This window comes from Sycon ciliatum, chromosome 4, assembly GCF_964019385.1.
Source record: "Sycon ciliatum chromosome 4, ocSycCili1.1, whole genome shotgun sequence".
Taxonomy (NCBI): domain Eukaryota; kingdom Metazoa; phylum Porifera; class Calcarea; order Leucosolenida; family Sycettidae; genus Sycon; species Sycon ciliatum.
Window position 1 is genome coordinate 25,964,720 of NC_088646.1, and position 114,723 is coordinate 26,079,442.

The 114,723-nt window shown below is 47.5% G+C and overlaps 11 protein-coding genes across 13 annotated transcripts in view; 4 read left to right on the forward strand and 7 right to left on the reverse strand.

Moving 5' to 3' along the window:
* Positions 1-18,406: 18,406 nt before the first annotated feature.
* On the reverse strand, positions 18,407-22,342 carry LOC135813672 (collagen alpha-1(XIV) chain-like). Its single transcript, XM_065326716.1, has 3 exons — positions 22,068-22,342; positions 20,971-21,331; positions 18,407-19,698 (listed from the first exon to the last, which is right to left on the reverse strand). The coding sequence occupies exons 2-3, from the start codon at positions 21,281-21,283 to the stop codon at positions 18,908-18,910; spliced, it is 1,104 nt and encodes a 367-aa protein (XP_065182788.1). The 5' UTR covers positions 21,284-21,331; positions 22,068-22,342; the 3' UTR covers positions 18,407-18,907.
* Positions 22,343-32,715: 10,373 nt separating this feature from the next.
* On the forward strand, positions 32,716-44,112 carry LOC135815303 (ankyrin repeat domain-containing protein 42-like). Of its 2 annotated transcripts, XM_065328578.1 has the most exons (14): positions 32,716-33,191; positions 34,727-34,834; positions 36,066-36,111; positions 36,895-36,968; positions 37,162-37,239; positions 37,571-37,628; positions 38,151-38,318; positions 38,693-38,728; positions 39,577-39,702; positions 40,316-40,372; positions 41,244-41,387; positions 41,839-41,968; positions 43,087-43,240; positions 43,681-44,112. In XM_065328578.1, the coding sequence occupies exons 1-14, from the start codon at positions 32,877-32,879 to the stop codon at positions 43,849-43,851; spliced, it is 1,665 nt and encodes a 554-aa protein (XP_065184650.1). In that variant the 5' UTR covers positions 32,716-32,876; the 3' UTR covers positions 43,852-44,112. The 2 variants fall into 2 exon arrangements, with proteins under 2 accessions (XP_065184650.1, XP_065184651.1); XM_065328579.1 differs by lacking the exon at positions 36,895-36,968 and having other exon boundaries at positions 33,047-33,191.
* LOC135815302 (structural maintenance of chromosomes protein 6-like) lies at positions 43,242-67,904 on the reverse strand. Its single transcript, XM_065328577.1, has 24 exons — positions 67,443-67,904; positions 65,586-65,700; positions 64,763-64,868; positions 64,241-64,377; positions 63,825-63,886; positions 63,417-63,497; positions 62,703-62,804; positions 62,176-62,313; positions 61,479-61,559; positions 60,576-60,722; positions 60,291-60,379; positions 59,601-59,765; positions 54,201-54,379; positions 53,776-53,951; positions 53,371-53,397; positions 52,182-52,262; positions 50,298-50,885; positions 49,130-49,267; positions 48,429-48,547; positions 48,003-48,102; positions 47,039-47,197; positions 46,113-46,262; positions 44,792-44,889; positions 43,242-44,208 (listed from the first exon to the last, which is right to left on the reverse strand). The coding sequence occupies exons 1-24, from the start codon at positions 67,635-67,637 to the stop codon at positions 44,109-44,111; spliced, it is 3,333 nt and encodes a 1,110-aa protein (XP_065184649.1). The 5' UTR covers positions 67,638-67,904; the 3' UTR covers positions 43,242-44,108.
* A 258-nt stretch (positions 67,905-68,162) lies between these two features.
* Positions 68,163-72,998, forward strand: LOC135815305 (ubiquitin-conjugating enzyme E2 J1-like). Its single transcript, XM_065328580.1, has 8 exons — positions 68,163-68,440; positions 69,109-69,182; positions 69,781-69,912; positions 70,166-70,250; positions 71,155-71,260; positions 71,676-71,743; positions 72,246-72,301; positions 72,580-72,998. The coding sequence occupies exons 1-8, from the start codon at positions 68,410-68,412 to the stop codon at positions 72,976-72,978; spliced, it is 951 nt and encodes a 316-aa protein (XP_065184652.1). The 5' UTR covers positions 68,163-68,409; the 3' UTR covers positions 72,979-72,998.
* A 590-nt stretch (positions 72,999-73,588) lies between these two features.
* On the reverse strand, positions 73,589-75,665 carry LOC135815306 (uncharacterized). Its single transcript, XM_065328581.1, has 2 exons — positions 75,392-75,665; positions 73,589-74,264 (listed from the first exon to the last, which is right to left on the reverse strand). Exons 1-2 carry the CDS (start codon positions 75,560-75,562, stop codon positions 73,845-73,847), a joined length of 591 nt encoding a protein of 196 aa, XP_065184653.1. The 5' UTR covers positions 75,563-75,665; the 3' UTR covers positions 73,589-73,844.
* Positions 75,666-76,672: 1,007 nt separating this feature from the next.
* On the reverse strand, positions 76,673-78,530 carry LOC135815310 (uncharacterized). The gene has a single exon (XM_065328587.1). The coding sequence runs from the start codon at positions 78,282-78,284 to the stop codon at positions 77,580-77,582; it is 705 nt and encodes a 234-aa protein (XP_065184659.1). The 5' UTR covers positions 78,285-78,530; the 3' UTR covers positions 76,673-77,579.
* Positions 78,531-78,880: 350 nt separating this feature from the next.
* LOC135815309 (uncharacterized) lies at positions 78,881-80,393 on the forward strand. Its single transcript, XM_065328586.1, has one exon. It carries the CDS (start codon positions 79,242-79,244, stop codon positions 80,016-80,018), a length of 777 nt encoding a protein of 258 aa, XP_065184658.1. The 5' UTR covers positions 78,881-79,241; the 3' UTR covers positions 80,019-80,393.
* A 93-nt stretch (positions 80,394-80,486) lies between these two features.
* LOC135815311 (uncharacterized) lies at positions 80,487-83,106 on the reverse strand. The gene is made up of 3 exons (XM_065328588.1): positions 82,609-83,106; positions 81,689-81,744; positions 80,487-81,033 (listed from the first exon to the last, which is right to left on the reverse strand). The coding sequence occupies exons 1-3, from the start codon at positions 82,865-82,867 to the stop codon at positions 80,911-80,913; spliced, it is 438 nt and encodes a 145-aa protein (XP_065184660.1). The 5' UTR covers positions 82,868-83,106; the 3' UTR covers positions 80,487-80,910.
* Positions 83,107-83,222: 116 nt separating this feature from the next.
* On the forward strand, positions 83,223-88,890 carry LOC135815308 (pre-mRNA-splicing factor 38A-like). The gene is made up of 9 exons (XM_065328585.1): positions 83,223-83,523; positions 83,707-83,866; positions 85,104-85,225; positions 85,555-85,640; positions 86,098-86,139; positions 86,726-86,794; positions 87,039-87,139; positions 87,270-87,317; positions 88,050-88,890. Exons 1-9 carry the CDS (start codon positions 83,394-83,396, stop codon positions 88,378-88,380), a joined length of 1,089 nt encoding a protein of 362 aa, XP_065184657.1. The 5' UTR covers positions 83,223-83,393; the 3' UTR covers positions 88,381-88,890.
* A 3,911-nt stretch (positions 88,891-92,801) lies between these two features.
* LOC135815307 (G patch domain-containing protein 1-like) lies at positions 92,802-113,126 on the reverse strand. Of its 2 annotated transcripts, none has more exons than XM_065328584.1 (21): positions 112,780-113,126; positions 111,361-111,446; positions 109,958-110,133; positions 109,327-109,415; positions 109,131-109,165; positions 104,342-104,527; positions 103,573-103,714; positions 101,802-101,860; positions 101,501-101,585; positions 100,248-100,560; positions 99,834-99,952; positions 99,529-99,689; positions 98,927-99,054; positions 98,253-98,706; positions 97,521-97,763; positions 96,819-96,900; positions 96,346-96,398; positions 95,748-95,826; positions 94,684-94,787; positions 93,808-93,896; positions 92,802-93,144 (listed from the first exon to the last, which is right to left on the reverse strand). In XM_065328584.1, exons 1-21 carry the CDS (start codon positions 112,973-112,975, stop codon positions 93,030-93,032), a joined length of 2,994 nt encoding a protein of 997 aa, XP_065184656.1. In that variant the 5' UTR covers positions 112,976-113,126; the 3' UTR covers positions 92,802-93,029. The 2 variants fall into 2 exon arrangements, with proteins under 2 accessions (XP_065184656.1, XP_065184655.1); XM_065328583.1 differs by having other exon boundaries at positions 95,748-95,829.
* A 421-nt stretch (positions 113,127-113,547) lies between these two features.
* Positions 113,548-114,723, reverse strand: part of LOC135815312 (TBC1 domain family member 22A-like) — a 7,935-nt gene continuing 6,759 nt past the window's right edge. The window contains exon 13 of the mRNA XM_065328589.1: positions 113,548-114,605. Within this exon, the coding sequence (XP_065184661.1) occupies positions 114,480-114,605 (126 nt within the window). The 3' untranslated portion in view covers positions 113,548-114,479. The remainder of the gene's footprint in view (positions 114,606-114,723) is intronic.

A 114,723-nucleotide genomic window follows, 5' to 3' on the forward strand; every position in this document is an offset into this window, starting at 1 on the left:
CTTCACTACGCATAATTATCTAGCACTATTTCACCGCACGGCACCGCATTTTTTTTAGTTTCTTTCTCTATCACAGTCCTTATATGGACTCTTAACTACAAATGCAAAACAGGACCAGAGTGGGCTGCGAGGTCGAGGCCATACACATGATACAGGCTACGGGTAACGCATCGCTTGACGGCCACTCCATGGATCCAGACTAGTTGAGCTCCAGCCAACTCCAACTCCGACGCCTTTTTCCCTGTGCCGCTGGTATCACTCGGATTGAAAGATGGGCAACGTCGGGGCTCAAGCTTTTCAACAAGTACAAACCTAGCTCGGTCGCCTCCGTCTCAGCCCGTGCAGGAGAGCTAAAGACTCTCACTATCAACCGGGCCTCCGAGTACATGATGATACAGTACATCACCCCGACTGCTCCCAGTCCTATACCTACAAAGTCCTCGTATTTTTTTTATTTTTGTCTTCCGTTGCCTCCCCTCTCTGTCAATCACTGAATCAGTGTCCCTTGGAGGATGGCATGTTCGTAGGGCTGCCTCAGCCTACCTGCGGGCAGGCGACACGTCCCCTGCGTGTCTCCTTCGCCTGCGCTGCCGAACGGTCTAGCTCTTCCATCCCAAAGTCTCTGGAATGAGCTGCACTACATTGTAAACTGTCTAGAGTCTTTAGCTCCCCCGCACGGGCTGAGGCTGAGACGCACCCCGGGTTACGTGATCTTGGAGAAGGAAAGCTCGCGGTAAAGGTATAGTTTAGGGTCCCAAATTATTTTAGTGGGTCAGCATGCTCTACAGAGTCCCAGGCATGCACATTACACATAGCCATAGGCCTTGGCCACAACTGACATCGAATACGATGTGGATGGACAACCACTGGTGTATGCAAAATCACCTTACGATGCGAACGAAGACGGCGCAAAGGACCATGAAAATCGCCTAAGTTTGAAGCTCGGTGATGCCGTGCGTGTCTTGAACACCTCCATGGGCAAGGGATGGTGGTGGGTAGAAGTCAAAATATTCGTCGTTCTGCCAGGAGGCTTCCTCCGCGCCGCGCAGGTCATCCTCAGTGCCAAGGAATGATGATGGAACGTAGCCAGACTCGCCATCGACTTCTACCCACCACCATCCCTTGCCCATGGAGGTGTTCAAGACACGCACGGCATCACCGAGCTTCAAACTCAGGCGATTTTCATGGTCCTTTGCGCCGTCTTCGTTCGCATCGTAAGGTGATTTTGCATACACCAGTGGTTGTCCATCCACATCGTATTCGATGTCAGTTGTGGCCAAGGCCTATGGCTATGTGTAATGTACATGCCTGGGACTCTGTAGAGCATGCTGACCCACTAAAATAATTTGGGACCCTAAACTATACCTTTACCAAGCTCGCGAATGATTTCGTTGTTGCCTTGCTGGTACGAATCGGAGAATCGTCTCTCCGATGAGAAGCCTGTGCCCGGCGCGAACTAAATGTAGAAGAATACAATGTCATGTACAACAAGAAGAAAATCGATTCTGGGAAAGTGTGACTTTCGTGATACGTGTATGAGATAATGCCTGCACTCTGCAGTATTCATTCGACTTGTTTTGCTACTACGGAGCATCAGCAAATCGAATTTTCGATTTGATTATTCGAATGGCAAAAAGAAAATCAGAGAGAAAATTCGAATGAAAAAGAGGTTCAGCATGTAGCGCAGTCCAGTATTTTCGAATCGAGTTTTTTTTAGCTTGAGCAGTTGAGGACTGGGATTTTGAGATGTGCAATGAACGGAGTTGCTGTTGTTTCTCATTACCTTTGGGGATGACGCGAAGCGGCGGATGCTTCATCCGATTCAGGCTACTGGCGATAGGATCTCTCTTGGAGACCCCTTGAAAAGGCGGATCTCGGCCGAGCTCCTCCGCTATCCCTTGCATATCAGGAGACCCGCGGACGAATAGGTGAGGGTGGGCCCTACACTGCCTCAGCAGAATGAGATCCATGGTAAGGTCGACCCTCAAATATTTGGCACACTTTGAGTTGCCCTCTCCCTGCGGGGAACTCACCATAGACGCAGATGCCGAGACAACGCCAGCAGGGCTACTGCAGTACTGGGAGCAGGAGGCATACCGGGGCTGGTAGTTGGTGACAAAGCCATGATTCCAGGATACTTGAAATGAAACAAAATGCACACTTGATAAAACTTTTCACAGTTCGAGAGAGAGGAAAGCGTCAAGATTGACAAGAAGTCAGGTTGAGCATCTATCCGTTTTTGTTTCGCTCTGTAAAGAGCACTTAGGGTTCCCTGTAACAAGACGGCAACGTCTGTAGGGCCTTCCCTATCAAAATAATAAATTCTACTACTACTACTACTACTAAGTCCGGACTAGTACTTTAGTAAGAACTAGTAGCTACATGTACATGCGCAAGAATGAGTACTCGTAGTGCGCCGTGTACTAGATTGTAGAGCACGTGCGGAGCATTCGAAAAGTATTCGAAAAGTATTTTCTGTTTGCGGGCATTTTTCAGTCGAACAAAGCCCTAGTTTCGACTGATTGAGTGCTTTTCGTGACGATTCTCGAATTTCATTCGAATATTCGATTTGCTGATGCTCCGTACTTTCCGAAACCATTCTCTCTTTTTTTTTTTTTTTTTTTTAATTTCGGCCAGTCGGCTACTATCATTTTCGTCTTGGGGGCTAGACAAGGGGAAGTAGCCATTTTTTTTTTTTTTTTTTTTTTTTTTTTACTTGAAACCACGCACCCAATTCGTAAAAGAAGCCCATGTCGGGGCGTGAGCCCGCCTTTCGGCACCGGGAGTTGCAGCTCGCTCGACTTGACTCTACTGAGTGCAGAGGACCCACACCTTGATCTGGTGACCTGCGTCGTGGGGATTTTGCAGTTTTTTATTATTTATTTATTTTATACGAAAGTCCACTATATTCCCGAATATGTGCGAGAAGTGGTGGCGGGGCCAGGCTGCTCTGCCGACCTCAAAGGTCTCGGCGTCTACGCAGACAAAGCGCGCCATAATGCAGTAAAACCATGTAGAGAGGAGGAAGAGGGGAAATGAATAATACTATTAATAGTGAGAAACAAGGACAATGGGTAGATGGTCGTGAGAGAAGCAGAGTGAAAGATAACGTCACATTGTGGTAAGGGGGGGGGGGGGGCGGGGGGGGGGGGATGCTAGTGAGGCACTGGTCTAAACCGTTTCATAGGGCGTCGGTGGCTGCTTGCCAGTTCAGGTGCAGCAGATACTTGTTGCATTTTTCTTTGAATGATTGGAGCTGGCTGGGTTGCGGCCGTGCTGGTAGAATGGTCGCTGGTAGGCTGTTCCACAAGGGAATAATGCAGTCTGGGTAGGAACCCTGGAGGCTGCTACGAATGCGCACGGGCAGCGTCGACTTGAGCTGGAGCGGGTGGCAGTGGGCAGTCTCCGTGGCTAACCTAGTGGATCGACCACCCACTGGGCGGGGATTGGCTGGAGGTGGGAGGATGGGCTTCAGGGGGCTTGTTGTTGGAAGGTAAGACAGCTTGAACGTGAACGAAAGCGCAGCAACCAGTCGGCGGTGTTTCAGGCTGGGGAGCCAGGCGCCTGGGCCAATCACCTTCAGTGCCTTGTGCTGGATTTTGTCCAGTCTGGATGTACCTGACCCCATCCACACCAGGCAGCAGTATTCCATTGTTGGCCGCACGAAGCCTTTGTAGACTGCCGTGCGGCCGCTGGAGTCCAACAGGGGCGCAACCTTTCTCAGGAAGTGTAGGCGTTGGGCAGCCTTTGAGGCCACGGCCCGGAGGTGTGCTGCGTAGGACAGTTGCGAGTCGAATGCTATGCCCAGAAGTTTAATTTCCTTCCCTTCAGGAACAGTCACTCCATTGAAGAGCACTGGTGGGAACGCTGGGGGAGGCTTGCGGTGGTCGATGATGAGGGCCTGAGATTTGGATGGCTCGAAGGTGACCTTCCACTTGGAACCCCAGTGGGAGACGGCGTCCACTGCTTCCTGGAGTTGTGCTGCAGAGTCGGATATGCTGGCGGTGGCAGAGATGCACTGATACAGTGTCGTGTCATCTGCATACGTGGCAAGCTCAGCACCAGCAGGCAAGGTGTCCTCGCAGTCATTTACGTACAGGAGGAATAACGTTGGTCCAAGGATGCTACCTTGTGGTACCCCTGCTTGGATATGGTGCAGGGAGGACTCTTGGCCGCCCACAACAGCCTGCAGGCGCCGGTTGTGCAGGTAGCTTTCCAGCCATCCGAGAAGCGGGCCGTCTAGACCGTACACGGAAGCCTTATGCAGCAGGCCAGCATGGCTGACTTTATCAAAGGCGCCTGCTATGTCTATCGCCAAAACATGGGCGGCTCCTCCTAGGCCGGCTGCTCGGGACCATTCACAGTGGAGCTTGGTTAAGACGTCGGCTGTGCTCAGGCCCTTTCTGAACCCGAACTGTTTCGCAGAGATGACATTGTGGGACTCCACGAAACTGGTTATCTGACGATTGACAATTGTTTCCATCACTTTGGATATGATAGACAGCAGAGACACAGGTCTGTAGTGTTGAGGCAGGTTCTTGGATTTCTTCTTGTGAATGGGTGTGACTCTAGCTGTCTTCCAGGATGTCGGCATAACCATGCTGTAGAAGCTAAGGGAGAACAGTTTGGAGAGTGGCTTACTTAGGGGGTCGGCACACATCTTCAGAACTCGCGCGGGAATGCAATCCGGTCCAGTAGCTTTCGATGTATTTAGGCGCCGGAGTTCTCTCTTGACAGTGGCAGGGCGGAACCGAACCGTTGAGAGCTTTTCAGCCGTGCGCTGAGCAACGTGGGGGAAATCAGTCGCTGGTTGGTTGGCGGGGAAGTCGTCGGCGCCCAGGCTGCACTTTGAGGCGAAATACTGCCCAAAACACTCAGCTTTTTCGGCATTCGATACGCATTCCAAACCAGGCTGCGGCGTAAGAGTTGGGATGGACGTGTTTCTGCTGCTGCCACCTGCTTGCTTGATGGTAGACCACCACGAGCGGTCACTCAGGCTAGCTTTGGAGAGCTTAGTACGCAGGGTAGCCAGGCGCTAGGCGGGCCGCCTTGGCATGCTGGAGGATGTCATTACAACGTAGAGTGGCAGTCAGATGTGGGGCTCGAACCCGCGACCTCTCGGGTCGCAGGCAAGTGCAGTACCCAATGTACTACCGCGGGGAGCCCCAACTTCTAGTATTCTCTTCTACAATTGTAGTTGGCCTCTGTACCTGCATAGACCTCATTCGCGGGAGGATACTGTACCGGTATGATGCATTTGGAGTGTGTACTGAGCAAGATGTTGTGTAGTCAGGAGGTGCAACAACTAGCACAATGCGGATTGATCTACGGATAGCATGCAATATTTCAATCCTTGGCTTTCCATCAGAGTCCTACTTTAACATGGAGTTCGGAATATTGTGTGTTCGTACTTTCAAGCCGTCAAGACTGCAAGAGACAAAATGCGCAATAAGTAATGTCATGTATCCCCCATACGGATATCATCTCTGGGATCTATGCCTAGAAAACCACTTCGAACTCCCTCTCTAAACCTAGCCATCTTCTGAGAAACCCGACCGAAATCCTAGTCTCCTCCACATTACCAAGAATCAATCCAAGCCCACCCCTGTGGAAAACGTCTGCAGCGAGAATGGAAGAAATATTCTCAAATCACTCTTGTAAAGTTGTTTAGTGCAAGAAATACAGAATTCTTGATTGCGATTCTTGTCAAAAGATGCTCAAAACTGTTTCAATGAACAGTAGACTCCGCGATCCGTGCTGCTGCTGCTAATAGAAGATCTGCAAAAGCCCTAGTTGGTGTTGATGAGTACACATTTCAGGTGCGTGAAAACAGGTAATTTCAACGACATGTGCATAGATTCATGGTGTGTCGAAGTGAGCGAGTTTACCATGCAGTGTACTGGCGTGTGATAGCAGTGCATGAATCATAGTCAATGCCAGCATACTCCAGCATTGAAAAATGGCAGGTGCGATGAAGGTAGAGGTTGCAGCTGGGTGGATGTGTCCAATCACTGCTCTAGAAGATAGGCGCTAACTTGCGGACGGGTTCCTTCTCCACGAGGTGTTCATCTTGCACTGTGGCTTCTGTCAGTTGGGCGATTACTCTCCTCAGATTCTTGATGTTGTCCATGTGGTAGCGATGCGTTTGCCTACGGCTGTCACGAATAAAGCCAAGCTGTGCTTCTTTGATGAGGTCAGTGACGCCAAATGCAAAGATCTCCACACCCATCCCCTCGAGTTCTTCTACATCTGCTGCTCGGTTTTCTGTACCATCCGTTACGACCAGGACAGCCTTACGACTGCATTCCCTGGAGCCCATTTCCGGCTGGCGGAATACTTGCAATGCAGCCTGAAAGCCTTCATGAATTCGGGTTATGCCACCGGAGCCGCCGACTTTTTCGAACTTTTCTTTATAACATACCTTGCTGCGACATTCGTTGAAGTTGACCTCGATTTTCGCGTGTCTTGCGAACGTAATCAGAGCAACACGAGTCGAGTTCTCAGCCACACTGGGGATTGTCTGGTTGATCAGTTTAATCATGCTAGTGCGGAGCATTTTGAAGTCCCCGTCTCTCAGGCTTCCCGACCGGTCCAGCATGATCAGGAAGTCAACTGGAAGTTGAGCTGGGTCTGGATGACATCGGAGTGGCAGGCCCTCATCAGATAAGAGTGAATGTGGGTCATGGGCCGATGGTTCAGGGTGCCTGCCGAACAAGTGGTCGATGACGAAATATTGAAATGCGTCTCGGACTTCAATGGGCGCGGCTACTCCGCCTGTAATCACCAACAAAAAAGCCGGAGCCAATGTATAGGTTAGAGCAGTGCAGTAACCTTGGTAACTGCTGTTCATTGGCCGTATGTACATGATGAGTGTACGTAGTCGGACACATTACATTGCAAGATCAGGTTTCTCTCAGAGTGAACGGTGTCACTGTGCACACAAAAGACCCTAATTTGCCTAAATAACACAACATACGATTTGGCAGACAATGGCAAACTAGTACTTCAAAACTCATGTCTTGTATTGTCTCCCACCCACATTGACTTCGGAATCGTCTGTCCATGTATTCAAGAAAGAGCTGCGCAAACATTCCTGTAAGTATTCAGGTCTACTCGCATAGTAGTCCCCCTCTCCCCCCCCCCCCCCCTTTCCCAATCTGTACTCTCCATCATCCTTCAATGCGACTGACCCCTCGATAGGCGGCCAGCCTTTGGGTCATCCTAATAAAGTTATTATTATTATTATTTAAAAATTCGACGAGGAGACAATAATTTTAATATGGCAATAAGTAGGACGAGCTGAAGCGACATGTGGACTACTTTATTAACAATGTAAGCGATGGAGACGATGCAAGAAACAGCCTAAAGGGTAAGGAAAAATACATGTAAGAAGAAAAAGGCAATGGAAAAAAAGATGATTCGAACAAGTTTTCGTTTGTATCAAACAACACACTCCACTTCACATCCTTCCACCCAGTGCGCAATCTGAGAGGCCCAAACGCGGGAGGCCTAGGAAAAACCCATCACCTAGACGGCAGGATAGTTCCCTGCCGCTGTCTGCCGCTCCCCCTCTGACATCTGTGTTGGACGGGCTGGAGCTTGGCAGCTCTTTGGAGGTGCGTGCGGAACCGCCACTGGTGCAGCCCTCGGGTGTGCCTAAGTCTGTGCCTCTGGGTGCTTTGCATGGGGCTGTGCCTCGAGTGGTGACAGCACCTCTGCCTCCCCCTTACCCTCCTCCTTCGAGGTCTGTGTTGGTGGGGAGCACCCGCGGCGGTCGATTTGTCCCACCGGAACCAGAGCTGGATTCAACAGAAAGACCTACAACCATGGCTGCAACAACAACACCAGCTTCACATCCAACAACAACACCAGGTTCACATCCAACAACAACAACAACTAATCCACAAAACAAAGCAGCAAATGACAGACCACGGAGATCTACAGCAGATTACAACCGGACCTATGAATTCACGGTAAAAATACAAAGGAAACAATCGGAAAGGACGACGACTGACGTGAAGGCAACGGCATTCAGGGTTGGCGTGGGTGGTGAAGATGAGACGCAGGACGATGCAAGTGAGGAGGAGAGTCAAACCGCGGTGGATGACGGAGCAGGTTCTGATTCGGACAGTGAGGGAGAAGGTGAGCTGAGTGAGGGTGAGAGTGAGTGTGAGGGTGTGCGCGTGAGTCGAGATTGTGTGCGTCCGTCTCGTAATAACAAGTCTTCAGTATACAATCATTTGGTTTCTAGTACTGACTGTTGTCGTACTTATTCTGATTCCTGTTTTTCTGTTTTGTGCCGTGCTCGTCATGGTTATCTTTTGCAGTTACAAGTTTTGGAAGCTGTTTGTCAGCGCATTCATAAGCCGAATTTGTGTGTCCAGAAAGATAGTGTTATTACCCTAAAATTGTTCAAATAATGTTCTGTTGTGTAGTGTGGCAACGTTGTTGCCACTTGTGCCTAAATGTGTTTTGTCACCTTCTTGTATAATTATTGTTATTATTATCATTCGTTCTCACTTTTGTTTTGTTTTTGTTGCTGATACACACCTGTCACGCTTAGTTCTTACTTGTATACCCTTGTTTTCTGCACACTTTTGTGAGAAATCGCACCTCGATATTCCAGTGCTGTTATTGTATCGTGTCACCCTACCTTGATTGCTATATTATTTCCTTTGTTCTCATTTTGTTCTTTAGTACAACGGTGATTCCTGAAGAGTGTTGTACGAAAACTTGTTCGAATCATCTTTTTTTCCATTGCCTTTTTCTTCTTACATGTATTTTTCCTTACCCTTTAGGCTGTTTCTTGCATCGTCTCCATCGCTTACATTGTTAATAAAGTAGTCCACATGTCGCTTCAGCTCGTCCTACTTATTGCCATATTAAAATTATTATTATTATTATTTATTATTAACTGGTTTGAGGGACCAAAGAGGGGTAGGCAAGCGCAATGAAAATGAGCACAAGCTACAGTACCAATGGAACAAAAATTAGACCGCTTTGTCAAATATCCTACTGGTCTCGTCATCGTCCAGTAACAATCGACATTCTTTGTTCCGTTGAGGGAAAGAGTTATTATTATATTAAAGTAAGGAACAAACTCTGAAGGAGATATAAAAAAACCAGTAAATCCACTCCACAATGTCCACATACAATCATAGACTTTCAGCCGATCAGCTCCACAATGCAATTTGCCATTTGGACCCACCCACTACACTCTCACATCATCACCATACCGAAGACAATGCTATAATTGCGTAGCGAATGATCTTCTCTCTCTGCCCAGTGTTTATAGACTTGAGAAAAGAGCGATGCGAAGCCAAGGGTTTATAGTAAAGAAAAAAGGCCTCTTTTTATCCTTGGCTCTCCATCCGAGTCCATTCTTGCACACCTGAGAAGATAGGGTTTTTGTCTTTTTGAGAAGAAATCTATTCTTGCATAAACCCAATGTTGAAGGGTGCATTCTACTTACTGCATCTCCACGAGTCTCCGGTTGACAGAACCAAAGACCACAACCGGTGGTTGTGGCCTTTGGTTTCTACTTTACAGTAATGAGATCACCAAAGGTAGTTTAAAAGTGCCAAACGTTTCCTCAAAATCCGTTTACACTTTAATACGTATGGTAATCTCAATATTAATGTAACCTGCGCAGAAAAGTATTGCTTGCAACAGCACAAGATTCTAGGCTATAGTTTTCTCAGAGGTAGATCACTAGCAGCTCTTTTCTATTTTATGAAAGTGCATATGCCTATGTAGAATGGAAGAGAACAACAACAACACCACCACCACCAACAACAACACCAACAACAACCACAGGCCATCGTGAGAATAAAAGATTTCAACAACACGTCCACCTTTTGCATCGCATCAAATGACCAACATTTTTTCACGCTTTAAAGTTAAACATAATACTCTTCGCACATTCTTTGCACCACAATTATGCCCCACCACATATACTCTCGCTGCATACCCCTCGCAGCGTGCAACCCTCGTATAATTTACGTCGCTCTCGTACTTGGCACTTGCCAGCTCCGAGGACTGATCGTTGTCTCCATTCTCCCCTGTACAAGGCCCTTCATTACTTTTTGCTTGCCCACCCAGCTTCGCGAAATCCCTTCTCGTACGCTCTTCAAATCCCAGATATCCCTGCAGTTCCACAACTCTGTATGCTCGTGTAGCGACCACCCCTGCCCGTACAGTTAATCCCTGCCCACCCAATTCTTCCTCACTCTTTCTCCTCTCTCACACTATAATTATACTATTATCTATTATTGGCCACTGGCTATCGTGAGAATAAAGATTTGAAACAACAACCACAACAACAACAACAGCAACCACAACAACAACAACAACCACAACCACAACCACAACCACAACAACCACAACCACAACCACAACCACAACAACCACAACAACAACAACAACAACAACAACAACAACAACAACAACAACAACAACAACAACAACAACAACAACAACAACAACAACAACAACAACAACAACAACAACAACAACAACAACAACAACAACAACAACAACAACAACAACAACAACAACAACAACAACAACAACAACAACAACAACAACAACAACAACAACAACAACAACAACAACAACAACAACAACAACAACAACAACAACAACAACAACAACAACAACAACAACAACAACAACAACAACAACAACAACAACAACAACAACAACAACAACAACAACAACAACAACAACAACAACAACAACAACAACAACAACAACAACAACAACAACAACAACAACAACAACAACAACAACAACAACAACCACAACAACAACTTGAGAACATAGTGCACTACAAAGGGCGTATAGATGTGCTATAAAAATCTGTGCTGCTTGCTGTCTGTATGCCCTGGATATAGTGCATGTATAGGTTATGATTCCGAGACATGTAGCCCGATGAGCCGCTGCCAGCGCATCCGCACGTCGCCCCTACCTCCCTAAGGTTTGCTTGTCTTGTCACTTCTACTGTCCGCTCTCCTCAATATAATATGCGCATATAATATACCGGCAGTAGGGCTGTGTTTGCTCGTGAACAAAATGCCGGATAAGGTGATTTCTAAGCGTATGGCTTTGAATCCCGACCTGTTACTGTTCATGAAATCTATTGTTCCTCTTTAGAGCTTTTTATTAATTAATCTGAAGTGTTGGGGGGGGGGGGGCAGTCTTGATCCAGCAGAAGGCAACAGAAATTGCCAAGCTGTAGATGGTGTGTTAAATACAACCTCGTCAGGCTGTTTTATGGCCTCGCATAATGGTACAAAATACCACCTAAAGAAAGGTACCAGTAGATGCAGGGAGAAACATAACATTCCTCACTTGCAGAGTTTTATGTGCAACACATGGAATATGTACACACATGACGTACCACACATACATCACACATTATTAGTATTAGCAGATTGCTTTATGTACTCACATGCATGCCGGAATTCCACCAAATCTGAATCGCAGTGTTCTGCTGCAGCAAGAGTGCGAAACTTGCGAGTGCGACGGCGCACACCGCAGTCATCCGTCATGATGTTGGCGTCTTTCAACGTCCATGGCGTCCAGTTGGTCAGTGAGGTGGCGCAGTTGATTTCGGATTCCGCCTCCAGGTCCAGCTCTGCGAGTAGGCTGCTGGAAGCGCTGCCAGTGATGGAGTCCTCGGTATGTTGTAGCGGACTACAGTGTGTAAGCCGGCCGCAGACAAGCAGCAGTATGGTCACGATGGAACGGGAAGCCATGCTAATCTTCAACTTGAGCAGATTGTCTGCCTAACGTTTGCTGCAGCTATGCATAAAAGAAGAGAAAAGAAGATGACAGGATCGAGTGTGTTACGACATTGGGAGATACATTCGGGTCATTCCTAGGTGGGTCTATTTTTTCACTACGGGAGGAGCCGCTACAAATACTGCAAATACGTGTACAAGCTAAGTTACCTAAGTTACCTGGCAAGAAATGTAATGAAAGAACCCAGTACTGAAGCATCCGATTGAGGAAGTGAAAGAGGAAAATAGAATTGGCTATCAATGCCCGTTTGAAAATGTCACTTACGTTGATTTTGGACTGTGCCTCTGTCCTGTTTGACAGACGGTAAGAAGTGGAAGCTTCCTCCGGGTCGCTTCTTTTATATCTGGGAAAGACGCAGCTTGCCGGCGAGAGACACTTGCCGGACGTAAGTAGCAGGGTTCACAATACGAACCCTTATCCTGACGTGTCATAGAGCTAGAGAGCCAGGTAGGGTGTCCAGTGCACAGTATCTGAGAGTTCTAGATGGTTGCAACGATTCCCCGAAAGACAATACAGGACCCCTCATCCCACAGTGTCACGCTTTGTTATTCAGGGAGCCGGGTAGGGTGATATGCGCTCTACATGAGGGTTCTAGATGGTCACATTATTCCCCAGGAGGATAATACAGGAATCCAGTCGATCCTCAACTGGCCCAAGGGTCGCTGTTGGCTATTCAGGGAGCCAGGTAGGTTGACGCGCGCCCTATAACTGTCCGAGGATTCTAGGTTGATGTGTTTTCATTTTGTAAGTCAAATACAACCCTACCGATGGCGAATGACACAGGAGAGAGACCAGGGATCACTACTATTTGGGGCTAGACAGAGAGAAACAGAGAGAGGGAGAGTAAGTTACATTAATTTTATAAAGACAGGTAAGTCTAACAAATGAGGACTGAGACCTCAACAACAGGGTTTGCATACCTGAAAGCAGGAAAGTCAGTCTAGATTTCATGTCTAGATTTCATGCGCACATGGAGATAAATGCGCAGAATTTTTGTAATGAGATGAAAAGCAGAAATATTAAGAAAAGATGAAATGAAAGCTTGCTCACAACCCCGCCCATGCCCAGCCTTGCGACCTGGGAATGGTGGATTAAGAACCCGGGTTCAACGCTCGAGCAGGTGCTCTCCACTCAATGTGTTCACAGCAACTGTAAGGACCTCATAGGAGAGAGGGAGAGAGGGAGAGAGGGAGAGAGAGAGAGAGAGAGAGACAGAGAGACAGAGAGAGAGAGAGAGAGAGAGAGAGAGAGAGAGAGAGAGAGAGAGAGAGAGAGAGAGAGAGAGAGAGAGAGAGAGATAGAGATAGAGAGAGAGAGAGAGAGAGAGAGAGAGAGAGAGAGAGAGAGAGAGAGAGAGAGAGAGAGAGAGAGAGAGAGGAGAGAGAGAGAGAGAGAGAGAGAGAGAGAGAGAGAGAGAGAGAGAGACACACACAGAGAGAGAGAGAGAGAGAGAGAGAGAGAGAGAGAGATAGATAGAGAGAGAGAGAGAGAGAGAGAGAGAGAGAGAGAGAGAGAGAGAGAGAGAGAGAGAGAGAGAGAGAGAGAGAGAGAGAGAGAGAGAGAGAGAGCGAGAGAGAGAGAGAGAGGAGAGAGAGAGAGAGAGAGAGAGAGAGAGAGAGAGAGAGAGAGAGAGAGAGAGAGAGAGAGAGAGAGAGAGAGAGAGAGAGAGAGAGGGAGAGAGAGAGAGAGAGAGAGAGAGAGAGAGAGAGAGAGAGAGAGAGAGAGAGAGAGAGAGAGAGAGAGAGAGAGAGAAACACACACACCATTTTCTCAACTTTGAGGCGCCATAAGTACAACAAAGTGATATGTATCCCCCGGCCCCGCGTGCCAAAGCATAATAATTATGAGGATTTCGCGAGCATAATGAGAGAATCCATGAAAGCATAATTCCATGATTTCGCGAGCATGATCCAATAGTCACTATTTTGCTATTCAGTTATGGAGCCAAGTAGAGTAACGCGTGCACTGTCCGCCAATGCAGGACACAGGCCGGATTGGAGGCATTGTGCTAATATCTGTCAAGACTACATATTTCCTGGGTTGCTCTATCTTCGGACAGCTCTTTGTTTTTAAGACCACAGCCCTCCTGAAACAGATGTGGAGGACAACATAAGAAGGCGTTACTCCCTGTTTGTGCTGCGACTTTAAATAAAATTCAATAAGAAGAACCAGAGACCAGAGAGAGAGAGAGAGAGAGTGAAAAGGGGAGGTAGTGATACGTAGATCTACGACTCCCCGATTGAGACGCTCCCCGGCTTCATCCGAATTCTCGCGCCTTCTCCTAGCATTAGGGAGGTTTAGTCCCACGTAATCCGTGGGTACTTTACGTGGGTGTACCACGTGATACTCAGTGACCCACGTACAGACCTTTTCTGATTCACGACATACCGTGTATGGAGGCTCACCCACGTTCCGCCAGAACGTGGGTGAAAATCAGAATGGAGCGCATTGTGCGAGCTGTGAGGGTGCTCAGCTGAAGAAGTTTCCGAAGCACGAAATCAAAATATTAGATGAGCTTCTAAGGCCGGGGTAGCTTCGTCTTTGACCAGGTTTTGGCCTTTAGCTTTATGCTTTTGTTTGTTCCGTGTGACTAAACACAACATTGCAACGTGGGTGCCCTTCATCCACTTTACGTGGATCACCCACGTACGCGTTTCCGTTACGTGGGAACTAAACCTCCCTATTATGAAAGGGATACGTGTCACGTGCAGTATGGACCTGTGCATGTGCACAGCGTGCTCCTCGATCCTCACCGGTCACCGCCTTACTTATTATTATTATAGACAACACCTCATGGCATGAGAAGAAAAACAGCCAGTACGGGAGATGTGGGTGTTAACCAACCATGGTGAATAAAAGAAGAAATGTAATGGTCAAGACGGAGAAGCATGGGAGGGACAGGTGATGGTGAATCTAGTGAGCAGATTTAAATGCGTCCAGGGTACTGGCATTGCGCGTAGTAGCGGGCAGCGCAAGCCAAGCAGAGTAAGCAACAAAGAGTGGAGAGCGTACAAGGGAGGACGTTTTAGCCAAGGGGAGGGCAACAGAGCATCTTGTCTGGGAGCCATCTCTGATTCGGAACCAGTTATACACGTTAAGATGAGGAGGATGTAGAGCTAGTTTAAACTTGTGAGCAAAAGTGCAAATTAATTTTTGACGGTGGGTCGACAGTGGGCAAGCATTTGCAAGGACATACAGGGAAGCAGAAGAGTAGAGAGGGGGTAGACTAAACAGGATACGAAGAAGTTTTCTATGGTGGATTTCGAGATGCTCAGCGAGAACCGAGGACAAGCCACACCAGCTAACAGCAGCGTACATGAAAAGAGGCAGTATGTACAGTTTGTAAAACAAAATTTTACATTTGAAAGGAAGATGGAAACAATGGGGACGTATAACACCTAGGGCAGAGCTTGAACGGCTGCAAAGAGCATCAATATGGAAAGACCAAGAGAGACGATCATCAAGCATTATTCCCAGGTGTTTATGGTTGGAAACAACCTTTATGGGTTCTGGGAAATCAGGATGGTGTAAAAGTGACATGGATGAGATTGGGGGAAGGAACATTATTTCTGTTTTAGTCAGGTTGGGTCTAAGTCGCCATGTTTGCATCCAGCGTAGGACACTGCATATCTGAGCCGACACTCGAGGTACAAGAGCCGCTGAGGACGAGGATGCTGACAGTAGGGTTGTATCATCAGCAAATAACGAGACACCTGGGTCTATAGAGGGTAAATCATTTACGTATGCTACGAACAAAAGAGGTCCAAGTATGGAGCCTTGGGGAACTCCAGAAGACACTGGTAGAGGATCAGAGTTGATGGAGAGGGCAGAAACAAACTGTGATCGGCTACTCAGATAGGACTCCAGCCAGGACAGAGCAGGGCCAGACACACCAAAGACAATATGTAGCTTGGCAAGGAGGCCACGATGCCAGACAGTATCAAAGGCCTTTGCCAAGTCAAAGAAACAGAGAGCAATATGGTGTCGAGCATCACGAAGGGTGGCAATGTCTAGACATTGCCACCCTTCGTGATGCTCGACACCATATTGCTCTCTGTTAAAGGCTCCCGATCACAAGCCTCAAACTATCGTCCAATATCTCTTCTCTGCTCCCTTTCAAAAGTATGTGTACTAGACGAGCTAGTTGGTCAGAGGTTGAGTCGTTGCGCCGAAAGCCAGATTGGGAAGGGCTAAGGCATGGTGAAATGTGGCAATACAACTGGTCGTAAAATACCTTTTCACACACTTTTGAAAGGGAGCAGAGAAGAGATATTGGACGATAGTTTGAGGCTTGTGATCGGGAGCCTTTACACTTGTAGATGGGCGTGACCTTAGCGATCTTCCAACGATCAGGAAATACGCCGGAGGAGTAGGAAAGGTTGAATATAAGGCACAGTGGGTACGCCAGAGATGGAGCCAGAACTTTACTTAGTCCTAGATCTACCCACTGGCCAAAACTGGCACAAGGATCAGGAGTAACAGTGAAGGCTCTTCCTTTCATCTTTGCCGATGACATGTGATGACCAGCCTGAAAGGGCAGCCTGCCGGCCATGTGCCGGCAAACTTTCTTCTGCCTGACAAAACAAAGGAAAAAACGTCGGGTTAAATTAATCTGTTTCCATTTCCCTTTCCGACCCCTGATCTCTACGCGCTGCAGTATAGTGTTTCCGGAGTTTTCTGTTTGCTGTTTTCCGGGGCTCCAGTCTCCATACTTGGTGTAGTATCCCTGCCCGACCAATACGGAAGTAGTACGGAACTAATACGGAGCTTTGCCTGATGTATATTTAGTGTATCTCCGTATGTAAGCGTACGGCGTCTGCTGCATTAAAGCGGCTGCGCATTTCTGTTTTAATTAGATTAGATATTTAGCAACGGCAAAGCTAAACCAAGAAGAAGAAGAAGTAGTCAACCTCTAGGTGTGCACCGGAGAGAAAGTCATTTATTTGCCGCTTCTTCTTTAACTTCTAATATATCCTAGGTGTGTACCTAAGAGAATAATAACGAGAGAGCTTGGAAGCTCAGGGCCCTGCGCTATGCTTTGTTGGCTAGCTCATCGTGCATGTTGTTAGAACTGATGGAAATGCTTTTTCCTTTGATTAGCTAAATCATTGTTTTGCAAAAACGTTTCAATGAGATACTGAAGTACAAGTAACGTCTTCTGCATAGCTATGGGACCGGCGCTGACTCTGCCGATGACGGGCGTTCTGGAGTCGACGGGATGTCTGTCCTGACGTTTCCTGGCGATCACGTGCGTTCTTCTTCTTCTTCTTCTTCTTATTATTATTATTATTATACTGACGGCAACTAAAATCCATTCTGATTGCATTTACTCGTCTCCCTACTTCGTATTTCTTTCCAGAAAATCTCCCCATACAGCAGGGAGTCGTTTACATAATATGACTCCCTGCTATACATCTACATGACTGTATATACGTTATAATTATTATGCTATCGGCCTACATGCGATTTCCGGGCTGGTCGACAGGCGGCCCAGCCAGCCTGCTAGTGGGATCTCGGCCTCGCACACAAATCCACACAACATTTAATGTTACTGCACTGAATGCATTCCCCCCATACACTTCGCATATATACTCTTGATGGTACCGTACTCTTGATGATACGGGACAGGTACGGGATAGCGCCAGGCATGTCGATGGCACAAACAAACAAAAATATTGTGGCCAGCTGTCTTTGCTGGTACGGTACAGTACGGGATAGATACAAAATAGCGCCAGGCGTGACACAAACAAACAAACACACAAACAAACACCAAATTAAAGCTGTGTGGACCCTGGCTAGCGCCAGACGTTACTGAAGTAACGTCTTCTGCATAGCTACGGGAATAAAAGATAACTCGTGTTAATTGCACCGCGCCTACCACTCGGCTACCTGTTACACTTGGTACCCTCCTACCAAAATTGTATGTATTGAGCTGCCGGCAGCCCGTCCCAGATGTCAGCCTCTTTTGCTGATGACACTGCTGCTATGACATGATCATGGACGGTGTTCTCAACTTCTTACAGCTGCTCGGAGCCTCCCCATCACCACACCTCCCTATGGCCTTCATACAAACTAGCCTCATCAGTTCGATGATAACATCTTGACTAACTCACGACTGCGCCTGGAGCACACGAGAAGCCCGAACCTTCCACTCGGTAAACCTGCAAGCACCACTCCCTGCTCAATACACAGTGTTTCGGGGAATTCACCACTCATCAGTCGAGTTAGAGTAGGCTAATGAAATGTCTGCTCCGAGAGCACTGCATTATGTAGTGCTCTGGAACCAAAACATCACTACATGTAGGGATATACAATGTATCGACACCAACTAGCTCGGACATTCAGAGCAGACACTTTCTTCACAAATCACCGCCGATGTCGCAACATCTTTCGTATACAATTAAAAACAGTCGTTTGAACTTTTGTTATCATAAGTTAACAGAGACAATGCCTATCTCTCCGGCACTGCCAAACCAGCTGTTCCATTTTCCTGGTGCCCAATGACATTATGTCGGCGTGCCTATTCAAACTGGAATTGTTTATCAGCGCAAATTGTAGTCACGGTTCGTATCGACAGCAGCCAACTACAACTACATGACATTGTAATTACTTCCCTGGCCCCCATTGGTTCAGCGTGTCTGTGTGTACAAACGAGCTAGTGTGTCTCTTGCCATGCCGAAGCCCCAATGTGCACAATGTTAACTTAAAACTGCAGAAAACGCGACATAATCGGACTCGTGACTATTACCATGGTACATTAACCCATATTCCTTGTCAATACTGTAGTAAGGGATTAAATAAAGATATACATTGTACAAACAGCAAGAGGACGATAAATAGTTAGTCATAAGTCAGAGTAGATAGATAGATAGAGAAAGAGAGAGAGAGAGAGAGAGAGAGAGAGAGAGAGAGAGAGAGAGAGAGAGAGAGAGAGAGAGAGAGAGAGAGAGAGAGAGAGAGAGAGAGAGAGAGAGAGAGAGAGAGAGAGAGAGAGAGAGAGAGAGAGAGAGAGAGAGAGAGAGAGAGAGAGAGAGAGAGAGAGAGAGAGAGGTTACGCCTTGTTACAAATAATCAGATTGTATTGATATATCCATACGCTGAACTAAAAATCAGCTGAAAAGTCTGGTACAACCTCTAGCGGCTTCACCTTAGTTTCCACAAGGTCTTCTTCACGCGCAGAAGCAGGTCTCAGGCGCTGGAATATCTCCTTCAACACATCCATCTCGTCAATGTAGAAAAGATGTTCCCTGGTAGGGTTGCTTGCAATGGAACGAAGCTCTTGCTCGTTGATTAGGCGGGTGAGGCCGATGATGAAGATCTCCACATCATCATCGCGCAGTGCAATTGCTGCATCTTCAGGATACCCTTTGCCATCTGAGCCATCAGTTACGAGCAGGATGACTTTGCGGCTGCATGTTCTGGAGCCCTTCTCACTGGTGAATGCAGTCCTTGCTTTTTCCAGGCTAATGGGGAGCCGTGTTATGCCAAAGCGATCCTTCGGAGAGTTGGTGCCGTTGTTGAACGCATTTCTATAGCACGCTTTGTTGCGGCATGCGTTGAAGTCCCACTCGATATTGGCGTAGGTTGCAAAAGTAAGCAGGGAGACACGCGTGGCATCTCCAGACACATTAGGAATACTCCTGGTGATCAGGTGAGCCATGCTCGAGCGCAACATCTTGTACTCCTCATCCCTCATACTGTCAGACTTGTCGAGCATGATCAAGAGATCAACTGGACGGTCAGCGAGCTCTTGGTGGCACTCCTCGGGGAAACTTTTCAAGGTCCGTCTAATTTCTTCCGGAACTGGCTCTCTGGCAGTTCTCGGGCTGAACACATCGTCAACGAAGTAGTGTTGAAGTGCACGCATAACCTTCTTACGGGGAATGTTTGAACCTGTAGAAAAATGCCCAAAAAAAGTAGAAGAAACAAATTAGTTTACACCACTGCAGTTGCGAATACCACGCCAAGGGCCTCAAGCAGAACAAATTCATTTCTCTCATTGAACTACTGCACACAGTAGCTAGCAGTAACTTGCAGTATTGCGGAGTATTTGTGACATCATACGTCTTTAAAAAATTCATGTCCAGTGGTAGAACTTGTTACATCTCGGTTGGCTCAACCTTCAAATACGGCAAAATATGGTACAGGTGGAATCCTGATAATTGGAATATAGCCACATTAGAACATACCGCTTAATTAGAAGTTTCTTCCAGGACCGATATCTATCAATACAATCTCCACTTAACAATTTCTGATAATTCGAACCTCGAACTGGGTATGTCTGGTGATTATAGAAGTTCTACGGAGTCCACTTACATAGAAAATTGTTTGGGATTTGTGCTGATAATTTCGAAGGTAGCAAAGCATAGTCCGAAGTTCAATCTATTTTCTGCAAGTCAATTTCGTTTGCATGTGCAGGCAGTTCAGCGTCCACTAAATCCGTGTCTAAGGTGCATAGCGCAACTCGGCGGGACAATGTGAGCATTCTGACGTACATACATAATGTGTTGTGGGTACATGTTTGAATAATTAGAATGGCCGGATAATCAGACCTTTTCTCCTGGCATTTTCAGGTTCGAATTATCATGGCTCCACCAGCCCTGTATCTATCTACCGTCATCTACCAGTATCTATAATTATCTATCTACACATACCGGCCTATTTATCTATCAATCAATCGATCAACCTATCAACCGTATCTATCAACCTATCAACCGTATCTATCAGCCGTATCTATTAACCGTATCTATCTATCTATCTATCTATCTATCGATCGGTATTATGTGCTTGTATACATGCGTGTGTGTAGGGGGGGGGGGGAGGGTGTATGTGTGTGTGTGTGTATATGTGTGTGTGTGTGTGTGTGTGTGTGTGTGTGTGTGTGTGTGTGTGTGTGTGTGTGTACATGCGTATGTTCTCCTTATGTCACGGCACATCACGAAGACTGTCAATAGCTGGGACACGAGTATTTCAGCTCTTTGAAAGTATTTCCGTCAAATCTATCTTCACATGATTGGTTTTGACCCTCTCCCCATAAAGTATCATAGAATGTACGGGTATATTATTATGAACTGATTAGTTAAGTGTGCTGGGTGCTGTAGCTTTTGAAAAGTTACAGCATCCAGCAAAATACAGGATAAACATGATAAGGTTCCATGCACTTACATCTGGCTGCGAACTGAGACAAATCCAGATCTTCATCAGCACACTGCGCCGCTGCTGCCAAGGTACGGTATGCTCGAGTACGAACTTGGGTGCCACAGCCCGAGTCGTGTCTGATATTGGTTTCTTTCATCGACCACGGTGACCAGTTGGTTAGTGAGCCTTCGCAGTCAACAGTCTCTTCTTCTGCCGTCGTTGAACTGACACTGCCGTCGCCTATGTTAGAGTCGTCCGTAGATGCTACTGGACTGCACTCTGCAAGCCCACACGCAAGCAACAGGATGGATAGGAGTGTGATTGCTCGGCTGGTAGCCATGTTGCCGATAATTTATCACACTGCGGCAGATGTTCCTTCTTCTCTTTGCTGCAGTGCAGAAAGACAGAAAAAGAACAGAGCGAGAAACCATCAAGAATCTTCACGCAAAGGGTACAATACTGTTGGTAATTTTGTATTACAGCGTTTTGTCTGAATGTACTCGGCTGTAGTATAGATCGACCTGTGTAGCAGACACGGCACAAGCCAATATGTTTGAGTCTGTATGCAGATCAGCCTACCTGGATAATGATAATAAACTAATGATGTTTTACGTTACAGTTTACACATGTAGTAGGTGGAAACAACGTGTCTCTGCAAGTATCTTCCAGGTCAGGTGGGATGGTTGATGCATACATGTACTGCTATATCCACGCATGCGCGGTACCCCATAAGTCGAAAGTCACGTTCATTTCTTTCCCCCTATCCAGGCCAGTCGAACTATCTTTGCGAATCTTCGACTGCCAACCCGAGTTTCCAACGAATTTCCGAAATTCGAAATGCTAAACATCTTTACAGTACAGTGTGATCTACAGTTTCTACTGGACTGGACATGGACATAGTGGCACATTGCACATGTACCCGTTTTGATCCTAAAACACAGCAACGAATTACGTTATCAGCTGTACATGGACACGGAAAACTAGGAGACTTCCCGATTAGGGGTAAGGGGGCCCACTAGCTTTATCTAGACATATCTGCAATATCTAGAAGGCTCTGCCCTATCTGGACATCAAGTACTCTTCGGGCAGTGGTGTCCTATCTTAGGATTCTTAGCATCACTTACCTTCTTTTCGACAGTAGCGGCAGGAAGGGTAGAATTAGAAGCTTCCTCCAGGTCGTCTCTTCACAAAGTGAAGAAAGACGGAGCTTGCCAGGAATACTTCAAGGGTTTCAGCTCCAGCCCGTATCGCCGCGCAGGAGCCCAGAAAAAGGCCCAGTTCAACACGGCAGCAGATTCAACTCTCCCAAATCTCTCTTCGCTTCCTATTTGTACGGTAGTACGGTTGCGTTCCCGTTTCAATTCCTGGCGTTCACACTGGATCCCGTCGATCGAGGTCATGACTGTTCACAGTTGGTTCCCGACGCTCCTTCCGTCGCACCCCGTCGAATATGGACTACAACTTACTTTATGTGCACAATGTCATGTGTAGAACTTCTCCACCGCCACAGTTAGCTACAGGCCTGATAACGGTATTGAATATTGGGAGACCTTCGGTGTCATTTATTTTGGCCGCGCGGGAGCCAGGAAAAAGCTCCCGACTCCAGTTCAGGAGATTCAACTCTCTCAGATCTCTCTTCGCTTCCTATTTGTACGGTAGTTCGGTTGCGTTGCCGTTTCTGGCGGTCCCGTCGATCAGGGTCATGAGCTTTCCGTTCGTTTCCGGCTCTTTACGTCGCGTCCCATAGCACCCCGTCGAATATGGACTACAGCTTACTTTACGTGCACAATGTCATGCTTGCTTTCTTTTCATTTTCAAGGCTGACCTACCCACCTAGGCTGACCTAGGCTGACCCGTAGGTCTACAGCTCTATCTTTTGTTTTTGGTGCGTGTTCTGGGCTGTGATGCCGAGACCTCAGGTCGGCAGAGCTACAATTATCTAGAGCCATCAATGTCCCACCATCACTACTGCGTCTCGGTGCAGCCCCTGCTCAGCAGTTGCCACGTTTGTCCTGTCTCAGTCTAGTACCATTGTCTTTCTTTATGAGTTGGGTATGTGAACATAACGTTAGTAAAAAACAAAACAAAAACAACAACAAAAAAACATGAAAAGCAGAGAAGGTTTGCAGGGATTGCTGAAGGTTCGCTGAGGAAGATTCGGTGAACCCAGACACTTCAGACACTTCAGTCCACCAGAATGAGTAGACCGTAGACATCAACGACAGCAAACAAGTGGTTGTCGCGGAGTGTCTCGAAGCATGGTCATTCCTGGGCGAATCCGGGGAGTTTATTATTATTATTATTATTATTATCTGAAACTCGGGTATTGAGCCAATAATAAAAGTAGAAAGGAAAAGGACGTATGGAAACGAGTTAAGAGTAACTCTCCACCACTGTAACTAGATGCTACAGTCAGAAAGTGTTGAAGCTAGGTGTCAGGACGTCGAATGTCTTAGTACTCTGTCAGTTTTGTGCCTAGTTGTTGCACTTTCTGACTGTATATAGTATCTAGTTACAGTGGTGGAGAGTTACTCTTAACTCGTTTCCATATGTCCTTTTCCTTTCTACTTTTATTATTATTGTCATTATTATTAACAGTCTCTGCTGGGATAACGACTACACCATAGCTCAGTGGTTAGAGCATCGCTAGCTACAAGCGAGGGTCTCTGGTTCGAGTCCTGGTGGTGACAGTCAATTTTTTCTTCAGACTTTTCCCGTTTGTCTCTTTCCCTCAAACTAGTGAAGATTATTATCTCTCCTTTATTCACTTCTTTCGAAGGCGATAAGCCAGACCCACCGGGAAATATTTCCATGGGTGGGACAGCAAAAAGAAAGTGAAAAAAACAAAAACAAAAATAAATAAATAAATAAATAAAACCTAAAAACCAAAGGGACAAGAAATAGTTGAAGGAAGAGGAAGAAAGGAAAGAAACTCAATCCGAACTCCAACATCAAAACAATAATAAAGAATTTGCAGCGACAGGCAAAATACATCAACCAATGAAGGGAGTAGTAACAAAGGAAACATCAGTCTTTATCAGTCGTTATTCAAGTCTCGCGGCGCTGTTGGATGTGATGGGATCAGTGCGGCACTGCTACGTACGGCTTCGACTGTCATTACTCCATGGCTGACTACCCTATTCAACTCCATTAAGGAACTCCACTATTGCCCACCTGACCTTAGATGTGGCCTTCTGGTGCCAGTATACAAACGAGGAAAACCTATGGGTGCACCGAAAAGTTACAGACCGGTCATGCTGCTATCAGTTGTTCGCAAGGTGCTGACCCGCATCATCACCATGCGTTCACAACAATCTACCACCTCATATGTACGTGAAAGTCAGGCAGGCTTTACACCCGGACGCTCCACGGCTGACGGAGTTTTCTATACGCGTGTCATGTGCGAACGTGCACTACTCGGTGACTGGAAATACTCTGCCGCACTATTAGACTTCAGCGGAGCATTTGATACCATTGTCCGTGAGAAGGCGTTGGCGCGATTTTCAGACTCTGGAGCTGCCACTGATGTCGTTGCCACTCTGATCTCGGACACGACGGTGAGAGTGAAACTCAGTTCTCATTTAGGCAAAGCGTTTGCTACAAATATCGGAGTAGTGCAGGGGGATCCGCTGTCTCCCATCATGTACAATGTGTATGCTGAGGGAGCCATGCGCCACCTTGATCCTATACTATCGCACTTATCTTTACCAGCACCAACCACCCAATATGCAGACGACACAACAATCCATGACACGGAGAGGCGAGAAGTCGAGGAGATTGTGGAGAAATCAAGTGAAAAATTCAAAGAAGATAACCTAATGTTAAATATTCAGAAAACACAATATATTACAGTAACTAAAGCCGACTCCTCTTGGCGATCTGTCAAGCTGCTTGGCTCTTTGTTAGGGTCCGCAGAGGATATTCAGGCAAGAATAGGTGCTGCGAATAGAGCGTTCGGCTCCATTTCGTGGAAGCGTCATAAACTGAGCTCCAGACTTTGTATGTTTTCTGCCCTCATTTTGCCTATCCTGTTGTATAACTGCGGACTGTGGGCCCTGACACAGCAACTCAGTAATCGGCTGGACGCATGGCACCGCAGAAAATTGCGGTACCTGCTTGGTGTGGTGTACCCTCACCACATGTCGAATGCCAAGGTGTACGCCTCAACGCGACAAGGCCCAGTCAGCACTACCTGTCGCAGACGTCGGCTGCTCTGGCTGGGCCATGTTGTTCGCGAAGGACGTAACTCAGCATCCTACCAAGCACTGGAGATGGCAATTAATACCCGGGACATCAAGCGCCCACGTGGCCGACCCCATCTCAGATGGATTGACAATATTAAAAGTGATCTAAAGCACGCCAATATTGATATTTCTGACTGTTTTGAACTGGCTCTAGACAAGAAAGAATGGCTGATGCTTGCTGCGATACGTTCTAACAATAATGAGATGCCTTTTGTCGGCTCTTCTGCCTGGATTTCGTTGACAGATGCGTTAAGCCCATGGATCCTTCCATGAGTGACATGCGAACTGTAACTATTATTATTATTATTATTCAAGTCTCTTAGCTATTGAACATGCAAACGCAGCAGAGGTGCATCTACATGTTAAGGATAGTTCTTAGTATTTTAATCGAACCTTGTATAGCAGGCAGGCATAGTGGGATGGTCTAAGACCATGATTGAGAAACAGAGGGTACCAGGTTCAAGTCCTGCTTGGAAGCGGAAGGATTTTTTCCAGCCGTGCTGCAACCCACAGTTAATTGGGAACTCGTGGCCTGGCACGAGGGAAACATGGATGCAGTGAATGGGATTTCGGTCTTTGACCACTTTGTGGTGGGTCTGATCTACTCACCTCCCACCGTTTAGGAGCTGCATCTGCGCCTTGATCCAAGAGGGTGGTGGCGTTCCTGCGGATGCGGAAAACTGGGCCTTTGGCCGAGTCTCACGCGAACCGTGAAATTTTTTTTTTTTTTTTTTGTATAGCCTCCTGTTGCACAATAGCCAGGTCTCCTCCCTGCACAGTCCGAAGGCATTGAGGAGTCTCCCCCACCAAGCCTCCCAGGGCACCGACAACCACAGGGACCACGTCAACCTGGGTGAGGGACCAAATCCTCGAAATCTCCCGCTTCAAATCATAATATTTCGAGCGCTTTTCAGCCATTTTCTTATTGATGTTGTTCTCACCAGGAACGCTGATGTCTATAATGTAGGCGATGCGCTCCTTGTCATCAACAAGGAGCAGATCGGGCCTGTTTGCTGATAGTTTCAGGTCAGTTGGGACCGAATACTCCCAATAGAGGCGATACCGATCACTCTTGACCAATGCCTTGAGCTGGTGGTCGAATCGTGAAGCACCAGTAGGTAGATCTCGTGCTCTACACATTTCGAAGTGCACATACTTTACTATCCGGTTATGTCGGTCAATGTAACTGGTCCGAGCAAGAACTGGGCAGGCACTGACAATGTGGTCAATTGTTTCTAAGCTGCCCTTGCAAAGCCTGCAATTGGCATCAGTTCGAGCAATTGACTTCATTATGGCGTATTGGTAATTTTTCGTTTTGAGGGATTGGTCTTGTGCTGCCATAATCATGCCTTCAGTTGAAGGTTTCAGTGTCCTTGATTTCAACCACATTATTATTATTATTATTATTATTATTATTATTATTTTATTCATATTTTAATAGGGCAGTCCCCACAGACTCAAGGTCTTCTTACGGGGTAGATCTACCCTAAGAATGAAAGTAATGCATGGCGAAATAGGGATGGCGATGCAGCAGTGCGGATATCAGATGGAGCACTATTCCATCTGTTTGCAGCCAAATAAGAGAGAGAAAACACACCGTAGCGTGAATAAACTCGGGGTAAAACAAGACCATTGGAGGAGTGAAGGCGGGTCCGACATTGCAAAGTGTTAGCTGCTGAAGAGCGAAGTACAAAGAGGTCTCGAAGAAGGGCACTGGTCTGGCCTAGGACGCAACGGAAAACAACTGAGTACAATTTTAAACTGAAGCGGACTGAAATTGGCAGAGAAGCGTGCGAGAATTGGGGCTGAATGGGAGGACGAGGGGTAACCAAACACTATCCGTAATGCACGTTTACTGATCTTGATCAGGTTATCATATTCTGTGGTGCGAAGACAGTGTACATATGCATTACTCGCATACTCAAGTCAAGAGTGGATTGTATGAAGGATAAGTAGAATGTACGTTTAGCTCGGGTGGTCAGGAGGCGACGTGTTCTGTACATGGTACTTAGCTTGGCGCCAACTTTCCTCCTGGGAAGTTTACTCCGCACGCCATGAAGACATTGACGCCAGAGTGTCAGCAGCATCGCATGGAAATGCCATTCCCTCAGTTCACGTTTATACAGGTTGTGGACCTTAATTCTTCCAATTCTTTTGTATACATGTAGTTGTGCTGTTTGGACTCGTTCTAAGTCACAGGCTTGCCGACATGGTCGATAGATGGCATCAAAAGAAGCTCTGCATTATCCTGGGTGTGTTTTACCCTCAGCGCATATCCAATCTCTATCTCTCTCTCTCTCTCTCTTTCTCTCTCTTTCTCTCTCTCTCTCTCTCTCTCTCTCTCTCTCTTTCTCTTTCTCTCTCTCTCTCTCTCTCTCTCTCTCTCTCTCTCTCTCTCTCTCTCTCTCTCTCTCTCTCTCTCTCTCTCTCTCTCTCTCTCTCTCTCTCACACAGAAATCTGCACCAAGGTCACATTATTCGCGTCGTCAATGAGATCCATCGACCTCGTGGGCGCCCCTACCTCCGATGGATTGACCTCATCAAGAAAGACCGTATCTTGGGCCCAACATCGTCTACTGGAGGCTCCTCAACTATAAGCGGGTTATGGTTGTAGTCAGGAGCATTACGCGTCCTCGCCTTGTATTTGTAACATGCTCTCAAAATCGAAAAACAAGTGTACATGTACATGGTGTAGTTGGTCGCAGAACGGATTGACTGGTCACTGACAACAGATGCGTAGAGCTCATATTTGAGTGACATCTTCTTTACTTATAAAAGAGAGGCACCTGTGACGTGTGTCTGTGTGTGTGTGTGTCACGCTCCTTATAAAGAAGAGGCACCTGTGACGTGTGTTTTTGTGTCACGCTGAAGCGCTGCGGAGCAGCGCTGCCCTGAGCACGCGAAGCGTGCGAACAGTGTAGCACAGTGTAGCTAGCTAGCGGCCGCAGAAGCACTGAGCACGCGAAGCGTGCGAATCGTGTAGCTAGCGGAAGCAGCCACAGAAGCACTGTACTGTCGAGCTGAGCACGCGAAGCGTGCGAATCGTGTAGCCACCACCACGTGCTGAGCACGCGAAGCGTGCGAACAGTGCAGTGTATGGTGGTAGCAGCCACGATCAGTACGACTACGAGTAGCAGTAGCAGCCGCGCGCAGAAGCACTGAGCACGCAAAGCGTGCGAATCATGTAGCCACCTAGCCTAGGCCATAGGTAGCACTAGCAGCCGCACAAGCGCTGCGGACCACGTGAACCGTTCTCTGCAAATAGAAACATCTGCAACAAAAGGATACAAAAGATCTGCACTGACTGCACTCTGCATCTGATCTGCAGTGAAGAGCGCATCGCACTTTTGTTCGTAAGTTTATGAATTTTTTGAGCCGGGGGCTTCATCCGCCACCAGGTGATGGACAACCCTGACCAGCCTCCCGAAGGCGTAACAGACGTCCCTCCTTCTCCTTCCAACCACGAAGAACCTTCCTCACCAGGACTTCAGCGGTCTGGCCACCACCACGTGCTGAGCAAGTGTGCTGTTCATGTACTTGCTTCACCCGCATGCCACATTCGGCCAGGCAACGCTGGCCTGGGGTGCTGCTAGTGCGTTTATATTTCTATTTTGTTACTGAAGACACAACCTTCTCGTAAGAAGAGGGGAGAGAAATAACAACAACGTCGAATGGAAGAGTAGAGGCCCCAACTTCCAAGAAGGAACTTGTGCTGGTGAGGAAAGCCAACAACGCCGACCTGTCAGTGTAGGAGCAGAGGGGATTATTGTGAAAGGCGTACTACCATTGCTATTGTTACATGCACTTCAGAATCGCCATCAACAGCACCGGCTGGATAGACCTATCACGAATGCTGTTTCGAATAAAGCAGTCTAAGAGCCTCCTTTTCAGAATCTTAGACTCAGAGCAGAAAGAAGAAGAAGCGGCGGTAGATAACAAAAAAATAATAGGGGGTTTGCTAGTGCTAAAGTGCATGACTTTGAGGTATCTAGAATAAATTGGAAGCGTTTCCAATTCTTCAAGGCAGTACCTGCATCTGCGCAATCCACACCAGTCCAAATGAAAACTAGGAAATTTTAGAACCTAACGTTTTCATTCCCTTCTCTTCATGGTCTCTTACAGGGAATATAGCGAAAATGATTAAAATAGCAATTAGGCCAAACTAAAGAAGGTGTGTGGTTCGACTCACGATCACCCGACCGACCGTACAATTTCAGCCCGACCGTAACTTTTTTTCGGCGGGCTGTCGTGTGACTGACGTACGTGGACTGAACACGTCCACGTCTACGTGCTGTGCGGCGTGAGTCTGCGGACGCAGGCGGCTCCTTTTGGACTTGACTTGTAGTTGTACTGCAGTGCAGTGCAGTGAGTGGTACGACTGCTGCCTTGTGCTGGTAGTAGAGTCTACTCGATACGCGTATACAGTGTATTTACATGTACTAAAAAATATATTAAAAAAAAAAAATCCGCCCGCCCGCCCGTAAAAAAAATGTCCATGTTAGTCGAACCACACACCTTCTTTAGTTTGGCCTTAAGTGCTTAATAAAAACTCGGATGTTGAGCCAAGAGTAATAAATATGTAAAGAGAAAAGGACCTATACCGGTAAGGCACTAGTTACTAGTTATTAGTTATGACTAACAGTCCACCAAGGTAACGAGATAATAATTATACAGTCAGATAATGCAACAACGAGGCACAAAAACCTGACAGCCGGATATTGAGACATTCGACGACCTACACCTACATGTAGCTCCTACACATCTACGAAGCGCAAACCAACAACAACCTTGCAACAACAACAACCTTCCAACAACCTTCCAACAACCTTCCAACAACCTTCCAACAACCTTGCAACAACAACAACCTTCCAACAACCTTCCAACAACCTTCCAACAACCTTCCAACAACAACAACCTTCCAACAACCTTCCAACAACCTTCCAACAACAACAACCTTCCAACAACCTTCCAACAACCTTCCAACAACCTTCCAACAACCTTCCAACTTGTTACTTGGAAGGCTCAGGTGCGGAAAGCTCCAATGAGGGGAAGGACGCTTGACAACGTACAGAGGCTTCGTACGCCCTGTACTCGAATACGCACCATTGACATGGATGGGCGCAGCCAACTCTCACCTGCAAAGTCTCGACCGAGTACAGCGGAAGGCCCTTGCTATCATTGGTCCTGACGCCTTGCTGCAGAGCCTAGCTGCCCGCCGCCAAGTGTACGCTCTCACGTACATGTACAAGCTAATGTGCCTTCAAGACCATCCAGATCTCTCTGCGCTCGTGCCGCCTCGCCAGGAAGCTAGCCTCGTCCCGCGGACAAGGTCGCAGCTCCGTGTCCGCCACCAGCATCAGCTACAAGCAGTGCTCCTCCCTACGGCCCCCAACTTTCTCCAGCGTTCGTTCCCATATGGTGTAGTGGATGAATGGAACAGGCTTCCGCAAGACATGTTTCCGGATCCGATGCCCCAGTTGAAGTCTCTCCAATCCTTCAAGACGAAGGTCCATCGCCACTTGCGTCAAAAGAATTGGCTCTGGGCTACGGACTCCCTGTGAGGCTATGCCACCCGTCAATGAGCAACTACCCTCGTCCATCATCTCTTTCTTGTTTTATATTTATTTCTCTTCTCATCTCTTTCTTGTTTTATTTTATTTCTCTTCTCATCTCTTTCTTGTTTTATTTCTCTTCTCATCTCTTTCTTGTTTTATTTTATTTATTTATTTCTCTCTCTCTCTCTCTCTCTCTCTCCCTCCCTCTCTATCTCTCTCTCTCTCTCTCTCTCTCTCTCTCTCTCTCTCTCTCTCTCTCTCTCTCTCTCTCTCTCTCTCTCTCTCTCTCTCTCTCTCTCTCTCTCTCTCTCTCTCTCTCTCTCTCTCTCTCTCTCTCTCTCCCTCCCTCTCCCCCCCCCCTCTCTCTCTCTCTCTCTCTCTCTCTCTCTCTCTCTCTCTCTCTCTCTCTCTCTCTCTCTCTCTCTCTCTCTCTCTCTCTCTTTCTCACTTGATCTCCCTCCCTCCCTAGCTGCATTCCTAACGATGCCTGGTCGTAGGCTATGATTCCGAGACCTCCGGTCGGATGAGCCTCGCCAACCACATCGGCACATCGCCCCTACTCCCCTTTGTCTTGTTGTCCAGCGTCATTTCAGTTGTCCTCTTCCCCTGATTATTAGTAGGGCTGTGTTTTTTAGTAAAAAAAAAAAAAAAAAAAAAAAAAAAAAAGGGATGCGCCACGAAGATGTGCACGAGCTACGTCCCTCGCCAACAAAGAATGTCGAAAGTTACGGGATGATGGTGACGAGACTAGTAAGACCATTGCCTTTGGACAAACCGGTCTAACTGCAACTCGAAAACGCAAGGCAACAGACCACCCAACTTGGGAGGCTCAAAGGTATGTAAAAAAATACATAAAGAGTAATACGCCGTATTGCTGGTGACGGCTCATCAGGTGTAGTCCTTCGCTTATTGAATACAATGATTATGTACAGTCAAATCTCTTTAGGACGAACATCAAGGGATCGATGATATTTGTTCGCAATAACGGGAGTTCTTCTTATCCATAATATGTTTTACCCAGTGAACACACAGGGTTTATCCAGTTACGAATACTAGTTCTTCTTAGCCTTAGGCAAACATTTGTCTTATCATGACTGTGTTCTTCCTAACGACGTTTCACTGTGCAGTAGATTGAATGCGTATTGAATACGCCATCATTACATTATTACATCATTACATTATATTATAACCTAACACTGGTTAGAAAAACAGTATTAGATAAACCTTCAAGGCTTGTTATAGTTCACGCAATTTGTTAGATTGACAGCATGAAACAAGGTGGAGGACACTGTGTTCGGAAACAGTAACCTTACAACCTTCCGCGGTTGGCAGAGCCCCGGTCCCTGCGGACCATCTGAACCATATGGGTGTCGCACAAGAGCGAAGAATACAAAACGGACGTCAGGAGTAGTCTCCTAACCCCCTAGCATAATGAGGGTCAGAACCGGGTGCGACACCCATATGGTTCAGATGGTCCGCAGGCCGTAGGGACCGGCGGATTCTGCTCGAAAAGCAGTAAAATAATTAATTGGCAGAACCATACAAACCTTCTGGCGGGCAATTCCTCGAATTTTGCTCCATTTCTTTATCCACATACCAAACATGCATGAAACGTACCAGAAAAAGTACCGAATTCTGCCAATTTTTCTGCCGGCAGAATCCACTGGACCCTACCGCAGGGACCGGGGCTCTGCCAACCGCGGAAGGTTGTACAGTAGCCAGTAGTAAGGTCACTGTTTCCGAACACAGTGTCCTCCGATCCACCTGGTTTCATGCTGTCAATCTAACAAAATATTGCCATCAATCATTACAATGTCATGTACCAGTTTTTATGGGGTTACCATAGGGAATGTGACTATAGCAACGCTGCTTGAACTCCTCGGCTCGCTCTCTCACTCTCAGTCTCACCCCCTCGATCGAGTCTGTTATGTGCGCACATGAGCGTGACGAGTAGACTGACACTTGAATGAAGTTCGAACTACTTGCGAATCAAAATAAATACAAGCTACAAAGACGCGAGTTCCAAGCGATGGATATCACCTTGCGATGGGTGTGAACTAGCGCGACCCGCGCAGAAGAAACCGATTGTCGTCTGTGGAGCGGGCACAAGGATATATGCTTCGCGTTGTATACAATGGCAAGTCTCAGTGCGAGCGGACGGCGACCTCTGCAAAGCAGTAGCACCAGCGGAAACAGGCAGAGTTTGACTCGAACGCTGGATAAACCCCTCGGACTACAGCAGCGAAACCTGGAGCAGCAGAAGCCGCGGCAGCAGAAACAAGAAAACCTTGGCGGTACATTGGAGGAAAGTGCGCTCCAGGCCATTCTCTCCGGCGATGTGGCCCTTCTCGAGTCCAGTGTCAAGCGAGGACTAAGCGTTTCTGCGGTGTTCCAGGGCCGGGACAAGTTCACTGCTCTGCATTTAGCAGCTCTGCATGGCAGCGTGGAGGTAAGACGACGATGCAATGCGGCGGGATACATGTATTTGTGTAGGTGTACAAGTACCGGTAGTTGTAGTTGGCGAGAATCACCAGTCGTGGAGCTGGAGTCTTGACTGACTGAATTACAGTCGATAAGAGGCTAGCGGGGTCGTACCAGTCACACGACGACATGTTTTGCTTTGGTCTTCTGGTATTGGCTACTATTGCTTTGCGGCCTTGTGTCAAAGTTCTGAAGTAAGTACAGACTCAGTGCTGGCAACTGAAATCCAACCCCCTGGGCGTCGGATTTCAGTTGCCTGCACTGTAGTTACAGGGGCGTGCTCGGCCCCCCAACTAGGGGGGTGCACGGGAGCCGAGGGGAGCCCCCCCCCCCCCCGGCAATTTTCTGCAATTCGTTTGCAACCTTTCTTGAATTTTAGAGCATATTTGCATACATTACAATTGCAATTACCCAGATTGGAAATTTTAGGGGGGTGCACGTGCCCCCCGTGCCCATTGCCGAGCACGCGCCTGAGTTAGTTGTGGACTGTTGACAGTTGGTACATGATGACCACGGCACCACTGATGCTCGGACGTTGGGCAGCCCTAGACCTGCAACTGATACCTGGATACTGGGCTGCGAAATGGTGAAGGCGGAAACTAGAGTGACGCGACTGGATTTCATTGAGCAGGACTGTAGTACGTTTGAATGAATAGCTGCACAGGCATGTTGGCAGTTTGTCTTGCCCATGGCAAATCGATTGAAATGCTACCATGGGACATTCTAAGATACCTCACTGTGTTACCCGTTCCCGCCCTGGTACGCCAGCAGCACCATGCCAATATGCTGTGTGTGTGTGTGTGTGTGTGTGTGTGTGTGTGTGTGTGTGTGTGTGTCCTATATGGTGCAGTGGTATGTGCAGCGATTTCCAATCGATAGATTGCGGGTTCGATTCCCGACGATTTTGGTCACACACGTCTTTCTTCTCTTCTCAGACTCTTCCTGACTTTCCTTTCATTCTCCTGGGTGGTTACCAACAGCCAGTGCATGCCGGAGTATGTGGTGTGATGTGTGTGCGGGAAAAAAATTGAAAAGACCAAAAATAGGGATTCACTGGCCAGAGAAAGTCACTTCAAAATAGCTGTATGGTGTAGACCAGGCTGAATAGTGACGGTCAATTCTTCAGCCTTGCAAGCTGTTGAATGGTGCAATCCCAGCACAAGTTGCTATGGCTTCTGCCGTAGCATTGCTATCATCGCCTCCGGCGATGGGCGTCAAAGGTCAAGGTCAAAGGTGTGTGTGTGTGTGTGTGTGTGTGTGTGCGTGTGTGTGTGTGCGTGTGTGTGTGTGTGTGTGTGTGTGTGTCAATTCTTCAGCCTTGCAAGCTGTTGAATGGTGCAATCCCAGCACAAACTGCTATGGCTTCTGCTGTAGCATCGCTATCATCGCCTCCAGCGATGGGCGTCAAATGGTCAAATGGTGTGTGTGTGTGTTGATGTGTGTGTGTGTGTGTGTGTTATCTCTCTCCCTTCTGGCCTGGGTCATTAATCTAACTCATGATAGTGTTTGCAATGGCTGCTGTGGCAAAAAGTGGACACGTCGTTGCGTTGCCAGCACCAGTGGACGGCGTTACACGTTGCCACCATCCGTGGACAAGACGCGTGCGCTCAGGTGGGCTGGCATGCACCGCACCGTTATGTATTCCGTGCTTGGCTTTACTCAGTCACTATGCAGTAAGATCAGGCGCCGAAGAACGCAGCCTGGGCTCAAGGCGCAGCCTAGTATTTTTTTCTAAAATGTTCAAATGTTAGTTGTTTTGTTCTTATTCCGCGATCATGGAGAGCATGACACGATATGATCAGATCATGCCATGTGGAAAAAAACACATAAAGAAACAGTACACGAGTTCTTTTAAAATCTGAAAATCTAGCCTGGATTGTTCTTCAATTAGGGAAGACCAAAATAAAATCGAGATTCCCAGGCAGGACCCATGTGAAATTGGTGCGGGCGGGCGAATTTTTAATTTGTTTCCAATGCACGCCATGCTGAACTTTTTTTTACAGTATTTTCCGGTAAATTGTATTCATTTTTTTACAGAAAACAGGTACGCGGCGCGGTTTACCCGTTCATTATTTGTCTGTATTTCGGCCAACAATTGCCCTGATCTGTACAGCAGGGAGTCGTACAAGCCCGGGTTTATCACGGTGACCCCACGTCACTGGTCTCCTCACATGATCAGTACTGTACATGTATATGAACTGCTCAAAAAAAATGGCTTTGGCTCGATTTTGGTGCGGGAGGGCCCGGGAATCTCTGTTTTTTTTTGGTCTCGCCTTAGTGCCATTTTACAGCCGAAGTGTTCTTCAGCGAAGTATTCTACGGCGCCCGATCTTACTGTAGTTATTGTGGCTATAGAGGTTATGCGATGACGTCATCTGTTGAAATGTTTGGCAAAGTCGCTGCACAGCCCTGCGCATGTGCTAGCGATCGAATCACTCTGCGTGCTTAGCGCCCATTAGAAATTCGCTGACTCATTCCATGAAATTACTCGCATTACCTCTATTGGCAGGGCTAGGGGATATGAACTCTTGATTAGATGGTGGTTCTGCTGTCACCTACACAGGCGATTAGTTCTCGCTCATTTAGTAACCATGGTAGCCGACTCAGATGACCAAAGCACCAGAGCGCTATAGCTAGTATCTCATTGTGTGTGTGTGTGTGTATGTGTGTATATATGTGTGTATGGTGCAATCCCAGCACAAGTTGCTATGGCTTCTGCCGTAGCATTGCTATCATCGCCTTCGGCGATGGGCGTCAAAGGTCAAAGGTGTGTATGTGTGTGTGTGTGTGTGTGTGTATGTGTTTAATGCCCCTTATTTTCCCACTTGGTTTTTGCAACCAGACACTCTTGTCCCACGGTGCACGCCACGACTGCAAGGATGATCGAGGTAAGTCGTGGCAATGTATTCTGTGCATGGTTTGAGCAACAACAGTACCCCCCCCCCCCCCTCCCCCTCCCCAAGTGTGCAACTCTACTTACACCATCTCAATGTATTTTTAAATATAAGAAATTGGTTGCTCGCTGTGTTGGACTCACACTTTTCCGGCCAACTTGCCTTGACATTTGATTGGCCGTGAGAGCAGTTGTGACTGAGGGTGGAGTTTGCACTTGTACACTTGTGTACATCGATAACGGCAGTTGGGAACCCCAAATTTCGGGTCAGAACCGAACCTTCTAATAATCCAGACATTCTAGTTAAACAAAGTGGCTGGGGTCCTTGCTGACATTCTAGTTATCCAAACGTGTGCCCACAATACACTACATGTATGCCGTATTAACTATTAATACGTATGTAAAATGCTCACATTGTCACTCAGAGTTGTCGCATATTGCGTTTATTGACACGGATTCCGGGCACTCTGAACTGGCCAGAAAAACCTGCTCGTATGCACACATAAAGTGGGCTTTTAGTTACGCCTCGCCTCGCACATTTTCTATGTAATGTTATGCGGATTTCGAGAGGCTTCTCATAAGGTGTATGTGCCCAGTCTTAAGTTCGAGTTATCAGGCATTGCTACGTGGGAATCACATGGACTGTACTGAATTTCGCTCCCTAACAAATTTGTTCATCACTGGGTCAGACCCGAGCTGTCACACCTCTGTGTGGCTACATCCTTGTACTTGCACTGCTCATTGCTTCCGTTTTGAAATGTGCGATTGCTGTTGCAAGGCTCTACACCATGTCACCTGGCTGCAGTTCATGGACACAACCAGCTGCTGCAAACACTGCTACGCTCCGGTGCGGTACGTACTGGCAAAGGTGTTGACAGTGTGGTTTGTAAGGATTCTGAATATTACCTATTCAAGGGAGAGTACTAGTGGATTCCTGCATGATCTATACCAGTCCTGCACATTCTTTCTCAGTCTATCCAAAGGGGAAAGTTGGTGGCGTCTGCCCTACATTGGCCCATCTCTTGTATATGTTCTCTTGCTGAAGGCGGTCGACGCAACAGATATCCTTGGCTGGTCTCCACTGCATTCAGCAGCGTATCACGGCCGACTGGGAGCAATGACGGTGAGTGACTATGCAGATACTAGCAATAGATGTTCAAGACTTCGTCCAGGTGTTTGTCAAGATTCTGTTAGGTTCTTGGTGATTTTGAAGCGATGATAGTTTCATGCCCCGTTGTGCCAAGTATGTATAGTGTACTTTGGCGAAAGAGTCTTTCTAAAATTGGTGTTGTGCACAATATTCTACTGAAAGAACCTTGACTACTGGTCAGAGTACTCGATGCACGACATGCAGAGCTTCAATACAAACGAAAATCCGGTGGAACAAAAAAGTGTAGAGATTCACTGCTACTGTGAATTTGGTTTTCTCCATCATCTTTGTGCGCATTCTGTAGACTTTAGTTCGCTGGGGAGGCGACCTCAAGGCTACAGACGGCAGTGGGAACCTACCAGGTAAGAGATGGATGCAACTTGTGCTTGGTGAATGAATATTTTATTACTCAATCTACGGACACAACTGTTTCGTCCTTTGTGGACACGTCAGCGCAGCACAGAGAAAACAAGGCTAAACCTGATAGCAATGAAACTCTTACAGATTTAAACCTGACCCAAACGCACCTTGCCAAAGTGCTCAAACTGGCAAGTCAGTGAGCTCTGGATAGGCATTACAAGTAGGTATACAGAGATTGATCAAGTTGTGTTGGGCGGAAGTGCCGAGTACTCGAAGTATATGTCATGGGAGTCCTGGCCTTCATAGATCTGTTTTCCTGTTGTGTCCATGGCACGTGGCCGGAGAGCTAGAAATCTGAGTCCACCGTATACATGACTGTAGATAAGTTAATGCCCTGTAATGAAAGCTGTAATGAAAGCTGTAATGAAAGCTGTAATGAAAGCTGTAATGAAAGCTGTAATGAAAGAGACATTTGCAGTGTCCAGTTTCATTGTACAATGTTGCGGCATTGCTCTTGTTGATAGGCCATCATGCTGCATCGCAGGGTCATTTGCCCTGCGTGAAGTTCATCATGTCTGCCGTAAGTGATGTCCAACATCAACTAACCAGCATCAATGACCAAGCCGAGACTATGAAAGATTTGGCGGGCAGCTTTCTCAAGCAGTCGTGTCTGGACTACCTTGATAACGTTGGTACGGAACACGCCTACGATTCGATAAGTAGTACTTCAAAGTACTCACCAGTAGTTGCTGCTATACCAAACTGGACTGTGTAATTGAGCATTGCTAAGAAAACTTACTTACTCAGTGCATCTACAGCGATAGATGGATGTGAGGGCCATGCTTATGTTCGATTTTCTTTAAGTTTTTACTTCAAAGTACATGACTGTACAGTGTACATCAGTGGTGTAGTCAATGCTTCGTTTTTCCAAACGTGGGGAAGCTGCCTGATGCACTTTGAAGAATGTTTTATGGAGCCTAACCGTGACCTGACATGTCATTTTCTGGTCAGTTTGTCCTAGAAAAAGATGTAGCAAATGCATTGTCTGGATGTCTTCCCTCTGCAGAATTGGACACACAACATGGTGGCCAACAGGACACAAGTAAGTAGAGAAACCCAGCTAAACCCAACTCGATTACTATGCCCACAAACCGATTCATGAATCCATTCATGAATCGCCCCTGGTAGTTCACATCACCCCATGTGAATAGGGTGAATGGATTCTGAATCGATTCTAGGGCTCATGACATGAAATCGAACGGCGAGATTCTGTTCATGAATCGATTCAAGTGCAAGTGCGTAATCGAACAACGCACTCAGTGAGTACATGCACCGTAGGCAGACATGGTATGGTATGGTATTGATTCATCTTGTGCCAGTGGAGTGCACCACGTGATTTATCTGTGATGTGACTGTATGGTACATGTGCGGCAGTAAAGCTGGGCTCAACCAGTCCCAAAGATGCACAGCAATGTCGGTCATGCCTGTGGACTGACCACACTGCACCTATGTGTTTGCAGCTTAGATGTGTGTTTAGGGCAGCAATGACAGATTTAGGGTTGCCCTGAAATGGGGCCAATGCCGCCATTATATACTACTTCCAAGAGCTGTTGCTGGGATTGGTGGTACTCTACCATCACTATTACCTAGGCAAACCAGACTCTGTTTGAAAAAGAGGTGCTCCGGCAGACCCTTGCCCCTCCCCTGAATCTGCTAGTCTACATCATGTAGTTGCAAGAATAACATCAAGCTGATGTGACTGAGATGGGACAGGATCGAGTCTTGTGTTTTTCTGTGTGTATGCTTGATCCTGTAGATTGAGTGCTGCATGTGTGTATGTGTGTGCGTACATGTGTGTGTGTGTGCGCGCGCGCGTGCGTGTGTGCGTACGTGCATGTGCATGTGCGTGTGTGTGTGTGTGTGTGTGTGTGTGTGTGGTTGGTCCCCTAGATCTAGCTTACCCAGGCCATGCAGCAGCCTACCAGGGCAACGTAGAGCTGCTACACTCTCTACTGGCTCGTCATCAGATCAGTATCAATGACCGGGATGAAAGAGGCGCCACTCTCGTTCATAGAGGTATGCAGTAGAGTGGTGATTGATTTATAGCGTTCCTTACTCTCCCGTTTTGCCACAGTGAATTCTGGCATAAGTTTTGTATGCTCGAGTACAGAATACAGTGCATGCATTCCTTGTGGACTGCAATGCAAATGGGCAGCCCTGCAGACTATTGTGCCTTTAGCAAGAAAATGTGGTCTTCTCACCCCAATGCCCTTGCTTTGTGTCAGGGAGTCGTAAAACACCTTTTTTACGACTCCCTGCTTTGTATTGTCCCGTGAGCCGTAACCCTGGCCTCGTACCCCCTAGGGCAAGCACAGGCAAAACACAGGGTAAAAGGGATTATTGTACGGCATTTTCTGGAGTATCATGAAAAGTCTGCTGCACTTTCTGCGACCTTTCCACTGGTCTTGTATGGCAGGCTCAGACTAATGTTCCATCCGATGATCCTTTGCTGACAAACTGACACAGAAAACTTGTATTCCATGGGCAAAAGTGTGAGTTCGGTTATCACTGCGGCAGTGGAATCACTTCTTCACAAGGTGCCATACACCAACTTGCTACTACCTCATCTTGTTCTGTTTGTGAATCAGTGCTCCATGTTTCTCGTGTCCACGTCTGATGTTGTCTGCAGCGGCAGGTAATGGCCAGGTACAATGTCTCAAGTACCTGATCGATCACGGAGCTGATGGTTAGTGATTGTCCACTATGGTCTTTGACTACGATTATGGTAGTTGGTTTTTTCAACACTTTTGTATTTTGCTACAGTTGCTAACACTTATGTGCCTTGGTTACAGTTGCTAACACTTATGTGCCTTGGTTACAGTTGCTAACACTTATGTGCCTTGGTTACAGTTGCTAACACTTATGTGCCTTGGTTACAGTTGCTAACACGTATGAGCCTTGGTTACAGTTGCTAACACGTATGAGCCTCGGTTACAGTTGCTAACACGTATGTGCCTTGGTTACAGTTGCTAACACTTATGTGCCTTGGTTACAGTTGCTAACACTTATGTGCCTTGGTTACAGTTGCTAACACTTATGTGCCTTGGTTACAGTTGCTAACACTTATGTGCCTTGGTTACAGTTGCTAACACTTATGTGCCTTGGTTACAGTTGCTAACACTTATGTGCCTTGGCAAGAGTACATGAAAACCAGAGTGTGCAGCTCGGATGGGTGGCTGTCACGGCGGAATTCCGTGATTACATCATTTTAGTGATGTAGTTCGTACAAGCAGGATTCAAGCAGGTCTCTTTCTGCACAACTGCAGCTCAGTTGTACGCACTACGCCATTTCCCGCCTCAGATCTGGGCCAAATATGATGTAATCACGGAATTTCGCCGTGACAGACACCCATAGCAGAAAAGGCCCCAAGCTGCACACTCTGGTTTTCATGTACTCTTGGCCTTGGTTACAGTTGCTCACACTTATGTGCCTTGGTTACAGTTGCTAACACTTATGTGCCTTGGTTACAGTTGCTAACATGTAACACAGTTCCTTTACTCTAGACACCCCATGAAAAAGGCCTTTTTCTTTTTCTCCTCTCTCTCTCCTCTCAAAGTGACATTGTTGAACGCGGCTGGTGAATCCGGCAAGGACATAGCACAGCGTTACGCACACTTGGCATGCGTGGCACTACTCGGTGGGGATGCTAATGATGAAGCCGATGCCATGAGTCCAGCTGTCTATCACGAGGAAGCAAGAGGTGAGTACTCGACATTAGACACCTCTAGACGAGCATTTGAAACCAGCAACCCGTAGCACCGCGATCCGGTGCCTCAGATCTGTCACCACTGTGCTACAAGTATACCGTATATGGTAGCTGCTGAACAATATACTGTACAGTAAAACTTGTCAAGGCAACCACTCTGATAAGGCAACCACTCTGATAAGGCAACCACTCTGATAAGGCAACCGCCTGCCTCAGAGGACCACTACAACCAGGATCAAGGGGTGTTATTTCCAGTCAAATGACCCTGAGTAAGGCGACCACCTGTACACGGAGGCCACATTTGTCAGGTCCCTTGAGCGGTCGGCTTAGACAGGTTTCACTGTACATTCTAGTTTGCAGCATTGCTTCACTGCACGTAAAGTGCGCACCCATTGGCCCGTAACCTTGTTTGTTGGAATGCTGCTGCTGCTGCCTGTGTGTACAGAGCGGAGTCGTCTTAAGGTTCACGAGCTACAGCGATTGCTTGAGCTGGCCAAGGTCGACTTTGAGCAAGTTGGCGGTGATCGCATGGACGTGGAAGACGACGCTGACGAGAAAAAAGCTGCCAATAACAAGTGAGCGTGGTGTTGACTTTGCCTGATTGAGTGCTCATGGAATGTGGTGAAATAATTATTTTAAAGGTCATCCTAACGAAAACATCAAGCCTGTCTGAAGGACCCGATTAGACCTGTCCCTCCAGGAACTTGCGATTCCGCGGCCACGTTGCTTTCCGCGATTTCAACGAAAGTCCGCGATATTCGAAAAATCATCCGCGTTGTAGAAAACTGTCCTTGATACGAGAGCTCGTACTTGAAAAGCACCAGCGATATTCAAGTCTTTCGTCGATGTCGTTTAGTTCTTCAAGCTTGTCAGTAGCTTACTTGTGAGATCGACACCGGAATGGAGAAGTTTCTGGGCAAACCAACGGCTGAAAAGTCAAAAAATAAGGCTCGGTATATTTCTGCTAAGGAACAGCGAGCACTTACACTGTTGTCCAAAACCAAGAAGTTGTATACGACTCACTGTCCAAAACACATGTTCTGTTTTGTCATGCATGATTTATGCTGTACAACTCGTACGTGTACCAAAATCGGTCGCAATTTCCGCAATTGTGCCACAATATTCGCGCAATTTTTGACACAGTCCGCATTATTCCACGTAAGTTGTGGCATTTTACCTCGCAACGTTTTCCGCGATGTTTCCGAAATTTCTCCTCAAGTTTCTGGAGGGACAGTTAGACTAGGTACAAACAAAGAAGAAAGGCAGCTCTTGTAGCTGCTAGCATGCTGCACATCGTAATACATGTGCAAGTACTGTAATTAGACATGAAAAATTGGCCTGAAAAATCAACCTTCGTATCATGATTTCTTTCACATGCTTTCTTTTGCATTCCTTGCCCCCAGTGTAGTTGTGTACATGCATTCGATGTTCACACTCAGAACAGCTGTGTGCATGTTGTGTACAGTCGTCCCTCTCGAATCCGGCATGCATGGCATTGCATAAACCAGCACAATTTTCATTAGCCAAAATGTCCTCGTCATGCACATTGCAACAGTAGATCAGATTTGTTAATCCAGCACCCTCCCTAATCCAGCAGAATTTCTTTAGCACAAATGGTGCCGGATTATAAAGGGACCACTGTGTAAGTCCAGTTTGTTCGCCTGGCATGCTACATGTGCTGCTGCATGCACAGGATCCAAGAACTACAGGAGTCGCTGGAGTACGAGCGGGTGCGGCGCGAGCAGCTCGAGAGCGACTTGGACGCAGCGCGTGCCGAAATCAGTTACCTGAAGCAGGGCTCACTAAACAGACTGGCGGTGGGAGCAGCAACACAACAGAAACAACAGGTCAGTGGAAAATCTCGCCGTGTACTTTGTTTGTTTTCGCTGAAGAGCCATGACGCTTTAAAATGTACTCTGTAGGGGTGAGAGAGAGAGATAGCGAGTAGGGAATATAGTGGCACACACAACGTGGCTATACTCCAGCTAAGTACCAGCAGTCTATTGGTAGCAATGAAGCGACAATTGGGCCCACTTCCTTTGGAAAGATAACTGGAAAGATTAAAAGGGGGGGGGGGGGGGGCAGATATGTAGGAGAGCGAGACACAGCTCGGCAGTCACAAGGATCAGTCAAGAGGGGGTTAGACCACAAAACGGTAAAAACACGAGAAACTAACAATAGCGGACAGTAGTGGACAACTAGACAATTAGATGTACATGTGGACAATAGTGGACAATTCGATGGGATGAAAACATTCTAAAACTGCTACGCGCGTTCTGTCCCACAGGGAGCAAGTACAGCAGTAGCAGCAGCAACTGTATCATCAGATAAAGACCAGCTGACGGTGAAAGGCAGGCGCAAAACGCAGAAGAGCAGCTCCACGGGAAAGGCAGCCTCCAGCAGCACAGCCAAGCTAGGCGTGTTCATTCGACAACGACCGCTAAACGGACAGCGCTAAAATTAATAGCAAACTAGTTCTGTTTGGAACCCTACACAGCTATCAGATGTTCTCTGATCTTTATTATGTTTTGTCTGTTCTAGGACCAACGCACATATACCACCACACACTCGCACGCACACACACACACACACACTCTACAAAGCTTGATGATTATCAGTGCTTGAAAAATATGAATTGTTGATTACATGAGACTGCGATTGTCATCTGCTTTGTTTATGAACATGTATGACTGACATGGACCACCACTCTTGTCTTCAAGCATTCTGTTGTACCAGATGGGCATCCAGAGTAGGTTGATTGCGGACGGGATCTTTCATGCGCAAAATACGCACATGGTCCTTATTGGACCAGTTCCTAAACAAGAGAAAAGAAAAGAAAATACCGAACACGTCCTCCAGGCCCACAAATCGCAGGGTAACTGTGTAATTGTTGTGTGTGTTTGTTGTGTGTGTTGTGTGTGCGTGTTTGTGTGAAAATCACAGTGATGCTCTACCCCTCTCCTCCCTGCACTCTTCAGCCGCCTGTTGCTACTACCACCGGTAGCCAGTACACATACCGTAAAGTCGCAGATAAAAGCCGGGTTTGCATACAAGCACATCGCAGATAGAAAGCCTGAAAATCAAACGGGTCAAATGCATATAAGCCTGTCGCGCGTAGAAGCCTGGCTTCTACGCGAGCGCGGATCAGGTAGGTCAAGAGTGCATGCGCTATGTACGGTGCATACATAGTAAAACTGCCGCCATACTGGTAGTCAGTGGTAGATCTACGCGTGTCTCGTGCATACAAGCCTGGCAAAAATATCAGTGGTGCATATTAGCATGGTTTGCATACAAGCCTGATGCAGAAAGCGGCTTATATGCGTATAAGCCCGGCTTTTATCCGCGACTTTATGGTAACAGAAATTTGAAGAAAATCACAGTGATGCAAAATAACTTACGACAAGTCCTGCGGAGTTAGCAGTATGAACTGCCTCTTGCGATTGGTGCTGGCAGCGCTTAGCAACATGTCCATAGCAATACGCCGGTTGACTAGATCCTGGACAGTTCAAAAATCAACAGCACAGCCGCAATGACAATCCCCTCAGACAATGGTTCGTGTTTCTAGCGTTAAAAAAAAAGCCGATCCACATACTAGTAGTTTGCATCATGTCCTACACCCGTACCAGCAGAGTGTCTGGTGAAAGATTGACATTCTGGTCAGCATAACCAGCACGGTGTAACGCTATACAGTGACATGGTGAGAGTGGACTCCGCTCCAGTTACTGCAGCTCTGCGCCATCTACTCTACGATCAAAAGCAGCTGGAGATAATCATGCATGCCTTGCGAAAACACCACAAAGTAGCGCAAGAGCGCTCAGCCAGCTGGACCCCTTCCTGGTTGTGGTTTGGAGGTGGGGCGAGGGAGCTAGTCCCGACTGTAGCGTTACACCATACGGCACGTACTGTAGAGGACATTGAAATCCGTTGAGAAGTCATGGGACTACGGGGCGCTGGACTTGCAGCCACGAGCACTGCTCGTCCATTTTTACAGTGTGGACGTGAATTACAGTGCATGTACAAAAAACACCGCAAAGTAGCGCAAGAGCGCTCAGCCAGCTGGACCCCTTCCTGGTTGTGGTTTGGAGGTGGGGCGAGGGAGCTAGTCCCGACTGTAGCGTTACACCATACGGCACGTACTGTAGAGGACATTGAAATCCGTTGAGAAGTCATGGGACTACGGGGCGCTGGCCTTGCAGCCACGAGCACTGCTTGTCCATTTTTACAGTGTGGACGTGAATTACAGTGCATGTACGCGCTAAGGCAGTAAGGGCGCTGACCCCGGTCATCCCATCGGATTTCAATGTCCACAACAGTACATTGCACACACAGTTACAGTCACTCCATGCTGGCTACAGTCACTCCATGCTGGCTACAGTCACTCCATGCTGGCTACAGTCACTCCATGCTGGCTACAGTCACTCCATGCTGGCTTTGCCTCCGAGCGGTAGCAAGCTGCACATAACAGTGGGCCGGTGCAAGGCACTACAGTTCCATTCACATTTTCTCACACTGTACATGTACTACCTCGGCAGTCCTGGGCCCTTTCCCTGCCTGTACATCAAGGTGGGGTCTACCTCAGTAACCCTGTACCCTTTCCCTGCCTGTACATCAAGGTGGGGAGAGATCGAGAGAGAGAGAGAGAGAGAGAGAGAGAGAGAGAGATAGAGAGAGAGACCGGGTGCTCTGGCGGTATTCTACAGTAATACATCATTGACTCACCATGAACACATCAAACTCATCCAAGCAACGGAATGGTGTCTCCATCACGTCCCACAGTGCAAGGATGAAGGCTACCATCGAGAATGACCGCTCGCCACCGGACAGAGTCTTTGTGTCTTTAGTCAATTTTGCATCATCCACAACTTTCACCTGAAGCGAGCATGGCAGAGCAAATGCAACACTTGTTGGTCATGGGTTCCAGCTCCATAGCTGGAGACATGATAATAATGCTGAAGGCCAATAGGCAATAGCACCTCAGAGCAACAACTCACGGCATCATCCGGTAAGTAATCAGAGCAACCGGGGCAATGGTACGGCAATAGAGGTACAAGTACTACAGTCGTCGCCAAAAGAATCCGCTCAATGCTATGCTAGCTGTAGGGTACATGGGCCGCATGCAATACCACTACATGTAGTGCACTGCACATGCAATGGCTATGTCCCTGCATACAATATCACTGCATGTAGTGCACTGCACATGCAATGGCTACGTCCCTGAATACAATACCACTGCATGTAGTGCACTGCACATGCAATGGCTATGTCCCTGCATGCATGCAATACCACTGCATGTAGTGCACTGCACATGCAATGGCTATGTCCCTGAATACAATACCACTACATGTAGTGCACTGCACATGCAATGGCTATGTCCCTGCATGCACTCAGTGCTGTGCTGATACAGACTAAAATGCAAGCTACTAAGCCACCACGCAGCACAGCCATAAATGCGTACGATCACTGTTTATTGTAATATGTATCCATGGTATCGGTAGTGGCCAGATTTTTCGGCGGCGCTCGTAGAACCTGAGCCTATACTCCCCTCCTCCGCATAGTCTCAGAGTGATGAGCATCAGCACTATCATGCACGAGTACACGCATAAGCAGGGTCGGTATCATTCATGTCTCCACTCTCATCAACTTACATGCATGTCCAGAGTCTCGCTTTCGTGGTTGAATTCAAACTTCCCCTGGTAACCACGGCGACTCATGAACATGAAAAAGTAGACTTTCAAGCGCGTCTCCAGCTTATCTCGGATCTGCTTGAAGGCAGCCTGCCGCTTGATCATGGCGTCTCCAAGTTTCTACACATGAACACCATGAGAAAAACACCACTACATTGACGCATACGTGCAGTTGAAAACAAAGACAAAGGAACAGTTACACCGAACAACAACTTGAGCGGGAGGATGTGAAATCAGTGGCACTCAGAACGTCAAAGCTGTATTCAACCAAATTTAGACCGACTCAGAATCTCAATTCACATAAGTCGGCATACGAGGTCGCCAGGAAACAACTTCAAATTATCCGAACAAGCACCCACAATACAATACGTATGTCAATATCTCGGACACAGAAACTGGTTCCGTGCACTCTGCACTGCCCAGTACAGTGTGCCGTGTGAGCTTTGGATTACAGCTTTGAAAAATTTGGAACTAACGGCAGGACTGTACACACGTTCATTATGTATATGAACGTGGACATCACTACACTTCTAGCTGGGGGCAAGTGGGCAGACCAGTCTAGTCTTCACTTGCAGACAACTTTATGTGCGAGTCATGTGGACTGAAATCAATTCTAACCACACAGCGTTCAATTCAGGATTGCACTTGCAATTTCATGATTGCAGCTCAACCAAGAAACAAGCTCCACTACAATGCAGTCAATCAACTGGCACTAAACCAGATCTGCAGAATTTCCCCCTTTTTTATTTGGCAAAAAAACACGCACGTGCCTTGCTGGCAATAATCAACCAAGACCAGCAGCTCTGCATATGCATGCATAACACAATGACGGTGTAAGTGAGTGCTAACAGCAAAACAAGGAAAACAGGAGCCTGCTGCTGCTGCTGCTGCTACTGCTGCTGACGGTGCAAAACTATGCCTGTACCTGGCCAAGCTGATCCAGGATCTTGAGCTCCTGCCGCAGCTTGGTGAAGCGTTGCGACACCTCATGGTATTCGGCCGTGATCTCCTCACGGTTACCTTGGCTACATGATACATTGAGAAACAGGAACAGCACAAGCAGCAGGGACACTTGCTGATTAAAGGAAGGAGGATTGAGTGGCCAAACATGAACTAATACAAGACCCAATCGTTTCCGCAGCTCTTTCTTCTACCTTTCAGTGCGTCAAGGAATAGAATAGAGAAAGTCGCTGAAATCAGAAAGCAGCATGGCCGATTTCAGTGATGATACATGTACATCAGAATAGTGTTAATGTTAATGGTGTAACTCAGAAACTACTCAAGTCTATTTGAAGGCAGTGAATTACAAGAGTAACAAATACATGGCATTGTACACAAGCACTGCACCCACCTCTTGTCCTTCTCTCTCAGAGCCTTGTCCATTTGGCGAAGCTCACTCTCCAAGTGTTTCACGGAACGACGAGACGTGGAGCGCTCTGGATAGGCCGCTTGCACCTTCCCCTCGGTGTCCTGCAACGGAAAAACAGACAGTGTATACCGGTATGTGTTTTCATCTGTGTGTGTGTGTGTGTGTGTGTGTGTGTGTGTGTGTGTGTGTGTTTTGCGTGTGCTATAGTCACGCAAAACATCATGGACTCACAACATCTACGTTGCCTGGTTAGATTTCCACCTTTCCACTGCAATTCTCTACGACTAATATCGTGTATGGGTGATTTTGCAATGGGCACGTACAATGGTGGGTACACACAGCGTGGCAAGTGTACATCAACCAATAGTTATGTACACATGCACTGGGGACTGCATGTACAGTACTGCCGGGCGCCGAAGAACGGCCAGGCTAGAACTTCATCAAGCACAGCATACCAATGTATACACGGTGACTGAACTGCGCATAGAATGTAGTACATGAAGATAAGAACGGTCTAGGCTAGGAGGCTAGGAGGCTGATCCCCCCCCCCCCCCCCCAGTTCTTTGGTGACCGACAGTAGTGTAGTAGCACACTAAGTACAGTGTGTATACAAGTACCCATGGCCTAGCGGACAGTTGTGGGTCCAGGTATTTCAAAACTAATAGTAGTGTAACAGCACTCACCGCTATAAGTTTCTCTTGGGTTTGAATCCGGCGCTGCAGGTCCTCAATCTCCTTCTGCTTCTGCGCAAAGCTATTCGAATAGTGGTCCTTGTGCTGCCTAGTTTTCACCAGGTCTCGCTCCACCTCCCCAATTTCATCCTGAACACGTACGAGTTCAAACGCGTGCACGCACATACACACACACACACACACACACACACCACGCATGCACACACGCACGCACACACGCCACGCATGCACTCGCGTACAATGCAGACAGACACTTGACAAATTATAGTCCATGATAAAACTACAGATGCACTATTACCAAGATAATTCATTTTTAATGCACTTCTACACAGCCCCAGGCGATCCACCGAGCGCGAGCAGGCATTAATCAAGCTGGGTTTGTTGGCGGTGAAATTGGTAGTTTCGGTTCGGAGATTGCCACTTCAGGATTTCTCCCTCTACCCATTTATTGGAGGACAGGTTGTGCTGGGTGATCAGCAAATGTTTGAGCGCTCTGTGGGAGATGATTAAGCGTGGAAAGTCAATGGCAGTGAAGTGATCGATTCAGTCGCAGTGGTCGCAGCGGTGGCAAAGTTTGCGCGATGCTCAGGTGACCGGGGAACATACATACAGCAGGTCAAAAGAAATTGCATTACTACTATTTACTAGGGGTGAAAGCTGGCACTGAGATCCCGAGTTCGAGTACTCTGATTTTCTCTGATCGAATGTTCGAGTATTCTTCATCTCCTAAAATTTGCATACCAAGGCAAGGGCCTTAAACAGCACATGATACAACCCTGATTGAACTGATTGGCAGTCATTTTCTCTTGTATAGTGATTTGGGGATCATTTGGGCTCTGTCTACGCGTATACAAATGTTCACCACACAGTCTGCACATCAATATCTTCAGACTGCTGCCCTAAAACTGCAGATTTCTGTGGTAAATGCATTTATAATGTATGAACGAGTACTCTGATTTATTCCGAGTACGATATTTTTGAAAAAACCGAGCAAGTACTCGAATATTCAGTATATTTGTATCACCCCTACTATTTACTAGCATATTCCAAACTGCTAAAAGACACATAGATTGACGTAAGACTTGCTCATCAAGACGATAGACCAAGGCCAGTCACGTACACTGAAAGGAAGTGCAGTATCGTCAAGACTATGTCTTACCTTGAGGGCCTTGCCACGTCGGCCAATCTCGTCGTGCTGCAACGTGACCTCATGCTGTCTTTCCTGCTGTTCGCGGAGCAGCGGCAGAATGTGCGCAACCTGCTCTTCGTGCTCCTGCAGGTCGGTGTGCAGCTCGTCCAGGCGCAGGTCCATTGTGCGAATGTCCTCCTCCAGTGTGGCGATGTCCAGCGGACGAGACTCCTCTTCCTCCACGCTGGCCAGCTCGGCTATGTCCGCCTGCAGGCGATTCTGCTTGTCCTGGTCGCGGCTCAGCTTGCCGCGCGAGCTGCGCAGCTCGCGGTTGGCGTCGTTGATGTGCTGCTCCAGCTCGTCTCTCTCCTGCGAGAGCTTTGTGAGCATGGTGCTGCACTGACGCAGCTCGTTCTCGACGTGAGCAATCTCGCCGTCCACGTTCTGCTGCAGGCACATGACGTTGCGCGCGCGATTGGAGATGTAGCGCTTGTCAGGGTACGCCACATCGCCGGCGCCCGTGTACACCGAGTAGCAGCGCTGCGGCGGTGGACGTGACCAGATGAACGTACGCGCCTCCTGGGCGTCGTGCACCAGAACATGAGATTCAACGTTGCGCTGAGGGAAAAAAATGCCACAGCATGCACACACACGCATATGCGAACATACACATACGAGTGCACGCACACACACACAGGACCATGTCAATAGCATTAGAAGCCGGATGCCAAACGAGAGAGCTTGGAAGCTCAGGGCCCTGCGCTATGCTTTGTTGCCTAGCTCATCGTGCATGTTGTTAGAACTGATGGAAATGCTTTTTCCTTTGATTAGCTAAATCATTGTTTTGCAAAAACGTTTCAATGAGATACTGAAGTACAAGTAACGTCTTCTGCATAGCTATGGGACCGGCGCTGACTCTGCCGATGACGGGCGTTCTGGAGTCGACGGGATGTCTGTCCTGACGTTTCCTGGGACCGGCGCTGACTCTGCCGATCACGGGCGTTCTTCTTCTTCTTCTTCTTCTTATTATTATACTGACGGCAACTAACATCCATTCTGATTGCATTTACTCGTCTCCCTACTTCGTATTTCTTTCCAGAAAATCTCCCCATACAGCAGGGAGTCGTTTACATAATATGACTCCCTGCTATACATCTACATGACTGTATATACGTTATAATTATTATGCTATCGGCCTACATGCGATTTCCGGGCTGGTCGACAGGCGGCCCAGCCAGCCTGCTAGTGGGATCTCGGCCTCGCACACAAATCCACACAAAATTTAATGTTACTGCACTGAATGCATTCCCCCCATACACTTCGCATATATACTCATTCTCTTGATGGTACCGTACTCTTGATGATACGGGACAGGTACGGGATAGCGCCAGGCATGTCGATGGCACAAACAAACAAAAATATTGTGGCCAGCTGTCTTTGCTGGTACGGTACAGTACGGGATAGATACAAAATAGCGCCAGGCGTGACACAAACAAACAAACACACAAACAAACACCAAATTAAAGCTGTGTGGACCCTGGCTAGCGCCAGACGTTACTGAAGTAACGTCTTCTGCATAGCTACGGGAATAAAACAAAGTATGTGTGTGGTTCAGAAGTGAGGATGGGGCAGGGTACGTGTGTGCGTGCGTGTGTGTGTGTGTGTGTGAGAGAGAGAGAGAGAGAGAGAGAGAGAGACAGAGAGGGAGAGAGAGAGCACAGGAAACAAGACAGGTGTTTTTTTGAAGGATGTTATCTATTCAATGTTGAGGAATACGCGTGTAATGTGTTGCAGCCGGTGGGGTACTAGTAATTAGCCCTCGGCCTGAGGGTGTGAAAAGAAAAGAAAAGGAAGAGTTCATTTCATTGTCTAGGAGACGTAAGACGTAATATCGTCGACAGCCTTTCCTCTCACCTGATCCACCAGTGCATTGAACACCACCGGATTGTCAATGTCAAGGACATCCATCACAGTCGGGTGATTCGTGTGTGCTTTCTGCAATGCACCACAGATACGCAACAGACACAGCCTCAAATGCACGCAGCAGCAAAAACACAAATCAGTACAAGTGTACGCAAACTACTGCAAACATACATGCACGCTGAGCAGCCCATTGTGCAGTACTGTAGATTGTACTACTAGCAACCCCCTACACAGCGGTGAGCTGGGCATGGCTGTGTTGAACAGTGCAGTCCGACCTGGGCATGGCTGTGTACTTATAGGGGTGTTGAACAGTGCAGTCCGACCTGGGCATGGCTGTGTACTTATAGGGGTGTTGAACAGTGCAGTCCGACCTGGGCATGGCTGTGTACTTATAGGGGTGTTGAACAGTGCAGTCCGACCTGGGCATGGCTGTGTACTTATAGGGGTGTTGAACAGTGCAGTCCGACCTGGGCATGGCTGTGTACTTATAGGGGTGTTGAACAGTGCAGTCCGACCTGGGCATGGCTGTGTACTTATAGGGGTGTTGAACAGTGCAGTCCGACCTGGGCATGGCTGTGTACTTATAGGGGTGTTGAACAGTGCAGTCCGGAACCCTAGCAACCTAGTACCCACCACAATCATGCAGTACTGTAAAACATGTTAATTTCGGTGATTTCGGTAGAGAAAACAGGCACGTAAATTTAAATTACACCTAAAAGGCACTAGAGTATGCACTGTATGTGATGGGAAAGCTGGTCACCTAATTCTACATTACACCTGAAACCTGGCAGGTCCCTGGCACCTAAATTTCAATGCACCTAAATTATAATGTTTTACAGTACTCATACTTGACAGGTTTGACAATGTGCAACGCGCTTATACAGCACATTATAACATGATCACAGTGCATTTGAAACTGATCCCTAGACGTTTCATCTCTCAAATGATTTCGACAGGAGCTTCACCCTGCCATGCACAAGCTCTTCCAGCAAACATTCTTACAAGCAGGTTTGATGCTTGGCAAGTTGGCATACAGGATCCTTATTGCAAAAGTACAGAGTCACACACGCTAGCAGAGCGTTTCTCTTTGAACAAAGCCAATTATTAGTATGTACACCCCCGAGTGTAAATATTTCTGTAATAGCATTCAAAGCACAGAGAATCCTTCTAGCGTACTTACATTTCTTGTAACATCGTGCCGAGAACCCTGAAACACATGCAAAAATAGAAACCGATAGTCCGATACACATGCATATTCAGAAATTTTCACACACAAGTACCCTTTTCTGAAACAAAAAATTGGATATACCTGTAAGCTGTAATCGATACACACCGTGCCTACACATACATTCATATACAGTTGTTGTCATGCAAATACACGTGTGTGTGTGGGGGGGGGGGCACATATGACTGCGTGTGCGTGTGTGTGGGCACATATGACTGCGTGTGCGTGCGTGTGTGTGCGCATGCATGCACACATATGACTGTCTGTATGTACCGGTATGTCTACATGTGTGCATGTGCACTATGTCCAGTCCAGGAAACGAATACTGCACACTGCACGGTGTACTCTGCGTAAACCCACCAGGAACCGGGTGATAATGATGGTTGGCGGCCGCTCCATTCTCGCATCTCGGATAAGCTGCTGCACGACCCGCTTGTCTTCGCCGTTATCCACCAGGAAGCCACTGAGAATGCCACGGCTAACGCATGCCTCCACGGCCAGGGCCCACTTCTCATCATGCAGGTTAAGATGCAGACCTATAGAACATACAGGCACGGCCAAACCAGAAGGGCAGCTGCAGTCAGGAACAACACCCATGCCAGAATGGAGAGGAGTTGACAGGCTACCACTTGGCCTGGAGCTTCACAAGTCCGCCCGCTACCAGCCCCATGCTCCTATAAATTTAAATTCCGCTGAGCACTGGTAGTGGTTGCGGCAGTGCTCGTCAACATGTAGTCTTCTATGGTGTATCCAGAAAAGTAACACAGCCGAGAATCGCAACATACCGAGGGGGCCGATTGGCTTTTTCCTGAACTGGCGCTGCCTGTGTGCCGCGTCAATCCTGTGCACAAGGTCGGCGTAGCCACGGCCAAAGACCTGCACGCGGTTCTGCTTCGACGAGCGCAGCTGCTCAAGCCGTCGCTTGTGCTGATCAACCTGGTTCTGTGCTTCGCTGATGTCACCCCTGTGCATTATAGCATGACCAGGCAGGAAACGAACAAACAATGACATCATCACCCTAAGCATTTCACATGTCACGCCTGTAGGCTGTGAATTATAGTACCGCCTGGCGCCAAAGAACAGGGGGGGGTGTCAGGGTTCTAGCCTAGCCCGTTCTTATTTCAGCGAACACAGCAGTGTCGTTCTTATTCGATGGTACAGTCTTGCATGTACATTTATGCAGAGTTATACGTCTGAGTGTACATTATAGTGTACAGTACGGTTTCCGTTCTTATCTGCGAAAAATCCAGCCTACAGTCCATTTCAAAACTATAGACGCGTAGGGTTTTGAAATATTTCAAATTTGGCTGGAGCTTTTTGAGAATAGTTTTCGGAATATTGCTCAGGTCCGCTCCACAATTACTCTCATATAGTTTCTAAACGATTGGATAACAGACACCCAATTTGGAAAAATTTATGCACAAAGTGATCACAGATTTTATGTGGTATAGATGCTGGCATAACGGTTTTTGCCTAGGTACGCGTCTATAGTTTTGAAATGGACTATAGACCGTTCTTAAAAATTGGTAAAATTATAGGCTGGCCGTTCTTCGGCGCCCGATACAACTGTAGTCTGTAGAGCATGGCCAGACACAACGACATCGTCACACAAAACAACGACATCGTCACACAAAACAACGACATCGTCACACAAAACAACGACATCGTCACACAAAACGTTACACATGCACACTATCAACAAGGAGATACAGTCCATTCATTTAAAACTGACCCACTACGCCGCTGAGAACGTACTCAAGGCCACTGTTGTGACATTACGGTATGACAATTCCAGAATTTCAAAAACAAGGCGACCTGGTGTGAATGTACAATGGAATGTATCATCCAAGTACGAAGAGACCGGTGCGCGAATTTCAAAAACGGAAAGAATAGGAAAGGTGGTTGCTTCCCACACTGGAACTCGCGCCTTCCTGCCAACTTCAGGGCTCACAGGCGGCATGCCAAATCACGAAAAGCGTGGACTGCTCACGTGAACCGCGCGCTCTGCGGCCTCGGCGGCTCAGTTCACGTTCTCACGCGATCGGCGTCTTTTCGACTTTTCCTATTTCCTCTTGCACTTTCCCCTTGCGCTGGCGTTCGCATCGTCCGAGCCTTGGGACTCGGAGTTTTCTATGGCATCAAGGAACCGTACAGCTTATGGATTGTTGGAGCTGGACTATCCGAAATCCCGAAAGAGATGTCAAACTCTGGTCGTTTCGGAACCCCTGCGAAGAAGGTCAAAACACCTAACAGTAGCACACGTACATGTAGTGAGGAGCCTCAGGCTCTCGATGTGCCGCAGCAGCTAAGTCCTCTGATACCGTGCGAAGAGGAAGTCATCCCTGTCGTGTCGGCGTCATGTCCTCAGTCAGATAAACTTGCTGGAAGTATCTCCATTTTTTTTCAGAGGATGCTCAGGTACCAACAAAATCTCAGCCAAACACCGTCGCTAAAGTAAATAGATTGTAAATGGAACAAACATATTTTGTCACTGTGCGTTTCCTTTTTTGCCCACATTCACTAGGAGGCAGCACAAACTGTAAGTGATGACGCTGGATATGGAGAAGAACCCACCATGCACTCAGTCCACCATCAGACATGGCCGACACGAGGTCATCGGCAAATTTGCAGAACGAACTAGAGCAGCTTAAAGCAAGAAATAGTACCATGCAGAATCTGCTTTTATCGGCTGAGCAGAAATTAGAAAGGCAGAAGGAAAGAATCAAGAAACAAGCCAATGCTCTTCGCGGTGCCAGAAGTGCAGCAACGAAACACAAAAGGGAACACCATGAAATAGAGAAGAGAATACCAGACACAGAAGCAATTTGCATACGGTCGAGCTGGATGGACGGTACTACTACGAGCACACACACGCCAGACTTCATGGCACAGGCACGGTTTATGAAAATGGCATGCTTGCTAAGCAACCAGAAGATGGCACAAGCATTGTCACTGTCACATGTATTGCTAACAGGAAAAGAGCCAACGGCAAACTTGGGTACCTCAGTCTCTCCATCGACAATTGCTGATTGGAATGTCTTGCTAGCAGAAGTTGACAAAGCGCTGCTCCAAGAGAAACTGGCCTCTAATGTATACGACACGCACGTCTTTGCTGACGACAGCAACAAACGCGGTGAAGAGCGCCATATGGTTGGCATCCACACGTGGTGCGATAAGTTGCAGAGCCCAATCGCCTATGTCCTGGCCAACACAATCGTAGCATCAGGGAGTGGCCAAGACCAGGCACAGGTCGACCACCACATTGTGCATGATGTTTACAAAGTTAAAGCCATTTCAGCAGTCATCGGGGACAATGCATCAACCCAATCAGGAGCAAAGAAAGGACAAGCTGTTGAGCTTGGCCGCATGTTCGGCAACACCACAGTGTTCGTGGGATGCTATCCCCACATACTGAACATTGCCTTGCGGAATGGCACGAGTGAAGGGCTGGGACAACGCGGAACCATGATGGAGTTCAACCTCTTCCAGCTTCACTACAAGGTCGGTTACATTCACCACCAGAAACCCACCTACTACAAGGCCCTGTACGTTAGTGAGCACATCCTGCCAAGGCACCTCCACTGCCGCAAGAATTCGTACAAACGAGGTGGAGCTACATCCACGCCAGCCTGAAATGGTGGGCGAAGTATGGCACGGCATGTGTGAAGCTGGGAAAGAAGATGCTGGAGAGGTTGCCGGTCAGTGAAACTCACTATTCCATATGGAGCAACATCGTCAAGATGGCAGCCAATGACCGGCTTGCGGCGCAACGGACGATGCTCCTGGAGTTGCTGGATCGCCTGATAATGCCCGGACTGGAGAAGTGTCAGATCGGTGATACCGAGTTGAACTTCAGCTCCGGGTATTTGGCAAGGATGTGGCCAAGGCAAGTCACTGCTGACATCAACATGGCACAGCTGATGCTGGAATACCCGGCCTTTGCACTGCCACTGACGGAGAATTTCAAGGCAGTGCTGAATGATGGTGACCAGGAAATATTCTCCTGCACACACAAGGCAATGTTCACGGCAGTGAAGGATGCGCTCGTGAAGCATGGCTGTCGGTGGCACCATTTCCCTCTCCTGTTCGCTTCTGGAGCAGACACAGAAACACGGCATCTGTTCTGGCGGGCGGTCTTACGTGTGCTCGGAACTCCAATTTCGAACATCCAGACCTTCACACACACGGTGCAATGCCATCTGTAGCGGCATCCCAGACACCGCAGTATGCGATATCACTGTACAGTAATCTGGTTAACGCTGCACTGAAGCTGAAGTCCGTGGAGCATCTTGTTGCGGCCTGCTGCAAGGAGGGAGTCTTGGACCGCCAGCAGTATCTTCTTGGCAGCACAAGCCAACGGTGGTTCCAGGAGTTTGAGCTGTTGGCGCTAGTTGCGGGAGAGGCAGCCGAAATGCAATTGTGGATGCAGCGTTGGCCCGTTCCCGATGCAATGGCAACTGAGATCCGAGCACTGGCGGACTGCAGCTCCGGTACTGCGCCAACAAGCACCTCCGAGCCTCACCTGTGGCAGTGGCACAAGCAGCATGTCTTCGCCCTTCCGGTGAACATGCCATCGCAGAACGCCAGTTTAATGTTGCGGATAACTACGTCCATCCGAACGAGTCCGAAGCGTCGAAGCAGGCCACACATCTGTTTGTAGAGAATGTGCTTCACTCGACAGCAGATCGACTCCAGCTCTACAAGAATCTCTCCGCAGGTGCTTGTACCACAACGCGAGTTTCCAAAGCGTCCATGAAGCACGTCAGAAAGGAAATGCTGGAATACTCAAGCACCATCACAGCAGAGCGTCTTCAGCAAGCCAGAGAGACTTTGAGGAAGACAGTACCCAGCGACCACTCTGGTAGAGCTCTGACAGCACCTGCGACCTACTACAGGAACGCCCTGGAGCGCCACAAGCCTCGACAAGACCACGAGCAGAGAATGGTCGCCCTGGAGAAGAAAGGCAAGTGCCACTCAGTCCACCATGATCCTGGCCGAAAGAAATCTGCACAGGCCAGCGCTGCTGAGAGGAGCTTCCCTGCCTTATCCGAGGAATGACTCCCTGGAAGGTGAGTACAGCGGATCATTTTGTTGTTGTTCTTGTTGTTGCTGTTTTGGTCAAGAAATTTATTTTAGAATTTTTGGTGCTGCTTTTGCACTTTTGGCATTCTGCGCGCCGAGTGGCACTCACTCAAAAATGTCCACTACATCTCATTCTTGGCGGATTTTGATCACCTATGGCTTATTTTTTCAGCGTGGAAATCTCCAGACATTTTCCGATCACTTCTCCGATTGCTGCGCCGAAATCGAAGCGAAAACGACCAGACTTTGGCTAATCCGTGCCGGAAAACTGGAGGGAAAATGGTGAAACGCTGCGGTAGATCACTGAGTTTGGGTTTTTTGAATAAGCACAGCGAATACCAGCTTCGTGGACATCAGGGCCGATGTAGTGGACTGGATCAAAGAGTTGAGAATAGAGGAGAATAGAGGCCTGTGATTGGTCAGTTGTCATTACGCGACATCCGCGCAAAGCCGTGCGCGACTCCATGCTTTTGTATTGGACTGTGAGCCCTGAACTTGGCTTGACACTTGGCTGACTCATAGCTGTCATGCAGAGCACACGAGAAGTCCATGGAACCTTAGACTCGGCAAACGTGCAAGAAAGCACCACTCCCTATTGTGTATTGAGCAAGGAGTGGTGCTTTCTTGCAGGGTTGCATTATCGCCGAAAAAATCGCTACCACTGTTGCGGAAAAATGGGACTAACTTATTGCATCTACTTAGATGTAAAGAAGAGGTTGGTGCGACTTCAGCGATACTTGGGGAATTCAAGTCGGCAGGAATAGCGCAAGCTCCCACGTAGGGAACAACACACAAATACTTGCAAATTAAGAAGTTAGGGTGCCAGTTTCCAATGAATGGACTGTAGCTCAACTTCCAAAAAACATCATAGCTACTAACTCGCTCCACAATACAGAATAGGACCCCAGAATGCAGAATATTTCGATTTCAGATTCAATTGGAGCGAGGGCATCCACTAGTGTAGTCACTATACAGACGGACTAAAAAAAGGAAACAGTCACGCCCGAGAGAGAGAGAGAGAGAGAGAGAGAGAGAGAGAGAGAGAGAGAGAGAGAGAGAGAGAGAGACGAGAGGACTTCACACAGTTGTTACAATGTGCTCACTTCATGTGGTAGCGCTTCTCTTGATGGGTCCTTAGTGCTTGCTCCAGCTGATGGCGAAAGTCATTGGTCGTGCGAAGCCGGTCCTCGGCTTCACGCAGCTCCTGCCGCAGCCGTTCCAGCTTGGCATTGCGCTCTCTAGACTCCGCTTCACGGTCTACCATGGCCCTGTAAAAAAAAAACATTGAAAACAATCCGCCAGTGATAGAACAGTGTCAGAAGAGTTGCCACAACCATATCACCGCCTGGGCATCTTTCACATCGCCTTTCACAAGCCAACAAGACCCCACGCGATCACATTGAAGGAGGTTGTAACTCATAAATCATTACATAATGGCTTGGCATAACGTGCCAGACCCCCCCCCCAGACCAGGCACACTGTGCCACCGCCTTTCCCTAAGCAAACATGTGTGTGCGTGGGCATGCACATACTCATATGGGGCATCCAGCTTGTGTAATCATAAGCATACCGAACTGTTGTAGTTCTGTACAGTCCTGTTCCACGATGCCGAGTTGGTGTCGCATGGACTCAAGGTGTGTATCTGCTCATCAGATAAGTGCACGAACATTAGCAATAACTTCAACTTGAAAGCTGCCTGGGGTTTGAGGGGACATGAATCAAAATGCTGATGCAAGAATCTCAACTGTCTGTTACTTCCTACTTCAGACTAGCGCAGAGGGCTGGTAACTCACAGCTGTCTCAGTTCAGCGATGTGGGCCTTGACCTGGTCACGATCTCCTTCCGTTGTGCGAATCTTACCCTTCACCTGTTGAATCTTGCTCTGTTAAACGAGCCATTGGGCAGAGGAAGAGAGAGAGAGAGAGAGAGAATATTGGCGAAGGATTGCGTGATACGTTACATACATAACTAAATGAAGGTGCTACCGACCAAGCACTTTCTCGGGACCGAGGAGTGACAAGTTGACAACTAAATTCAATCAAGAAGATGCTCTCACAGAGCGGTAGCCATTGCTATACCTGGGCTTCACGCAACACCAGCTTCTGGCTGCGCAGCTCCTGTGCCTTCGTGGCATTGGCAGTAGTGGCGGCCTCAATCTCGCGTCCAATCTCTTTAAAGCTGGCTTGCAACGCCGCTCTATTCTGCTCGGCATTCTTGATGGCAACCTGCATGGCCACACAGGACACCAATAGGCAGACAGTCACTGTGAACCGTGAACACAATGAGAAAGTAACACCTGAGAATAACGCTATTCCACCTGAACTGTTCTGTGAACTTCGAAGGATTCGAAATATTTTATTTCTTTATTTTATTCCAAACAATACATGGCTGGGGTAGCCAATGACCACTTTGCGTGGGATATCTGTTATCTCCAGATTTACCACACTAACTGGTACCTACCCACTCGCTTGCGAACCACACATGGGTCAACAACACGGCTCCTGCCTGATGGTACAAGTCCCAACTCACAGATAACATCGAATTTGACGCCAGCACCAAAACGAATAGCTACACAATCACTACGGCACAGCATGATGCATATTTGTACTGGACCGAGCAGGCTGATTGGCAAGAACAGAAGAATTACGGGTATGATCTTTCATCGGGAGGGGAAAGGCCAAAAAAACACTAAATGGATCTGATGCGAATTTCTTGGCCAGGACACCCAGTGTAACATTGGTAAAGCAAACACGTTGTGCTGCGTAAACTGTAGACCCAAATGTCAGCAATTGCTGAAGACGAACCATGTTGGTAACACTTACTCAGTGAGGCATAACCACTAGGAAGGCTCGTACGCTCACCCACACACGCACACAATGGACAACCACACACACACACAAGCACACACACACACACCCACGCACGTGCATGTACACACATGCCACCAGCAACTACTGGCATGAAAGCCACTTCCCACTCACATCGCAGTCTGCCATCTTCTTCTTGTAGCCTGGCAAGCGCTTCTGCTGGTGCTGGAGACCTGTACGCAGCTCCTCTAGGATCTGCACCAGCACAAAGCCATCATACATAATTACAAGTCATAGTGAGAGTATGTACTCTTTCAATGACTGGCAGAAATCTACAGCAGCTGGTACAATGTACAATGTACAGTGTACAGATCTGATCTGATCCGATCTGATCAACAGGCACTGACACACATGCCTTCCATCATGTCACTAGTGCACCTGCAGCTCTGTCACGAGAACCGGAAATGACCACGGTGTATTGTTGAGAAGAGAATCACTGCGACTACAATCAGTAAGTGTGTGACTTGATAATACCATTGTAAATATAACACCGGCCCTTTTCAATGATGATGGGTGCTGGGAATGGATCTTGAACGTTCATAGACTTCACTTTGCCTTCTTTGATTCCTTTCTTCCCTTACTTCTTCGTTATGGATCTACATTACAATTCTCTCCATTTCTTCCTTGTCTCTAGTCACTGTTGCGAGGTTTTCAATAAAATGGGATTGAGTACTGATACTACAATCAAGCATTGAAAGCATGAGAACAGTTCTGTAGCTGTTTGCCACACTATCATATCAGACCAGCTGACTTGCAGACCCCTGGCAAGACAATGACGGCAGTGTGACACTGCTTTGCCTGCAACACTTACCGATTCTAAGTCTTTGACTTGGGCCCACGCAATATCGCACTCCAGGGAAGCTTTCTTCTGCTCCAACTTGTCGAGTCGCTCCAGATCCTTGAAGCGCTGTTCCTTGATCATCACATCACGCTCAAGGGATGGCATACTCTACAGTATGTAACATTAACAGGGAGAGTAGGCAACAAACAACAGAAAAAGATGCTTAAAAGCATGCTTATCATTGAGCGCAGTTACCCGCACATACACACACGTACGCGCGCGCGCGCGCGCGCACACACACTCACACTCCTACCCATCACTGAAGGGATGATAGCAAACAAGCTATGTTAGACCTAGAAACCACTCTTTACATGCATGGCATGCAACTGCATGATTGTACTGTGTGAACGCATACCAGTACTTGTTCTTCTAAGTGGCTTGTACGACGATTTCCACGAGAGCGTTTGTAGCAGGTGTGAATGCAGCCAATAGGATTGAGCCTAATAGACTGACCCGGCGGAACTATTGACGTATGTGTACATGACCATTGTACTTACGGCTTTTTTCATCTTCATCTGCTGAGCAAGATCATCCTTGTACTCGAGGATCTCACGATAGTTCCGACACATCAGATCCAGCTGTGTGGCCTGCATGAAGAACTGCAGTGAAACCCACGCGGTGGACACAGGGAAAAGGCAGTTAGCTCAGCAGGACAGTAAGGACTTAACGTTGTCACCATCTCCACATGCCAACAGTGGCAGGCCGTGACTGAAGATCAGTGCAGACACAGTAACAGAGTGTGATCAGCGGCTTGCCCGTCGCTGCTCAGTGCTGTCTGTTCTGTACAGCACAGTGTTTCACGTCTCCAAACGGCTATTGCCACCAGCAATACGCCATGTGCGCGGAAACACTGGTGTTTTCTTGTTGCATGTAGCCTTCTATGCACAGTGCATGGCAACTCTGATCAGCGGGCAAGACTCAAAATCCCACTACAGTGAGAGAGAGAGAGAGAGAGAGAGAGAGAGAGAGAGAGAGAGAGAGAGAGAGTGTGTGTGTGTGTGTGTGTGTGCGTGTGAGTGTGTGAGTGTGTGTGTGTGTGTGTGTGTGTGTGTGTGTGTGTGTGTGTGTGGAGTGTGTGCGTGTGTGCGTGAGTGTGTGTGTGTGCGTGTGTGTGCGTGTGTGTGTGTGTGTGTGTGCGTGTGTGTGTGTATGGGTATGCGTGTGTGTATGGCTAGATGACAGTGCAAGGGTTTGCCACCATGATCACCTACCTTATACTTATCCTTTGGAGACGTTGAATGCATGAAGCTACGGCTCATATCCTGTTGTAGTACGCAGACCGGATTGTCGACCTGTTCAGGAAACATAAACATACACGCACACACACACACACACACACACACTCACACACACACACACACACACACACACACACACACACACACACACACACACACACACACACACACACACACACACACACACACACACACACACAGGTAGATGCAGACAGAGCGACAAACACAGAGACACACGCACAAGCAGCACCAAGAACAGGTAAACGTACTTAATGTTGCAACGTCACAGGTGCCCATGACCAGTCACTTTGTGCCACCAGCCGTGTACTCTTATTATCATGGCAGAATGTAAGGCGATCTATTTCGATTTTATAGACTTACCTGGATGTTGAAGTGGTCCAAGATGCGAATAAGGTCATCCTTGGTGTTAGAGATGGCTTTCTCTGCATCACAATCATTCACAAGGCAGGAAGATAGAAATTATGAGCAGAGGAGAAGAAAAGCACCCAGCAACACCCACACCCACGCAACAACGACGACAGCAACAGCCACCGCCACCACCACCACCACCACCAACAACAACAACAACCATAGCGGAATGGCCAATCTATCGCTACAGTACTATCCATGGGCAGTTTTGCCAGGCTTCTGTGCTACAGGCATACTCATAATACAAGTGGTCTCGATCTCAAGCGCACAAACAGCGAATGCCACTTGCACATGCACACACCTGCTTTTGTTGTAAACATCGTGGATAAATATGTATAAAACAACACAGAGATAAAGACAAGGTTTACCATTGCTTCCTTTGATCTTGTAACCACCGGTGCCATCAATGCCGATCCTGCGCTCAACAATAATCGAGTCACCGTACTCTTCAGACAGGTATGCATCATCTCCATGGTTTTTGATCTTGATGGTGATATTCGCAGAGCTAAGCAGCAAGATACCAGTACGCACAAGCGTGCACACACGCACACACATGCAAACACACATGCAAACACACATACAAACTTACACACACACACACACACACACACACACACAGCGTGCGCATACACACACGCACACACACACGTGCGCGCGTGCGCATACACACGCACACACACACACACACACACACACGCACACACACACACATGCACATACAGACTGGTCAGAGTACAGGAATATATGCATAGAATTTGAATAATGCAGTAATCGTACCACACCGTCCTGAAAGAACTTTTTAAACAGGAGCACAGTAGCTGCAAGTTCCCACGCGCACACACACAAACACACGGGTGTTATCGCACTCCCTGGTGTCTACTGTGACTTACTTGCAGCCCTCTTTGATAAAGTTTTTCAGAGCACTACCACGCTTGGTCGCAGAGGCAGCACCGCCAAGACCCACAACAATGGCTACCAATATGGCAGACTTTCCACCTGGGAAGACACAAGATTGGAAAACACTGCATGGTCACAGCAAGGAAACAACAAGATTATAACACCCTGATTGGACAAATCCACCAACTAAACACCTAGGGCCTGGACTTAGCTCCTAAACACTGGAAGAAGAAAACCAAACAAATAGTAACTAAATAGTTCTCAGCTATCAACCAACGATTACCTCAGGTGAATACACCCATCTGCACGTATCCGGCAAATACCCACCTACCATCAAAATAACATGGCCTTTACAGACTCGACAAGGCTAACATACCACCATACCACTATACCACCATGCAAGCATTCAAAAAACACATAATCATGCAACTGGGCTACTGTAAAATCGGGAATTTTCGGTGGTGTATTTTTCGGTATTTCCCAAAATCAACGGTTCGGTAGCGCGAAAATTTCGGTAAACCAGTTTTCCGTACTGCAGTCGGCATGCATGTACGTATATTTTCGGTGTGTTTTATTTTAGGTAAAAATCGTCGGCACCGAAAGTTACCAAAAATAAAACACCACCGAAAATTTCTGCTTTTACAGTACAACCCTGCAAACAGCATGCTGAGAACAGGAACACACACACTAGTCTATGAGCCCTTGACCCATGCTCTCTCTGTTTGTAATGTTTACACAGTATGTGCAGCATGTGCAGCATGGCAGAAACAGGTGACCGGACATTCGACACCAGCAACGGCCGGCCAGAGTGCTTACTTCCATTCTTGCCGTTGAGGATGGTCGCATTGGGTCCAAGCACAACGTCCAGGTTGGAGTGGCACATAAAGTTCTTCAGTGAGATCTTCTCAATAATACCGCACTCAGCCGGTCTCTGTTAACAAAACATTAGCAGTGGCGATCAGACATTGACATATTCAAGAAACAGCTCCAGATATCGGGATGCAAACCACAATACCCGCGTACAAAGAGGATTTCGACAAGACATGTCCAAAGCCACGATAATCTGGAGGCCTGCATTTTGTTGTTGTTGTTGTCTATTTTTTAAACAGCATGTGTGCGTGCGTACATGCAAATGGGGAGGCGAATCATGATAGAGTCCATACTCCATAATCTCCAGAGTAGGCAACGCTGCGCGTTGGATCTGCAAGGTGCTGCCCACATTTCGTGGGCATGAACTAAGGCAATCGGCTGGGCCGTTGAGTTATTGTTAAGCTGCTACGGCGTCCAGCTCCCAAACGCATTTTTTCTCGGAGACTTCTGAAGTTTCGTGTGCGATGTATCACGTATGGGTACTACCGGTACTGCCTTTATATCTAGCATATTACGGGTGAAATCGCTGCTTCGCTGCTTTGAAACCAACCAAAGGAAAATTCAAATCCAGTCAGTTTGAGTGTCATCTCACTACGCAATGACGGCAATGTGCCATGCACGGAGCCCGTAGCGCGGCGATCAGAGTGTGATACATGTACGCTACTACTGTATATTGGGGTTATGTTCTATTGTTTCAAGTGCATGCATATGTATAAGAGTCCATAACCCCCCAGAGTGTGCAACTCGTGATCCTTCTCAGCACAAATCAGTGCCGCAACGAAATCCAAACTTCATACGTCATGTAGTGAGTAGCTATGACGAAATGGGAAGTTTGGCCCGGACCTACTTCGCCCGTTTGCCCAATTTGGGGTCTTTCTTTACGAATCCACGGTCAGGTATTGTACGTAACACGCCTGGAAAGGCTCAAGTACACAAAGAATTATTTTAGAGTTGTCGAACAGTTTTCTCTTTTGAGTGTCTCTCCGATAAGAGAAGAACAATGGCCACTGTTGAACCTAAAGCAAGGCGCTCCCCATTGTCGCCGGAGTGCAGTGTCTCTGTAGACGATATTCGTCAGTTTTTGTTCGATCTGGGCTCCTCATTTTCTTCTCTCGATTGTCGAGTGTTGGAAATTGTTAATTCTTCCAGCACCTGGATAGAGATTTATTGCTCGAAGTCTGTGCTTCTCACATGCAATAGAACACCCGTCAATTTGAACCGTCTGGTTGTGAACCCAGCAGGAACATTCACTGCAGGTTGAAGCACATCTACTTCGAAATCGATCGGGTCTTCATGCCGTGTGCCAAGAGCTATTTCCATCAAATCTTGTAAATCTATATCCATGCCTATTCTTGCTATCCCGGAGTCACGAACTCTCCCAATACAAGCTTTTCAGACAACGAGCAGAGAAACTCTCTTCAAATAAAAAAATTCTGTGACTGTGAAATCAAAGCCGTTCTGCTGACACTGCATAGCCCGTGCGCGTGCAGCAAACGTTTTACGTGACACTTCCGTGGCTTGCTTCAAAGCAACCTTCAACTTGGAACCCCCGCCGGATGTACCAGATATGCACATGGGGATATGGCCCCATCCGCCCATGCTTGCCCGGGGACCGGATGACGCAATGTTTGGATTTCGTTGCGCCAGACCCCAACCTGGAGTTGCACACTCTGGGGGGTTATGGACTCTTGATATGTAGTATCAACTTCAGTCCAAAGCTTAAAAAAAACTGGAATTATGGCCAACAAATTACATGACTGGATAGGGTAACCAGTTCTACAGTAAAAGAGGAATTAGACTTACGGCTACACTTGCACACAGATGTGGATCAGCTTGAACTTGGGACATCTCCGAAATATCCGTCTCCGTGTCATCATCCACTTCAGAGGCAAGCATGCGGCTAGTCCTCTTACTTGGTGCCAAGACCTCATCCTCTTCCTCATCTAAGGAATCCCTTTTCCTTTTCTTGGCCTTTCTGTCCGTGTCTTTGCTAGCCATGGTGGAAAGTAGAGGCAAGAGTAGTAGCTCTCAAAGATTGGGACGTTGTGGCATTGACAGAACTGAACAGCATAAAATCCGCGAGACGGTCTATAAGCACTACTATCTAATTCTTCAGTGCTCTTTTCTATTGTTCATCTTAGCTGGTCAAGTGGCCCAAACTGCAGAAGATCCATACTAAATTCACACGCCAGATACAAAATGTGACAAGTAACAGTTAGTTTTGTCTGAGTCTCAACTAACTTTGTTTTCACATTGTTTCATTCATATCAGATCGCATGCTGGATATGCCGCGTGATTTGCATACGTACAACTCCCGCCAAAGTTTTATTTCGTGATCAGTGCCTTTTATAAAGTTTTATTTCGCTTTTTTCAGTCTCAGCTTTTTTTGTACGTGTCGCCATGCAACAGGGCATGTTGTGATGACGCTACGCACTACTACGCATCTTTCGCACCACGGCCACTACACGGGCTACACATCACTTTTTGAGCCATTTCCTTGCGTGACGTTGTGAAGGATACTGGTACATTATCACTCCCGTAGTGTGTTCTTCTGAAGCCTGATTTGCGCCTTGTAGTTTGTAGGTCGGAGGCTTCACTCCTTTCATCACTCAGAACAGAACAGAAGTGTGATCTCTCAGGTATTGCGAGAAATTTTGAAAAGCTGGAGCACGATCACTTGGTTTGCAAATGAATGAGGTTTTCGTATATCGATGACGTGACGTGTGATAGTGCAAATTTCAGTTTGTGACTGGAAATATCCCCAAGAACCATGGAGCAGCAGTACAATCTGAGATCTCCTGGTGAGGAATGGTACTGTGAATAATTTCACTCAACTAAGGACTAATTCATGTGTTCATGCTTGTAGATTTGATTTGTGTTTCCAATCTGGTCTTAATATGCGTATTGTGTTTATGTCAGTGAATGTGATGCACAAGTATGTACACACTTATACAATGAAGTTAGTTGTCCATAGTATAGCTAGACTATCAGTATACCTTGCCAAGCACCACCCGTGGTTGAACAGTAACATCTAAAACATGCCTTGTGTTTTCTGTATAGTGTGAAGAAATCCGGTTTACATTTCTAGGCGACAAACTTCAGTATAATCTAGTCCGATTGTTTGGGACCGAGAATTGCACAATGTGCTTGTACCTATGTATTTCTTATCTGAAAGTAGACTGAAAGTCTGCTGCTATTGAGTGCATTTAAAGTGTGGTATGAGCTTTGGCCATCACAGATCGTCGTGAACACACTCCTATCATCATGCTTTGCATGTTAGCACAATAAAAAATTATTTAAAAAGCAGCCCTGCGGACTCGTTTGTTGCTTAAAAATACCGGTGCGGCACTAGCAGGTCATCTGCAACATGAAACATACTAGTAGGTAGATGATGTGAAAGCAGTCCTGTATTATCCTGCTGACATGTACCGGTGTTTGTTGATGTTTGATCTCTGCCCCTGCTCGGCAGCTGTCAAGCGGCTCATGCGAGAGGCGCGAGAACTCCGTGAACCAACCCACCAGTATCACGCCCAGCCGCTGGAGGTCAGTGCATTCAGGCATGTGTGGACTGTAACTACTGTGTCGAGATGGGATGTGCGATGGCTAAATTAGAAACCTCGAGAGGAAGCTTGTGGAAATAAGCTCCAGTCACTTGCTCCGTGCTGGTTTGAGTCAGCCACACTTGGATATCACAAAGTTAAGGATGGAAGTCAGTTGCAGACTTTTGACAGTGTTGCAGTGCTACATGTGCATCACAGTGACTGTATCACAGGAGCAGCATGGCCAGTCCTTTGCCATGCTAGTGGAATGGTTTGCAGACACACTATACGGATATGGACCGCACTGGAACCTGACTAATGAGCACGTGACAGAGTGATGTCGGCTTGCACATGCAAGCTTGTTGCGGGTATCATCTTTTTCCCTGCTAGTCGCTTACCAAAGCTGTTGCTCAAGTTGTGCCCATAGCATTAGCACTCAAGTAGTTTATTCAGAGTATATTTACTAGCGTGTCTGTTTGTGTCAGTGTTGGTAGATACATCCTGGCGGAATGCCAGTGTCACTTACTTCGTCTTTTAAAAGCCATACTCAGGGCTGTGTGTGTGTGTACGTGTGTGTACGGTTCCGTTCTCTCCATTTACAGGACAATTTGTTCGAGTGGCACTTCACTGTTGCTGGTGCATCGGACTCGGCGTTTGATGGCGGTCGGTATCACGGTCGCATCATCCTGCCGTCGGAGTATCCCATGAAGCCACCACATATCATAGTTCTCACTGTAGGTCTTCACTTAGTCCTTTTCTTTATCTTCTTTGAGTCTTGTTTAGATTCACAAGAACATGCATACGGATCTGAGAACAACACGTGTATATCTAGTTGATGCGGCTACGTGTTTTTCTAGCGGTATCCCGTATGCTGCACTGGTATTTCGTCCTTTGGGGCTGAAGTACTTTGAAGTATGGAGATGAGTCAGCTTGCCACACATGGTATTGATTTGTATCAAACAAGACAGGTGTTCTGTGTTTCTCCAGCCCAATGGCCGCTTTATTGTTGGTCACAAGATTTGTCTCAGTGTGTCAGGCTATCATCCTGAAACGTGGCAGCCGTCTTGGAGCAGTAAGTAATAAATTAGTTTGAAATCATTGTACAATGTGCCTAATCTAATTTTGTTGAATTTGCGATTGCCATGTTGGTAACGCTGTGTGCAAGCTAGCTCACATTCTCACATGCCTTCACTCAAGTCACAACTACTTTTGCACTGTTGTGCAAATGCCTGTACAAGATCACTGGGCATCTGCAGTGGTGGCACGTGAAATCCTACCTCGTGAAGAAAGCAGACCTGCCTTCACGCTGTATGCATAGTGTAAGGGACATGCAGCTCTGGAGCTCTTGCCTCCATGATGTTGGGGATTTCCCTTGCCACTGCGGTATGATGTGATTCAAACTACTGTGGTGCTTCTCTTTCGTGTGAGTCACGTTAGCTGTGCAGCTCCAAACCTGAGAGTGCTACGTTGTGCATTTGGTACCCTGGTGCAGGGCTCTATCTTATTCATGAGCCTGGATATCATTGAGTGCAGCGCTGGCTAGTGAAACCCAACCACTCGTTCCAGAACTGTGCCGTTAGTTGCACGGCGAGCGCCAAGGGCTGCTTGACTTAGGGCTCGGAAAGTGTCCCAGCAGTCAGATGTTACTGGCCAGCGCTGTTCTTTAGCATATTGCGCCACTGGCTATGTGTGTGTACATACTGTCATGGCAGCTGTTAAATTTTGTACGCGTCTGTCGTGTCAGCAACAGAATGATGTTATACCTCAAGGCTCAACTGGCATGAAAAGTGCATAATGGTTTTGATGCCATACCTCAACCTGTATGACATGTGCATGAATATCAATCAACTGACATGAAACGTGCATACTAATTTTGATGTCATACTTCAACCTGTATGACATGTGCATGAATATCAATATGCATAGTGGCAGTGTGTTGATTGCATTGTGGGCTATATGTGGTGTGTGCAATACAGTTCGGACAGTACTCCTTGCACTGATTGGCTTCATGCCGACGAAGGGTGAAGGTGCAATAGGAGCGTTGGACTACACGGACCAAGAGAGAGTCAAGCTAGCTAAGCGGTGAGTGAGGCGAATCGGCCACTGAAAACGATACACCTCTAGACTGATAGCGACAGTGGCAGTTCCGGCACAACAGTGTTGGTGCCACATGCATTCTGTGTACATGTAGCGTGTTTGGACATGCACATTGAATGTGTATACCCGTGTCTCTTTTCTGTGTGCTTTCGACTGTGCAGTTGTACACATTCGACTGTTCTCTTTTTGTGTGTAAGCTAGTGCGGAATGTCGTCAGCTGTATTGCGACAGTAGTTTCAGTGTATCATGTCGTGCTAGTTGTATGTGTCAGTTGAAGAGTTGAAGGTGCTGGAAGCTGCATACATACTCAAGCCTGACTAGTAGTAATGCATTCGGAAAGAAAATGTCGCATGTCTGACACTATACACTTAGATATTCTCTTTTTCGTCTTCCTCTACAGGTCAGTAAACTTTGTATGCCCTACATGTGGTCTGAGAGGAGGTGATGCGCTGCCCGACAGACCAGAAGGTAAACTTAGAAGGGATGTGTGTGTCTGTGTGTCTGTATCTGTGTGCGTGTTCTTCTGGGGCATCGGGATGAGTTGAGAGCCATCCTGTTTCTTACTTCCCAAGCCTTTCCTAATCCATCTTTGTGTCCACAACAAACTTACCGTAAACCTGGAAACCTTTGCCCATGGGAAACTTGAGCTACTTCCGCGGTACACTGGGTTAGTTACGTGCCACAAAACTGAAATTTGATGTCAACCTGTACTGTTTGTAACAGTTGCTATAATACTTTAAGCAATTCGCAAACATTGCCAGTACAACTCTGCCACTGCTTAAACGCCGCTAACTAAAATTGGCGCGTAAGTTTCCCGGCTGACAGTAATCAGAATACAGTGTACATATTGCCATCAATGCGGGAGAGAACCTCTTGAAGTCAGAGGCTGCGAGCGTATCCTACTTTAGTGACCGAAAGGGAGTTTCAATTGAATTTCTGTTCTCATCTGTGTGTGATCTAAACGGTACAGGTCAATCCGCGTTAAGCGCAGAAGATGAAGCACTGGCGGCCCAGATTTCGTTCAAGGTATGCTGGAGATTGTGATGTAGTTCAAAAGTCGTTGTGTGTCACTCTGGAGATTGTCAGATTCTTGAAAAATACCGGTGTTCCCCTGGCTTTGATCTTGCGCATTAACAAATTGTTAGTTTGAGACAAAAGTTTGATCTTACGGTCTGAAAAATGTGATGGGGTCACGCACATCACTCCGTACATGTAAGCCTAAGCTGAATAGGGTTGTAGAAGCCAGTGCTGTGCACAGAGCTAACATTGGAATGATGTATCACCTGCTGCTGGTCTTCCCTCAGGGGGCAAAGTCGGCGACGTCCACCTCTTCTTCACCAGCACAGCCGGATGCTAGCAACAAGTCGTCGTGTACGACCAAGGCTGCTGCTGCTGCGAGTGAAGTCTCTACATCGGCAGAACCAACACCCAGTGGGAGTAGTACATCAGCAAGTGACGCTTCTGTCGCCGCTGACGACAGAGGCAGTGGGCCAGCACCTTCCTCGGCGCAATCACCTGCGCAGTCGGGTACGAGACAGAGAAAGCCCGGAAAAGCAAAGGGTGCAAGCGCCGGTGCATTGCCACGGTCTGCTGCTGTCGCGGAACGTCAGACTCATGCTTTCGACTGGATCTGGACTGTACTGGTGTATTTGCTTGTACTAACCCTTGTGGGCTTGGGTGTGCGGCGGCTTTTCTTTCTCTGACAAAGAAACTCTTCACTGCCCGTTCTATTGCTACTGATGGGGTTCAGTGTGAATCACGCCTTGAACGGCATGCAACTTCACCTCTCAACCGCACAGTCAACACTACTATCAGGGCTGCCACTCTCTTCAACCAGGTTGCTGCAACACTTCACTTAGTGGCTGCCATCATTGGAAAAAATGCCAAAGAGAAATGACAGCACTTGGCAGAAATGGATGATTCCATGAAGTATGAAGCAGTGTACCATAGGGCGAATTTTTTTAATTTACAGTTTTTTGCTGTTTAAAGCTTCAGCTACTTTGACATTTCTGGTTCAACGTTTCCATTGTATGTCACTTCCTATTAATATTGTTGAGCTGGCTTAGCATATTTAAGATGGATCACCCTCCTCACCCATGCACGCGCAAGGCTGCGAGAACTGGTTCTCTCTCTGAAACACATTGATTTTCACCCGGTATCACTTCAGACCAGTACACTACTATCTCTACACTACTATCTCCTTTTCTAATGTTTTGTTCAGCACTGGCTTCGCTGGTGCTACAAGTGTTCACACCCCCTATCCCCATCTCAATCGATTTGAATTGATCTCTCCAAAGTACTTCAAGTGGAAGCTCTATTGGAAAGAAGAATGGTCATTTTTCACCACCCCTCCTTTGATTTCAGCAGGAATAAGAAACAGTATCAAATCAAGCAAACAAGTCTTCACAGAAACCGATAAATAATTAGTAGCAATTTAGTACCTAGTGAAATGTTGATATGTTGAGCCGGTGCCACGAATACCGCTCAACACAGTACCTTGGCCATGCTTACTCAGAGATCTGAGAGGTGTGTGTGCATGCTCAGTAACCAGTACCTGGGCTATTCTTACTCAGAGATCTGAGAGGTTTGTGTGCATGCTCAGTAGCTGCCTTATCATGTCCTCGACCGTCTCCAGCTGCTCTGTGGTGCTGTAGAAGCGCACGTAGTCGCCACTGCCATCAACCAGGTACTTGGCAAAGTTCCACTTGGCCGAGTGTCCCGTACGGTGCTCCAGGAAGGAGAACAATGGGTGAGCATCCTCTCCCAGCACATCGACTTTCTCAAACATCTTTGCCTCGTTGACGTCCTGTCTGCCAATGAAGTTGGCAATCTCGGGATTGGACCCAGGCTCCTGGCGTCCAAACTGATTGCAAGGAAAGAGCAAGATGGCAAGGCCGTGCTTGGAGTAGCGTTTGCTTAGCTTGCTCAGCCACTTGTAATTGGAATCAGTGTACCCGCATTCGCTGGCAACATTGATAATGAGGACGACCTACACAGGAATGATCGGGAAGAAATGCAGAATACTCACAAGATTAAGACGGCTTGCTCGCTCGTAGTACTAGCATATACTGGTACATGTACATGTACATGACCCTAGACACAGAGCCCCCCGCCCCGCCACACACACTGACGCCACTAGCACCGTGCACCTGCCTGCTACAAAAAGAAGCACGGACACCTTACCGTGTACAGCCACCTATCCATACAATGTATGTTTCTGACTCCATGGCCTGATTTCCCCTTACACCAAGCGGTAGACATAACGATAGACCAATTTTGCTAGCAATTCTGCAAGCAAAATACTATCAAAGAATTTTGAAAGGAAATTTGCTGGCAAATCGCAGCAAAATATGGATATGTTTGCTGAAAATGGGGGAAATAGGGTCGGTTTACACTTCAAAATGTCTATTTAAAGAATGTACGATACAGTTACAACTACATGTACTTGTAACTTGTACGGTGCACGTGACTGATTCACATTCGCCAGCATGCTAGCACCGGACTCACTTTTGTTAATTGTTGGCAGATTGACGCCAACACGTGACCCACTTGTGGTCATTTTCCAACATGTGACACAAATGTTGGCCTCACATTGCAGCAACAAGGCAGCAAAATATCGAGTGGCCTGGCAAAATGAAAGCAAAAATAATATCAACGACGAGCCAGGAAAATTTCGTGGCAAAATATCGAAGCTTCGCCGTCAAAATCAGGTTTTGTCTACCAAGCGGATATGATTTGAATGAAACCGTAGCAGATCAAGACTTGCGTGAGACGTGCACACATGCTCTCACGCACACCCACACAAGCACACGCGCTCGTGCGCACACACACACATACATACACAAAACTCAGTTCGCATGTAAAACCTGTGGTTCGTCTTCTCTACACTGGGCCCGCATCGGGGTACCGTGCGTATGTACTTGTAGTAGGGTGCAATTACTAACATGGCCATACCATGCACCGGTTCTGAAGAGACCAGTCTAGTCACGCACCAAATCCAAAATTGTGGACCATTTCTTCAAATATCAAGAAGGGTAGTGCACTAGTGACTAGTGAGCAATTTGAAAGCCGCTGCCTGGTTTCCCCCAACACTTTGGTTATCACAGCAAACAATACCTTTCCACGATATTGACCCATTTCAATTTCCTGTCCATGTATATCGGTAGCGGTATGAGCATAGAACGTCTCCGGTACATTGTGCGTAACTGCCATTGTCCGTTCAGCTCCCATGCTCCAAATGAGGAGAAGTTGCATCAACAAGCCGGCTACGAAGCTAGCCATGGCCATTGCCGCTCGTGTACGATCACTACAGACGACTGCTCTACACTACCATCCAAAAGCACTCCGCGGCCACCTACAAAGAGCAGCCACAAACTAACTTACTTTTACTTACTTGATCATGAAGAAGTCTTTTCAGTTTCTGAGTCGCGATCCGGTGAGCCAGCGATTCGTCGTCATCATTTTCACATGATGTTTACTACTGTAGTACTAGTAGTAGTACGGTGCATACGGTACCTGTGACCATGGTGACTGCGAGCTCGTGTGTGGACGGGGCATGCATCATTGCATGGCAGGAGTATACCATCAAGAGTACAATAATTATAACGTTAACCCCAGGGGTTATGTACTCTTCTGTCCCCGGGGAAAATTGCAATTCCGCGGCCGCGTTTTTTTCCGCGTTTTTTGCGATTTTTTAAAAGACCGCATTTTCCGCGATTTTCCGGCGTTTTTTGAACTTTTTTGTTGCACTACACGTACTTTTTACACGTACACACAGTGCACTGTTCGGTCAGCAACGTCTCATCGTGGCGGCTTTTTACTCAAATATGACGAGTGCTTACACCAGAGACTTGTAACTGATTGATTTCACTACATACTCACTGAAAATTGCCGCACATCAATATTATTCACCGCATATTTACCGCAAATTCACCGCAAATTATGCCATATAATGCCGCGTTTTCCCCTGCGTTTTTTGCAATTTTTTTCCGCAATTTTCCCCGGGGACAGACTCTTCAACTGTCTCTTGAGTTGATACCATCAAGAGTATGATGTATGTGTATGTGTATCTACAGTCAGTATAACCCCCTGGGGGGGGGGGGGGGGGGATTATGGTATGTGTAGGGCTCCCTGGTCACGGTGGATTACAGTTGCCGCGCAGCACCAGTCCTAAATTTAAAATCCACCCTCCGGTATGGCGGGAGGGATGGTCTTTGTCTGAGCCTGCAGCAGGCTCAGCCACTGGCGATACTACCCATCTCACCAAACGGAAATGGCAATATTATTATACAATGTACCATAACTAGCGTCGTGTATAGAAGCCAGGCTTGTTCGTGTAGAAGCCGATGCGACGGCTAGGCTATCAGTAGTAGTACGGTAGCAGTCCAAAACCAGGCGTATGCACCAAAAGTCCATCTTGAAAATCAAGCTTGTTTTCTAAATATGTTTCTGCAGGAGACAGTATACTGGCACTGCCATCATGGTCATAGTGAAGACCGTCTTGCTCCTGCATACAAGTATGATACGACTCAGGCGAGTGCGAGGATCTGGGCTCAAACGTTATTGGGTTTGAAGATTCGTAAAATCTGCAGGAAGCCTCACACATCCGAGTTCATGTATTTTCATTCGTCGCAGCTGTGCCGAGTGGAATTAAGTTCGTCTTGTGATCATCTCGTTGCAGAACTGGTGAAAGTTATCTATGGAGTGCCTGCTCACGTCCTCGAGCTCATAGCAGTACCAATAGATTGATGGAGGCGACTACATGTAGTCATACAAGTGCTGCATGATGGTGATGTCATCAAAAGCGATCCTCCTCCTCCTCTGAGCTGCGCCTGTCACCGCTGGAAGTTCACATCAATGATGTGCAGGCATACCCATACGCGAGCAATGTTTACTTCGTTTCATCAATCTTTCATTCCCTCAAACCAAGAGTATGTACTCTTCCTCAGACTAACGAATCTCAAAACGTTTGTTGATAGGGCAAGCCTGCATCACTGAACACTAGAAACTCAAGTATGTGATCAAGTAGAGGGGAAGCTAATTCCATTCAAGCTATGCGGCAAGGCAGCAAAGACGTTTGCCAGCGACTACTTGTAGAACCTAGGAAACCGTCAGCATAAAACATGAACAGGAACAGACCACTGCAGCCAGAGTAAGCAGTGATGATGGTCTCTTGGGAACCAGTTAGTGCTTGTAAACTTGAAGGAGATGCTCGATAATGGAGATGCACGATAGAGCTATTCTAATTTCTAAGAGAACATGGGTTGGCCTGAACTGAAGCCAAGGCACCACGCACAATCGGTCATCAATCCGTGGCATTCTTGTTGGCGTATTCAATGTAGAACTGCAGGAGCCGTTCGCGTTCACCGCACGTCGCCTTATAATCTGGCACTTCACGAACTGCTTCCCACCACTTGTGGAAGCGGTAGTACTCGCCATCCTTGTCATTCACACTGCCAGGAACCTCGAATCCTCGATGATGTTTCAGGATGTAGAATCGCTCTACCCACGGTGCAACGGACAGGTCGGCAAAGCCGAGCTCATCTCCCGCAAAGAACGGTCCGTCTTCTGACAGGCTGTTCATGGCCTTTATGATCACACGTATGTGTTCCAGCAGATCATGACGTGCCACTTCTTGCTTTGCGGTGTCCCGTGTTTTCAGCAGCCGATAGAACAGCGGGACGATTTTCTTCGAACAGTAGTCCGCCCAGATGCGCACATGTGCCCGTTTCACCGGGTCGACGGGCAGCAATCGCCTGCCCGAGTCAGGGTACGCATCCTCCAGGAACTCCATGGTGACCAGCGACTCGTAAATGTTCTGATCCTTGAACGTCAGAGCTGGCACTTGGCCATAAGGATTCACTGCTAGCAGCTCCGGTGGCTTTGCAAACGGGTCAACCTCCACGTACTCAAACTGCACACCTTTGAGTAGCAGCGACACCCAAGTACGCTGCGCAAACGGGCAATACCAAGCCGAATATAGCTTCACGTCAGCTCCAGAATCACTCATGTTGGCGTGTCTACGGAGACGTAGCGCCCGTTGAGTAGTGCTCGAAAGCTGGGTTCAACAGCCACCGCGTACCGGGAAATGAAGTTTGCAAACCCTCAGTGTAGGAAAAAAACTTGGGAAGATGCTGAAAATGTTCCAATGACTTGCCACTTGGCTCGTCACTCACGGTCTTGCCTTCCTCCGCCAATTACTTGGCTGTAAGCGAAATTGTCAGCTGTCCGCTCCGCTACCCGCACACTACCCACAACCAAGCTTGCAAGGCACACGTACACAGTTGGAAGGCGAAGCTAGTATTAGAGAAAATAGTGAGCTGAGGCGATCTGTCGTAGATCTACTACACTACCGGTAGACGCGGTATAACGCCGGTATACACTACAATAACTGTCTGTATGTAGTACACTGTAGACCTACCGTGTGTAGTTTTATTCCACATTTCCAGGCAAAGTCCAAGAGCCTTTCGCGCGCTGTTCGTGTCCTGTTACCATGGTTACGATTTTAGGAAAAAAACTACCGTTCTAAACATTTTGGTCGGTACATGCATATGCAGCGCGTAGCGCAGCCCACACACTACTCAGTATTATAAATACTACTGCATCGAAATCGAGAGGTTCTGCTAATGCTATGATTGTGATATTATGGGGAATTGGCATTAGTTTGTGACTCCAGCCAGGCACAAGGCCCAGTGTATTCATTACAGTCATGATGACATAGGCAGGTCAGAGCTATCGACGAAGTGGACTCAAGCGGCCATTATCGGCTTCGTTTGCTGTTTTCACCAAAACAACACTGCCAGGGTCAGTGAGCTGAGTAACTAGTTACTTGGCCTGGCTTCAGCACTCCCACTGTGACTAGTGAGTAGTATCCTTCTTGAATCTTCATTCTTCACGGTCTTCGAATACACACGGCTACGGAGTGTGGAAAATCCGGTTCTCTAGAACTCCGGATTTCGGATCCACAATGAATCAAGCTCAAGCAGCTAGCAGATCTGTAGCGGAACAGGCAGTGAAGCTAAAGCTCTTTTCGGCATGGTTCTGCCCGTTCGCCCAGCGCACGTGGATAGGCCTGCTGCACAAGGAGGTGCCTTTTGATTACGTCGAGGTGGATCCTTACGCAAAACCAAAGGAGCTATTGGCAGTGAGCCCGGAGGGTCTTGTGCCTGCGTTGGTGGATGCGGACGGGCGGAGTGTGCACGAGTCATTAATTACACTAGAGTTCCTGGAGGATGCATTTCCGAACTTGGGCAAACCCATACTGCCTGCAGATCCTATCACCAGGGCGCAAGCGCGTATCTGGTCTGACTTTTGTCAGAAGAAGATCATTCCCACGTTCTACCGCATGCTGCAGAAGCGGGACGAGGTGGAGCGAGAAACGGCACGGCGCGATATGCTAGACAGTGTGCGCACACTCACGAAGGCCATGGAGCGCCTCTCCGATCAGGGCCCTTTCTTCATGGGCGAAGACTTTGGCCTGGTCGATATTGTTGTATCGCCCTGGGTGGAGCGTTTCTACATCCTGAAGCACCACAGAGGATTCCAAGTGCCTGGCAGCATCAACGACAAGGATGGCGAGTTCTATCGTTTTCACAAGTGGTGGAAAGCAGTGCAGGGGGTCCCAGCATTCAAGGGTACGACCTGCGACCGTGAAAAGCTACTGGCAACGTATCAGCGCTATGCCGACGACACTGCAACGTCAATGGTTGCGGTGGCGATGAGAACTGGCAGACCGCTGCCGTAGCGACTGGATGCAAGATGGCGAACATGCGTCATGAGCAGAAATGTGCGCGTATTCTGTGGCTTGAGTTCATCACGATCGGATGCATAGAATATACTCAGCGTTGCTCATCTTGAAAGTAACTTACTGAAGTATGACTTCAACATCCACTCCTTTTTCAACGACATCGTTTTATAAGCACAGAGTCAGGACATCAATGTTGAACTCCTTCTGCAAAAGTGTTGCCCCATAGGCACAGCGATGTCTTTTATTTATTTGTTTGTAGGCCCAGAATGATTTAGAATGCCGCAGAAACACTCCCCATCAATCCCTGCTTCAGGCATGCACTTCATCAATTCTTTGTATTCTTGCATTGATAACGTCTCTCCCTTGCTTCTAGCCACGCTGGGCCGAGAAGGCAGCAGGGCTCACTAAAGCCCCAGCTCTCATACGGGTGAAAGGGATGGGTGGGCCAGCAGGCAGAGAGTCGTGCAACTTTCCAAAACTACTTCCATTAATTTTATAATTATGTGTTAGAGAGACTAGCTTGCAATCATGCAACATAATGTGACTGCGAGTCAGTGACAGAACAGCTGGGGTTTCCAACCGTCAGGTAGCTTCACACTGCCATGCTTAGACCAGCATGGTCGGTGAACGGGTCAAAAATTGATAAGCCAAACAAAACAAGCCAAAACAGGGTGATATAACTTAGCATATAGAGCATATCAGACTAGCAAGCAAAAATATGTACAGCATTTCTTCACAACAGCACAGGCCCCGTAGGTCGAACGTGGACATCAGAATCCGAGACAGTGTAAACTTCCGGAGAGATGAAAATCTCTCGACAATTTCTGGTGGTCACCAGCCCAGCCTATGCGTGCACACACGCACACACACACGTACAGCCACTCAGTGATTAGTAGCCACTCAAGCCTACAAAACGCAGGACTCGTCGGTAGAACGTCGGCTTGCGTGGATTCTGCGTGTAAAAGAGCGTGTCCTTGAACCACACCTCCTCGTCAGCCGTTAGCCACAGCGCCTGAACAAAGCAGGGTGCAAGAAGATATGATAAGAAAAAGGGGCGTCGGATGGTGTGGTACGGTCAGCCATCTGAAGTACAATTTATTCGTGGGGAATGGTGGCCGAGCCGAAAATTTTGGAAACTTAGAGCCCAGACCAGTGTATTTTATTGATTCACGGGTACCTGGGGCAAAGAGTGGTACGGTCAATACCGTAGAGACTGTAGCGTGTCCGAGGCCCCTGTACTAAGTGTGCTTCTTCCGAAGTTAGTCATTGCCGAGTGCCATGATCACACCTTAGACAGCTAATGCACTTCACCCAGCAATAAGCTGATGCAGGGCGGTAGCCAACTTGATGATGCAGCATAGTGTGGTGTTGCCCCCACTTCAGATTTTCGGCCATCCCAATCAGAATCGACAACGTCACTGTGCAATGCAAGACTTGGCATTCTCTAACACCCCTGTTTACCTATGCACGCAGCAGTACATGCATGTTGGCACTAATATGTACAGTAGATCACTATGCTGGTTCTTTGCTACAATTTCGTGCAGAGCAAATCTGTACAGCCATACTTCAAAGTACACAAACGGGCCAGCCGCCCCTCAAAGCTGGCTACAACCCTACAAGCTTGGCCATGCGCTGCTGAAGAAGAGGAGACACATTCGGCAACCTACCTGTGGTGGCAACTGCATGTTCCGTTGCCATTTCGTACCGTACGGGGCTTTAGGGTCTGCCAAACAAATGCAACACAAATACAACATGGCTCGTGACTGCTTCAAAGCACATGGGCTCAGTATAATGGTGATACAGCAGCTACTGGCACCCGGCTGGCTCGATTGCGGCATTCTACAGAAGTTAGTTATCAATGATTTCACCAATTATTTGTTCAGAAAGTGGTGGACATCACGCAACTGCATTGTATATAAAAGGGGGTTTGTCAACTGACAACTAATTCACTTAGAGTGAATTGCAACTAAATAGAGTGGTTGTCAGTTGACAAACCCCCTTTATTCACCAATTATGTCACCATATCACAGAAGTATTTCGCATCGAGTGGCATCACACAAGCACCGATTTACCACTCGAAGCAAAACACGTCGTATTTTGCCAATAAAGCTGGGAAAGCAGTCAACGCTAACTAGTCTGAAAATGTAAATGCACATTGTAACGAGTTTTTCAGTGTGTTTGAATGAATACATATCCCAGATCCCGGATGCAGGCGGTCCAGCCTCACTGGCCGCTAAGAAACTGAATGAATACAAAGTAGATGGACCCTGTCTGACTACTGCTTTGCATGTATGTGTGTCTGTGTGTGTGTGTGTGTGTGTGTGTGTGTGTGTGTGTGTGTGTGTGCGTGTATGTGTGTGCGCGCACGTGTGGGTGTGTGTGTGTGCGCGCACGTGTGGGTGTGTGTGTGCGCGCGCACGTGTGGGTGTGTGTGTGTGTGTGTGTGTGTGTGTGTGTGTGTGTGTGTGTGTGTATCACGCACACGTATATGACATTGCGCGCTGTAGGTGCATGTGGACATGTTGAATGATATGGTTGTGTCTCACCATACTACACGTAGATAAAATGACGAAACAAAATCACTTACGACGCGTGTTCAGTGGATGCTGCTTCAGTCTGACTTCTTCTTCCCCCATCCCGACTAGCTTCTCAAGCATGTCGGGGTCCGTCAAGTCCTTGTTGGCCTCAAATCGCTCGCGAATCTGTACTCTGTCCTTCTGCCACTGCGAGCGATACCGACTATGGTCCAGCGCTGTCCTACACGCATTCCTGTAGAGTCTCCAAACACGCTGCTCGGCCGACAAGGCGGGCGTGGATATGATATGTGGCAGGGACGGTTTTGGCATCTTCTCGCTCCGTCAGCGGCTCAACATCAAAATTAATGTGAAGTTTGTTGGCCGCCCACCTCCAAAATTTGACTTCTGATCGTCCTACCCAGCGGCACGAGAAAGAAGCACCATGTAACGATCCGATTCAGCAAAAAGGCTACTGTGCGTAAGTGGATCTAGAATTAGGAAAGAAGGTGTTCAGTTGTTTCACGAGAAGAAAACACTACACAGGACAGCGGCTACTGCATGCACTGTTGTGAGGCAAAAAAATGGACTGCTAGCTGGACATGTTCAACAAAAACAGGGAAAAACTTCCAGTCGCCATGGTGACTGTGAGGAAGTCCACACGCGAAAGAATACGAAAAAGAATTTTTCTGAGAATTGCTTCAAAAGATCAAACACTTTTGAAGCTCCGAAGAGGACGACGATGCCTCAAGTATTTTTTCTATAGCTGAGGTCTTCTTCCTCCCTCGCGGCACACTCAGTTATTTTGCCCGTGCTGGTTTAGTGGACCCAGTATTATCCGGACCAGTGTCTGGTGGTCATGGCCAATACCACAGCCAAAGATGCCAGGCACGTGAAAGGTGTCAATCCGCAGCACCTTGTGGAAAAAATCATCAGAACTCGCATCTACGAGTGCAAATACTGGAAAGAGCACTGCTTCGCTCTCACAGGTATGGATTCAGCTCATAATGCGAGCTTTGTGGCTCGGGAAATATCTTTCCAATTATCCAAGATCGTGAATTACTTATTGACAATTAATTATTTGAGACTTTCCTTTTCAACACCCTCAACTAATGAAGATTTGACATTACATGTACTAGTATTTTCTCCCTACTTACGTTCGTTGTTTTCAGCTGAACTAATTGTGGACAAGGCGTTGGATTTAGACTGTGTCGGAGGGGTATATGGTGGCAACATCAAAGCGACATCATTCATGTGCTTACTCCTGAAAATGCTGCAAATTCAGCCGGACAAAGATATAGTTGTGGAGTTCATCAAAAATGAGGAATTCAAGTGAGTATGTGTTTGCTGTTGACTCTCAGTGCCACCGTATTTACGAGCACGCATTGCTTATACATGTTGCCTGCAGTCAATAGATTAGTAAGTGGTGTGGTTTACGATGCTCTCCGCTAAGTCTTTGATCTAATTCAACTGCGAGATTGTGCCTCGCGATCAGGAACTTTTTCGCAAGTGATTATAGAGATGTACATGTGCTACACAAGTACAGGAGATGATAGGCTATAGAGATACACTGTGTATGTGCACGGGCTAAGTTGAAATCCCTAAAATAGGTTGCCAGGGAGTCGTAGCGTCTAGGGAGACAACACAAGATCATAGTACACATCTGCCCGAAACGATATGCGCTTTGAGCGTTTGATCCCGAATTTGGAAGCTCAACATGATCCATTGTCTATGCAGCTCACGATTGTGGCCTTGACCTGCTGACCTCAAGTGCGGCCCAGACAAATGATGCGAGTGAGTCTAAATCCGACCGGCCCTGCAAAGGCGACTGTAACGGGTAGCCCATGGTCGAACCACCCACGTGATTTAGCGCTACATTAGCCTTTGTCATCTCGTTAGATGCCGCGACTCCCTGATCATCGATAGGGTGATGTTGTTCAGGGGCGTAGGAAGGGTTTTGGAAGTGGTACGACCAAAGGTGGGTGCGGCCGAAGGCCGTGTTGGAGGGGAGTCTGGGGGAGCTCCCCCGGGAAAATTTTGTAAAAAAGACACAAAATCCTGCGTTCTGGGAACTTCTGGCGCAGTGTGCAGTCGAGTCGAGTACAGTACTCAGCACGACTGCGGGTGCATAACAGATCTACGAGTACGAGGCTAGAAAAAGGTCAAAGTCTGATGCGCATATCAAGAGTCCATAAACAAAATGTTTATGCACTCTTGCGCATATGCATACCGATGGATCCTGACTTTTTTATTACGGTTTTGCACGTTCCGGACGGACCACACTTTTCGAAAAGTGGAACGGCCATGGTCGTACCAGTCGTAGCGGGTGCTACGCCTCTGTTGTTCATGCAAGATCACGATATCTCATGACCGTCGAAGCTCATATTGTACTGTAGTGTTGTGAGCCTGTGACACTTGTTTTTCATTACTTGCTTACTCAATCCACTACCGCAGAGTGGTGAGCAACTGCTTATTATTGGTATTACTCCGAGCACTTCGAGCACAGTGAATGCATCCTTCGGGATTCATGACTTCTCTATGATGTACTGTCGCGTTGTGTTGTTCACAGGTACGTGCGGTGTTTAGGCGCATTGTATATGCGTCTTGTTGGAACAGCACTGGACTGTTACAAGTACTTAGAACCCTTATACAATGACTATCGGAAGATAAAGAGGAGAAACTCGGCGGGCCGTGAGTATACACTGAGCCTCAGCATTCTCTCCCGCCTCTCTTTGTCTCTGTCTCTCTCTTTCTCTCTCTCTCTCTCTCACTCACTCACTCTCTCTCTCTCTCTCTCTCTCTCTCTCTCTCTCTCTCTCTCTCACACACACACACACACACACACACACACACACACACTTCTCTGTTCTTTCTCATTGTCTTCAACTCATGTTTGTTCTTCATGACTGAGTACCAGGGAAGTCAATTACACTAGTCTCTAACTCTCTGCTAATCACTGCACTAAAATCGCGAACATATTCCATTAACTGTTGCTGTCTGTCATCATCTGTTGTTTTTAGAATTCGAACTGCTTCACGTGGATGAGTTCATCGATGAGATGTTGACTGACGATCGTATTTGCGATATCATTCTTCCGAGAATTCAGGTACTATGTGCTTGCTCTGTGTACTGGTATTTGTGCTGACATGGCACAAGTACGTTAACACATCACCACGCATTGCAATACCACTGAGCATGTACGAGTCGCATCTCTTTTGCTTAGATAAGGCTAGAATTGCCACAGCTGCTGCTGTAGCGGACATTGAAATCCGTTGAGAAGTCATGCGACTACGGGGCGCTGGCCTTGCAGCCACGAGCACTGCTGGTCCATTTTTACAGTGTGGACGTGAACTACAGTGTGTGTACGCACTAGAAGAAGCAAGGGCGCCGACCTAGGTCATGCCATCGGATTTCAATGTCCACGACCTTCTAGTCTAGATCATGTGATATGCCCAATTCTGCGTGATTCGAATTTCTCACGATATCCACTTCATAAACTTGCTAAGTGTGCTGATTGCAGGGGAATTTTGTTCTGTCCGACATGTGTTTTCTCTTCATCGCAGAAACGTCTGGTTTTGGAGCAAAGCGAACAGCTTGAACCACGGGTAAGAGGTGCTGAATTCACCTTTGCCTTTATCTTCCTTTGATTGCACAGCTTGTTTCTGTACTGTGTTGCTAATGCATACATGGTAGGTGTTTGTAGACTTGCACTTGGGCAAGCTGTCTGTACACGATGTATGGGTAGTAACATTGCTACGTTTATACCATGACTCTGGGCAATGTCCCCTGGATCCACACCGTAGCTGGATTGTTAATGTTGGGATCCAGTTGTCAGGGTTTGTTGACAGAAATGGCTGGTCGTAGGGCCGAAACATACCATATCTTCCAGGGTGTGAGCTGCACTTGCATCTCTGGGAAACCAGCCATAAGTACACACTTGAAATGATTCCAATCCTAATGTGCATTTCTATACAAAGCAATATACACTTGAATGTAGTGTGTGCCTCCAAGAGAGGCGGGTGGGGTGGGTAGGGGGCTAATAAATAGGCACCGACGCAGATAATATTCCCTAAATCCAGTGGATAGCCATTCTAAATATTTGTCTGCGGCTGCTCTGGGTTCTGTTCTGTGGTCGTGCATGTGTGTGTGTGTGTGTGTGTGTGTGTGTGTGTGTGTGTGTGTGTGTCCTAGGTCAGTGCTTTGGATGATGACTTAGATGATGTGGATGATGCCGAGTTGGAGGAACTGGAGCGCGAACTGGTAAGTTCTGTCAATGTTGCTGCAGCTTACACTTCCAACAAGTTTCCCTGCTGGACATCTTGAAAATCGTGTCATTATGTAACCGCCTGTGTTATCGATAAAGGGCTCATTGGGGTTGTAATTGTCCACCTTGCTATACAAGTCATGAAAACTGGACAAAATCGCCTACAACTGTAAGCAGTTGTGTAAGCTGATCATTTCCTGCTCTTGTTATATGTCTGGTGTTTGCCCCTGTCTTGTGTAGCGTGACTCGCCTCGACGATCACTGACACCACCGCGTCGTGGCCGCCAAAGCCCACCCTCGCATCGCCGCCGCAGCAGCAGAAGTCCGTCGCCCAGGCACAGGTATGCCCGTGTGTGTCACGTGCACGATGGAGTAACTGTATCAGTTGCCAGTTGTTCTGTTTCAGCTCTTGTGCAAATCCTACGGCATGTGTTGATACTCTTCTGTGATGGTATTCTGGTTGCTGCTTAGGAGAAGAAGTCCTGATGGCCGTCATCACAGCAGAAGTAGGTCTCCAAGGTGAGAGGATCTTGAAAGAACCGTGTTGAGCGCATGTGAGGTAGTGAGGCATGCTCGGAGGAATGCTGCAGGTGACACTGCTGGCTACTTGGTACCTCCATTCATTTTACTTCGAAGTACACACTTCATTTTGACAAACATGCCTTTTACAGGTTATACATGCATTCCTGCTTTGTGGTTGTGTCTCCTCCCCATACCACTGATACGTGTCTCCTCCCCATACCACTGATACGTGTCTCCCCCCATACCACTGATACATGTCTCCCCCCATACCACTGATACATGTCTCCCCCCATACCACTGATACATACAGTACAGTACATAACCCCCCAGAGTGTGCAACGCCTGATCCAGCTCTGCATAAGGTCTAGGTCGAGCGGAATCGGATCTTCTGATGTCATGCGTACACTCCACACCAGCACAAGGCCGGTCTCGAGGCAGGGCACCGTTGTTTCTGATCCGAGAGTACCCGCGACTCCCCGGGTTCCCCTCAGATGTGTACGGTATTATGACGCAAAGATCCGATTACGCTCGACCAAGACCCTATGCAGAGCTGGATCAGGCGTTGCACACTCTGGGGGGTTATGTACTCTTGCTGATACATGTCTCCCCCCATACCACTGATACATGTCTCCCCCCATACCACTGATACATGTCTTCCCCCATACCACTGATACACTATGTTGTGCTGATGCGGCGCCATGTCTCGGTTTTGATCTTGACCTTGTGCAGTCCACACTATCGTGACCGTGCTGGTGACCGTGGCGACAGACACGACCGGCGCGATCGTGACCGCGGTGACCGGGACCGAGACCGCCGTGACCGTGATGAAGACCGCTACAATGACCGTCACAACGACGACCGTCACAACGATGACAAGTACGAGCGGCGGCATCGTTCTGATGATCGACGAGACCGGGATAGGGACAGGGACCGCGACCGAGATCGTGACAGGCGTGACGATCGCGACAGGGATCGTGACCGGTACGACGACCGTGACAGAGACCGGTACGACGACCGTGACAGAGACCGCTACGATAGTAGGGACAGGAGGAGAAGATGAAGTCCGTCCTTTAGTGCAGCCATGTATGTCTGAGTGTGTGTGTTTGTGTTTGAATGTGCGTGTGTGTGTGCGAGCGTCAGAGGGAGGGTGTGTGTGCCCGCGTTTTGTATAGTTTGTTTACCATTGCTAATTTTGCTGACAGCCAAGTTCTCAACAATATCTTCACATGTCCATAAAATTACTGCTTGTTCTTGTACATATTAGTCTCAACATTCACTTGTACATTTAAAACATATAGCAATGCTCCAATTTCAATTTTATCATTTAGTTATAATAAGATGGTGGGGTGATGATTGTATACTTCCACTGTTTTGTATAGCACAGACTTCTTCATGTTGGAATTCATACCATTCTGCAACACTGTATTTCTGCTAGTTTTCAATTACTGCTTCACTTGTATATTCGGTTCCCTCTTCTTCTTGCCTCGTGCGATCTTAGGTTCTTCAGCATTGTACATAATGACCATGACCTTGGGGAAGCGACTTGATCGTAGCTCCTTCTCTTGCCTCATGTTCGCGTTGCTGTCTTCTTGGTGGTGGCGTTGATGCTGGACGCCAGCTTGTGGGTCCTCTGCATGCTTCATGGATTCTGCGGGGCGTCTTGCAATGGAGCTATCTGAGCGAGATGGAACAAGAGTGTGGGCTAGATGCGCCACCCACTGGGAAAATCGTGGAGTGCACGTGGATAACACCCGCATTGCTCATGAAAAGTTATGATCAACACTGGCCAGATGTTCACTGGTTTGAGGCCGGGAGAGACGTACACCAGATGGACAGCCATTTGCTGCACTTGTGCCGTACGCCAAACTGGCCAGGATACCTGATTACCAATACCAGCAGTCATGCAGTCCACGAGTAGCTCCATGGTGTGCTTCATTTCGAGGAGACTGCATCTTGACCAGTACCTACTAGTATTAGGTAACACTGCAGCTCCTTGCTGCATTGGCTTGCTTAGCTGATGGACCCAAGGCTGGTTGATCTGTGTGCCGGCAGCCTCACTGAGGTGCAACACAGAACTGTAACTAAAGACTGCTGAGCTGCTGGCCAGGCTAGAGAGATTCCCGGGTCATTGCCATACATTATACTCCTCATCGCCACTGGTGTATGGATGTACTGCAGTGGAGGATTGAACCAGCGACATGTCTACGTACTGGCAAAGCTGACATTCTAAAGTACATGCATGCCTGGTTCAATAACGACTCGTATGTCGGCAATGGTGTCAACCCTTCCGTGTTCCTAGGTCCTATCGAGTCAGGTTAGGCAGCTTCTTAGCAATTTTGTCCTGGCTGTCAGCAATGGTGGCCTTCACTGATTGCTCAAACTCTTCCAGCACCTCCTTTGTGACACTAGCCGTGATGTCTTTGATCTCCATGGCAGAGAATCTCCCTAGCAAGGCTTCCAGCTGTGCCTTCTTCTCGTCCTTTGTTCTCACCAGAGGTTTCGCAGCAGCTGCTTGTCCTGATGCTTTTGCCTTGCCCGTCGCATCTTTTGTCTTTTTATCTGAAACCGGCGTGGCAGCGGTCTTCTTGTCGGTTTTCTTCGGTGGCTGATCAACCTCGACGTTCCTACTGGCTCTCTCGATGAGACGCACCGGCATAGCAAGCTGCAGTATAGGTGGAAAGGTTTTTGGCTCGTTGTCAAACCTTTCTGGGTGCAAGTCGAACATGTGCCCGACATGCTTGGATATGGCTATGTCTTGTGGCTCCGTCAGAAAGAAGCTGAGTAGCTCATAACTATCTAACACACTAGCACGCAAGGACTGTACCAGGTCGTTGCACATGCCCACCAGGGCCGAGAATGCTGGTGGGCCACGCTGGCTGACCGAGTGAGCCTGCTCCGATTCGGCCAGTTGCTTGGCAAGCTGCTTGAACGTGCTGCACACGCTCTCGTGCGAGCTGCCCTTGCGAATGTCGGCAACAAGTTCGCTGAGCATGGTTAGCGCATAGGTTTGTAACCAGACAGGATACTGCTGTTTGCGTGTGTGCCAGTACAATCCACAGTACTGGTCTAGCAGGCCTGCGTCAGACATTGAAGTCTCGCAGTTGACCAAATGGAATAGTTGCGCAATATCTGCTGCAATGGCCTCGGCATCTTCCAGCTGGTTGATCTTGGCCACTGATGTCGTTGGCACAGTATACTCTAGCTGCGGCCGGACTACTTCAGGAATCGTTGCCTCCTTGATAACCGGTTCGTCCGGAGGAAATGTGCTGGTTACGGACGAAGCTGATTTTCTCGACGACGAGCGCTTCATCGTGACGAACAACTCTACTCAGCTGCTAGTGAAGAATGGAAATAATAACTGAAACAATTATTACTAATTGAAACACTATACAGGACACGTCTGGAGCGTAAGCTACTCCACCCCGCCTCAAAACGAAAGAATCACACAGCCACTTTACTCAAGATCAGTGTGAGCGAGGAGATAGACAGACGGGTCTTTGGCTTCTGCTGGCTACGAGTCGTTCGAACCTAGCGGAATGGGCTCGGTCATGATTTCGCCCCCAGATTTGATTCTGGCCCTCTAGCTCTGGGCTACATGATACAGCGTCGTTCCACTTCCACTCCAGACTGGACCAAGGCGCTAGGCAGAGGCAGATCCCCAGTTTCAGGCACTGGGGAAGGACTTACACTTACAGTTTCAGGTCGATCAAGATCGCGCTCAAGTACTGGCGATACACCTGATACACTGTCGCGTGTCCGTGCAGTCGTGCAGTTGTGCGCCTAGGCTACGGGCACGGCCTAGCAAGTAGCATGCAGGCCTAACTACTTGGTGACCAAGCTTGAGAGGTTGCTATACAAACCATGTTGTCTTGACAAAAATATGGTCGCACTTTCTGTCTGATGCTTTCAATGATGTGTCTTTTGAAGTAGACATGGTCTATTTGGTGGAAGTCCCGGCATACACTCGACGTCAACATTTTTAAAAGTCAAAGCGTTTCCAGCATGTGAGGGAGTCGGACAACTCCCTGATTTCAGACTATAAATAATTATATCGGGGGGGGGGGGGGGGCTAAATATGCCACACCTAGTACTACCGTACTGGCAATATATGTTGCCGCGTAACGCATAACGCAGGGGGGGGGGGGGGGGGGGTGCGGCGTAACGCGCGACCAGGCTAGTGCGACAAATTTTAGTTGAGTTCGTAACGCGCGTCCGGCGGGGTGCGGCGATCTTTTCATTGCAGTTTGCAAAAAATGATGCGGCAATAGCAAAAAAATGATGCGGCAATAGCAAAAAAGTGATGCGGCAATAGCAAAAAAAGGACTGCGGCAATATAGAAACCTGTGTAACGGCTCCTGTGCGACTTTGCATGTAACGCCCTGCGTGCGGCAAACATGTGCCAATGTAACGCTTCATGGCCTCACTGCGGCAACATATATTGCCAGTACGGTAGTAGTAGCAAGAGTATATAACCCCCGGGGTTATACTCTTGGTACTAGTAGTAGAAGTAGAAGTAGTAGTAGCACCTCACAAGCACCCATTTTTTTCTCGTTCTTTTCGTCAATAGACCACTGTACAGGTGGCATAACCACTATTAACCAGCACTGCAGGTACCGGCACACTGCCAGCACAGGTAGTCGTTTATACGACTCCCTGGTTTGTACGACTGTCCCTGGTATGGGTGGTTGACCATGGAACACCAACAAGTTTACATCACAGCACCCCGATTTTCTACTCCAGAGCAAGTTATTCTCTGACACGAGGTTGAAATTCTCAGCCATGCCGACCCTCAACCCTATCTATGGCTCATCACTGTTGTTAGAGGGTGGCGCTGGTGGCAGGAAGCACGGTATCAGCCTCTGCACGCATATGGCTGTTTTCGCTCACCCGTGTGGTCTGAAGCAGTACAAAGAAAACTACAGTCAGACCTCGCTTAACCGCACACATCCGTTTTCCACGAAAATATCCGGATAAGCGAGGGAACCGGATAATCAAACACCCCTACATTATGGATGCATGGCATATGCTGTAAATCAGTAACCGGCGATTTTCTTCCGGATGGCGAGGGATACGGATAAAAGAGGACGGGATAAGCGAGGTCTGACTGTAGTACACTACATACAGGAAATCACGGGAATGAGCAGCTAAACAATTATAGATTGTTCAACATACTGCACATGACTGTATAAGACAGAATGTGGAGCTGCAACTCGAGTTTCACACAAAAGCCATCTTGTAAGAAATGTCGTTTAATCGCTTTTTGTGCAAAACTAAAGAGCTAATGCTGAAACCGCCTCATGTTGTCTTCTATGCTAGAAAACTCTCCCCGCCACTTACGAACACTGACCGTGTGAGCAGTGGACGTTTTTGACACAAGCATCATTTACTAATACTAGTTTTGATTCCCCAATGTTCAATGTCCATTTTCGTTTATTCTATTCATTGCTTCAATCAAACCCTTGTCCGGCTCCACGTCACCTGTACTGTGTAATGGTTTTCATTTAATGTTCTTGATGTCGAGCAGGTCAACAGTAGAATATGTTTCTGCTGTCATACTCAATTGAGAAATTTGGTACATACATGTGGCCTCCCAAGGATCGAAAGTACAAAATAAGAATGAAACTGTTAAAAGGATGTTGGAGGTAAAGCGAGGTGACAGGGTTAGAATATCATGACCAGCAAAGCATCCAGTGTCCAGTGTTGTTGTCCTCACATGAAGTCAGCTGCCCGTGGTCTGGACATGCTTGGGGCTGGGCCATGACTGGCGTCCCGCGGCGTCCCAACAGGGGAGTGCTTGGATTGAGTGGCCTGAGCAAGCGGCCCGCTGCAACACAACCCAACACAGATCAGAGTTTAGCGTGTTATCCTCTCGTTTACTTGTGTGTGCAGGGTATCGGCCGATCCTTTTTGTTGTTGCAGACAAGACAGAAAAATGGATCTGCTACATTTGCCACAGGAAGTGCATAGTTTCCTTTCCTTTAGTGAGTACATGTACACATGTACGGTAAGGTCACTATGAACTCACTAGCACAATCCTGTGATTGTGAGTGTGTCCCGTACACATGCAGGGTACAAGCGCGTGCCCCGTATGGGTTCCTGGGTGCCCGGAACCCCCCCAAAATGCAGGATTTTGCTTCATTTTTTGAAAATTTTCCCGGGGAGAGGCCCCCGGAACCCCCCCCCCGCCCTTGAAGGGCACCGGCGCACACGCCTGGAGTAGCACAGACTGCGTAAGTTCATCAGGCTCTAGCACCATGAACACTCAGCTTTTCAAGGGGAATGAGCGAGAAACGTATGGCGTTACACAAAGCATGTGCCATTGCTCAGTGACAGGTTAGGCTTGGATCAGAGCAAAGCACCAGCTTCTCCTGTGCCTTTACAGGCAAAGAGAGTACTCCGCATATAGAATAGGTGCAGCATTCAGCACATTTGAACCGACAGTGAAAGTAAGACTTACAACCCTGGACACTGATTTGTTTAAACTAACCTGTCATCACTGTCTGATTCACCGGTGCTAGAGTCATACCGCTTTGAGCGCGACTGGTGGTGCCGGGATTTCTTGCTCTTCTTCGCTTTCTGTGTGCATAAGAGACAGACATGTTTGCAGTAGAGGACACAGTGACTGGCAGTTACAGCGATGTACGTATGGAACAGCATGTACTGGCCCTGGTATGTGACTGTGCCATGGGCGCATGCATAATGACATGCTGTTGTTACTCAGCTTGTGGTATTTGTTCCCTTCAGGTACACCCGTGTTCTAGGCCTGGAGGGAGTTTCATAACGTACTTGTACTATGATGAAGTGCTGTGTGAATGCATGACATCTCTGCAAATATGTTGGCCCGTGCCACGACCGCCAACAAAGTGCAACGTGATCTAATATCACGGTGCACAGGTGCAAGCTAACATATATAAAATGACAGATTCACTCAACCTATGGAAAGCTAGCGTTTTCGACCTCACCAGGTCTCATTAGCAGTGCTACATAACTGCCAGATTCTGTTGTCCAGAAACTCAAATGCAGAGTTGCACACTCTAATTCCCATACTCTGGCTACAAGGATTTGTCATCTACAGCTCTGAGCATACCGGTAAGGATAACCTTCCATATTCGAGAGGCCTTGTATGCCTATTACTCCATTCTTGTGCCATCAAACGATGAAAAAACAGACTTGAATGCTGTGCCTACTAGATTGCACAACCAGAATCCAGTATGCGTAACTGGGGTGTACACTAGGTTTGGCTGCAAACGATGACGGCTACATCAGAGAAGTCTACTACCACAGAAAATGTCCGCTGTTGTGCGTTTGGTTGTCAGAGTACACAAAGCGAGCTGTGGCACTGTTGCAAGGGAGCACAGCTTACCTTCTCTTTCTTCTTGTGCTTTTTGTGCTTCTTGTCCTTGGGTGCTTTGCTCCGCTCTTTGCCAGGCTCTACATACCCATGACTTGTTGGTGTGGTATATGTACCTTTAGAAATCAAACATATCCAGCAGATGTTTTCTTTAGCAAAAAAAGAGGCGGCCTTTTCAAGGGCTTTATGGCAGGACACATGGAGAGAGAGAGAGAGAGAGAGAGAGAGAGAGAGAGAGAGAGAGAGAGAGGGGGGGAGAGAGAGAGAGAGAGAGAGGGAGAGAGAGAGAGAGGGGGGGGGAGAGAGAGAGAGAGAGGGAGAGAGAGAGAGAGAGAGAGAGAGAGAGAGAGAGAGAGAGAGAGAGAGAGAGAGAGAGAGAGAGAGAGAGAGAGAGAGAGAGAGAGAGAGAGAGAGAGAGAGAGAGAGAGAGAGAGACAGACAGAGAGACAGACAGAGAGAGAGAGAGAGAGAGAGAGAGAGAGAGAGAGAGAGAGAGAGAGAGAGAGAGAGGGGGAGAGAGAGAGAGAGAGAGAGAGAGAGAGAGAGAGAGAGAGAGAGAGAGAGAGAGAGAGAGAGAGAGAGAGAGAGAGAGAGAGAGAGAGAGAGAGAGAGAGAGAGAGCTACTGCACAAGATACAAGATGGATGGAAATACATGTAACTTCAAAAAAGAAACAAAGTTGTCAAAACAATACAAAGGGGAGACGGTTGTATGACCACGAACAGGGTATTTCCTACACAGATCCTGACTTGCTTCCAGGACTATTTGACCTAAGAAGGACCAGACCCCGATGGGGTAGGGATGGTTTAAGTTTGCGTTCATATGCCCAAACTTGCCTTCAGGGACACACAGAATGTATGGCAGGGAAAACACTGCATATGACGTTACCAATGCAATATTTTCTATGCAACAACCTGCCATTTTAAACGTACCCCATTACGCATGTTGGCACAATGCAAGACCCAATGTACGGCAGAAGACAACAGCATCTTCCTTATTGGCCATGGGCCATCGTGGAAATACAGAATAATAATAGCATCCCATACAAAAGTGGGCTACCCAGCCTATTAAACTCACCAGTACTTGTACTCATTGCTGGAGGCAGCGCCGGACCAAATTGATCGTCGTCGCTCTCATCAGATTGGGCTGCAGCCTCCTGCTGGGACACAAGGCAGTACTGAGTAAGTGGTCCTACGTGTTGTACCGTATGCGTCACAATCACACACACTGTGAAATAGATCATCTCTGCCACCATAGGCACACAACGCTAACAACTGCACACATCTGGACAAGCACTGGAGTAGCCATGTCACATATCGCATCGATCAGAACACGGCAGTACAGTGCTAATCTCCACAATAGTAATGGTTCACAGCCAGAGAATGATGGGCCAGATCCGAAAATTCGTGGAAATAAATTGATTCGATTCGCAGTAAAGAGACTATTATTGGAGTTGAGGAGTGAAGTTTTACACTTTGAAGCACAGTCAATTTGTGCACACAAAAAATGGTCACCAAGAAACAGAAGTGGCACCATTGACACATTCTAATCCAGCAATATGGCTCTTCTGGTTATAAGATTCCTTCCAATAGTTAGTGTGATCCATGTAGCAAATTCATTCCCACACATGTGAACTGGAAGCAGACAAAAACATTCAATCAGCAATGTAGAATACCTGTGGCTTGGCTTGTTGATTACGCGGTACAAACACATGCCGTGGCGGAGAGCCTAAGCAAGAGCAAACAAATCAACACAGCACAACACTAACATTCATAGTATTTCTTACATACACATACATACACTCGCTGGAGCCATAGGAGTTTCTCAGCTGCACTTGTAGCAATACCACAGTGCATCTGCCACCCTGGTATCTCAGGCATGCCATAAAGCCTATAGCATACAGGCATGTCATAAAGCCTATAACGTACTTGTATGCTCTGTGGCCAGTCACCTGCAACACGCACACTGTGACAGCATACTACAGTCGCGTACCTTTAACAAAAATTCACGGTTCGCGTGAGACTTGGCTGGAGGCCGAGTTTTCCGTATCCGTAGGAACGCCATCACCCTCTATGGATCATGTACATGTACCCTTGCACCGAGTCTAACATACCTGTATACGAAGGATAAGAACCATGCCTAACCTACCTGTGTGTGAAGGATATGAATCTCCACCAGTATCACCAGTCTGCTTCTTCTCAGCACCGGCAGTACTAGCTGCTGCTTGTACCTGATAGAACACCAAACACACGAAACGATATGATGATTGCAGCGTTGCACACACAACAGCGGGATTACGCTAGTAGTACACCAAAGTTGACAATGACAGACAGATCGTATTGAAGATACAGTGTATTACAAGTACTCAATCAGAATTCGAAATTAATAATCTCCAGACCTAGCTCTTTCGATTTTGTTAGGTCTCCGCAGCGGAGCTCAGAATGACTGGCTGAACCCATCGCAAGGAGGTCTAGTGAACAACAAAGCATGTTTTAAATCCGCTCAAAGAATCAAAGTCAGAGTGCTCTAACTGCGAGCAACACGGCGAGCTTTGCACGAGGGCAGATACCTTTGACGTTATCCAGAAAGAGTGCTCAACCACGCCAAGGCGAGGGAGTGAGTTTCAGAATTAGAGTTTACAAAAGAGCACTGAAAGGACTGAACAAGGCACTGCCGGAATAGACTTGGTGTCCAATGATCACCCTTTGGCGTAAAACTCGGAGTAACAACGAAAACTCATTCAATTTAGTTCACAGTGTGTGAGCAGCTGTGCGCGCTGTGCATTGAGCTCTATCACAGCAACAGTGCCTGGCTGGCTGTGTGTGTAGACATGGAACATGTAGAGCTTACCGATTCTGGTGCAAGCACACTCTTAGCAATGGCACCGCTAGACGAAGCAGCATTGGCGCCATCGCTGTCACTGTCGCTATCGGTTGAGACACCTGCGTCTTCGGAGTCGGATGCAAAGATGGCCTTGAAAAAATCCATACTGGGTCGGTCGGGCCCTTTCTCTTCTTCCACCTCGGCCTCTGCTTGTGTTGGCGGCTGTGAAGAAGTTGTCAAGGAGACGTCCATGGACTCTTCTTTGCTAGCCTGGCAAGAAAACGCAGGAGCAACAAAAGGCAGAGCAACGGCTGTCCAGGAGTACAAGCCATACATGCACGGTGCAGCGCAAGGCCTACTAGTATCTTTGGCTGAATGGACAGTAAATCTGAGCATCTGCTTTTCTGTGGGTTTACATCTTGCCATAGTCCAACCATGTACTACTGTATACAGATTCTGGCATGCAAGCCTCCCCCTCCAGGCCTCCTATATTTTTTCAGAAACGTTGTCCTCACGTCCTCATGTGGACTAACAGAAAATCACCATTGATTCAAAAATGACTCTCTTGCAGCAATGCAATACGGCGCAATGTTCCCAGACATAGTTACAGCAAGCAGCGGGAACAACAGCATACACGGCAATCTGGACAGTGTTGACACCATCAGCCAGGCAGTCCGCTATGTTGACAAGATCTAACAGCACATACAGTAGAAAAGTGAATGGCATCGAGCAGTGCACGTTAGGTAACTAGTGACTTACAGTGCCCGCACGGTCTGCGGTGTTCTTACTGCTGTTAGCAGTGACAGTGGCACTCTCACCAGCACCGCCACTACTAGTGGTGACGGGTGACGGCTGTGTACTGGATACACTCTCTGCAGGCCGGTTGGAGGACTTCTTGTTCAAGATAGAGAGCGGTCCGGTTGGAGCAGGGCGGGAACGTGGCTTGCTCGGCTCGGTCGATATAGTGAAGGATACAGTTGAGGATGGCGACTTCGCTCCACCCGGCTCGGGATCGGTGACAGGTTTGAAGGTGGAAAGTTCTTTAGCATTGTTGCTGCTGCTGCTGTCATCAGCTGCTGGAGCAGCAGCAGCAGTGTCCGTTGGGACATCATCATCAGCTGGCTGTGCTTGCGCTTGCGCTGTTAGAAAGCTCATATTCAGAAAATTGGCTTTCTTGTCAACCGAGTCCGTGAGCAGTCCAACGAAGTTGGAACTATGGACAGTCAAAGCACACAAGAACAGGCAAACACATGAGTCAAATGTACTTGTACAGTACTTCTAATACTTGGAAACTGGTGCCTAAGAGCAGAACACGTATTGAAGATATACCAGAAAAATATAATATTATTAATAATGTCACTGTGTAACAATCAGTAGAATCCAGTGTTCTTCAATGCATTCCTCCCCGCTTGGTGCAGCCAAGAAGTCCTTACTTAGGGTATGGGTCGGGCACATTGAACCGTTTGCACACCAGACGATCAGGATGCCACTCCAGAGTAGTGCGCGTCAGCTTGCCAAACATGTTTGCACGGGCTGCAGATAACTGGTCTTTCGGATCATTCTGTAGAACAAGAGATGAGCAGTGACATGTTACAGTGAATGCAGCCAAAAACTATTATCAAGGTGACAATGCATGGCAGTTTTTGTGACTATCGGTAAGGAGCTAGAGGATAAAATGCCTCTTCCTCCAATCGAAATATTAATCATGCAAGCACTGCACTCTGCTCAATTTTACAGACAGTATTACACTACGCTATAGATAATAAGCTACCAGGCCAAATGCCTTCCAACAGAATCAAGTTAAACCTCATCTGAGGTCTCCCCAAATCACTTTGCCAATGTTCAAGAACAAGCTGCTGCCTTGGATCAGCTGAAAAGCAGCAGCATATCATGCCAAGCAGGTCAAGAAGGACCCCTCTGCTTAGATAGACAGCTGATAACCTGTAAGCCCTAGTAGCATAGCTCTGGCTAACCGAGGAGGCAAATGACTGTCCATGATCCTCATTTCTAGAACTGCTCAGATGAGCGCCCTTACCACATGCTCAGCCAGAACCGTCTCTTTCTGCTCCTCTGGCTTGTAGTCATCCCCTTTAGCCGGCGTGAAGCGGGCAGCCATCGCACCGCCGAGTGGTCGGTAGAGCTGCGATGCACGGGCAAACTCTTCTCGCTCTCTCTGCTCTTCCCATTCCATCATTCCTGAAAGGAAAACAGCAAGAAAGATACAATCATTCACAGGGCAATGCAAGAAGAAAAGAAGAAGAAAAATTAAAGGAAAATTCAATAGAAATTCTGCATTTGAATGAAATATACTTGGAGGGGGGGGGGGGGGGTCATTCTTACCTGCAGGTCTGGTATAGTTTTTCCCAGCAGTAACAGCTTCATAGCGTTGCTGCTTGTCCGGGTCACTGGCATAGGGCTTGAAATGACTGGGCCCAGCAGCTGCTGCGGCCGGAATGGTCCTGTTGTGACAGGAAACACACACATGCACACACATGCGCGCACACACATGCGCACGCACACACACACACACACACACACACACACACACACACACACACACACATGCGCGCACACACATGCGCGCACGCACACGCACACACACACACACACACACACACACACACACACCAAAAAAACAAAAACATGATTGGCATCAATTGAAGGCAAGAAGCCATCAGAATACAAATAGACCGCACTCAGGGAAAAGCATACCATCAAGGTATGGAAGCAGCCTCCTCCCCGGGGGTGACTTACGATGAAGAAAATCGAGATGCCAGTGAAGCACCCGCAGCTGACCGCATGCCAGCACTTGACAGGCCTGGAGGCACTGGCTGAGGTGGCACGCGAGCTGCTGTTAGCGAGGCTGCCGGGGAGCTTGCTAGCTTCTGACTAGCTGCGGCTGTAGCCGGTGCGGTTGTTGCTGACGGGCGCACGACCTGATGCTTGGCTTGTGCCAGGCGATCACGGTCCTCCGGCGCCAGGAGAGAGAGAACGGACATATCCTGCAGCCGCTGCTCGCCCAACAGCTGGCCGCGAGTCTTCGACGTCATGGTGCTGTCCACCAAACCTACACAGAGACATCACACGATACGGGACATGGTCAGTGTTAGATGACAACCCCTGTTGAGATGCTGGGGAGCTGAGTCGCCATATGTGCCCCCCCCCCCCCCCACACACACAATACCGCTTTTAGAGAGAGCTACATACTACCAAGATTATCACGTTGCGTGTGCACTCTATAATTCTTTTGCGAGCCACAGTACAGTACTTTGATCAGAGCATGGCGCATACTTGGAAGTAGTTACAGTAACACTACAGTACATGTACAGTCAAATCTGTCGTAAGCGACCGCCCCTTGGTGCAAGAAAAAGCGGTCTCTAACGGCAGATGGTCTCTTACGGCAGATGTATGGTAAATCCGGCATACCGGGCATGCATATATGCTTCCATGTACTCAAATCGACTAGAATAATGTGATTTTTAATATCATTTTATTGGATATTCAATAGAATATAGGGGTGCCGGGGCCAGTCGATCGTACTTGCAAGACAGCACATTTTCACAACTTGCAGTTGACAGCGCACTGGTAAGTACAGTTTCGCACCTGACTGAACGACATACGTGGGTCGCGGTCGCTTACAGCAGATTTGAATGCAGCCACCGTGCATGAAATCGCGGTCGCTGGTCGCGCACAGCAGATGGTCGCTCTGGACAGATTAATTTGTACGTGAAACCGTCGGTGCACGGAAAATCGGTCGTTAACGGTAGATGGTCGCCTACAGCAGAGGTCGCTAACGGCAGATTTGACTGCATCACTGGCCTGGTCACAGCGGTCAGCCGACTAGCTCCATATCACCGTCTGTACCTGTGTGAATGTAGCGCTGCAGCTTTACACTTGTCACTAAGACACAAAGAAACAGTTCATAGGTAGCACTGTGCCGGTTGCCTCAAACTACATGCACTTGCCTATCACAGCATATTATGTGCAGGCATGCTCTGTACACTTACCCATCTCTGATGCTGATTTCGGAGGAGCGTCCTTGAACTGATGGTAGGGCTTGAAAGCACGAGGCACCTCAGGACCGCGGAAAATCTAAGCAGCAGACACAAAGCACACGGCACATGTACATATAGACACGCAAAGATGCAGTCCAGTGAGTGGGTATTGTGTGCGTGCAGGCTGGTGGGCGTGCTTGCGGGCGTGCTTGCGTGTGCTGTGTGTTCCTGCGGATGCACGACTTCTTTACATGGACGTATGTTAGCACTTCCACTCTTTCATGGCAGTACATGCTGGCTAGCGATGTCATACCTTTCTGGGAGGGTTCGGATGCTTGGCCTTGGCAAACGCTGATAGGGAATCACCGCCTTCTGCACGGGGACACGACACAGCATGAACACAAGCAATACTAACCACACACCCATTACACTGATGCTCTACACAACTCAGGCGCGTACGCAGGGGGGGGGGGGGGTTTCCCGTTGCCCGGAAACCCCCCAAATGTTCCAAACGAGCAACGTTTTTGGGCATTTTTGGTGGGGCGCATGATCGATCTGGCAAGAATGCAAAACTTCAAAAGATCGTAACTCAGTCAAATCTCGCTCAAATCCAACGATCCAAATATCCAGGTCGAATAGAAAACTCTCAGCTGTCGGTTGAAAAAATTTGCGAAGCGCTGCGAGCAATGTATCGTGAGATAAATATTTGTAAGTTGAGCCACGATCTCGGCAATTTCAAAAGCGCGCAGTGCGACTTGAGTATCGAGAATTTGAGATTGTCGTCGCGCTGATTCGCTCAAATTTGCAGGGGCTCTACTTGTGATATTTTCAAGAGTACACAGCAAACAAATCGAGACTCTGCGATCAAGAAAAACGAAATCGCTGGAGCAGGACACGTTTGGGCCTGTTTGGGGCATTTTTCGCACCGTCGCTGCACTCTACCGTTATAGCCTATAGCGCTGGATATGTACATGACTGTACTGTGTCCTGGCTATCATGGTCGACCTCATTCTGTCCCTGGTACCTTTCCACTTCCAGGAAGCCCAAGATAATGAAGATTGAGTGAATAGAACTGAAGTTATGATCCAAACAACACGAAAAAATGCATAATTTTTGAAAATTTCCTAGGCCTATAGGGCTCTTTAGAAAGGGTTAAAACTTAAAACTTATTGTTTGGGATTCGGTTGGAAACCCCCCTAGTTGTGACCCTGCGTACGCGCCTGCAACTCATAGGAATACTTCTCTGACCCCCCCCCCCCCCACACACACATGCACATATTCCCAAACACCCATGACTGGAGTCATTGAACAGGTTTAGAGTATACCATACCATACCCATGAATAGTCCCATGGCCCCAATGTATTCAGTAGAGTAGAGTGCTGTTGCACAGTATTGACTGGTGTACAGTATTGACTGGTGCACAGTATTGACTGGTGCACAGTATTGACTGGTGTACAGTATTGACTGGTGTACAGTATTGACTGGTGTATAGTATTGACTGGTGTACAGTATTGACTGGTGTACAGTATTGACTGGTGTGCAGTATTGACTGGTGTGCAGTATTGACTGGTGTGCAGTATTGACTGGTGTGCAGTATTGACTGGTGTGCAGTATTGACTGGTGTGCAGTATTGACTGGTGTGCAGTATTGACTGGTGTACAGCATTTTACAACCAATTGAAGCCAGCATGCCCTTGACATTCCCTGTACACTACAGTCCATTCATTGGAAACTGGCACCCTAACTTTTTGGTGTCTCTCTCACATAGTTGTAGATATCATGAAAACAACAGCACATCCTGCATTGTGTCACAGTGTGTGACCCGTGCAATTACTCCTTGCCACATTTGAGGCCAGAAAAGTCCAAGAACAGGGAAATAGAAATTCAGCCAGGTTTTACAAAATTAGGACAGGTATGCCATGGCAAAATGTATGGAGAAGCAGATCCAAAACCCAGATTTTCGAGATTTAAAGTGGGTTTTTGATCCTCAATTCGGCCCAAATCCGACTTTCAAAAGCCAGCGGGCCAGTTTCCGATGAATGGACTCAGTGTACACTGTACTGTACGACACCATGGTAACATACCCAGGTGTTGATCATGTGATCCCGACCAGCCGAAGAACGGATCAGCCCGATCGCTGGCACCCATCGTTTGATCATAGCCAGACATGTCCTCCACATCGTAAACGTCTGCGTCTTCTTCTTCATACGCCCCGACACCGAATGCCTACACAGGACGCACACCCAATATACAATGTCAGGTGCGTAGCACCGCCGTTGGGGGTGGTCCGGCCATGGGTGGTCCGGGGATCTCCCCCCGGACTTTTTTTGAAATTAGAGTGCAAAATCCTGCATTCTGGGCACTTTTGGCATTGTTTTACGATGTTGGTCGTGGTCGGGCGAAAAAGTGGGCCGGCCAAAGCCGGACCAGCCGGAGCGGCTGCTACGCTCCTGAATGTGCAGTGGCGGCACATGAAGATAGGGAAACAACTCACAACAATGCATGGCTCGCCAGGTCATGGAGCTACTTCCTCGCTATGTCATGTCTTACAGTATCTGTGATTCAAGAAAAAGAAAAAAACATAACTTCCGCAATGGCCATGATTCGAGACACCTTTCAGCCGCTGCTCATCCGCAGAACAACTCAAGGTGTGCCACTGATATGAAGTAGTCAGACAACATAACAATCATCAAATCTCTGAATGTAAGTTATAGTGGAAATGGTGGAGTGGACTGCAATCGCATATTTTCATGCGCTCATTAGCACTTCAAAGGGTTAAGCCAGAAAACCATGACAGTATAAAGTACCAGAAGAGAGATGATGGACGACATGCCGAAGAAGCGAATTACTTACCTGTCCTGTGATCTTGAGCGACTTAGACGGGTTGGAGCGTGTCTTGTTCTGCAGCACAGCCGTGCGGTCGGCATCCATGCCCTTGTAGCCGAGGCCATGCCGTCCCACCAGGGCAGGCATGTCGGCGACATCGCTATCACGCGGTGCAAACGCCCAGTGATTCGCACTGCCGTCTGTTGTTTCGCCCTGCACAGGTTCGAGACCATACAGACCATACACATAGACCATACAGACCATACAGACCATACAGACATTTTACAATCATTGAATAGATTCTTGGTTGGAGGGAAACAAATCAGTAAAGTACCGCAAGAGCGCCCCACCTTGATTTTACAGCCAGGGAAAGAAAAATCGTATGGCAGAGTGCAACAAAGTGTGTACGGTGTGAGAACCTTAAGGCCGATTCACAATACAACTTCTTGCGACGCGAAATGCGACTTGCGACGAGCTGCGACAGTGACACACGGCTCACAATATTCTTCATGTTTGTTGCGACATCTGGATATCCTCCTGCACAAGTAGTAGTGGTGAAACGAATATTCGAACATTCGAATATTCGTTCGGTTGGTCACATTCGAATATTCTTTAAGTCGCATTCGAGTATTCGTGACGTCACTTCAAACGCAGTGCATGTACATACATGCATGCCACACACAGTACAGACAGTGCGTACAGCCTGCCTGTGACTTTGTACTACATGTTTGCACTTGTATGTGCATACTGGATTGCCAATGTTGCACATAACATGTATGACCTTCGAAGTAGCCTTATGTGGTGGTTCATTTTATGTGGCACAACCGCTTGTCATACCTAATAGTAATGACAATATACATCAAATGACTGAGAAGAGGGCATGTGATGTCACCTGTGTTACCAAAAGAATATTCGTGCGTTCGTTCGTTAAGCCAAAGAATATTCGGCTACTAGGTTTTGACATTCGTTTCACCACTAACAAGTAGTACTATGCACGTGCACTGCACGTGCACCCAGGGTCGAAACTGTACTCCATTTGTATATGTCGCGTGTCGCATGTCGCAAAAGTTGAACTTTCTTCAACTTCTGCGACAGGTGCCTTGTGACAGCTCGCGACGGGCATTAGTAGTAAGCAGTGTGAGGGTCCTGTCTCAGGTACATGCCTAAAAATGGGGTACTATTGAAAAGGGGTACTAATAGTACCCCATTTTTGCGTTGAAAATTATTTTAGGCCCGGGTTTTTTGCGGATGAAAAAAAATGTTGGTTTGGGTCTTAGGACCCCATTTTATGGGTCCCGACCTTTTTTTTTAGTGAAAATTATTTTTGGCCCCTTTTTTTTGCGTATAAAAATAATGTTGCGACTGTTATTTTGTACTCCTTTTTTTTTTTTTTTTTTTTTTTTGGTCATCAGTCTAAATTATCTGACATCATGACGATGCGGGCAAAATTTACCAATTTTTTTGGATTATCTATTCAAGTATAAAATGTGTGTGCTTGAATGATGATCCAGTCAGTTTCAAGTTGTTGTGGTGCAGTGAAAATGGATTCTGAATTTCAGATCCTGTATGCTTATGTACGTTCAAAGAAGCAATGTGCGCTGGCGGAAAAGAAGAAGAAGAAGAAGGAGGAGGAAAGTGACGGTGAAGAAGTGTGTTATCATCGTGAAGAACAAGTTGAGCATGCTGGTCATAGAGTTTGTTCTCAGTGTGGATTGGTAATGGCTGATATTTACATGCCCGAGGTAAAGTGGAGAGAGCGTTGTACTACCATAAAGACCTACACGGATTCCGATCGCATTGCAGGTGTGAATCGTCACCTTGTACATTTTCTCAACAAGATAGACTTCACGTTACCACATACACAGTTTCACCCTGTTCAAGAGGCATTGCAAGCGATGAAGAAGGCCAGTAGCTATAAAAGTATGAACTACGCAATAGTCTTATCCTGTATACTTCATGAGGATCATGATGCAGTGCGTATACTGCGTTCTTCTTTACCGCGCAGTAATGTGTCATGGTTGAGAAGCAGTCGCATTACACAACCTCTTCCATCATGTGTTCCACTGTTCTTTCTTCTGCATCTCATGGAAAACATCATGGGTCCTCTGTCCGCTAGACAGCTAAACACTCTGAAAGTTAATTTGTCCTTGATGTCACCTGCAGACCTTACCATGATGCATCTTCTAATAGATGCTTATTGTTGGCATGACTACAGTCTAGAATATTTAGTAAATCACGTGACCTCTCTACCACCTGATCTTGCTAACATACTCTATCAATTTAGCAAGACTGCAGTGCGTCATCAATGTTAGCAACACGTCACTGTGATGGAGATTTACCCTTTTTGGGAACCTGTCCAGACATGTCCAAGACATGTCCAGACATGTCCAAGACATGTTCGGACATGTACGAGACATGTTCAGACAGGTCCGGTGCAAGTCGTGCTGTGATTGGTTAAATCTTATCATCTGCTCATGGCGAGCTCTGATTGGATGAATCTTGAACAATTTCAGCGTGTTCTCCAAGGTCGTCACCTCTCATAGTATGTTACTTCAACCTCACGCCGCTCAAAAGGGTATAAATGGGCAAGTACAGTCCTCCATTCGATCACAACCACCTTTGTTGTTTCACTGCTCACTGAGCCTTCTCCCTCTCTCTCTTCTCGAGTGCTCGACTGATATCACGATGGCCACTAATGCTGTTGTTGCTGGTGAAGATGTTGTGGACTGTTTGGGTATTGACCCGTTCGCTATCAAGACGATAAAGAAGTCCGGTCTCTACAAGCGTCGTGCTAGCCGTAATCCGAATCTGGAGCCTCTGCCTAAGATCAAGATGCCATCTCCTCGTCCTACCATACTACCAGGTGTCGCCACCATTATTACGGATGGGGCAGCAGAGTGTGTTCAAGCAATGTACAGCAAGACCGCCCACGACTATCATGTTGCTCCTGGCACCGAAATCTTGTGGACTTCCGCCGTGCCGCACAGCGTGTTCTCCAAGGTCGTCACCTCATCCTACAAAACTCAAGGGGGGTCCTATTGTTTTCAATCTTACATATACTAACCACACACCAGTGTGATCTGCCACAATGTGTCTGAATTCTTTCCGTAATCTTTAGCAAAATGGGTACGTACTATTTAGTGAATGTCGACATCAGAGATAGGGTTTCCCTCTACCAGTTGCATGATGCTGCACAGGTAGACTTTTTGATCGAACAACATGATTGCTACCGTGATGGTAGGAATCCAATGGAAGCCGCTACATTTCTTTGCCGATTATCCCAGGGAACCTTTCTGGGGGCAACGTGTCCCAGAATCGACGTATGCGGGCAGAACGTGATTGACTTCGAAGAGTTATCGAGCGCGGACAGCGGTATGTTGATACACATCAAGAACGGCAAGACAGAGATGTTCACGTACTTCAACGCTCCACTACGAAATGAGCTTCAGACACTCATAACCACCAACGGTGAAAAGATGTCAGTTGGCAACTTCGTACGGCTCATCATGACGATTAATGACAACATATTTATTCGAAATGACTCAGGGAAGATATTCACAAGCCCAGCTGTGCGACTCCGTGTCCACGCCAGAAGACGATTCAACATTCTGATAAAGGTAGAGTTCGACGAGGAGTCTAATTCTTCTAACAGCGCCACGTCGGCCTATGCCCGGAAGAGGCCCAGAGAGGTGGATGATATCGACTCGGAATGAATGATAAAAATTCAAACGGTATGCTTCTTTTCTCTCTCTCTCTCTCTCTCTCTCTCTCTCTCTCTCTCTCTCTCTCTCTCTCTCTCTCTCTCTCTCTCTCTCTCTCTCTCTCTCTCTCTCTCTCTCTCTCTCTCTCTCTCTCTCTCTCTCTCTCTCTCTCTCTACTACTACTATCAATATAGATCTGATGTCAATCGTAGGGTACATTGTTTCACATAGTATAGAATTCAATAATAATAATAATTTAGAAGTCAATCGTATGTTTCATTAGTGTTCACCTCGCTGGGTGGATAGGATTTTTCTTTTTTTCTCATTTATTATAATGTATCTAGCTCCTTCGCAATATTTAGTATCTATCGCTGACAAATTATTACAAGATGTCTTCACAATAATATAATCGTGCTTCACTAAACTGCAATTTCAAAACAACTCGAACGTCTTACCTTGTGTCTGAGAGTTGTGCGACGCGCGGGTCTGCTTCTCCATGTCTGCTCGTTTCTCTAACTACCTATCTATACCTCGCTTCCAGAACGCAATAGCGTATCAATAACATAGTGAAGCAAATCAACTCTTCCTTTGAACTGCATGATTATTATGATGCTCGATAATAATAGCACCAACACAGCATCGCACAAAACATTTTGCACGTGCATACACATTTATATAGTCTGAAAAAAGTTTGCCCGGCGCGAGGCATCGTCATCATGACGTTAGATAATCGCCCTTTAGTGTACTAAGGTCACGCTTAGCATGTTTTTGTGTGGAGCTCAAAGGTAAACTGAGTACAGATTAACTGCACAGCGTGTGATGTGTGTACAAGGTATGTGTTGCCTCCACCTTCAGACAAGACACCACCTCCACAGCATGACCACGAAAGGACGAGTTGGTGGGGCGCTCTCGTGGTACTTTACAGCAATGGTACAAAAGGCCTAGTCGAAACTATGATTATGGTTTCTGTGCTTCGTGTGCATTTACAATCACAACTACAAGCACAGATAAACAAACACAAGAGAGCTGAAGAATACCGAAGAGTGGGAAGACTCCAACAAACACCACTAAAAACACCGCACGGCAACCATAGAAATAGCTCAAGATGCACATACCTTTGTTTGCACTGGTGAGTGAAACCGGCTGCTACCTGCAATGCAATACAGAAGAAGGAAACCACTTTTAATATTCTCAATGATTCATAAGTTGAATCATAACATACTTTGAGATCTCCCTATACAGCTGCTTCAACGATTCAGCAAACACAATATAATAATACGTGTTGCGAGGAAAATGTTCGACAGTACGTACCGTCATCAGTCAACCTCTGCTGCTTGGGTCCAACACCCTGGCCTTCTCTCCAGCCCATTTTCTTCAGCAAGCGAGCACCGACAGTTTGACTGCGCGTTGAACATGTACGCACGGGCACAGCATGAAGATAGAACAGTACAATCATGTACAAGAGAGTTAGAAGCAGCTCAACACAAAACAGAGCATTTTGTGCACTACGGCAATATCTAAATCACACTACTGTAAGACCAGATATTTTAACGTCAATTAAAGTTAACGATCTCAGGATTTTTGTGGGTTAACGAGGTGAAATTCTAACGAATTCTGTCTCAAAACCGGCAAATGACTGTACATGTACATATCGTTTTGCACAGAACAACTTCAAATGTTAACGATTTTTTTCAAATTCGTTAACTCATCAATAGAATTAAATATTCGTTAACATTACTGGTCTTACAGTATACGTAATCAAGAAACTCTTCCTCCTGAGATATATGTCGGGAATTCCTTACTGACCTGCCTAATATGGTGTTATCTAGCCGAGTTCTGGTGATGACAGTCACATTTTTCTTCAGATTTTTTCCCCTTTGCAACCCGTCAGACTTATGAACAATACAGCATAGCTAATGATTGATGATGATATGTAACCAACCTGGCTGGAACAACTAGGTCATGCAGTGGTGCTACCCCAGGGATGATGGAATGGTGAGCGTCCAGGGCGTTGCGACGTTTCTCCTCCTCACCGGCAGCCACATGTCTGTTTTCCGGGTGAGTGAAATCAGTCTTGGTGGACACGTGACGAGGTGCAATGCCAAACTCGCCCAAGTCCTACAGAGCAACAGAACGAGTACAGCAGCCGAGAATGCTTAGAGACACGCACGCAAACATGTACACACACATGCACACGCGTACACACACGCACACACAACAATACAATACAATAATGCCCATCCGGAGATGATGGCAGGTCCTGAAAGGACCGACAGTGTTTCAGTCACGCGGAACAGAACTTCGAGTGGCGAGTGAGGTCCTGGCGACGGCGAAAATCTCGGCCGCAGTGGCACCTGAAATCCCGAGACACAGGCTTAGGTGGCTGGATGGTGTTGCAGGCCAGTCTCCGCGCACGACGGTCCTCGGCTAGGCTGTACCAGTCATTGATGTGGCGTTCCTCTAGGTCAATCACGATGTTGTCACGCCAGCATCATGGAGATGGCCTGAGTAATCTTCACTGGTCTGTACATCCTAAGACACGCACATAACGTGCATGCGTGCAGCAGCTGCAGCAAGATAAGTCCAATCGCACAGGTACTGCAATGCCCTGCCCATTGCACAGTCCAGTGCGAGGGCCACGCAGCCCCCAGAGCCCCTGTAGCCGGCCATGAGGTCGGACTCCGAGTTGCCATGACTGTAGACAGCTCCCCTGTCTAGCAGAAATATCCCTGTCAGCTGCAGTAGGGTTGGAGAGCCCCAGAAGGCAAGACGGTACTCACGTGACCATTGCCTTACTTTCAAGCACAGCAGCATTTCAAGAATATTATTGATCACTTCTCCTAGAGACGTTTTCCACAAACTGATCTAACGGAGAAATAGCTACGTATGCTCAGCACACTCAAAATCTTGCTAGTAGCGGGGGATCATTGCATTCTTAGCCTAATGGCTCTTAGGGCGCGTTCGAATTGTCTTCATCAACTGTTCTAACAAATTTTATAAAGAGATTAGTTGAAGTGTCCCATTAGAACGGTTTCTATCATTTTTAGAGTTTTTCAGTGGAATTGCCATGGCGATGATGACGTCCGATCAGATCGACCATCTCCACGTACTACGTGACATAGCTATTCCAAACTCTTCGAAACTAATCCACCTTCCCATCGGATGAGTTTCGAGGAGTTTCGAGGAGCTTCGTTTTTCTGAAGAGGCCAATAAGGCCACCTCTTCAGGAAAACGAAGCTCCTCGAAAAGTCGAAGAGTGAAAATTCGAATGCGCCCTTAGACATGAAGTTCCACTAGGGTACATAATACTTCTTTGAAGTAGACTAGTACAGTGTTTGTGATTACCTCATCGTCCATGAAGTCCTCTGGCCTCTGCTCATACTTGCCTGCCCGCTCACTGTTACTGGAGGAGAACGGCTTCGGCGCCCATCCTGCAAGTGTCAAGGATCACAAAACGACAAGCAAAGTGTTCTTCTCACTGCTTGTTCAGCACGGCAATATGAAACTTCACAAAGCCTGACAGTTTCCTACACGTTCCAGGCATGCACATCTACAGGTTCAAATCCTATGACATGCTAGGAAATGTAGTCAGCACGTCACTCCACAATGCACGCTTGGTCAATCCACTCCACTTGCACATCACCACCCATTCCAATTCCCTTGAGATTTTGAAGAACCTCCAGACAGCGGAAATAATTTCGTTATATGGGGTGGGAGGGGGTTGACCAATTTCGTTTCAGAAAACATTGATACATGCACATGGCCGTAGGAGCAGTGACACACTTGCGACTTTTGTTGTATGCATGTGCATACCGGTATATGTCAACATTTTTTACGTTCTGATGGGGAGGGGGGGGTCTAAACTAAAATAATTCTATGGTCAAAAAGTACGATATTTTTACTTCAAGCAGTATTGTTTAGCTGGTACTTGCCAGAAAAAGACAGTAATTCGGACTGTATCCTGTGCTAGGATGGAGGCAAGACTACATGTATTGGGCGCACTACATTTCATGTTGTGCGAGTGTGTGCATTGTTTTTATGTTGTCAGTAAAATACTCCTACTCGCTTGAATACTCGCTCGTTTTTCAAAGAGTACTCGAGTCCTTGATGTTGGCACTCGTTCACCCTAAGCATAATGATATCCATTGTAACTGTAGCACTAGTGCATGACCGTCAGTGCAGTGCACCCCGGGCACACATATGCTTTCCCCACATGCACCTTCCATACATGGGCCCGTCTCCGGATGCTCTGTTTTAGGCTGCCTGTTGTGGCTCTCTCTCTCTCTCTTTCACTTCACTTCTTCTTACTTCTGCTGGTTGTTTCTCATGTCATTTGTCTTGGTAAATAAATAAGTTGGCAAACCCTAGCTTTGGAATTTGCTACACAGCGTGCCAGATGCCACTGATGGCCCGAGGCTGTTGCACTGCCCGCCAACACCTCAACGGAATTGCCCTCACCATGGTGGTGATGTACACGTGGAGTACGTCGGCCTCGAGTGCATTGCGTAGTGGGTTGGCCTAGAGCGCTTCGGGGAGTGGGTCGGTCGAGAGCGCATTGTTGAGTGGTGAAGTGACTGATTTCAATACAATGGCACAGTTTGTGCTAATTTCTCTGTACTAGTACTCTGTATTTATTGCAGGAGTCATACACAGCATTGCCAATTCGCTCCCCCCACCCCCAACCAACCCCACCAGTACACCAGTATATCCACTAGTCCAAATCTTCAAATATACAGTATGTTTGGACAGTAATCCTGGCCTCACCTTCTTGGGTGCCGACCGTGTTGAAGTATCCAGCGGAAAATCCGCCAGTGAACGCCCCATGAAACCTCCTTCTTCCCTTCCAATCTACGGCGATTTGATCGTGAACAGGAACGGGCTTTTTACGCACAAAATCATCCTCATTTTCTGGCAATTCGAATGGAGTTCCAATTGACACAAATGTATCGGGCTGGGACATTTTTATTACTTCGAATACAAAACTCGGAAGCAACTACACCTTATAGCACAGAATAGACCTAATTCACAGTGCCGTGCACGATTTACCCAGCAGCAACTACTGTAACTTTGCAAGTAATTGCAAGATGAAACAACTTTATTGAGAAATAACATAACAGCTCATTTTCAAAATCAAGGTTTTTCGAGCATGATCAGCAGTTCAGGTAAAGGATGACGACGTCGAAATTCTTCTGGTCGCCCTCGCTCCACAAACTGCTTGTCACCAGGTCACTGCATGCTCAGATATGGGGAAAGTAGGGTTGGTACCAGGGAATATGTGTGAGGGTCCCTTGTTGGTACTTGCAGGTCCAACTCCCTTCCCTGTTCCCCAACATTGGCTCAAGCTGTGTCGTTGGGCTCAGGGAGCAACTAGAATTTTACAACTCGACCCAAGGATGGTACTTGCACAACAGAGAGGAGTCAGCTACAAAATGTAGATGTACGTAGGACTTGTACATGTAGGGGCATTCACAGCCCACGACGCTAACACAAAAAGACACACGCACACACTCATAGGTTCGAGAAAACGAGAAGTCCAAGGCAATATTAAAGTCCTTTTCCTAAAAAAAACATGTCACGCACGGTACGGGTGAAAAGAAAATGAATGAAGAAGAGTCAGGCAATGTACAAGGCAGAAAAGCAGCAGTGCAAATCGCTGCCTATAGAGATGAAGATATGGGCACTAGTTCGCAAGCAGTTCAGAAATTGAAAAAAATAGCTACAAAGGTCGGCAATATGATGGAATGCGTGATCCAAAATATATTTTGATTGCAGACGAAAGCATAGGTACCCCTCCCCTGGAAAAAAGGTGATAAATCATGGCAAAGGAACCATAGTAATAGATTCTAACATTGCTTGTTTGGATAACAGTGTGGAATGGGGAAGAAAAAACAGTTGAGATAGCACAACAGTAGAAGTAGCAATGAAAACAACAGCAGAGGCAGAAAGCATGCGCCCACACACGTATGAGAGAGACTGAGAAAACATACAGTGAGGACGGGCGTTCATATGGCAAGACATCAGACAAGGACAGAGAGACGGGGACTGGACAGTCTGGTCATATCAATAATAATTCACGATAATCCGGAATGCAGGATGCGAGGAGTAGCAGAGCTATGTACAGACATAAATAAAGTATGCCAGCGGCACGAAGGCACTAGCCATTCTGAACTGGGACACACACACACACACACACACACACACACACACACACACACACACACGAGCACACCAAAATATACAATATATCAAAAACTGCTATACCGTTACCGGACACCGGGGGGAGAGCTCTGGGACGGCGGTGAGCACAGGAAAGCGAGACACACTAATGCTAGGTCACGTGAGCCATGCAATCAATGTCAACAGAAACGATGATGGTATACAATCTGCGCACAGCACAAACAGTTCAGTTACCAGAAGCCGGCAAGCGGGATGATCTATGGCGCACATTAACATCAGGTATCTTGTTAGCCCAAGTGGTTGGGCGCGTCATTGAAGCTATACTTCCACTGGAAGGCTGACGCCAATATCTCGTTCATCTGCCGCTCATCCCAGTCACTCGTCGGCAAGTTCTGCAAATATATCATCAGTCCCTGAAGAATGGAGGAAGGCGAAAGAAAAGAAGATGCACACTCAGCGTGTCGATGCAATGTTCTCATGGCCATGCTCCAACAGCAGATAGGTGCATGCCCAGGACACACGTACAGTAAC

Coding starts and splice junctions, on each gene's coding strand:
- LOC135813672 (XM_065326716.1), bottom strand. CDS start 21,283: ATGGCTACCAGCCGAGCAATCACACTCCTATCCATCCTGTTGCTTGCG. Junction 19,699..20,970: donor GTCTCAGTTCGCAGCCAGAT/GTAAGTGCATGG, acceptor ATTTTTCTACAG/GTTCAAACATTCCCCGTAAG.
- LOC135815303 (XM_065328578.1), top strand. CDS start 32,877: ATGGCAAGTCTCAGTGCGAGCGGACGGCGACCTCTGCAAAGCAGTAGC. Junction 38,319..38,692: donor GGACTACCTTGATAACGTTG/GTACGGAACACG, acceptor TTCCCTCTGCAG/AATTGGACACACAACATGGT. Junction 41,388..41,838: donor CTATCACGAGGAAGCAAGAG/GTGAGTACTCGA, acceptor CTGTGTGTACAG/AGCGGAGTCGTCTTAAGGTT.
- LOC135815302 (XM_065328577.1), bottom strand. CDS start 67,637: ATGGCTAGCAAAGACACGGACAGAAAGGCCAAGAAAAGGAAAAGGGAT. Junction 52,263..53,370: donor GGCACGATGTTACAAGAAAT/GTAAGTACGCTA, acceptor GGTGCATTGCAG/AAAGCACACACGAATCACCC. Junction 44,890..46,112: donor ATGAGTTTGATGTGTTCATG/GTGAGTCAATGA, acceptor TGAACTGTCCAG/GATCTAGTCAACCGGCGTAT.
- LOC135815305 (XM_065328580.1), top strand. CDS start 68,410: ATGGAGCAGCAGTACAATCTGAGATCTCCTG. Junction 69,183..69,780: donor ATCACGCCCAGCCGCTGGAG/GTCAGTGCATTC, acceptor CTCCATTTACAG/GACAATTTGTTCGAGTGGCA. Junction 70,251..71,154: donor GTGGCAGCCGTCTTGGAGCA/GTAAGTAATAAA, acceptor TGTGCAATACAG/TTCGGACAGTACTCCTTGCA.
- LOC135815306 (XM_065328581.1), bottom strand. CDS start 75,562: ATGGCCATGGCTAGCTTCGTAGCCGGCTTGTTGATGCAACTTCTCCTC. Junction 74,265..75,391: donor TGGGTCAATATCGTGGAAAG/GTATTGTTTGCT, acceptor ATTCCTGTGTAG/GTCGTCCTCATTATCAATGT.
- LOC135815310 (XM_065328587.1), bottom strand. CDS start 78,284: ATGAGTGATTCTGGAGCTGACGTGAAGCTATATTCGGCTTGGTATTGC.
- LOC135815309 (XM_065328586.1), top strand. CDS start 79,242: ATGAATCAAGCTCAAGCAGCTAGCAGATCTGTAGCGGAACAGGCAGTG.
- LOC135815311 (XM_065328588.1), bottom strand. CDS start 82,867: ATGCCAAAACCGTCCCTGCCACATATCATATCCACGCCCGCCTTGTCG. Junction 81,745..82,608: donor GCATCCACTGAACACGCGTC/GTAAGTGATTTT, acceptor TTTGTTTGGCAG/ACCCTAAAGCCCCGTACGGT. Junction 81,034..81,688: donor ACATGCAGTTGCCACCACAG/GTAGGTTGCCGA, acceptor TGCTTTGTTCAG/GCGCTGTGGCTAACGGCTGA.
- LOC135815308 (XM_065328585.1), top strand. CDS start 83,394: ATGGCCAATACCACAGCCAAAGATGCCAGGCACGTGAAAGGTGTCAAT. Junction 83,524..83,706: donor GCACTGCTTCGCTCTCACAG/GTATGGATTCAG, acceptor CGTTGTTTTCAG/CTGAACTAATTGTGGACAAG. Junction 85,641..86,097: donor TCATTCTTCCGAGAATTCAG/GTACTATGTGCT, acceptor TCTTCATCGCAG/AAACGTCTGGTTTTGGAGCA.
- LOC135815307 (XM_065328583.1), bottom strand. CDS start 112,975: ATGTCCCAGCCCGATACATTTGTGTCAATTGGAACTCCATTCGAATTG. Junction 101,861..103,572: donor ATCACATGATCAACACCTGG/GTATGTTACCAT, acceptor GTCCCCGTGCAG/AAGGCGGTGATTCCCTATCA. Junction 99,953..100,247: donor GCATCTCGATTTTCTTCATC/GTAAGTCACCCC, acceptor CTGTCACAACAG/GACCATTCCGGCCGCAGCAG.